The sequence below is a fragment of the Oryza sativa genome, chromosome 9 (assembly GCF_034140825.1).
Source record: "Oryza sativa Japonica Group chromosome 9, ASM3414082v1".
NCBI lineage: Eukaryota > Viridiplantae > Streptophyta > Magnoliopsida > Poales > Poaceae > Oryza > Oryza sativa.
Window position 1 is genome coordinate 15,747,638 of NC_089043.1, and position 134,619 is coordinate 15,882,256.

At 39.8% G+C, this 134,619-nt stretch overlaps 6 protein-coding genes, 3 long non-coding RNA genes and 2 pseudogenes across 16 annotated transcripts; 6 read left to right on the forward strand and 5 right to left on the reverse strand.

Moving 5' to 3' along the window:
* Window positions 1–2,561: 2,561 nt before the first annotated feature.
* Window positions 2,562–11,561, forward strand: LOC107278845 (probable LRR receptor-like serine/threonine-protein kinase At1g05700). The gene is made up of 5 exons (XM_066304026.1): window positions 2,562–2,713; window positions 3,567–4,119; window positions 9,694–10,166; window positions 11,242–11,377; window positions 11,485–11,561. The coding sequence occupies exons 1-5, from the start codon at window positions 2,617–2,619 to the stop codon at window positions 11,528–11,530; spliced, it is 1,305 nt and encodes a 434-aa protein (XP_066160123.1). The 5' UTR covers window positions 2,562–2,616; the 3' UTR covers window positions 11,531–11,561.
* A 1,112-nt stretch (window positions 11,562–12,673) lies between these two features.
* Window positions 12,674–15,964, forward strand: LOC107279838 (receptor-like protein kinase At3g21340). Its single transcript, XM_066304027.1, has 6 exons — window positions 12,674–12,821; window positions 12,923–13,203; window positions 13,419–13,545; window positions 14,637–14,705; window positions 14,869–15,058; window positions 15,318–15,964. Exons 1-6 carry the CDS (start codon window positions 12,800–12,802, stop codon window positions 15,712–15,714), a joined length of 1,086 nt encoding a protein of 361 aa, XP_066160124.1. The 5' UTR covers window positions 12,674–12,799; the 3' UTR covers window positions 15,715–15,964.
* Window positions 15,965–25,638: 9,674 nt separating this feature from the next.
* LOC136351743 (uncharacterized) lies at window positions 25,639–26,577 on the forward strand. 2 transcript variants are annotated; one of them, XR_010734882.1, is made up of 2 exons: window positions 25,639–25,883; window positions 25,981–26,577. It is a non-coding gene; the product is annotated as an uncharacterized lncRNA (long non-coding RNA). The 2 variants fall into 2 exon arrangements; XR_010734881.1 differs by having other exon boundaries at window positions 25,663–25,883; window positions 25,972–26,577.
* Window positions 26,578–26,812: 235 nt separating this feature from the next.
* Window positions 26,813–31,029, reverse strand: LOC136351742 (uncharacterized). 2 transcript variants are annotated; one of them, XR_010734880.1, is made up of 5 exons: window positions 30,762–31,029; window positions 30,571–30,674; window positions 28,549–28,643; window positions 27,455–27,556; window positions 26,813–27,114 (listed from the first exon to the last, which is right to left on the reverse strand). It is a non-coding gene; the product is annotated as an uncharacterized lncRNA (long non-coding RNA). The 2 variants fall into 2 exon arrangements; XR_010734879.1 differs by lacking the exon at window positions 26,813–27,114 and having other exon boundaries at window positions 27,148–27,556.
* Window positions 29,174–30,221, forward strand: LOC112936344 (probable LRR receptor-like serine/threonine-protein kinase At2g28960; annotated as a pseudogene).
* A 4,462-nt stretch (window positions 31,030–35,491) lies between the features above and the next one.
* LOC4346833 (probable LRR receptor-like serine/threonine-protein kinase At1g51810) lies at window positions 35,492–44,881 on the reverse strand. Its single transcript, XM_026020192.2, has 12 exons — window positions 44,802–44,881; window positions 43,030–43,594; window positions 41,106–41,572; window positions 38,483–38,621; window positions 38,319–38,390; window positions 38,081–38,158; window positions 37,826–37,983; window positions 37,472–37,734; window positions 37,107–37,233; window positions 36,663–36,731; window positions 36,321–36,513; window positions 35,492–36,111 (listed from the first exon to the last, which is right to left on the reverse strand). The coding sequence occupies exons 1-12, from the start codon at window positions 44,869–44,871 to the stop codon at window positions 35,718–35,720; spliced, it is 2,595 nt and encodes an 864-aa protein (XP_025875977.1). The 5' UTR covers window positions 44,872–44,881; the 3' UTR covers window positions 35,492–35,717.
* A 5,550-nt stretch (window positions 44,882–50,431) lies between these two features.
* On the reverse strand, window positions 50,432–53,059 carry LOC9268272 (uncharacterized). Of its 4 annotated transcripts, XR_010735207.1 has the most exons (4): window positions 52,688–53,059; window positions 52,089–52,572; window positions 50,903–51,180; window positions 50,432–50,791 (listed from the first exon to the last, which is right to left on the reverse strand). XR_010735207.1 is itself a non-coding variant. In XM_066304375.1 (3 exons), the coding sequence occupies exons 1-3, from the start codon at window positions 52,697–52,699 to the stop codon at window positions 50,670–50,672; spliced, it is 618 nt and encodes a 205-aa protein (XP_066160472.1). In that variant the 5' UTR covers window positions 52,700–53,059; the 3' UTR covers window positions 50,432–50,669. The 4 variants fall into 4 exon arrangements, 2 of the variants coding, with proteins under 2 accessions (XP_066160472.1, XP_066160473.1); XR_010735206.1 differs by having other exon boundaries at window positions 50,903–52,572; XM_066304375.1 differs by lacking the exon at window positions 50,903–51,180.
* A 3,120-nt stretch (window positions 53,060–56,179) lies between these two features.
* LOC4346835 (senescence-induced receptor-like serine/threonine-protein kinase) lies at window positions 56,180–67,599 on the forward strand (annotated as a pseudogene).
* On the reverse strand, window positions 57,224–68,326 carry LOC9270810 (uncharacterized). Of its 3 annotated transcripts, none has more exons than XR_010735155.1 (7): window positions 68,099–68,326; window positions 67,881–67,988; window positions 62,935–62,997; window positions 62,396–62,450; window positions 58,445–58,594; window positions 58,237–58,291; window positions 57,224–58,119 (listed from the first exon to the last, which is right to left on the reverse strand). It is a non-coding gene; the product is annotated as an uncharacterized lncRNA (long non-coding RNA). The 3 variants fall into 3 exon arrangements; XR_010735156.1 differs by having other exon boundaries at window positions 62,396–62,453; XR_001540173.3 differs by lacking the exon at window positions 62,396–62,450.
* Window positions 68,327–74,076: 5,750 nt separating this feature from the next.
* Window positions 74,077–75,390, forward strand: LOC107278846 (probable LRR receptor-like serine/threonine-protein kinase At1g51810). The gene is made up of 3 exons (XM_015755672.1): window positions 74,077–74,143; window positions 74,371–74,926; window positions 75,387–75,390. Exons 1-3 carry the CDS (start codon window positions 74,077–74,079, stop codon window positions 75,388–75,390), a joined length of 627 nt encoding a protein of 208 aa, XP_015611158.1.
* Window positions 75,391–92,109: 16,719 nt separating this feature from the next.
* Window positions 92,110–115,105, reverse strand: LOC4346837 (probable LRR receptor-like serine/threonine-protein kinase At1g51810). Its single transcript, XM_015755410.3, has 12 exons — window positions 114,965–115,105; window positions 114,182–114,722; window positions 101,850–102,316; window positions 100,513–100,651; window positions 100,363–100,434; window positions 94,776–94,853; window positions 94,467–94,621; window positions 94,100–94,362; window positions 93,858–93,984; window positions 93,371–93,439; window positions 92,862–93,051; window positions 92,110–92,770 (listed from the first exon to the last, which is right to left on the reverse strand). Exons 1-12 carry the CDS (start codon window positions 115,035–115,037, stop codon window positions 92,380–92,382), a joined length of 2,565 nt encoding a protein of 854 aa, XP_015610896.1. The 5' UTR covers window positions 115,038–115,105; the 3' UTR covers window positions 92,110–92,379.
* Window positions 115,106–134,619: the final 19,514 nt, after the last annotated feature.

Sequence of the window (134,619 nt, forward strand, 5' to 3'; positions counted from 1 at the left end):
GCTAACTTATCCTATTTTATAATTAACACTCAATATACAAAAAAAAATAATTCAGACATCTAAATGATCATAACTCTCAAGTTACAATTTTATTCTCAGTTTTTGTTAATTGCTGTGTTATTTATAATTAAATAAAAATTCAAAATCCATATTGCTCATATTTCGTTATCTAAAAATTAGATCATGCAACCGTTCTAACTACAAATGTCTAGGCCTATTGGTACGCCCATATACGCTTCTAAGTCGATCGCCACGTGAGACTCTAATAAATTAAAAAAAATCTATAAGTGTGACAAATGAAAACAAAACATCTAACCATCGGTTTCCACTTGAATCAATGGATCCACTATCTTATATGGTTAGATCTATCTTTAAAAGAAAATCTCAAAACTCCCTCCCTCCTGTTTGTCCCGTTCCTCTCTACCTGCCATTCATTCTCTGTTCTTTTTATCTCCATAGAAACTAAATCCAAAATTATCTTTATGGAAAAAAACACCCACAAATGGACTCGGCCTAACAAGTCTAGCCAGCTTTTTCTCTGTCATGTGCTTCTCTTCTCTTTCTCCTCAAGCTAGCACTTATAGAAACAACATAAATTAGGCTTTAAAATAATCGTAAATTTTTAAATCTTATATTCAATTTATGATCTTTCTAAACTATTGTAATATTCAATTAAATAAATAATGTAATACATTGTGGACCACATCTATCCAACTTGAAGCCCAATAAATAAAATAAAATACTAAAATTTCTAATTAAAAATTTAAATATCCCACCTTATGTTTTTAATAAACGGTCAACCCATTATTTATACCATGCTAAATATCTAATGATCTTCTTCCAACTACTTATGTTATAGATTACATGTCATTTTAAGTTTTGTCTATGTCAAAGTACTTGAATTAGTTTATAAAAAACATAGTAACATTTTGAACACAAAGCAATTATATTATAAAAAACATATTCAATTATGAATTTAGTAAAAATAATTTGGTGTTGTAAATATTGATAATATTGATATATTTTTCCTCAACAGTGGAAATAGTTAATTTGTCTTAACATTCAAATAGGGGCTATTTACTTATACTTCATCTTAGATGCGTTTTTATGAATAAATGATCTTTTCAGAGATAAATAGACGTTCCTAATATGATCATAACATCTAAATTATGCATATGATATCTGATGTCACCAATAGATTAGAGAAAAAAACTTTCAATTATATCATTTTTTCATGTCATAACGTGTACCCCGTCTAGGATCTATTTGTCATAGACTATAGATTGAAAACAATTAAGGGATACCTTTATCCCATGTCAAGTTGTATGGCCTTAACCCACTTATATTTCCATACCAAATTGCAGAGATCAAAACAGTTAAGGGATGCTTGATGGAATGGAAATATAGAAAAAAAAGATAAAAATAATTGAAGACTGAACTTTTTTTCTTCTAAATTTAACTTTTTTTTAATTTGAAACCCATTTTAAATAGCAATGTTCAAATATTTTAGGAGTACTGATACAATGAAAATAACTAAAATTTTAAATAAAATATAATAGAAAGTTTGACTTTTTCGGTATTATGTTGGAAACAAAATCTAACATAATTTCAGTCGAAGTATATACAGCCCTAAACTACAACTTGAGAGCGATAAAGTCTCATTTTCTAATATATTTTCTGATTTAGAAAATTTTTACTACTAAACCATAGTGCAATACTATATACTTACAATTAAATCAATATTTCAAGATATTAAGCTCATTTAATTAGATAACGTAGTCGTATTAGCCATATTTTTAATAGAAAATATCTTCAATTAACACATCCTAAAATTCATAAAAACATATATAGTATACAAAAGAAAATTTGTTACTCATAGGTTAGAAAGCGCAAAAATAAGATATGCTAAATATTAAAAAAAGAAATGCATTATGCAGAAGTGATATATAGTTTCATATATATTTTTCTTATAAAACCAAATTTACACGGCTTTAAGTAATTTTAGTTTAGAATTTATATGCTAGCGATGGCTACTAGCATTCAGAGAAACACCACACAAATTATTAAAAAATTAAAGATGTTTACAATAGAATAATCATAAACATTCCAAATCAAATTTCTAATATAGTTAAATAAGATGCCCGCACATATGCGCGGGCTACCTTCCTACTTCCTAGTTAAGAAACAAAAGTGGTACCCTGATCTGCCGGACAACATCCTTGGCCATTCGATCGCGTGGAATCAAAGGGTCAAATCTGTTGTTAATTGAGTCGAAATCAAGTTGTACCCTTTTTTTATACGCAAAAAGGTAGAGACTCTACCTTATATCCATTAGAATAAATGGTGGTCAAAGGTACATGGCCAAGTGGCCAACAAGAAGAGTTGTACACTTCATTAATTAGCCATAATATACATCCATATGACAAACAGTACAAATAATTAAGGATCCAACCAACAGGGTGTAAATTATCTACGTTGCACATGGTATTTTGAACCGATAGCCAAATTTGATAGCCAGCTCTACTATATATATGTGTGAGAGCTAGGTACAGTGCATCCAAAACCGCGACGGTAGGATAAGATCGATAGGTTGGATCGAGCTCTCCCTGAAGGAATATGCATGTCTGGAGAAGAATGAGGATGTTATTGCTTGCAGTTGTTCATGCTACGCTACTGATGCATGTGTACGTACATGCAGAGCCCGATAATCTAGGTACGTACGTACAGAAGTAGAGACTATAATATATATATATATATATATATATATATATATATATATATATATATATATATATATATATATATATATATATATATATATATATATATATATATATATATATATATATATATATATATATATATATATATATATATATATATATATATATATATATATATATATATATATATATACACACACACACACACATACATATATACTAGAAAAATATGCGTGCGTTATAACAGATGAAGGCTATCTTAATCTTATTATTTTTCATTGTGAAATTCATCGTGAGAATTCGCTTGGATATATATTTTCTATAAAAGAATGTCAAGTTAACATGTGAGTTTATTTTAAAGAGATTTGTTATACAACTCATCCATGGATGAACTTAAAATCCAACTCAAATACAGATCTGTATTTTCAAAATCGAACAAACTTAAAAACCAACTCATACACAGATGACGTACCAAAGTACCAGCAAAAATCTTCAACTTTTATAATAGTAGAGATAGTGATAAACTGATACGTATATATGCCCCTTTGATTCTTCTGCTACAGTTGAACCCTAATTAATATTATTGTTACTTACATACTACCTCTGTTCCAAAATGTAGTTATTTTTAGCATTGTACATTGTCCTAAAATGAAACTATTTCTCCACCTATCTACTCCTCTCAACCAATCACAACCATTCTTCTTCATCTACCTTTTCTTTTCAACCAATTCTCACCTACTATTTTAACCTGTGCCAACCTAAAAAATCCTACATTTTGGGACGGAGGAAGTACGTGGTTTTATGCATGCAGTTTGAATTAACATCGTCTCTGAATTGAATCAGGGTTCGTGAGCATCGACTGTGGGCTAAGTGACCCTCCACACGTCGACATGGTCACCAACATCTCGTACGTCTCCGATGACGCGTACATAGCAACCGGAGAAAAGCACGACATTTCTTCAGGGTACCCATGGCAATACAAGGCAGATCGAAGCCTGAGGAGCTTCCCGTCCGGCGGCCGGAACTGCTACACCATCCCCTCTGCCGCGAGAGGCCGAAAGTACCTCGTCAGGGCACGGTTCATGCACGGCGACTACGACGGCGGGGGCAAGAGCCTCGCGGTCAAGCCGGTGAAGTTCGACTTGAACATCGGCCTCGACTTCTGGTACAAGGTCACCGTCTCCGACGCTGCGATACCATATACGGCCGAAGCGATCGCCGTCACCGTGGCCAGCTCGCTGTCGGTGTGCCTGCTGGACACCGGCCATGGGACTCCGTTCATCTCATCGCTGGAGCTGAGGCCGATGGGCAGCGACATGTACACCGACGCCACGGCGAACCAATCGCTTGGGCTCGTCACACGCATCAACATGGGCGGGGCGGCCAATACCCTCAGGTCTAGCAACTTGTCGATCAGTCATTTAATTTCCGTGTTAATTTGCACTAACATCATCTGTGCTCGCACAAACTTACGTGTTGCAGAATCTTTAAGAGCGCCTTCCCTCCAAAACTTTACTATTACGGTGTTTTATAGTTAAAACCGTAAAATTACAGTGTCATGTAGCTTTCTATAGGACATTGTGACTTTACGATTTTAGCTATAAGACACCGCAACAGTAAAGTTTTGGAGGGAATGCACTCTTAAAAATTAAATATTTACTAAGGATCACACTCAGTAAAATATTTGTTTTCGGTTGAATAGGAGAAATATTATGTGAAATGTTAGGAATACCCGTAGGCCCACACGTTAGCTCTCCCTTTTCTCTCTTCCTCAGTCCACACTGCCCCACGACCTTTTTTTTTTGTAAAATTTGCCTTTTTTTTTTAAGTATCCAGTGCAAAATAATTTAGTTTTTTATAGTTATAAATTTTGAAAACAGTATTTGCAAGAAAAGAACAGTATCCACATATTATACCTTTTCTGTTGCATTATATTTTCTTAATTCAGTAATTATATGAAATTCAGAATTGATGAATATATATATAAAGTAGTACTTGTGGAGTTGTTTACTCTAGATTTTACTCCCTCCATCCCATAATATAAGACGCACACGTATTCCAAGATTTGACCTTTAAAACATTTGACAAACATTTAGTATAATATGAAATGTAGCATTGGATTGACATTTAAATTTACTTTCACATGGTTATAATTTTGTTGCTACATTATAGTATATGAAAAATTATAAATTAAAAATTAGTTTGGGAGATCATACCAATTTTGACCGCGCCTTATATTATAAGATAGAGGGAGTAGTTTTTAAATCTTGACTAACAAGCAGTTCGAAAAATTGTAAAAAAAGAAGTGTACTCGGTTTAGGTCTCAATGCATTTTCCATAATTAATAATATTGATTTCAGAGTTTATAAGCAGTAATAAGTTATACCCCATTATAGCATTTTCATGAGTTAATAATTAAGAAATTTGGAATTAATAAGTAATAACGAGCAAAATGAATTGGACTCTCAACCAAATAGTATTTTTCCTGATTTAATGATTCTATAATTCGGAACTAATAATTAAGTAGCAAGTTGTATACATGGATTGAAGCCTCAATTGTAGTATATTTTTATTAATTTAATTATTCTAAAGTTTGGGATTAGTAAGTTGAATTTGTAGCTAACATGGACGCTTGTTTTAATCTAAAAAATTCTAACTTTGCACCTCACATTTATTCATTGTTTTTCGAATTAACATAGGAATGGTTGTAAATTAAATGCTAAAAGAGTCCATGATATTTTTAATGGCATGTTTTGTTGAGCACAAATATTCTCCTAAGTACAGTCATAAGTCACAGCAATACAATCCATGTAATTAAGAACTTGATGTTTATTTCTGGTTAACATGGGAGCTTTCTTATATTGTGCAATTAGTGTGTACACACACGCACGCACGCACGCGCGCGCGCGCGCACACACACACACTTAGATGGTTGTATGGAGATGAATCATTACTAATAAAAACATTTATACAAATAGCCAAAATACATTTGTATATGCGGTTGAGCCAATAGCCCTTTAACGAAGGTCTGTAGAATTGGTGCGTTTTCACATAGAGGTAAACAGCAATCGTCTCAAGAAATGCATTTTCAGATGCTAGCTATTGACCTAACATGACATGTGAAAATCATTTCGGCATACGATCATATTAAGACAATTGTATGTAAAAATGGATTATTTTGACAATTAATTAGTTAAAACAACTACCTTTGAAAATAAGGGCCTCTAGAAATGAAGCTATAATTTTATAGGTGGTTGTCTAATCCTCCATTAAAAATCGATTTCTAGAGGCAAAGACTGTCTGTGACCACGAGCCCTCCTAACATACTGTAAAAGGGGGAAGGGGGGGGGGGGGTTTATATAGACGGCCTATTAATAAAATGTGAAGTAAAATGTGGGTATTGTCCTTGAAAATAGTTTTTTAAATTAGAAGTGGATGGATAGATATATGGACGGGCAGGATATTGCATGGATTTATTTACTCAAGCCAAAAGATTTAGTTTTCAATGTGTGGAGATATCTTGACCGATATTTCAGTGTCTCATGATGAACATGATATGTTTATATGTGTGAAGTGCTAGTCAATCCCGTCAATAAGACCTAAAACAACTGCCACATCGGAGTTCCACAAGTGGTTCTTTATTTGAAGAGAACGAGTGAAGTCAATTGTACCCCCATTCAACTTGAGCCTGAGCCTAGAAATTAGCCTTTAGCTCTGAAACACGACCCTTAACTGTCCAGACCAGGCAAAATATCCCCTAACAAGAATCCAACCCAGTTCTTATGGTGACTTTTATAATGTTGACATATATACCCTGTGTTATATTTTACATTTATTTTTAATTGGTGTTTTGGTAGTGAAAATAAAACGATGTTGGAAGAATTACTAATGCCATAGTTGCAAGTAATATCCATATCGTGTGAAGGGACGAGTAGTCCTATGTGAGAAGTAGAATACTCATTCAGACCATTTGGCATACTCAACAATGCAACTAGTGCCACTAACTTTCCCTAGTTTACAACTTTACATACATATCCCGGTATGATAGTGGATTGCAAAAGTATATCTCAGAAAGTTGGAAACTTTGAATGGGGATGCATATAGACTAATTCCTTGATTAAATGATAGTAATTATTTCCAGTAATTTAAGAGATATTGAACCCTTAGATGAGAAATTTCAAAGAATATGACAGGAGGGAGGGATTAATGCATGTTACTTTGCACTATACAAAGCCTCCTATTAATGTGTATGGCTTTGAGAGATAGTTGCCATATCCAACAATTGTGTGGTTTAAATACCGACTCAATCGGAAGGGACTAGGGATCGGTCGCCCGATCCAAATCTGCAAAAATCGGGCGTTGACATCAGCATTATGTCAACGCCACGCATATGTGCAAAACTATTTTAAACTAATTTTTCTCTTAAATTATTTATCCAAATCATGAATCAATTGCACCATTAAATTCGTTGCAATTAAATCTTCAAAACAAGACTACACATGGATATATTCCAACGAAAATATTTTTTAGCTTATTATTGATTTTTTTAAATGTTGCACGATGTTCCACCAGTATATCGGAATTGTTTCACTAACTAGATCAAAAATATTTCAATCGTTTAAATCGGGTGTTGTTTCACCTTATGTAAAAACAATGTTTCAGCAAATAGCGAAAGAATGTTTCAGTTCACTGTAACATTAGATATATAGATAGTGAAACATTGTGACTACACTAGGTGAAACATTTTTGCTGGAACAAAAAATAAAACAAATTCCCTTAATAGAGGGTTTCCAAAATATGTGGATGATTTGTTACAATGGAGTATGTGGTGGAGACACATGACAGGTGGGGGCAAAGAACGTGGTGGGGCTAGGCGCCTGCATCACGCGCGTGGGGGGTGGGGCGCGCGGGGGGAGCGCCCAATCTGCTCCACCCCCACGGGTCGCTTGGTAGCCAGCATTTCCGGACTCAATCCCTATCATTATGAAGGGGAGGAGGTTTGTCCCTCCGTGGCTATACCTATATAGAGGGGAGGAGGTTCCTTGTGCACTATAAAAGGAAGGGAAGAGGATGAATGAAAGAATGCTCATCTATCTCAAATTTTGTGTCTCATTTTTAACTTCCTCCGGTACACCATCCCTTTGGACTATATATGCAGCAGAGGTTGCATCACCCAAATGACATGGCTAATCGAAGTTTGATAGAGTGGAAAAACAAAGTTTTTATGGTATTTGTTAGTACAAATTCAATTTAAAATGGTATAGATACAATTATTCTTATAAGATATTATTAGAAATTCAAGAATGAGGTGAAGGAAGAAAAACAGTTTAAAGAGTAAAGTAAGCTCCGATAAAATAGTTTTAACAAAATGGAATCTTTCCAGACCGCAGTATTTCCATGATTGCATTGTCACCGCTGTGATATGCATGCATGCTATTTTAGAACCGTGCAGCTCAGTGATATGTAAATGTTCCGAAAAAAAATCAAACTAAAAAAAGAACCCACAAGTTTCTGGAAGGGTACTTACAAATATCCCACTCTTGTTCACTACTTAAAAAAAACATTTTTATAGGAGGCCAGAACATATTTTTGTGGGCGGCCATAACCTCCGCCTACATTCAAAGGCCTGTGAAAATCAATAATTTTTGCAGGCATCTAAATCCACCCGCCTACGAAAATATTTTTAGCGTAAAAAAAATCGCCGCCCCCAATCTTACCCGCCGCCGCCCTCCCCTCCGACCACCGCCACCACGAGCTGTGCCGCCACTAGGGTTTTGGGAGGGAGAGGGAGGGGAGGGGAGCTGCACCGCCGCCGACCTCCTGCCTCTGCGCTGCCTCCGCCGCCGCTGCTGCCGCCTACCTACCGCCTCAGCCACTACATGCGGCCGCCGCTGTCGGTGCCGGCCTCCCCACAACGTAGCCAGACCCGGGAGGGGAGTGGAGCGCCGCCGCCGACCTCCGGTCTCCGCCGTTGCATGCAGTCGCCGTCACCGCCCTCCCGACGATGCAACCGGATCTGGGAGGGAAGGGGAGGGGAGTGAAAGGGCCGCCGTCGGCCGGATCTGGGGGGTGGGAGCACCGCTGCCGACCTCCTTCCTCCGCCGCTGCATGCCGCCGCCGCCGCCGCACGGCCGTGCCCCGTCACCGTCCGCCCCGCGCCACCGGCCGGCGGCCTCCCCCTCCCCCCCCCCCTCTAGCCAAATCTGGGAGGGAAGGAGTGAGGGGAGCCGCCACTGCCTTCCCCCTTCCTCCGACCAATGCGTCGGGGTGCAACGCAGCCGCCACCGCCTGGTAGCCGCCTCCAGCCGAGGCGGGAGGGGGGAGGGAGAGGTGGGAGGGGAGAGAGGTAGAGGGACTTAGAAAATTTTGGCTGCGTGGTAGTTTTTAAGATGCTTTTATCAAATTTTGGCTGCGTGGCAGTTTTTAAGATGCTTTTATCTTTTTGTAGACGGGTCACTTAATAGGTCCGCCTGCAAAAGTACCTTTATTTTTGCATGCGGACCTCTTAAGAGATCCGTATGCGAAAATCTATTTTCACAGGTGAACAACTATCTCATCTCACGGTTGTTATTTTCGTAGGTGGCCATTTAGCTTCGAAAGATCTACCCGCCTAAAAAAATGCTTATGTTTGGAAGAATAGTTTTTTCTAGTATAGGTTATTTATGAGTTAAGTGATTTGTTTAACCATCGTCAGCCAACTAAACTTGCGCAATAAATAGATCGACAAAATATGAACGATATAAATGAAATCTGCAACTCTAGTATAATAAAGTTAAGGAAACATTTACTGTAATAATTTTAAATGAATTTTCATACTTTTCTAGATTAAAATTTATTGTTTCATATATATATTAGTAATATCTACATTATTCGAAAAAAAAGTTTGAAACAATCAATAGTTCTTTTTGGAAAATAAAGATCAACATATGGGTTAAGGTCTCTACAAATGATATGTATTACCTCTTTTCAGGTACCCAAACGATACACATGACCGTTTCTGGTGGTCACAAGTTTACATCGATATCACGCCGTCGCATAACATCTCTACAAATGATACCCGCGGTATGAATTACTACTCAAATGACTACATCTATGTTCCGGAAGACGTCCTCCGGACCGCGGTCACCACGTCCGCCACTTCTGTCCCTCTCAACATCACTCAATCACCAAACTGGCCGACCGATTGGACCTACTTTCACTTCCTGCACTTCGCCAACTTTGAGCAGCAGCTACGTCAATTAGACATATATTACGGCAAGAACAAGTGGGAATACAGCCCGCTAAGTTTGTCTTCCATGCAGCCAACATACAGCCCGATTGTTGCCAGTTTGTGTAACATCTCAATAGTCGCCACCAACACCTCCGTGCTACCACCCATGCTCAATGCCATCGAGATATACTTTGGCATCCCACGTAACGACAGCGCCACCTCTCCAGACGATGGTAACATATATATGCCAAATATTAATTATATATTCGTGTAATTTAGCTACTACTTCCGTAAGACCGTAACTACTCTCTCTCTCTCTCTCTCTCTCTCTCTCTCTCTCTCTCTCTCTCTCTCTCTCTCTCTCTCTCTCTCTATATATATATATATATATATATGGGCCTGATTATATTAATTAAGAAAATAGATTGTAAAAATGTTGTTATATGCAAGACCACCGATACCTTCCCAAAATTTCCTAGCTTGCGTAATTTACTGCCTTGCAGGCTTTAAATTTCTGCCGGGCTCTTGACACCTTAATTACTGGAAATTCCAAAGGGTGTGCAAAGGCAAAAATATTTATTCAGAATTGACCAAAAAGTCACAATATGCATGACATCAAAATCTGAGGAAAATAGCGAGCATAAAAGAGCATTAAAATTAGCTTAAGAACATAAACAATATTTTAGACGTCTGTTGTCTATAAAATATTTCCATGTCATATTTATAGGGAGAACTTGTATGTTTAACTATTTAACATATATAGACACATATAATTAACGATTTTATTCTGTAGACAACCTATACAAAGATATGTGTGATGTTAAACTGTCCATTAGACCGTCTGTTGATTAGGAGACACCAATCTTCTGTCTCCTCTTTCTCTTTCCCTGTAATCAAAAACATTAGATAGCATCTTTCTCCAAGATGCAGACATCACAACAATATTTATTATTCATGCTCTGAATAGTATTGCAATGTTTATGCCGGCCTGTAACTGATCTGTAATTCCCGATGGCATATGTTCACAAATTATATTTGAAAATATGGTGTCACAAACACATGCACTTGACTAATTTATGTCATGTATTTATTCTAACCTGAAATTTGATGAGTTTAGAATGTAACTACAATTAGTCAGATCACAAAGTATATATCTAACAGAATTATTTATAGACTTAAGGAGTGGAAACAGATGTTTTTGCCTCACTGAAAACCAGTATATATCGCATATTCGTATACATTTTTGCACAATTGAATACTCCTATATATACATAATGGAATGGAATATAAACTTGATTTAATGTCTAGTTGATGCCATAATGGCCATTAAAACTCAATATCAAGTGAAGAAGAACTGGATGGGCGACCCATGTCTACCCAAGGAATCTCTGTGGACTGGATTGCAATGTAGGCAAGACGGGGTTGAATCCAAAATAATATCATTGTAAGTTAATACATATGTATATTGATTACTTCGTTGTCTTGGTTTTGAAATTTCCATTGAATAGTTTGTTTCTTCTAAAAATATTAACAACACAAAGACTTTCGCAGAGACTTGTCATACAGTAATTTACATGGTGCAGTATCCGCTAGCTGATTTTTCCTTGCTCCAATCACTCCGATACTTGTGAGTAAAATAAATCGTATTCTAACTTATTTCGTTATCCTAAATGTTTAACTGGAAACATCACGACTTATATTGCAGGAATTTGTCAAATAACAATTTGAATGGATCAGTACCTGATTCTTTAACAAGCTTATCATCCCTTGTTCTTCTGTGAGTCTTTCTTTTTTTGAGTAAAATGTACCGGTGGTATCACAACTTGCGAGGTGGGTGCAATTTATTCACTCATCTCGCAAATTGCTCAAACAAGTCACTCATCTTGCTTCGATGGTGTATCTTGCTTCGATGGTGTAAATGATACCAAATACGTTAATTTTCACACGGATTGTTTGTTTTCAAATTGGAGTCCATATTGACCTAACATCATGCATTTTTTACCAATGTGGGCAGGATAAGCATTAAAATTACAAATTAACACTTATATTTTCATGTATATGCTACTTCCCCTTCTTTCAATGAACACAACTATATTGTGCTTGGCAATCAATAACAAAATTCATCTTTAATTGGATTTTACTACCGATAGTATTGCACGTTGTATTATTTATGGATCGTGTGACCATGTTTACAAAACAAATTAACATAGCATATATCTTCATTGCGAACACTCCATACGACAAATGCTTTATCTGATTTGCACCCCAAAACAAGATGTGTGACTTGTTTAAGCATTTTACAAGATGTGTGATAAAATTGCACCCACCTCACAAGTTAAGGTACTAACGGTGTATTTCACTCTTCTTTTTTGATCATCGACAGAACAACCAAGCTAGTATAAGTACATATAATCTGGGTGATTTTTTTTCTTCAGAGACTTGTCAGGAAATCATTTTGATGGAACAATCCCTCAAGCATTATGCACAAAAGGGTCATTGAACTTGAGGTTTGTTTAATTATCTACGCTAACAGTTCCTTCTGCTCGTAATGAACCATCATGATACCAAAAGTCATTTCTTTCATGTCATTTCTTTCATTGCACGATCCTTTTGAGATCAATAACTTTGATTTATATATGACTTTGTTTAATAGGAAGTTCTAAAAGAATCCCCATAGTCCTTCCATCCAGTCTATATCACTAATTGCTACATTGTTTTCAGATATGACACCAACGATGGTGATCCATGTAATGGGAAATCACCAAAGAAGAAAAATATTTTTGTCCTAACTGTTGCTATAGTGACTCCCGTAGCGGCAGTGTTATTGGTATCAGCTATACTAATATGTTGTTTCTGCCAGAAGAAAATGAAGCAACAAATGACACTAGGTATATATGTGGATAGTTTTCTTCCATATTTGCATACTTGTTTTGGTTACTGCTCATAACAGAAAGATATGATATTTGTCAATGTTTCTCCTGTCATGAAGGTTTGGTCCACCAATACATTCCTCATAGTGTGCAGCCTACTGGAATTTCAAACTCCGGAAGCCATGTCGACATCAAAGATCATATACTGATGTCCAATGATCATGAATTCACATATGAGGATCTGGTAAAGATAACAAACAATTTCTCAGAGTGCATTGGTGAAGGAGGATTTGGGCCAGTCTACCTTGGTCAGTTACAAGGCAGCAGTATTCAGGTTGCTGTCAAGATGTGTTCTCGAAAATCAGTACATGGACAAGGAATAAGAGAATTTTTAGCTGAGGTACTTTATTTTATTTCAACTAGTTAATGTAACTTGAGCTTTTGGACTGATCCCAGGTTTTTTGTGAGCTATTACCAGTTTAAATTATTACAATAAAGGCTGCCAAAATTTTATTGGCACGATAAGTTTAACACCCTAAACCATATATTCGAATTTTCACTGTATAGGAATTAGGTTTTTTATGATTGTTTGACGTATTATTTCTTACGTTGTAGGTTGACAGCTTGAAAACGGTACACCACAAATATCTGGTCATGTTGATTGGATACTGCACAAACAAGAATCATTTAGCCCTTATTTATGAGTACATGCCTAATGGAAGTCTGTTTGATCATTTAAGAGGTTTGAGCTCTTTGCGACTTAAAGCTGTGTTTTTATATAAACTGTAAAAAGTTAATGTAGAGTTCAGAGTTAACATCCAATTAAATATTCACGGTACAACTATCCTCAGTTTACATGACTCGGAGACTGAAAAATGGAAGGGTATTACATAAATTATATATATATATATATATATATATATATATATATATATAGGTAAATTAACTGGTGCTACATGGAGTATGGGCTCCAAGATTCAAATTGAGTATATACCCAATTTGATTGAGTATGAATTTTTTTAAATGTTTAGATATAAACATTAACTTCTTTACTAACAAGTTCAAACAAGTTTGAACTAAGTTTGAACTTATTTTTTTGTTAGACTTTGGTTCTAGGTATATAACATCCAAACATATAATTCGTTAGGTATGTAATAATGAACTTGTTAGTAAAGAAGTTAATGAATTGTGAAATAAAGTTGAGTTTGAGTTGTTTTGTTGTTAGGTATTTATATGAATCAAATTCATATATCTAGGTATATACTCACAATTTGAAAATTTTTAAAAATTTGAGAGAATTTGTGTGTTTTATACCTTGGAGCCCGGGCACCATGAAGTCCCATATGGGTATCCTATATACACACACACACACATATGTATATACACATTTATATATGTATATACATACATACATATATATATAGGGGAATGTCGGTGAAAACCATCAAATAAGTAAAAATCCGTGAAAACTAAATCTAAAAGTTTTGTAAATTCATGAACAAATTACTAGAGATAGGTATAGGCATAAAATACATTCATGCCAAATCTCAAGTCTAAACTCAACTTTATTTGAGAGAAACAAAAAAGATAAATTTCGGGTGAATAGTATTCTGTTACTATTCACCTCAACTTTGTCTTTTTTGTTTCTCTCAAATTAAGTTGATTTTGAACTTAAGATTTGGTATGAATGTATTTTATGCCTATACCTATATCTAGTAATTTTTTCATGAATTTATAAAACTTTTAGATATGGTTTTCACGGGTTTTCAATTATTTGATGGTTTTCACCGTGTGTGTGTATCACTGCACTAACAAATCATAGTTATTTTTTAGGTAAAAAGGCCAATGTTCAAACAATGAGCTGGCTACAGCGCACTAGAATTGTGCATGAAGCTGCACAAGGTTAGGTTTAAAGTGTTTCATTGTATTTTATCTTTTACCATGTATTTCAAGCATATATATGTATATACCTATATACATATGTATATTGGTATGTATATACATATATACATATATGTATATATATATGTTTCAATCTCCTTTTGACAGTGTATCTCTAATACAGGTCTGGGATACCTGCATTCAGGGTGTGTATTGCCTATAATACACAGAGATGTGAAGTCACACAACATTCTACTGGGGCAAGATATGCATGCCAAAATCTCTGATTTTGGACTGTCCAAGTCTTACATTAATGAAGCACAAACTCATATATCAGTCACTGCTGCTGGCACCATAGGCTATATGGATCCAGAGTTTGTCCCTGAGCACATTCACTTAACTTTAGTATTATTTGCACTTGCAACCAACTAACTGAATGAAGCAATGAAGCTTCAATCTGCGATCTGTTCCCTTAAATTGATAACACAAAACCTTCCAGTTGCATTATCGTGAAGAGAAAGGACCTAACGATGTCGCAATTCTTCACATTACTGTGTGTTCAACACTAGTTGCAAGAATAGTTTTTCATAGCACTGGCTAAATACTCAAATCTTCAATATTATTTTTGTGTAGGTACTACTTCAGCAGCAGGCTCACCATGAAAAGCGATGTGTTCAGCTTTGGAGTGGTTTTGCTAGAGATTGTAACTGGCGAACCACCCATCCTCCCAGGCGTTGGGCATGTTGTAAAGTATGTGAAACAGAAGGCCAGCGACGGTGAAATCAGTGCGATTGTCGACCCACGTCTCCAAGGGGCATATGACATGGGTTCAGTCTGGAAGGTTGTGGACATTGCACTGATGTGCACAAAAGAGGTGTCTGATGACAGGCCAACAATGACTGAAGTAGTGGAGCAACTGAAAGATGCCTTGGCACTGGAAGAAGCTTGCCATACCGATGGCCGCAGCGACAATAGCCATGGAAGTGTGAAGCCAGATTTATCGGCCAACTGGGGACCATCAGCTAGATGATTAAAGACTAGCCAATCTATTTTGAAGTCATTTTCTGCAACTGTCCTGTTGGGTTGCATCTATGATATGCTGCTTGCTTTTTTCGTTCTATCTGTCCTGCTACAGGTGATGTGTTTGCTATCTTATGATTGTGCACGGTTCAAACAACTGAGAATTCAGCTCAGTTGGATGCTGTGTAAGAGAGGAATATTTCAAAATAAAAGAATAAACGTGTTCCTTGAAATTCCAAATAACGATTTCCAGTACTAAAGTCGAAAGTATCGTGCAGATAACAGAGGGGGTGGATGCATAAGGTTGCCGAATTAAATTTGAAAATATACTGGTGATTTGTTTTTGACGTGACGACATGAGCGATCTCCGCGCGGGGTCATGCGACCAAATAGCGAGACAACTCGGCATCGCGCGACGAAATAACTCGCATCGAGATTGCTAGTTAGCGCATACGCGCGAGTTGCTTTCCTAGCGCGTACGTACACGTGTCTCGTGGAGCGAACGAGAGAACGGCGTACGGCGGTGTCGTTAGAAACTGAAAACGTGATTAGCACGTGATTAGCCGCAGGCGTTAGAAACAGCAAACATGATTAGCGCGTGATTAGGCGCAGATTAACATCATTAGTTCAAAAAAATGATTAACACATAATTAGACACAGTTAACATCATTTGTTTGGAGAACGCTACGCATCGGACGTCTGATGTTTGGCAAAAAAATCGGACGGTGTTTCACCACATATAAAAAATTGTTTCAGATGTTTCATCACTTATTAAATAATGTTTCACTAGAAAATGTTTCAATGTTTCATTACTCGATGAGAAATGTTTCAATCAGATGAAACAATGAAAAAACACGACTCGCAACATCAGGACTCTACTCTGCAACATCGAAGAAAACACATTGTACATCATATGCAACATCCAATAAAACAAGGATGAAACACACGAATAAAATAGAGTGCAACAAAACATATACAATAGATTGCAATGCAACATTAAATCAAAACAAAATGAAACACCTTAATACACATAGTGCAACGAGCTTAACAGTAGAATGCAACATCCCTAAAACACCAACAAAACAAACCTACGCTCCATCTTCTTCAACGCATGGTCGCCGGCCCCACGGAGCTTGGCTGCCTTCGTCGGCGCCGCACGGAGCTCGGCCGCGTGGAGCTCCGTCACCGTCCTCAGCGCCGCACGGAGCTCGACCGTTGTCGTCGATGCCGTGGAGCTTAGCCGCGTCCGCATGTCGTCGATGCCGCACGGAGCTCGCAGCCGCCATCGTCGACGCCGCGCGGAGTTCCTGCGGAGAGCCGCACGGGGAGGACGCCTAGCTGCTCACGGCAGCTATGGCCCAACCGTGCCGACGAGCAGCGAGCAGCGCCGCTTTTGGTCCTTCGTGAGAGACAGAAAGGAGAGAGAGGGGCAGAGAACGAGTGGATGAGGGAGAGAAGTGAGTGGATGAGGGAGAGGGCAAAAGGAGTGGATAAGGTTAGCTAGAAGGCTGGCTGATAAAGTGGAGGTGGGCCTGCTGAAGCGTCCGATATTTCTTCTTGGGCCGGACGGCGGACGGTAAGCATTATCGCATTTGTTTTGATTTATTTTCCTTTCTTTGGTAATTAGGCGTATCACGTTTAGTTAATTTTTTTTACTATTACAATATCATTTAAGGCTTTCACTGAAAAAATGAAAAAAATATATCCAAAATTTAAAACATTCAACTCAAATTCAAAATTTAAAAAATTTTAACTCAAATTTCGAAATTTTTAGATCAATTTCAAACTTTCAATTCAAATTCTGAAAACTTTCAACCCAAGTTTTGAAAACTTTCAACTCAAATTTCATAAACTTTCAATTCAAATTTCAAAAACTTTCAACTCAAACTTTTGAAACTTTTCAACTTGAATTTCAAAAATTTTCAACTCAAAATTTCAAAATTTTCATCACAAATTTGAAAACTTTCAACTCCAAATTAAAAAATGTTCAACTTTAAATTCAAAAACTTTTAACTCAAGATTTGAAAGCTTTCAATTAAAATTTAAAACTTTCAACTGTATTTTAAAACTACTAACTAAATAAATTATTTATATATTTTTAAAATGCTAATTACTATAATTACCGCTAATTACCGACTAGGACGACGCGGACGTCGGCGTGCCGCGTGCGCGCTACTTTTTGAGTTGGCACGTGAGCACGCACTAGGAACCCCGCATTACCAGCTAGCGAGACCGAATGGTTGGGCCGTTTCAAATTGTTTAACTATCCTGATTAGCTATTAATTATATAATTAACCGCTAATTAGGATAATTAATAACTAATTATTAATAATTACTAGGCAAGCCGCCGTTCGCTCTCACGTGTTTATTGTGCGAGACCATTCAGTCTTGTTGTTTCGTCATGCGAGACTGTGCTCACGCCTACGTCATGCAAGACCGCCCACATCGTCACTCGTCACGCTTACATCATTCTCGCGTAACGGTTGTGCAAGACCTACGATACATTTCTAACAAAAAGTTATATCCCAAATATTTCTAAGAAAAAATATATCAACAGTACATTTTCAAATTTAATTTCAAAGTTGCCAAGGTCCAATGCAACACAGCACTGCACAAAGGGGGACTGCTAATGCGTCCCTTTTCTCCCCCTCCCTCCTTCCTTTCTTCTCTTCCCCTTCCCTACTACAGTATACCACAAAATTATTTTTATAAAACAAAAGTTAGAAAAATTTATGTAAAGAAATATTATATATAAAAAATTTGAATTTAAATTTAAATTTGAATCGAATTTGAATTCAAATTCAAATTTGAATCGGGTATGTAAACTTTTGACTTATAAACTTTGGATCTATAAAATTTAGGTGTATAAACTTTAGATGTATAGAAATACTATATATAGAATATAGAAAATATTTGAATTCAAATTCAAATTTAAATCATATATAATTCAAATTCAAATTTGAAACGGGTATATAAACTTTTGACTTATAAACTTTAGGTCTATAAACTTTAGGTCTGTAAACTTTAGATGTATAGAAATACTATATATAAAAAATATTTGAATTCAAATTCAAATTTGAATCGGATATATAAACTTTTGACTTATAAACTTTTGGTCTCTAAACTTTAGATGTGTAAACTTGAGGTGTATAAACTTTATGTGCATAAATTTACTAAAATAGAAAAGTAATGCGGTGTCAAAAAAGGAAACCAGGTGGAGGGAGGGGGGAGCGGGGAGGGGGGGGGGAATGATCGCTACCAGTTGGCCTTGGCGATCGATCGCGCATCAACTTTTCCGCTGCACAAAGTAGCTAGAGAACGTCACAATCCACAACCACATCGGACTACCACTCATGACCTGCTCCGTTCTCGTGAGGTACACTACTATGTCCAAAAATAAATAAATCATAGGTACTAATCTGAACACATGTATATTCAGATTCGTAGATAGGGTTGAGTTTTTCATGAAACGGAGGATATAAGGGAAGTGCGGGGGTTTCCAACCGGCATCCGTGCAAGCACCGGCACCTTAGCTCTGGTGTTCCAAGTCCTTAGTGACAGTATGACAGATCCATCTAAATATATATGGTGATGAACTTTGATCAGTTAGGCTAAATTTGTATACTAGTATTACTAGCAAAATGCCCGTGCGTTGCAACAGGAAGCATACAGATAAAAAAATATGCAATTAATTAAAATATAAATAAGTAGGTTTGTGTATAGTTAAATAAATTTACAAGTTAAGCAAGTGTGAGAAATAAAATGACATGGTTAAATTTAATTTTATTAAATTCTCCATGCTTAGTTACGCTCTTTGGAATTTCATAGCTTAATTGCTAATTTTAATAATACAAACATCATTTAATAATTATTTAACTAGAAAAAGAAAGAAAATCATTCATTTTAGGTTTGCTTAGAAATAAACACATTCAATAACTATAATTGTAAATGCTTCTGAAAAAAACTAAAGCATTAAAAATGAACTTATTCTCTTTTTTTCGGCCTGAGGGACCTCAAATAGACTTATTTCCGGCCCTTGCCGGTCGGCCCACGGCCTTGTGCGCACGCGTGGGCGCACTTCCCCTCCCCATGCCGCAACCTGGGCTTGGGCCAGAAAAGTGGCCTCACTCTCGATCCCTCTTGAGCCGATTTCTAGGGTTTTGATCGCACGGCCGAGCGTCGATATCGGGGAACAGAATCCCCTCCCTCTCCTCAGCCGCCGAAACCCTAGCCCATTTCCTTCCCTCCCATCTCTGTCTTCGCCGCCCTCCCCTCCGCGCCCCGCGAGCGGCGGCGACGGCGCCCCTCCTTCCGCGAGCGGCGGCGGCGGCGGCACCCCTCCTCCCGCGACCGATGGCGGCGGCGGCGCCCTCCCCCAACACCGGCGGCGGATCTAGCGGGAGGGGCCCCTACCACCGATGGCAGCGGCGACGGCGCCCCTCCTCCCATGAGCGGCGGCGGCGGCGCTCTCCCCTCCGCTGACTCCTCTCAGCAGTGGCGGCGACCCCCTTCAATCTAATTTTTAGTTTTTGATTTGGATAATATATGTGTACATGCTTCATGCTTTCTCTTATTTTATTTGTGTGATTGAACTCCAACTGTGATCTTTTTTTTTGTGGGGTTTGATTGGATTCCGATTGGGATTTTGCGCGGGGAGAGGGGGTGCGACGGACGAAAAATTCAACAGACGGACGAGGTGACGAATAGAAAAATACAAATAATTAGTTAAGATTTCAAGGCTTGTCCGTATCAACTAAATATCACTTTGTGCCCGAAACTCTAGCAACAATAATTTAGCTAGTTGTTCAATGCTTCTGTATATGTCGTGTGCGCACTGTGTGAGGCAAGCAGGCCATAGGCAGCCGAGGCCCAACCCAAGCGTCTGCTGCAGCCTACACTTGCCGTATTTATCTCCAGGCAAATTTCGTATTTATCTCCAGGCAAATTTTGCTACAGAAAAATTAAAAATTATGACTTCGTGGTTTTAACTGTAGGACACCGCACAAACTCATCTTTTAGGGAAAACACTATCTGAACTTGGTTATTTGCCAGCGGACACCGCGTTCATTAAAATAGTATATTCGTGCTGACGAGTTGATAGGGGGCCTAAATTTTTACATGAAAAGACCAAATTGCCCCTTCTTTCTTTTCATCTTTCTCTCTTCTTCCTTATCTCTTCCTCTATCTCCCTTCACGGCGTGTCACAGGTGATGCGCCCGCAGGTTGGGGGGGGGGGGGCAGAGAGTCCCAACCGGTGGCAGCCATGGTCGTCGGGCGAGACCACCTGCTACTCTACTAGGTGCACCTCGTCTAGATGCCACAGCTAAGATGCTGCCAGTGGTGCCTGAGCACTGTACGGAGGTGGCACGCCCATGGAGAGCAGCAGCAACTGCGCTGCTGCTAGTGCTTGTGTGTGGCTTGCTGCTACACGATTTGGTGTTTGAGTATTGCAATTTGGCTCAATGCAAAAAGGAAGAAATTGGTAAGGAGAGATTTGACTCTGTGATGTTGGTTGCTCATGGATTGCCATAGAGAGGGGGAGAGATCGATGAGAACTGCTGTCGCTGCTACTGGCTACTTATTGGATGGAGGAGGACCGATTGCTGCTGTCGTTGTTGCACACTACGGGAGTGTTTGAGGAGAAGGGGATTGAGGAGATTGGGAAGATACGCAAAACAAGGTGAGCCATTAGCTCATGATTAATTGAGTATTAACTATTTTAAATTTTAAAAATGGATTAATATGATTTTTTAAAGCAACTTTCCTATAGAAATTTTTTGCAAAAAACGCACCGTTTAATAGTTTGAAAAGCGTGCGCGCGGAAAACGAGAGCCAATCTCCCCTATCACCCCTAAACGAACGATGCTTACGTGTACATCTAGCTGTGTTTAGTTCACGTCAAAATTGAAAGTTTGGTTGAAATTACAATGATGTGTCTGTAAAGTTGAAAATTTACGTGTGTAGGAAAGTTTTGATGTGATGAAAAAGTTGGAAGTTTGAAAAAAAAACTTTAGAACTAAAACCGGCGTGGATCGATTCACCAAGAAAAAAAATGTAAAGGCGGGAGAGTAGTCAGCTACAGGTGTTGGAAGGTTTATGGATGATGGCAATTGGTTCGCTTCTTCCGTGAGGAAGCACAAATCGATAGGAGGAGCTAGTGGGTCCCGGTGAGAGTGAGATGAATGCACAGGCCGATGCGGTGGAGCACATGCGGCAACTGGAAGCCGAGCAGCTGCGGCCGTGATATTAGAAAGGGGAAATAAGGAGGTAGAGGAAGAACTTGACAAATTGGGCAAGGGGTACGTTTGACCTTTCACGCTCTTTATCTCTTCTATTTAACCGGAAATTAATATTTTAATGTGAGTGGTGTCTAGCAGCAAATAACCACGTTTAGATAGTGTTTTCTTCTAAAAGTAAATTCGTGCGGTGTCCTACCGCTAAAACCACGAAGTTGCGATGTTCTGTAGTAAAATTTGCCTTATCTCTAACTAACACACATTGCCCGGGAATTAATATATTTTAGTGAAGGATTAACGATGATCTCCTAGGATTGTTGCCGTGAAGTCCGGACAGCTGCCCGTGCTGCCCGGAAGGTGTTCCCATTTATTTATTATTTTCTATGTCTTAAAATATAAGAGATTTCGATCAGACGGAACACATTCTAATAGTACGAATTTAAATAAAGGGTGTCCAGATTTATAATAGTAAGATGTGTTTATCCGGTTAAAATCAATTATATTTTGTGAAGGAGAAATGAAGGAAGTACTACAGTTGGTACGACGTTTAATAAAAACCGCACCAATGATGTGATCCTTTGCCGTTCTGTTCGGGTTCATTTGACCAAACAAAGGCTACCCTAGGTCCAAGACACCTAATTTGTACAATGCATTTATATTAGAGACATAAGGTTTAGAAAAAAAAAGGCAGTTTGCTAATGTTGAAAGATCTAGACTTAAAAAAGAAGATGACATTGAAAGTCACCAGTATAATATACCACTGAAAGTTTCCAAACTCCAATTATTGAATTACATCCAACCTTTTTTTATGCCAATTAATTACCCGTGCGTTCCAATAAAAAACGAAAGTTTACAATAAAAACTATATAAGGAGTATGTGTTGGTAGCAATAAAAAACAATAAATTTTGATATCTCATATAACGCGAGGTACGAAGATATTCTAAAATTTACACTAAAAAGTGTTATACCCCGGGATACATCAGTGTCTTCCCAACCCCTCTCTCTCTCTCTTCACTAATACAATACTGTCGACGAGTGATACTCGCGGACCGGATGAGTAAAGTATTGGATACGTTGGAACGAGGGTCTACATAGTACGATAGCAAGCAGGCAAAAGATAAGGATTATACTGGTTCAGACCCCTTATCAGGTAATAGCACTAGTTCAGTTTATATGAGATTGATAATGATGAGAACAGATTACAAAGAGAGTAGTTGGAACAAATGATACCGACGAGATCGTAGTCGACGGATTCAACAAGATCTCCTGGCGACTTGGCTCCGCGTACTCCGGCTTCGTAAACTTCTGTGGGTGTGTCGGCGATGGAATTGGATGCCTTGAACCCCTCTAGGAGGTCCCTTTTATACCGTGGATCATCTTGACCCCCAATAAAGGTTTGAGGATATAGGATCTGGTACGGTAACTTGACTCGTAGAGATATTTTCCATAATTTGAAACGGATTCCATGCGATACTTACGGGAACAATCCGTATACGTGAAGATATACCTTATCGGTATATTCCATAAGTCGTATGATAGAAGGTATGTCTTATCCGTAACCTTGACAGTAGCCTCCAACTTCAACTCAAATGAATTCATGTTGTCATCCATGACTTCTCTCGTTAGCGGCTTGTCGTACTCACTTGGTCGTTCTCAGTGCGGAGCCGAGAAGACTAGAAGCTACTAACAACATCTAGGGAAGTTCGACAGCTTAAACATGAATTTGAATTGAAGTCTGAACAACTGCCCTTAACGGGCCTCGGGATTTTTCGGCGGCAATCTCTCTCCTTCCTCGGAATATGAACCATCAGGTAGTGCACTTATTTAAAGGGATTTTGGGATCCATTTCGAGTCCTTTTGTCGAAAAGTTCTCCAACCTTCCTACAGTCTCGGACCTTTCGTCTCCCCAAATTCCCTAGGTTTTTCCGTCCCGCTCCGGCGATCTTCCTCCAATGGCAGATCTCGGCATTTCAACATCCAACCTGGCGACGGTGGCGAAGCTCTCCACCGATGGAGCCCTTCCTCCAGAGCAACCCATGGCCAGAGAAGAAGGAGGTACTGCTCCCTCCCCTGCCCTAGGTCGCATGGTAGTGGTAGAAGATTTCGTTCCCAGTGGTTTCTTGCCACCGCCGTCAGAATTTCTTTTGCTGATCTTGAACTTCTGTAGCCTTTTTCCTTGTGTTCCAATTCTCCCCGCGGATGTCGTGACGCAGTGGGTCAGGGACGTCCTGATCAGCCCCGCCTCCACGGCCGAGAGGGTGCCGACCCCGCTCTGCGACAAGCCGGCGGCTGACAAGGCGGCCGCCATCAACGTGAGTGAGGACAAGCGATTTTTCGTATTTCTTCTTAAGGATGAACCAAAGTGACCTCAAGCCCAACAGGTTTTGCCACTGACAGACATCATCACCCCCCTCGTCGATCACCAGGCCTCCGGCTCTCTCAAGGAGAAAGCTGCAGAGGAGGTTGCTGTCGTTTCCTCCGCCCCTGGTGTCGCGGGAGGCAGCGGAACTAAGAGGAAGCCCTGGGCCAGAACAAGCGGCGCTACTGGATCTCGACAGAAGTCCAGCGACTCCGAGGTAAGGCCTAGCGTTCTCATCCTTCTCTTTGAGATAACGGAATAAGGTCATATTTTACTATATTGAGATAACGGATTTTGAACATTTGAAAGATGTAATAGAACAAAATATAAAAACATAACATTCACTGTCTAGGGATATTTGGATTGTCAAGGTAAACATACACTAGTAATTTAGGTCGGTTATCAATTAAAGTGTAAACAATAACCAGTACTCTATAAAGCGGGTTCTCGGACCTTGTAAGTTGTAACTGGGTCTCTAGAAAGCCAAGTATTCCTGAGCGGTTAGTCTACAACTTTACAAGGGTAAGAAGGCTGCTTATTCGGATAAGAGGTCCACTATAGTCAAAAATTGTGCTAGAGCTGGCTACCTCCGGTATAGATTCTTGTTGGCCTTAGTCGTTCAGTAAATAAAGATAGATTAATTGCTCATAAATAAAGATGTATTAGATGGCAAATCGGCAATATTGAATATTGTGTTGGACCTGTATTGGTGCATAAAGGTATACGTGTTTGTTCTGTACATGTCCTTTAACAAGGCCACTTTCCGCATAAGATCTACAAGGTGGGGTGGGCACACCACACTGCACTGCTTACCACTTTTTAGAACGTCGACTATAACAAGCATTATCAATAACTACTAGCCGGGTGTTAGAAAATTAAAAGGTCTAAGAGACAGCGATTCCATCGCATCCTCAACAAGATATCAGAACTGACCAAAACAACTATGGCACGTCCCCTTATTCTGAATATGTTTGATTCATTTTATAGGTTGCAAGCTTGACAACCGTGCACCATAGGCATCTTGTTTTTCTGGTTGGCTACTGCACCAACAAGAATCATTTAGCTCTTATTTATGAGTACATGCCAAATGGAAGCCTTTACGATCATATACGAGGTTTGTCATACATAAACTTCACGTTGACTTTCTTATGCTATGTCCTTCCTGTAAAAAGAAAGTTCTATATATATATATATATATATGTATATATATATACTCCCGGGAGTACGTACTCCCTCTCCCATCCACCGTTCATCGCCCCACCAGGATGATCGTCCTCCCACTCCCGCTACCGGGTCTAACTATGGGAGTATCGATCGGACCCGTTTTAATTCGAAAAAAACAATCCCGTGAAATCCGAAGGGAGCCCTATTATCTCTGAGGAATCAAATTCCCTCCGGTCATTTCGTGATGGATTAACGGCCGGAGATCTTAGCTCGTGCGGCGCGGTGCCCATCGTCCACCAGCTCCGAGGTTGCATCATCCATCCTTCCTTCAATCGGCGGCAATCAGCTGCACGAGTGGCATCGCGACCACGGGGACAATTGTTGAGGCTCGATGGGGCTAATATGGTGGCACCGCGCGCGTGAGTTCATTGACATATATCCTGGCAGGTTAATCGTTTCTTTGTTCTGCATCTGTCTTCCGCATGAAAATCTTGATCTCATTGCCAGGTAATATAGTGCTAATTATCAGGTCACCAAGGGAGGGTGCGATCTAATCTACTGGCGATTGGGTGAGGCTAGGTGGCCGGGCACGATCCAGCAACGACTCGGATACCGCGGCGCGATTTATCGGCAACCCGATCGATGGCGCGATCCATCGGCGTACGTGGCACCACCCATCGGAGAAACAAGGCGGCGACATAAGTGCCCAAGCTTCGTAACGCCGGCGACGAAAACCGGCCGGCTGACGCTGATGCATGCCGGCGCCTGATCCTCTCGACAGTTCAGCCGTTCAGGTGACCAGATACACAAGAAACGATTAATTTGGGGTTTCTTTTATCTCGAGCTGAGGTCTGCACTTGATCTGTACGATTTCATCTTCTTCCAAATTTGACATATTTACATTGTGTTGGCATTTCATTTGTCATTGTTCATCCTCCCCATTGTCCAGTACTTTCATGAGTTCCTGAGTGCTGTGTTAACGCTTTTCATTTGTCATTGTTCATCCTCCTAGCTCTATATATAGTCCAGTATCATGAGTTCCTGACTGCTATGTAACAACAAGATTACAGTATATATATCACTTGAAAGAAATTAGCAATTGATTAACTGATCTACACTGGCCTGAATATATATACTCATTTATATCGTCTCAGTTTTTCATGTCCAATATTTTCTTTTCTGGCATTATGATCAGTACATCACCACATACTACTTGATGAAAATAAAGCAGCACATATATCAGTCTATACAATACACCTCCTGGACGTACGTATATACTGCTTCTCTGGAATGAGTATGTAATGCTTTTTTTAATCTATGGGTATATATTGCTTATCATCTCACGGAGTTGCATCGAGTACGTAGTATATACTTGTTCCTGGAGGAAATCAGTACATACTAGTTCCAGCCGGGAAGATATCAGTATATACCGATTCTAAAAAGAAAACAGTATATACCGATTCTAATTAAGAAGAATTCAGTATATACCGATTCTAAGAAGAAATCAGTAGTATATCCCAACAATTCAACAGGTTTCAAATGGCTATTGGTATATATACTACTTCAAAGAGTAATACAGTATGTGTGCTTCGCTGCCTGCGCATTGTAAATTTCCGATCTTATGCTCGTCCAAGCCGAGAGCAGTATATACTGGATTCGTAAACCAAAAGAAAAAAAAAAGTATAAACTCCAACCAAGGATCTAGTATATACCACATTTCTTTAAAAAAAACAGTACATACCATTAATTACTATTTAAAAGAAGTATCTACGTACTTACACACAAAAACAAATAATAAACTATAACTATACACAAAGAAAAAGGTATGTACCACAGCTACAAAAAATATATATATATATATACACTGCTACCACACAGAACTGGGAGTAGTATATAAACTACTGCTGAACACTTAAAAAAAGAGTATATATATACTGCTACCTGCTTACTAAAAACAGTACATCCACGTAGGAATACAGTATATACTTACCTATGAAAAAGGAGCATATGCAGACAAAAATATTTTGCACGTACGTTGGCTGGATTGTCGCCCATAATTCAAATTTTTTGAATTTGGCCATTCCTCACCGTCCTGTGCGCATGCATGCAAAAATTTGAAAAACAAAAACACCAGCCGATGGACATGCATGCAGATATTTGAAAAAAAAAAGAAACTATCCATTAACAACTAATGGATATCCAACAAGGGGGAGGGAGTATGTACACCTAGGCGTACAAAACAGCCATCCTATGTGTGTATATATATATATATATATATATATATATATATATATATATATATATATATATATATATATATATAGAGGACACTCATATGGGGCACCATGGTGCCCGGGCACCATGGTATCTAATGCACAAAATCACTCAAATTTTTCAAAATTTTCAAATTGCGAGTATATACCTAGTTATAATAATTTGATTCATACCTATACTTATCAACAAAACAACTCAAATTTAACTTTATTTCACAATACATGATTACATACCTATATATATATATATATATATATATAGAGGACACTCATATGGGGCACCATGGTGCCCGGGCACCATGGTATCTAATGCACAAAATCACTCAAATTTTTCAAAATTTTCAAATTGCGAGTATATACCTAGTTATAATAATTTGATTCATACCTATACTTATCAACAAAACAACTCAAATTTAACTTTATTTCACAATACATGATTACATACCTAACTTAGGTATGTAATCATGTATTGTGAAATAAAGTTAAATTTGAGTTGTTTTGTTGATAAGTATAGGTATGAATCAAATTATTATAACTAGGTATATACTCGCAATTTGAAAATTTTGAAAAATTTGAGTGATTTTGTGCATTAGATACCATGGTGCCCGGGCACCATGGTGCCCCATATGAGTGTCCTATATATATGTATGTATATATATATGTGTGTGTGTGTGTGTGTGTGTGTGTGTGTGACTTTTACGTTATTTAACAATGTTGCAATACGCCATGGATTTATGAAGTATTTGTTGTTACAAGTTGTAAACATCCCTGACTGGTAACTACAAGAAGGGGGTTTTATTAGGTACATCACCTTTCTTGTGATCCATCTAGGCAGCTGCTCACCTTCGTTTCTTGCTGAAGTTAAACACGGTGATCATCCATGACTGCTAATTTAGAAACTGATAACTTCAAAAGGGATTGAATAACAAATTTAGAAAACAATATCATCACATGGAGTTAGTAAGAGCAATCATAAAAAGGTTATAACAATTTACAGGTTACAACAATACCAACTGTTTGCATGATAAGTTAGTAAGAGAAACCACGAAAGGTATACACTCTTTTAACATTTTGCGAATGGAGAGACTTCAGTGCAAGTTAACGTGTCATATATTAGGAGGTATAACTAAGTATGTGGCACGCGTGTATACTTCCCTGCTTCACAATGTATGACCATTTTCTTCAGAAATTTAGTCATCTTAATCTTTAACCACTACATACTCCCTGTTTCACAATGGTTGGCCATTTTTCCATAAATTTAGTGATCTGTGCGCATGGTGGAAATGAGAAAATGGAGTAACAGCCTCTGCCATTTAGTATATTTTACAAGCCTACACAAAGAAATTAAAATAATTGAGCTCACATCTAAAGATGATGAGCAACTTGCAAGTGCATTGTAAATTTGTGATATGCATCTACTAATCTTTTTAGTGGCCATGCAGGCAACAAAGCGGTTATCCAGACATTCAGATGGTGTGATCGAGTAAGAATTACACTTGAAGCCGCACAAGGTTAATTTGGGAAAACCACCTGCCTCCCTGCATTTCATCACTTTTTCCCCAGTACATATCTAACATACCAAGCTACACTGAACATGCATTTTTTTACGTAGGTTTGGACTATTTGCACACAGGATGTGTACTACCAATAATTCACAGAGACCTGAAGTCACACAACATTCTTCTAGGACATGACATGGTTGCCAAGATCTCAGATTTCGGACTGTCCAAGTCCTATTTCGATGTTGCACAAAGTCACATATCTGTCTCAGCTGCTGGAACTATAGGCTACATTGATCCAGAGTTTGTTCCTATACCCATTTTATTCCATAATTAACTTGAATTTATTAAAAAGTTAAAGGATTTTTTTATAAAAAGATATCTTGCTGCATTTTGTACTTAGTTACAAAACAGATTAGCAGCTCTGATGAAACCAGCTAACTGGGAACATTGATTCAACTGTTTCAATCCAGGTATTGCCTTAGTTGCAGACTCACCACAAGTAGTGACGTCTTCAGCTTTGTAGTATTGCTAGAGATTGTAACAGGCGAACCTCCAATTGTGCCAACCACCGTGCACATTTTTGCAGCGTGTAAAGGAGAAGGTTACTACAGGAAATATTGAGGCAATTGTTGACCCACGACTTGATGGTGACTACGATGTAAGTTCAATCTGGAAGGTTGTGGACATAGCGCTGTTGTGCACAAAGGAAGCATCTGATGAAAGGCCAACAATGAGTATGGTGGTTGCACAACTAAAGGATGCCTTGGCATTGGAAGAAGCCCGTAATGTGAGTATCAGCGATATTAGCCAAAAGGGTGCCAATCTTGGCTTGTCGTTCAACTCGATGCCATCAGCAAGATGAAAGAGCATGCTCAAGTGGTTAAGTATGTCACATAGTTAAACTTTCTTATTGAGTGTATTAACTATTGTAATAAGCATGGAGTTGTGTCTTCCTTCTGGAATTACAATTACATTGCTACTTGATGAGTTGAGGAATGTATCAATGACTCGATGAGTTCCTATCCTGTGCTAATATATGACATTCTGGACCAGATCCAATCAAAGTTCTGAAATGTTGACTATCAACAAATTTTAAATATTTAATTTGAAACATAAAGATGGAATGTGCATATTTTTCTTGCAGTAACTTCATAATCTCATACTAGATTTTATAAACTTATCTTAGTAAAATATAATTATAGCCAAAGTCGTCGCACATCGAAGATCATAAACTATATACCGAGACCGAGTACCAAGGTTTTGCTTTGTTGGGTGATGTGTTAAGAGAACAATTTAGAATGAAATCAGCAAGCAAAGTAGTATCTCATTACCATGATTCCAGCTTCTGAAATGAGGAACTAACATCCTGCGCGTTCTTGCGTGACAACAGATCTGCCCAAACTGGCAAGCAGATCCAACGCCAGGAACAAACAACCTGGAAGGAATTAGTCCGGATGAATAATCCTGCGTTCCAAGGAACAAGTACACGCCCACAAAGAACATTCAGTACCCAAACATTTACCTCAAGAACGCTTGACCGTCGTTCGGATCGTATTACGGCGGTGGCTGCTCAAATCTCAAAGGGCGGCGCCTGCGATGGCGCGGTCGGAGCTCGTACGTGAGCGTGGTCGATCCAGGAAGTGGGTAGCATGCGGGGGGAGCAGTGCCGAAGGTGGAACTCGACCGAAGTCGCGCACGCGGTGGCGGCAGCGGCGGCGGCGGCGTCGGCGGCGGCAGGATAAGAGGTTGCGGCCGTCGAGCTCGTCGGACTTAAGCTGGGCCGTAACTGTGTTGCAACTTGATGTGTGGGCCAGCATATAATGTTTTGGGCCCTTTGTTATGGGCTAAACTATTATTATAGTTGGGCCGGAGCGAGATCGTGGGTGACGTGAGGACCCACTTGGAATAAGTTCGCTTTGTGACCCTCAAAAGTAATCGAAATCTAATTTGTAACCCTAAACCACAAAACCAGATATTTCGACCCCCAAACTTTCAAAACCGATGCAATTTGACTCCCTCGGCGGTTTTGGAAGGTGGTTTCATTGACGTGGCGCCTACGTGGCAGTATTGACTTGTCTCCTTTCCACGTGGTGTTGACGTGGCGTTTAGGTGGCATTAGAAATAAAAAATATGTGTGAGACCCATTTGTCATTTATCAAAAGTATATGTGGGTCCCACTAGCTAGCTCGATCAATATAAAGAGCAAACCATGCATTCATCAAATCACATCGGATTACCACACTAATCACGATTAGAGTAACAAAACTCACGTTGATACACGATACACCATGTCGCCGCAGGCCAAATCCAAAGGCAAACCGCTTCTCTTGGTGGTCATCTCCTTCCTCTCCGTGTTGCCATGGCACGCTAGCAAGCGGCGGCGGCAAGCCCCTCGTCACTGGCATCACCAAGGACGGCGCCACCAAGCTCTACACCATCGTCGTCAAGGACGGCCACCCCCTCGCCCTCGACCTCTCTGGCGAGCTCGTCTGGTCGACCTGTGACGCCTCCCGCTCCACCGTCCTTCCCTACGAGTGCGAGTGCGTGGAAATCATCCTCTCTTCATCTTTATGGGGCCCACATAAAGCAAGGAGACGGGGAGGAGGAGGAGGAAGGGCGGGGTCGAGCCATGGCTGGTCCATCAACTTCGGTATCTGCCGCCCCAATCTCTTCCTCCACTGGCTCCTCCGGTCCTCCTCGCGCGCCAATTTGTATCGCCACCGCCGGCCAGCTCTCGAGATCATCGTCCTGGCTACGGCTGGCGTGACCGAGGAAGAGGAGGAGACGACGAAGCCGGCAATGGCCTTACTGAGACTCAGCGACGTCTAGGCCGGCGCCAAACGGTGGCTGGAGTGCGTGATGGCGATGGAGCGAGCGTGGCGCTTGAGCGGCACGTGGATGGGAAAGTGCAGGTCTCGGGGATTCTCTTTATGTAGGCCGGAGGGGAGAAGGTCGACCGCACGGAAGGAAAACGGCGCCGGCGACGGTGGAGCTCCCTATTGAAGACACCGGTTTAAGAAATCGATTGAGGGCGATTTAGTGCGGGATTAAACGGGATTTGTTGGGGAAATTGATGCCCACTACACAAGGAACTGATTTTTGCAATTAATTTGGAGGAGAAACGATAGGGCAGGGAGATCAATGGAGGCGGCAGTGCTTGAGTTTCACGGGAGAGATGAACAGACCACGGACAGAGGTGGAAGAAGCTCCTGGCGAGCGGGGCCCACCTACTAGCGAACGGAAGAGAAAGAGAGGGGGAGGATGAGGAGATAATCATTTATGTGGGCTCCTCCCATACTTTTGGTGAATGACAATTGGGTCCCATGCATATTTTTTATTTCTAATGCCACCAAAGCGCCACGTCAATCCCACGTGGAAAAGAGACCGAGTCAATACTGCCATGTAGGCGCCACGTCAGTGAAACCGCCCTCCAAAACCGCCGAAGGAGTCAAATTACACCGGTTTTGAGAGTTGGGTGGTCGAGATATCCGGTTTTGTGGTTTAGGGTCATGAATTAGATTTCGGTCACTATTGAGGGTCACGAAGTGAACTTATTCCGACCCACTTTTGTTGGGTCGGATCAGTACAGCCGCTGCGTGCGGGCCCTTTACAGATGGGCTAGCTGACGTCCGGGCCGTTTATGGGCCGGATTAGACTGTTGAAAGTAGTAAGAAAAATGTTCATTCTAATCCCGAAGTATCGTTCTACAATCTACACCCCAAACCATTGTAAATTGAGTCTCTTAGAGATACCAAGGTAATTTTCCGTCCCAATCGGGAATGCTTCCGTCAAGGAGTGGGTTATTACTTATCAGTTAAGGGGTTCGAACCTATATAAAAATTCATGTCCCTTATTACCTGTCAGTTAAAGGGTCCGAATCTATGTAAAAATTCATACCCCTTATTATCTGTTAGTTAAGAGGTCCGAACCTGTGTAAAAATTCATGACCCTTATTACCTGTCAGTTAAGAGGTCTGAACCTGTGTAAAAATTCATGCCTCCATCTCTTTTATCTCAATATCGCGTATACCATGGTTCCTATGATTCTCATACTCTATAAATCCTACCTGTTGGTATAACCCATTGACAAATGCATTGTCTAATGCAATGTAAATCATATTTGCTACTAGCGGTTTTATAACTAGTAGTTTCACTTCCATAACCACTTCTTGAGGGTTCTGGTTCTATGATTCTCATACTCTATAAATGCTATCTGTTGATATAACCCATCGACAAATGCATTATCTAATGCAATGTAAATCATATTTGCTAGGAGCGATTTCATAACTAGTACTCCCTCCGGTCTCAATTTTATTGACGTTTTGGACAGGATTTCAAATACAAGAAGTAATTAATTAGGATGCATATTCCTGTTTTACCCTTATTAAATGCTTAAGCATGGCATTGTCAATCAATACTTTGGTGCTCTACACTGCTTTGCCGCTGAAGACGAAGCGCCAGCCCAGCAACCATCTTAATGCGATTTGCATGCATGAAGGGGTAAATTAGTCCAACCTAACCATGAGAAGGCCAAAACGTCAACTTTTCACATCCAAACGCTCCAAAGCTATAACGTCAATAAAACTGAGACCGGAGGGAGTAGTTTCACTTCCATAACCAATTCTTGAGGGTTCTGGTCCTATAATTCTCATACTCTATAAATCCTACCTGTTGATATAACCCATCAACAAATGCATTGTCTAATGCAATGTAAATCATATTTGCTAGGAGTGGTTTCATAACTAGTAGTTTCACTTCCATAACCGATTCTTGAGTGTTCTGGAACGTGTGTAACTTCTCCAATTGATGGTTTACGCAGCAACGATGTTGCTTTATCCAACAACGATGATGGTTTGCATAATTGGTTGTTGAGTATGCGTAACTACTTCTTCAATACGTGTATATGTTTTAGCACTCTGGAGAAATGATCTTTTACACTGGTTGTAACCCCCCTAGTATCGGTTGTAGCAACCGTGACCAACGAATCGAGATTTCTATCTTTAGTACCGCCCTAGTACCGGTTGTAGCAACCGTGACCAATGAATCGAGACAAAAAATTTCTATATATAGTACCAGTTAAATAAACGGTGGGGGATAGGGATTCGAATTCAAGACCTCTCACCTCAACCCTCACGCGCATAACCATCCCACCAACTGCACACATATGACTTGGATAGAGATGATTTCTTTCTGAACTAACCCTTGAGGTATCTTTAGTACTGGTTGGAAGTCCTGGTTGGTGTTTACCTGGTACTAAAAACTAGATTTTTAGTCTGGGTTAGTGTTACCATCCGAAACTAAAGATCCTTCATCATTTAGTCTTGGTTGGTGTTTTAGTACCGGTTGGTAACACCAACCGAAATTAAAGATATTTTTGGGACTTGGACTTTTAGAACCGGTATTAAAAATATCTTTAATACCGACTCTTAATCTAATTGGGATATTTATGAGATATTTATGTTTTTTTGTACCACGATAAAAGATCAATTCTTCAGTAGTGTAAGCTATAATAATACTCCCTCCATTTCATAATATAAGGCACAACCACTTTTTCTACATGTTCCATAATATAAGGCATGCATGCATATAGGCAATTAACTATGATCCCTTTTTCATTAAATTATTACATTTTTAAATCCCCCACTCTCATGTTCTCTAATTCTGTTGGATACATGTATTGTATTTATTAGAATGATCCAAACTACAAGATGGTAATAATTATTTTCTTGATCTTTGGGTTAGGGGTGGTTATGCCTTATATTTTGGAATGGAGGGAGGACAAGTCAAGTATCGACTTTGTTGTGCTAGTGTGACTGCCATTATTTCTATTTTAGTTTTGACCAGCTCCCTGGTCATTTTTTCATCCTCATTTCTTGGGTGTCTGTCTTTGGCCTTGGCATTCAGTGGTCCTTTCTCTGTGGCTTCCTTCTAGAACGTTGAACCAACTGTCAAATTGATGTCATGATGCAAGCAATCTATGGCCTCAGCCTTCAGCGGCCTCCCTCCTCTAGGCTTACTTCCTCCAAAAGGGCATCAACGGGTATTGAGAGACAAGTATCACATGACAAAGTCTGGCTTGATGTGGGGTGGCTACTGACATCATGTTAATAATGGTTGAGCATGCAATTTTTGCTGGCTAAGTTATTAATTTTGCAAAATGATAAACAATTTCTTTATGGCCGAGAAGAAGAACAATTGAATGTTGTCATGTAAAAATAAGATAAAAAACAATGGAAAACGATACAAACATTCTAATATACGCTACAAAATAAGTAAGCATTATTATTCCACAAGAGGATGCAAGCTCATATACATATTGTTGTTTATAAAAATACAAAAAAAAGTACATAGCAAAGGACACTTGAACATTTAAATACCGTGTCTTAATATGACAAACACTTTACCAAAACACGCTGAACCGTTGTATACTTGCAGTTGTACCATTATCTAAAAAAAATGCACCTGTACCGTTTCTTTACTCATCTTGCCGATGGACCAAATTTTGACAACACATCCATGGCATCACTAACTGAGCTTGTCGTGATGTCCCTGCTGTCACGGGCTTCCTCCAGTGCCAAGCTCTCCTTCAGCTGTAGAACCACGGTGGACATTGTTGGCCTTTGAGTAGCAACCTCTGATATGCAGAGCATTGCAGTATCAACCACCTTCCACATGGAGCTAATGTCGTACAAATCTTTGAGTCGTGCATCGGCAACCAAGCTGATATTACCAGATGCAACTTTCTGTTTCACACGCTGAATGATGTGGCCACTGCCAGGTAGTATTGGAGGTTCACCGGTGGCTACCTCTAGTAGAACAACACCGAAGCTATAAACATCACTGCTCTCTGTCAGCCTTCCAGTATGATAGTACCTAAAAATGCATGTAGTGTATTAATAAAACTAAGGATAGCTTGAAGAGATTAAGATAAAAATGTGTTTGAAAACATGACAATCAATTTATGAGTTTTCTTTCAAACATGCTAAACTTATAAAATTAAATCAAGTTGTTTATGATTTACTCATTCAAATTGATGCAAATTAAATAAGTAAAATGTTAATGGGATGGACAGAAAAGCATACTCGGGGTCGATGTAACCCATTGTTCCAGCGGCATTACTGGTTGATATGTGAGTCTGTGTCTCGCTAATATAAGTTTTAGAAAGCCCAAAGTCTGCGATTTTAGCTTTTAGATTTTCACCCAAGAGTACATTATTGGTCTTCACATCCCCGTGAATTATTGGCAAGTTGCAACCTTTGTGCAGATACTCCAGACCTATATTTATAGTGTACCAAATCACAAAACTCTATAATGAGAAAAAGAGTGGCACTAGCTCAAAAAGAAAACAAATAAAAAAAAGAGTGGCATGAGCTATAATATTCCTTAAGAGAAATAATTATCTTTGTGTTTTGTTTTAAGCATACCTTGTGCAGCATCAAGCACAACTCGCACACGGGTTACCCAGTTAAAGGTATCACCAACACCAAATTTACCTTCATATAAGAACATTGACTGTAAAAATAGACCTTTACCAAGTATTTCAGTTCAAGTGTGGAATGAGCAAATTTATGCAAACTGCACAAACTAATCAAAATTGAACCATCAAATTGTCAAAATGCAATGAGTTCTTGTAAATATAGAGCCATTGGGTAAACACTGCCGAGAAGATAGTCAGACAGTGTTGGCTTTGTTGGGATGAGGGGAGAATCTAGGTTGTGGAGAACTTGACTAGAGTTTGATATTCTTCATTGCTTACCCAGATAGAGATACAAACACTGCACAATTATTTCATATATGCAATTTTAAAAACAGACGGAGGATGGTGACACTTTATTCTCAAGCAACACATAAGTTTGTAACAGACAAACCTCTTAGATGATCACAAAGATTGCCTCTAGCCATGTACTCATAAGCCAGTGCTAAGTGATCCTTTTCCCAGCAATAACCAACCAAAGAAACTAGATTTTTGTGATGCACCTTTGTCAAGCTCTGAACCTATGTCATGAGATACAAAATATACGGTCAATCTAATAATCTCTCTATTTGAATGTAGTCTTAGTTTGAATGAAAGTCACTAAGTTTACATTTACATGTGTGCCATCTAAAATTTGGAAATATATTCTTAACGTTTTTTTCCAAGTTGTGTGGAATCTACTATTGTTAATTTTTATTAATCAAATAGAGTTATTTATTTACAAGTATATTTAATTTTTCAGTAACTAAAATTTGATACCTCGGCTAAAAACTGATCAAGGCCATTCTCCGAGAATTCAGAGAGCATTTTGACAGCAACCTCGGTTTTGTTTTCTAAACAGCCGTAATAGACATTCCCAAAGCCTCCTCGTCCAATGAACTGTTGGAAGTTATTAGTAAACTTCTTTAGCTCCTCGTATGTGAATTGCCGACTTTCAGTTATTTGCAGAGGATCAAAAGGATTTGTTTTCCTTTCTGGCGAAGTCTTGATATCTGGTACTTGAGGAGGAACATACGTAGGAACTGGTTGTGCAAAAAGCCAGTTATATAACAGAAATAACTTAATAACCAAGATATTTCAGTAGAGCTTATAAGAGGAGAAGAGCATACGCACTATTGGGTTTTCTCTTCACTCTCCAGATCATATATGCAAGAACAAGTAGAGCCACTACCAGCACAGGCACCACTACTGAAATAGCTAAGATACCCGTTCTGTTTCTTGATGGAGACGAACCTATTGTTTTGTTGCACATATTTCCATCAGATCCATAACTGTAATAATTATATAAAACCAACAGTTCAGGGTTTGTTTTAGCAACATACCTGGATCAAAATATTAATTAGCAAAAGTTAACAAGACTACCCAAACCTGAAAACGAATTGTCCTGCATTGTTTTTACAGAGAGAGTCTGGAATGGGCCCATTCAGTTGGTTGCCTGATAAATTTCTGTGAAAAGTGACATGAAATTTAGATATTTAACAAAGTCCTTTCTCAGTAACAACAAAAAAATATCTTTTCAAATTCTCTAGTCCCCATTAATGTCAAATGGAATTCCATATATAGCTAAACGAATGTGGATGGATTTGATGAAAATGTCGCTACTTACAATTTCTCGAGTGCAGTAAGCAATGTGAAGTTATTAGATATCACCCCAAAAAGGTTGCTGTTGGAGAGATCACTGCAAAAAAAAAAAAAGTAATCCAACATAAGGCAAAAGGTGCCAACTATACACAATTGTAATGCATCTAGGATCTTCGGAGTACTACTCACATCGATATTATCCTCATAATGTTACCACTGGTGTTCCTGCATTTGATGCCGTCCCAAGCAAATTCAGGTGGAAAACATGGATCACCCATCCAGTTCTTCTTTACCCCATACTCGAGTTTAATAGCCATGATTGTATCAACTAGCATAGGAAAAGGAAGGTACAGAGTTTATTAAATGATTAAAGGCACCATATACTCTCAGGGTGCATTCTAACTAGGTGACTATAGATATGGGCAGAGGAAAAAATTGCTCATATGGATGAATCAAATATTATAAGGTGAAAATATAACTAAAGAAAGTTATCTTGTAGTTGATGTAGAAAGTTTCTTCTTCTTGTTTTTTTTTTTTTGAGAAATCGTACTTTCAAAAACATGGCATGAACAATCCATGTCTCCATTAACTGTTAGAACTTCCCTAGTGTCTTAGACTTTTGTTGAGACAAAAATGCCTGATTCAAGAAAGAATTCTCAGTTCGATCGAAGCAGACAACAGTGGGATAATTGTCCACTCCCTCCCTTGATCTTTTTAAGCCCAATGGACACCAACATGTGGGAAGTGGGATCCACTAAGGGTGTGTTTAGTTCATGTCAAAATTAGAAGCTTGGTTGAAATTGGAACGATGTGATGGAAAAGTTGGAAGTTTGTGTGTGTAGGAAAGTTTTGATGTGATGGAAAAATTGAAAGTTTGAAGAAAAAGTTTGGAACTAAACTCGGCCTAAGGCACTGACCAGAGAGCCAACCTTACCGTTAATTTGATCGAATACCTCGAATGCGCACAAGCCAGGCAGCGGCTAGGAGAAGGTGAGAAGTTGCAGGAGGCAAGTCCTGCCCAAGTAGTGTTCACGGGTTCATATCCTCTACCATAATAACACTATTATTATAGTAATTGATATGTGGGGTAATAGAAGGGTGGGACCCATATATCAGTGACTATAATGATAATGATACTAACGTTATGATAGAGAATCCTCACACAGTGTGTAGGAGATTAACTAACCAAGTCAATCTAAAAAAAAAAACTAACCAAGTCAGGTGAGGGGTTCTGCTGCTCAAGCAATGGTGCCCCTGCTTCCACCCGGTGATGCCATTTGGGCTGCTGGCGATGTAGGCATTATTATTCATCACCTTCACTACTATGTTGGAAATTCATCCGGACCGTATGCACTAATTGATTTGTACAGACGATTCTCTAAAATGTCTGCTGATTAATTCAGGCGATTCTCTGTAAAGTAAGCTTGTGGAAACCTTTCTGTTATCCTTTAAAACTGTCCAAACTAAATTCATTTTAAATTCGATTGACGTAAATCAAAGTTCTCTTGGACCCTTACAATGCTTTTTTTTTTCATATTATGAGATCAATATTTCCTTGGAATATTTTCTTTAATATGATCATTCACTAATCTTAATATGCATATATACCACCACATTTAAACAATTCTAAAAATATTGATCTGACCATATTAAAGGAAATATTGTAAGCTTTGGTTCACCTCAATTGGACTTAAAATGAAATCTTTCAATTTTGATAGTTTGAGTATTTACACAGAAAATATTATGAGGAAAAATATTTCCGTAGGCAGACTTCCTAAAGATCTGTCTGCACTAATTGATTATTTGCAAGCGGTTTCTTAAGCAAATCACCTTTAAAAATCATCCTATTCTCATAGAAAGTTTTCTTCAGGATCATCTCCAAAAATAATGATTTTCATATGCAGTTTTCTTGTCTCCACAGGCATTTTTTTTAAAAGAACTGTATGCAGATATAGGTTTTCACATGTCGTCCATGACCATAAAGAAGCCTCAGCCATGGCGGCTTGAAATTTGAGCCGCCTATGGAAAGGAAAGCTTCTAGCAGTGAAAAATATTAATATAGTAGTGCAAACTGCCATGTATGTTTTCCTTTTTCTTATAGGTGCTTTTCATAAACAGTCATGGCTCCTTTGGAAGGCAGGACTCTAAAAACATGCAAACATGAAAATGCATGAAGAGGATGTCATGTTCAACACAATCCTACAGGGTTCCAAAGCATACTAGAATTGGTGTGTTTGGATGGTTCGCGAGAAATCAAAACATGGGAATTCTAAAGAAAATTGTTTGTGCTAGAGAGAAATTAGAGGGAGAAAGGAAGAGAGTGCATTGGGCTTCTCAAAGGTTAAAAAAAAAGCATGAGGTATGAGCTTATGTTTATTTTCCTACAGGATGGGGGCATAGGAAATCAATCCATAGGAATTCTGAGATACCAGTTCCTTTGATCCAAATGGCCTCGTAGGAAAAATTTTCTAAGGATTTCAATCCTCCACAAATCCTTCAAAAATCCAAAGGGCCCTCAACCTGTGTTAATTATTGTTGATCTAACAGTGACACTTCGGCAGAATGGCATTTTTAGTCTTCGTTACAAAACTAATGGCATTATAGTAATTTTAACAAAAGAAATGGCTGATTGAGAAATAGTGACATCTTCATCACCAAACTAACGGCATTATAGTAATTTTAAAAAATCAATAGCATATTGACAGATATGTCAATAGGTGAAACCCTTCTATAGCATACATGCGTTTAACCCATATTTTGGAGCAATGTTGGTGCACATTTAGTGCGAGAGAGCGTAATTGAGTGAGCTTACAGTCTTTGGAGAACGTTGTCGTGCCGTCGTAGGTGATGAGGAAGTAGATCTCGAAAGCATTGAGCATAGGGGGCAACGCAGAGTTGGCAGTGGCGGCAAGAGTAATATTATACTCACCAGCAATGGCCCTGAACAAGGGTGTGTACACGCTACTGGATAACAAGTAATGTGGGGTGTAATTGTACACTACCTGGTTGGCATCAGGGTAAGCATCAAACTCCCGGAGTTTGCTGCTCTGGAAGTCGGCAAAATGCAGGTACACCACATACTCTTTGGCCGTTGTGTCTTGCCAGCTTATGACGTTAAGCACCGTACTGTTTCCGGATGGTGTAACGGCCGTTTGGAGAACACTCGAGGGCACCGCAAATGTGGATCCAGTCTTAATGGTTGACGTGGTTGAAAGGTTGGCCCATGCGGGGTCAGCATTCATTGGCCACCAGTACCGGTCATATGGGTCGTCAGGATACCTATATTTAAGAAATTAAAACAAATCATATATACGCAGCGTTTTGTCCTTAGTGTTTAATTTAGAGATCGAACATCCTCCTCAATATATCTTCGTAATTATTTTGTTGTAGCAAAAAATGCTCAAGATTCAGCCTCTAAAGACAACAAATTAAATGCTTTGTTTTCTCTGCATATATGTAGTTGAATTCGTATGTGTAGGTACTAAAATATTTTATCTTTATAGACTTTATTATTTTCTATAAGGAATTGAATTACCATGGACATACGTACACTGCACTCTTTCAATGTACATTATTCTTTATCATAGTTTTACGGAGTACTTTTTACCTGTGTATTTCTTCTACTAGATATATCTAAGTGCCAATTTCAGTTAAATTTGTATTTCCTGCACCACAGTCCACGGAAGCTACAGTACTAGGAAAATCATTTTCCCAGGTGGCCAAAAATAGTTTTCTTAGGCGGGGAAAGAGCCGCATATAAACAAAGGCCTACGAAAATAGATGATTTTCGCAGACGGCATCTCCATCTTCATAGGCGGTAGATCCACCAGCCTACGAAAATAATTTCGCGAAGAAAAAAAAATTCGTCGCCACCACCCCTACCTGCCACCGCCGGCGGCGGTGGACGGATCTGGGAGGAAGGGAGGGAGAGGGTTGGAGCACAGTTGCTGCCTCCCCTCCTCGTCGTCAAGCCATTGCTAGCCCTCCTCATCGCCGCCGTTGCCAGGCTGGTAGAGGAAGGAGCCGAGCCGCCACATCCCCTCCCCTCCCCTCACCTCCTCGCGTCGCCGCTACCTTCCCTCCCCGAGACCGGCCGGTGGCGGATCCAGAAGGCGTCGTCATCGTCGTCGCGATCTCCTCGTCGTTGAGTCGCCGCCGTCGCCAGGAGAGGGAGGAGCTGAGCCGCCACCTTCCCTCCCCTCCTCGTCACGGGCGATGCCTCCCCTCCTCGTCGTTGAGCTGCCGCCGTCACCGGGAAAGGGAGACCGTCACGCGACCCGCATCTACCGGGAAGGAAGAGAGAGAGAGGGGGAGGAGGAAAATGATTGGTGGAGAGGGTAAGGATGGTGTAGGAGAAGATAAAGATGGGACTTACATATTTTTTCTGTAGGCATGATTTTTGCAGGAGGACCACACAAGGTGCCGCCTAAGAAAATCATATTTTTCCAAGCGGACATCTTAAGATTCTTAAAGGTATTTTCACAGACGGACCTCTTAAGTGGTTCGCTTGTAAAAATATATTCATGCGGATGGCTAGCTCCACCCCGGTTTACAATGTCGCAGGCGGCCATTTGGCTCCGAGGACCATACCCGTCTGGAAAAAAATTTCACGTCTGCGAAAAATGTTTTTTCTAGTAGTACTACTAAAGTTAATCCTACACATATTCTGAGAAAACCGGCTAATTAACAATCGTTAAAAAAAAAAGATAGAAAGTTGTCGTTGACTCCGAACATACCGTATGAAATTGTTTGCCGCCATATTACGCCGTCGAAGCATGGCCAAGGACTGGTTGGCCATGACAGCCGGGTAGAGCGAATCCACGAGCGGCCTCAGCTCCACCGTGGACACGAACGGCGTGCCGCTGCCGGTGTTGACGAGGCACACGGGCGCCCAGCTCGCCCACGCCACGAACACCGCCTCGTGCACCTCGCCGCCGCTGCCGGTGCCGCCCTGCACGGTGGTCCAACGGCTCAGCCCGAGGTACAGGTCGAACCTGAGCGCCGCCGCCGCCGCGGACGAGGAGGAGGAGGAGATGTTCTTGCCGTCGTAGTTGCCGTAGACGAACACCAGCCGGACCAGGTACTTGGACCCGGCGGCGGTGGGGAGCGTGTAGCAGTTCCGTACGCCGGAGGGGAAGCTCCGGAGCGTCTGGTCTGGGCGCTGGAAGCTGGACGCGTACTCCGCCGCCACCTTGTGGTTCTCCCCGCCGTCGACGTACGGACCGTCGGGCACGTACAAGATCCTGTTGTCGTCCTGGTAGCTGCTGTTGGCCTCCAGGCCGCAGTCGATGCTCAGGTATCCTGCAAGGTAGGTTACACGCCGCAAGTTAAGGAAATAAGAAACTACTCTCTCGTATCAGAATATAAACATCTTTAAAGTTGGATACGGTTATTAAAAAAGAGATATGTAGAATTGAATAGGGAGGGTTGTGATTGGATGAGAAATGAAGGTATGCGAGAAATTTGAATGATAGAGGATTATGATGGGTTGAAAAGAGAATGTTGGTGCAGAAGTTGTTATATTTTGAGATAAATCCTAGATGCTAGAAGTTATTATATTTTGGGACGGAGGGAATAAATGATACCCCTACATCCCAAATATAAGCATTAATTTTTAGAATAGTGACAGGTTAAATATTTTTAACTTGGGCTATAAATAGAAATAGAATAAAAAATAGCAATCATGTAAAATTAATGTTACTAGATTTATCATTGAACAAACTATCATAATATGCAACTTTTTTAATTTAAAATATCTTATTTATATAGATATTATTGCTCAAAGTAGCATCTCGTAGATTGTATCAATGTGTAAAAATACTTATATTTTAGGATGGAGGGAGTATATCCTTTTTTAAGATAATACTTGTAAGGGCAGTGGCTCTATAGTGGCGGAGTTACCGCCCGGTTAGCCCGGGCAGCGCTCGGGCTCGCCGGTGAAAACTTCATTAAATTTTAATATTGATGTTTAAATTGATAATGAATTTTTATAGCAAATACTCCTACTAGTATATTGAAATTTGTTCGGGCTCAAAAATATCTCTGTCTTCGCCACTGGGGTAAGGATATGCTTTGCAATTGCTTGGGGTAATAAGTGTTGTTCACTATTTTATTGATTATCCATGTAAATAGATAGGGGTTGAGAATGAAGATCAACAAGAAACCAAGTGATGATTTTTAACTAACTACTTGATTCTTTTAGTCGGTTCTTTCAGTTTATTCAGAAAACCAATCGATATTTTAAAAGAAGCTAGTGATACGGGTGAGTGGTGAATTTTGTCACCACTCCGCACCACTAACTCCTTGCTTCTTTTTGTCAAGAAAAAAAATATAGTTTGGGGGCAAAGGCCCACCAATCAGTTAAAGACTATATGTAGAAAAGAAATAAGAGATGGTATATACTGGTGTAAACTAGAAGGATTAATGCATGATAATATTACTTTTTAAAATAAAAATTCCGCTGCAAACGCTCCGAAAATATATATAAGCTTGTAAAAATAAAAGAAACCTTGCTGGCTGACGGCAGGAACGACCGCCGTTGCTAAGACGAGTACGGCGAAGAAAGCCAAGAACTCCATTGCATCGACCACAAGTACATATGTTGAGAGACTCGCGTATATTTATAGAGTACTAAGTACACGACCAGCCTTGGAAGGGCTCCTGATGGAGTTGACATTGGTATCAATTTGCTTTATCAGAATAATAAGGAACAAACACAAGTGCATTGCTTCAAAAATGTATCCCAACTCAACACCGTACCGGGCCGTTTTTGGTCAAACGAAGGTTTCGAATTTCGATGTGCTGGTCTTTGCATTGGCAGCGCACAAAAAGGGTTAAATAATACGAATGTGTAGAATGCACTCATCCAAGAATAGCACATGTGCGCGGCTGTCAAAAAGAAACGATTCGAAAAGTATCAAATCCAGCTCCAAATCGGCAACACGGGGAAACAAATAGGTATTTCTGAAAGTCTACTCCATAATGCACTAGTGAAAAGCACACTAATTTGTCCCAACATGCAATCGTTCTCTGTACATAATTTATAATAGCTTGCTCACATGTTACGAAATCATTTCAACTTTCAACTTGACTTTTTGAATGTGCAGTACCGATCTGTCCGATCGATCTGGCAGGTTAAATACTATAATGGTTATGAATCGCAACGTTCAGTGCACTGATCTTTTACTCCCCCGTCCTAAGATATAAAAACTTTTAACCTATAGGATTTGTCCCAAAATATAATAATTTCTCCACCAACATTCTTTTCCCAACTAATCACAACCCTCCACTATTCACTTTTCCTACCTACCTCCACTACTCATCCAATCAAAACCCTCCAACACTCACTTCTACCTACTTTCTTAATAACCGTGTCCAATCCTAAAACTTCAGGCCTATTTGGTACAGCTCCAACTCCTAAATTTAGCTTCAGGAGTTGGGTCTGGAGTGGAGTTGTGGAGCTACCTATACCCAGCTCTACAACTCTAGTTCGTCTTGTGAGAGAGCTCCACCCAGCTCCACTCCCAGTTTTGGTGGAGCTGAAACAGTTTGGCTGAGCTCTAGCTCCAGGAGGGCTGGAGCTGGAGCTGTGCCAAACAGGCCCTTCTTATATTCTTGATGGACGGAGTACAATTTTTTCATGCTGGCATTGCTATTTCGGGCACACACATAGCTTGGTTAATTAATTTCAAGTAAGATGAAAATTCAACCGGGTTTCAACCGATTAGAGCAGGCTTGATTAGGTAAGTGACCTTGATATTTGATAGAATTAAAAAGATTAATTTTAAAATAAAGTTATGAAAAATTCAAACTAATCCTCTCAATAATATGATCATGTTAATACTATGTGGCATTAAAATTTGCTTAATTCAGTTATGCGAATTTTGGAACTTAAAAATAACATAATGATCAAAGAAGTAAAATAATAATATTCCATTATATTTTGATGTCATTAGATATTAAGTTATTGATGTTATGGATATTATAGTATTATCTATTCATTATTTTATTTATCGACATTATAAATTTACAAAATTGTCTAGTTGATGGCATGGCAACTTGAGCTTGAACACTTCGATTGTTTTTATAGTATTTCCAATTGTATAGATTTGTTACATTATTGCCAACTGTATTGAAAATAGAGTTGCCGTAGTTTTCCCTAATTTTACACTTTTTTCTTTATTATTCCATATTCTGCCACCTTTTTTTTTTTTTTATTTTTCACAAAACCACTTGGTTCGTTTTTTTTAAGGGATCAATTTTTTTTAAAAAAAGTTGATCAGTTTTTAACTGAATCAATCTAAACTTGCTCGAAATCAACTCATGGAGTTCAAATTATGATTTGCAAATTGCTCGAAATCGGGTGCCACTCCCAGCCTCCATTAGCACACATAAGTGTACCAGAGAGCTTTACGTGCAAGCTATATGCAATTAGAAAACAAGTCTACGTGCAATTACTAGATGAATGAACTAGGGTTGGTTAGGTTGGTTCAAGTCATTTTAGCCAACTTCAAACTATTTTTTCTCGTAAATTATTTCTTCAATCTACGAACCGATTAAACCATTAAATTTATTGCAATAAAATATTTACATTAAAATGACAAGATTATATTTTGACAAAAAAAATATTTAGCTTTTATTAATATATTCCTTTTAAATGTTGCATGTAGTTTTATTTGGATATTTCAGTTAGTATTTTAGTGATGTTTGACTACTTAATTTGTAAATGTTGTACGTGGTGGTGTTCTTTGAATGTTTTAGCAAATATTTTATAATGTTTCAATAATTACAGTCTGATGCTCATACATGATATATAAATGTTTCAACAATATCAAGTTTTTATAAATATATTGTGCCTTTCATATGATTTTTTTTATGTTTCACCCATAATGACTCGATGTTTCGTCCAGTGGTTGATGGTGTTGCCATCAATATATTTTGAATGTTACATCTCTCTAAAATATTTTATGTAGTGAATTATATTATAATCGTCCAAACAATGTTGTGCTTTTTGCCAGTTAAAAACCTTTTATGGTGCCAAATATTTAGTTCATGGATCGTATACCCGGCTCAAAGTAGTTTATAAGAAAAATGTTAGTTTCAACACTAAACTAGAAATATCTACATCACTAAACTAGTTTCAATAAATCTAACATTGAATATAGTTTCATGGTATGTTAGTTTTGTGTTAAAAATGTTGTTATGTTATTTCCACAAAGTTGGTCAAATTTAAAAGAAGTTTGACTAGAAAAAAAATCAAAGCATCTTATAATATAAAACAGAAGAAATAGTGGACAAGGGAAGCGCCACAGTAAATTGGTATCAAACAATGATGAGGGATTGAGGTTAATACCCTTGTACGATTGTTGAAATGATCCGGTACACATAAAAAAAGTTACTACTCAGATTTTTTTTCTTCAAAAAAATCAAATGATTGAGAAATAGCAAACACTAATGGTTGGGCCTATTACGTGGGTGGGCTCGCGCTACTACCCGCAAGCGATCGCCTTGAATTTCAAACCAACAAAAAACTACGTTTAAAAACAGAAAAAAAAATACTAACCAAGGGAAAAGAAATCTAATGTACTCAGAAATACTTTTACATATAAATTTGCCTATGTACAAACTTTATATTAAAAATATATATGTTTCAAACTTTATGCACGTAAAATTTATATATATAAATATTTTGTATAAAAATATTTGAATATGGATCGAATATGAATCGGGCATATAAACTTTCGACTTATAAAGTTGAAGTGTATACAGTTTTGGCTATAAAGTTTAGGCAAAATTTGCTACAGAACACTCGAATTTTTTGTAATTTGCTGGTAGGCATCATAAAAATGTGTCACGGTGAAAAGACACTCTAAAAAATTGGTAATTTACTAGAGGATACTTTTGGCTCAATTGGAGAGAGAAATTCTTCAAGAAGACAAGAATGCTCCTAGGGTCAAAAGCTTTTGAGCTAAGATTGGAGCGACGATGGAATATAATATATGCTAATGATGTACTTAGGGTTATGGCAAATTTAGAGTTGCATAATTTCTGTTTTTTTTACTCTAACGTCATGATTGAAGCACGTGGTCTTAGGGGCCTTCTTGTCGTTCTTAAGAAATTCTCTTTCCAATTAAGCTGAAAGTGTCCTCCAGCAAATTACTAGTTTTTAGAGTGTCTTTCAGTTGCAACATGTGCTTTCGTTGTCTATTAGCAAATTGCACAAATTTTGGATATCCTGTAGCAAAATTTGCCTAAAGTTTATACCTTTGTGCGTATGTATAAATTTGAAGCACAATTGAAAAAAAAATGAAACCTGTACATGTGCTCCTTTTGGCTACTTAAAGAAGGATAAAAGAGAAATTTGGATTTGTGCTTCTCACATTTAGTAAAAGCCCAAAACAAAAGAAGGCCCACATGTCAAACTAAAAAGGATGCTTCTGACACGGGAAAAGCACCTCACGGACAAAAGGATGCTTCTGCCACTTCTGTTGCCAAGCCGAGCACCGCCGTGTCCTCCAGCGTCACCGTCACCCCTTCTCCCTGCCGCTCGTCAGCCGTCGCGCCTAGAGGGGAAAGAGGAGAAGATAGACGAATAGGGTACAGTGGCGGACGCAGGATTTCAACGATGGGGGTATGAAGTTACAGACTACGGATTATGTACATAGTGCTAAGGAAACTAGTTCAACGTTAAAAATAAACTCAAACCACTAATGAACACTCAATCCAAGCGCAAGCGTGCATATATTAAGGCAAAGTATATCTCAATCCCATACATAACTTGCAGTGAATGTTTTGTAGTGAATAATGAACAAAAATAGTACATAAGACACAACTGACCAGTGCGATTGTACGGATGAACCACCCATAAAGATTTGATCCAATATAGAGGAAGAAAATACCGTTAAATGATACCCATCAGCAGCATATATTATACTTATAAGATAGTGTGCTATATAAAGAAAACATAAATGTAGTTATTCACAGTTGCAAAAAAAATAATTCAAGTATAGAGCCAATATTTCCAAGTTCAAAATACTTACTTGTTGTCCATGTTCTGAAAAATCAACACAAGTTGTTACTGCTTGACTCTACGAGCCTTTATTGATTGGAAATGACATATTATGTCTTCATCAGGAACTTGTTGAAAGATATCTCGTTTAAGAAATGTTACCAAGCAATCATTCAAGTATTCATTTCCCATTCTATTTCTTAGCTTGTTCTTGACATAATTCATTGTGGAGAATACTCTTTCAACACTTGTAGTTGCTACAGGAATGACTAGCACCAATTTCAGTAGCTCGTAGACAAGTGTGTAATTGATATGCTTATTTGTATCAACAAGCTGGACCGAAAGTTCAGCAATGGTGTTCACTTCTCTAAACCTTTCATCTCTATGCATATCAATAATAAAGCAATCAAGCTGAATAGGTAGGTGCATGATGTCATTGGCTGAAAAGTCATTGGGATAGAATTGTGCAAGTTTAACCAACATTTCCTTGTCAAAAGAACCAAATGAATTAGTGCGATTGAATGAAGCCATGCAAACAAGTAAATCTGTGTCTACCTCATCAAATCTGTCATTTAGTTCTCTAAGTTGTCTATCAATAACACTCAAAAACATTTCAATTTTAAAGCGATGAAGATTCTGCACTTTACCAAAGAACCTTGGTGATCTTACAACCGGCTTGTATCCAGTGGCGGATCTTCTCTTGTGGCAAGGGATGGCGCCGGCCATACCTATGCCATGCCCAAAGTAGGTAGGGTATTTAAGCATATGGCCATGTCAGCCTTGATTACATATGCTAATTATGTGATTAGTTGGCTGTGTTTTATTTGGTATAAGCTTATTCGTCTAATTAACTGGAGGTAAAGACCTATAGTGGGACTGCCCTGTGTCTGCACAAATGAATGAATAGTCTAGCTAACAACAAAATGTTAATCGGTAAAAATCAAATGCTAAAGAATAGTGAATGTCTACTTGTTATGAATAAACACACCTAAAAAACAGGGGAACACTCGTGGAAATGTAGTTTTGTCGTAAAAGTTATACGACGAATTTAAGGGCATCAGTTGTAAAAACTGCATGAAAAATTTAAGATTATAATCATTGTTTGTTATTCGACGAATTTAAGGCGTCAGTTGTAAAAATTGCATCAGAAATTTAGGATTATAATCATCGTTAATAGCATATATTCTAATAAGTGCGAACATATTATAGTTTGTGTATAATAAAATGCTACTTTATTTTTAAAATATTCGTTCTGGTGTGATGATCCGCCATAGCTAAATTTTTATGCTGGGTCCGCCACTGCTTGTATCTAGCATCCATATGAGGAACTTTGACTTCGTTCTTCATACAAAAAGAGGTGACTTCTTTTTAAAAATTCTCCCACCCATCGTCTTGCCGCAACATCTCCAATTGCATCTTTGTCAAAATAATGAGCTCAACCGCATTCACAATATCTTGCTCCCTCCTTTGCAAAGTTATGTTTAAGTCATCTGTGTATCCAAGAATAGTGTTCAATAAACGTGCCATGAAAACAAACTCAAATGACACAAATGATCAAAATGCAATTTGAACTTTCATAGTTTCCGCGCTTTGTGAACGACCTTTTCCAACTTGTAATAGGACCTTCCGGATTGAGCGATACAAAATAAGAATATGTTGCACTGTTTTATAGTGAGATCTCCAATGTGTATCTCCTGGCCTACCTAAACCCATCTCTTGATTCAGACCCTGCCCACTTTCAATTTCACCAAATTCCAAAGCTTCTACAATCTCTTGAGCTTGAGCAACTCGAAGCATTTCATGTTTCTTACAAGAAATCCCAATAGTAATCAACAAATATCCAAGTTGCTCAAAAAACCAAACACAGTCACCATTCTCCCTAGCAACAGCCACAAGAGTTAACTATAGTTGATGTGCAAAACAATGAACATAATAAGCAGAAGGAGATTCATTCATAATCAGCTTCTTTAGACCATTAACCTCACCCTTCATGTTACTAGCCCCATCATATCCTTGACCATGAACTTTAGACAAGCTAAATGATTGTTGCATCTCTACGTATCAAGGCTGTAGTATTCTCAACATGCACAACACCAGGAAAGCGCTCAACAACCCTCCCTTTCTTGTCAATATAACACAAGCAAAGTGCCAACTGCTCATTTTGATACACATCGCTAGACTCATCAGCAAGAATTAAAAAAAACTCATCCCCAAGATCTTCCATGAGAAGTTTAGTAGTTTCTCTAGCACAACATCCAATAAGTTATTTTTGTATCTTAGGGGATGTCATTTTACAATTCTTTGGAGCATTCTTTAGAACAACCTCGTTGACCTCTTTGAAATTTCTAGCCAACCAATTTAGAAGCTCAAGAAAATTTCCTCTATTGAGTGATTCTTCACTTTCATTATGCCCACGACAAGCCAACCCTTGCCGTAAAAGAAATCTCAAGCACTTAAGTGAGTAAGTTAAGCGGGCCTTATAAACAACCTTGTCATGTTTGCTTCTCTTCCTTAAATTCTCACCAATTGTTGTATTAGGTCTAATGATCGACATATTATATTTCTCTTGAGCTAGATTATGTGCACTACTAACAGAACCAACATGCTTATCAAATCTATCCAAATGGTTTCATTGTCTAAAGCCCTCATTCACATAACTATCCCCACCAACATAATTAGTTCTATCTTTGAACAAGTAGCAAACAAAACAGAATGCAACATCCTTTTCCTCGCTATATTCAAGCCAACTATACTTATCAAACCAGCTACTTATGAAACGACGTTTACCTCCACAATTTCTTTGAGGAAATTGCTCTAGTGGTGGTCGACAAGGCCCAAGTGCAATATACTTCATCCTCACTGCATCTTGCTGATTCACACTATAATCTGAGATGGCAATCCTCTTTCCAGGATCATGTGGTAGAAAACCAACATCCTCATCAACATCTTCTAGCCAATCTTCCTCTTTAGATTCTGAAATTGCAACATGAGGTTTGGATATTTCTATGTTGCCATCTATATCTTGAGGTCTTGATACTTCTATACTTTCATAGGGCACATGAGTTTCTGTTTCTGCAAATCCAACTTCACATGCTCTACTACACCCAATCTTCTCAGTTGCAGGTGCATGTGTAGTAGGTTCAGTGTCTTTCCTCACAACTGAATGCTCAGAAATATTATTGCTGTCAACTATAGGCTTTAGTTTCTTTTCAGCTCTACCCCACATTGATTTCAAATCCACAAATGTCTTCTTCTCTGAAGGCTCTACCACCTAAATCACAAAATTATGTGTGCAACAAATCAATCAATCGCTCAATTCTTAATTTTTCCCAATCAATTGGAGGACAAGATTGAAATACAAATTGCAAAGACAGTAATTTACTGACCTTCTTTTCCATGGCTGTCGGCGTTGGCCTCGGTTCTTCTCCTTCCTCAGCATTCTCCTGCTGCACTTGCTTCCCCGGATGCGGCACCAGTGGCAGCAAGAGAGGTGCTGGCGGCAAGGGTGCCAGGGCCGGGTTAGGGTTGGGCGTGAGGGAAGCGGCGAGAGAAGGGGCAAGAGGAGGAGCCGAGTCGGAGAAGCCGTCCTGCCGTGGAGGTGGAGCATCGCAAGAGTTCCGCGGCGGCGCGGTGCACTGAGGCGCCGTTCCCTGCTAACCGCGAGTTGCTCGGCCGCCGCCGCCGCCGCTCCTCATGGCCTCTTCCTTGTGCTTTGTTTTTCTTTTTTTGAGAAGTGATACGAGTCCGTGAATCTGTGTGGGAGGCGGAGAGGGAGGGAATACCGGGATAGGGTTGCCTGTGTGGGCTATTGGGCCGCCAATTGAGATTGCTCCTACAAATATTTTGGCCCAACTATCTGTATACATACTATATATAATTTTTTTTTACCAAAAAATTTGGGGTTCAACTGTACCCCCATGTCCCAGCGTGTGTTCGCCCCTCATAGGGTAGAGAGATGAAGAGAGGGGAGATAGGGGAAAGAGAGGAGGAAGAAGACTCCCGAGAGAGAGGAGAAAGAGGAGTGAGTGAGAATGACATGGTGGGGTCCATGTGGGCCCCACCATTTTTAATTTTTTTATTGTATCTGACATGTGGCCCATGGTTTTTATTATTTTCAGATAAAACTGGCACATAAGCACTACATCAATGCCACGTGGGATAAAGACCGAGTCAAACTAGCCACGTAGGCGTCACGTTAGCTAAAACCACCGGTTTTAACAGTTGAGGGACCCGTTACATCTGATTTTCTGGTTGTTTGATGAAAATCGGATTCGTTGACAAATTAAGAGACCTTAAGTGAACTTATTCCAAAATGAAAAGATAGAACGAAATTGCTACACATCCGGCATAAGATCTTCTTTTTTTTTTTAGAGATCTTGCAAATTCTCTGACTGTTGGATTTTTGTTGACTGTCGTGCTAAGGACCTCCCAAGAAAAAATCAAGCAAGTGCGTGAGGAGGGAGTCGACCTCAAAATCTCAAGTATATGTTGCGGATTTTAAAACCAACGACATATTTACACTACAGTTACATTACAATTAGATCACAGTTGCACTGCAGTTACACCACAATTATAATGTAATTTTTAGTGGATGTAGGTGTAAATTTTGTTGTTTGATCTGAACTTTTTAGTGCTCATTATAGCTTCCGTTGCTGTTAACCCTAATTAATCAAGGTATGATTAACGTCATTTGTTAGACGTATTCTGATATATACATTGTAATCTGAATCGTATGTGGCTAGTTTGGATGGCTTGAAAATCTAAAAGATTTTCTATGAAAAATGTGTCAAATGATCCGTAGATAATCCCAAGATAGAAATGGTCATGGGCCAAAAACGACACGTGTTTATGAATTAGTTGATCCAATGCATGGGAATAATTAGCATTTTGCTACTCCAGAGGGGTGAGTGGCGAAATATTTGCTACTTTCTGAGAGGAAGTGTTACGAGAGCAATTAAAAGACGTCGGGAAGAGTGGAAAAAAGTACAGTAAAATCCCCTTCCCTTGCAGGTGATGATCGCAGAGGAGTTGAGGTCAAATAACCATGGACACATACAGCATTGCCGTGCACTTCGGGCAGTCCTCACAGAGCAGTAGAGGTAGACCTCCTGGAGTCCTGGTGTTGGATGTGTAGTCTTCGATCAACCCCAAGAGTCGGGAACTTTCTGATATGACGTTTTCTAGTATAATTAATCTGAATAGATTTTTATCTAAATTTATTGTATTAGAAAATATCACATATCGTTCATTTGTCGCCTTTTGATCAATTAAGACATTTCTACGTAAAAACCAGGTGGTCGACTCGATCCTCCCCACCAGGTCAGTCTTTGGTTTCCATTCAATCAATCGATCGAAACCAATTAATGGATTACAGGGATGGCCTGCCTAACTGAACAGAAACATATTGCAAGCAAGCCGCGTCCATATCCACGAGACCACGACTATGCCTCGGTCACATACGTACAAACCAGCGAATTGAATTATGTATTAGCTAAGCGAGAAAAAAATCTTGCACAATCTATCAATTTTCTTCCGTTAATTAGTCGGCTAGATTATCAGTCATTGCGTAATTAATGAGTATGTTGCCCTTGTGGCTGCAAAAGAAAGTAATCCGCTAGGATTTGCTGAATTGTGGATGCTATCGTTGTAAAACTATTCTCTTGCCGCATGGACGGGTAAGTGTAATTAAGGCCTGCCCACGGTCGTCTTGACGCTTGACTCCACTGGTATTGGGAGCTGAAAATTACTTTTACAGTCAATTTCCTTTATCCTATAAGTTACTTACATTCACACTAATAATTTTAAGCCTTATTATACTATAAATTACAAAACTAAAAAGGTAATCAAAACTTATGATATAATTATTCTAGACAAGATTATCTCTAGTGGGTGATGTGGCCTCACCATAAAGGTTGGTTTTGAGAACAATGCTTCACCATATAGAGAAATACCCAGAAGTCTTCCGGCTAGAAATAATCTTAGGGAAATTATTAGGGAGTCGTATGTTATGAGAACAATTCCGAGCTCCGCTAGCAGGGAGCTGCCAGGAGCATGCGAACACATTGGCCTAAGTTCGAATCCCTTCCAACTCATGTTTTCTCACTATCTTATTACTCGTTTTGTTTTCTAATATATGACGCCATTAACTTTTCAAGATACATTTGATCATTCGTTTTGTTCAAAAATTTATGTAATTATTATTTATTTTATTGTGATTTAATTTATCATCAACTATTCTTTTAAGCATGACTTAAAATTTCTATATTTTCACAAAAAAATTTGAATAATACGAATGGTAAAATGTTTATCAAAAAGTCAACGACATCATATATTAAAAAAAGAGGTAGTATCTAGCAATAATAGATGCTACTAAGTTTCTTCCTAATACTCTAACATATTTTTTTTCCTAATTTCTATTGACTCCATGTGTTGGTCTCTTTAGTACTCCAACTCATACACTCCCTCCGTCCTCTAATATAAGGGATTTTGACATTTTACTTACACTGTTTGGCCACTCGTCTTATTTAAAAAGTTGTGCAAATATAAAAAACGAAAAGTTATGCTAAAAGTACTTTAGGTAATAAAGTAAGTCACAAATAAAATAAATAATAATTTCAATTTTTTTAATAAGATAAATGGTTCAATAGTGCAAGTAAAATGTTACAATCACTTATATTAAAAGAGGGAGGGAGTATTTTTTTTCCCAATTTCCACTGACTCCGGGTGTTGGTTTGAATCATACGTAGACGGTAGACCTATCGCTTTTGCGGCGACTTGACCCCTGTAGCCTCGCGATCGTACGTGTCAACTGCTGGAAAAACAACAGCACTCTCTAGCTATAGCCTCGCAAGCGTGTCATTTGGGCATAGGTGTCTCTATATATATGCGATCAAGGATGCAGGCTCTACCGCTCTCTTCAGTGATACATCCCCTGGGGAAATCAGCAAGAAACCTGGAGAGCATGTGGTCAAGCAGCCTGCCATCTTACTTGTTCACGCTTGTCACTGGTCTACTGCCTCTACTTGTGCACTCACAGACAGCTTCATTAGGTGCGTCCAATGTTTTTGTCTAACTATTCCACATTATAGACGTTTTGTTTTTCAAATTGATTCATGCATAGAGAGGTTAAAATGACATGTAATATAGAATTCATATAAAGTTAGCGAATCTAGATAATGGATAGAGATGTTAATAAAACGACTTGTAATATGTGTCCGAACTTTATATAGATGTTAGTAAATCTAGATAAGAGATAGCTATAGAGGTTAAAACGACGTATATAGGAGTAGCTTCTTTAGAGATGAATTTTAAGCCTTTCAGGGGCATGTGGCACTGGTTTCTTACATACAGTATAAATAGAAAAATAGTTATAAAAAGTTTTTTGTAAAAGTTAGGAAACATGGATTATTCGGCTAGACATCTCCAAATAACTATTTTTCTATTTACTCATGGAACAAAAATAATAAATACAGCTACAAATGTAACGGCACTTTTCGTAGTCTTAGTTGTTATTTTAGCTTTTATCATGTGTAGATTGAATTTGACCTTTGCATATTTTTATAGAGGCACATATATGACATAACCATATAGAAATGTTTGTAACTATTTAAACCATATGCAAGAGATGAGGGAATGCGTCCTCGAGGACTTAAAATCGTCTCCCATACTCTTTTCGTTTTTATACATCCACAGTGTCATACACCATATTTTGTCATGTAATATTAATACCCTAAACATATAAGATGAGCTGATAAAATTTACCTTTCTAGTTTCTACTGTACCCATGATCCCTTCACAAAACATTGACGATACCTGTCAAGCGCTTCGTGTGATAGGGTAGCTGGCCCTCGGCTACGGAGTTCGTAGCCGCGCGCCGTGATGTTGGGCAAGGTTTTCCCCCTCAGCACCGATAGACAGAGGCAAAGAGGAAGAATAGAAAGTTTGTGATCAACTCGTTACCTTCCAAATTCTGAATACAAAACTTAAGTAGGCACTCGGGCCTTAATTCTTGGCGCTAATCAAATCATTGTAACTAATTATTCCTATTACTAAGGATCTGATTGATCCTTCTGTTTTCAAATCCACGCGCTAATCCTGCTCAGCCGCGCGTGATCGCGTATACAGCGTCGACGGCGCGCCTTCAGCGCCCCTGATCTTGCGGCCCTTCCTTGTATAGGTGCGGCCCCACATGACAATACCCAAGCATGGTACCTTCAAAAAACTTTAGTAATACCACCAAGAAACATCGGTGCCATCTTCATGATACCCTCAAGGTATCATAATACTTCGAGGCATCATACCTCTGTGATACTGCTGAGACATCATACCAGCAGCAGAGTATTGTGTCGTGGTTTTTCCCTAATATACTTTCCAGGAAATACTTCTTAATTGCCCTCCATTAAATTTGAGACTTCAGTACAAAGCCATGAGCCCATTACATATTTTGGGAATCATCTCCTTTAGAGTAACGTATGCAATGAATTTCCTCCATATTTAAAAAAAAATCCATACTGTAAGCCCCTTGCAAAGCACAGAATTATTCCAACTACAATATACATCTCATAGCATGGAACCATTTTCAGACTCAAACAAACCTACCGTATCATTTTCATTTTGCCAAGTTGTACCTGATAAATTTTCATATTTTTGGTGCCAATACGTTTTATGGGAAGGATTATTCTTCCATGACTATAATTATAATTCTATTGGCTAACCTGCGAATTAACATGTGGAGTGCAAATGGCTCAGCTGACTCCCTCCCCTTGTAGATGAAGGATTTATAAGCATCGATTGTGGGCTTTCCAGTGGCTCCAGCTACCTGGATGAGAAAACAGGTCTCAATTATACATCAGATGATGGGTATATATACACAGGAGAGAACCACGACATCTCTGCAGAATACAATGGACAGGAATTGTTCAAGACAGGCCTGAACCTCAGAAGTTTCCCCACTGGAGGTCGAAACTGCTACACCTTATCTCCTGCAACAACTGGCCAGGAAGTATCTTGTAAGAGCAACATTCATGCATGGGAACTACGATGGCAAGGGGAATGATCTTGTCAGCTCGCCACTGGTTTTCGATGTCCATATGGGGCTTCATTTCTGGGACCGGATCAGTGTCAGTAACTCAGCCAAGACTTACATCGCTGAGGTGATCGTTGTCGCAGAGGTGAACTCCATATCAGTTTGCTTGATGGACATTGGCAGTGGGATTCCCTTCATATCATCACTGGAGATGAGGCAGATGAAGAGTTCATTGTATCCAGCAGCCAAGGCCAACCAGTCCATCGCACTGCAGGAGCGACATAGCATGGGGACAAGCAGTCTACTAAGGTAACTATGGATACCTTAAAGAATTCAACAAAATATTAAAGAATTGTCACCTTTCCCGTGCGTTGTGTATAACATAGATGACTTTTCCAATATCAAAATCAAGTACAATTATATTTGTGATAGAAGCTATTGCATGCTTAAGTTTCAATGTATCCATATTTTAGGAGAAAACTAAAGTTTATTGGACACTAGCGAAAATTTTGCCTTGGTTCAAAATAGTCTAATGTGCAACAAGTTATTTCATAATATTTTGAGCCCAGCTACTAATTATTAAATTAAAATTCAAGGACAAAACCAATGGCTTACCACTGGACCCAGCCAGACACCCTGAGCAGCTAGCTGCCCAGGCTTGCTTGTGCGCGGCAAAGGGTTGGCACGTCATGCCACTGGCATTGGACCATACATGCGCCCGGTGGTTAGTTTCAGGGCATGTACAATGGAGACCACATATTTTGGAAACCCCCTATTAAGGGAATTCGGTTTATTTTTTGTTCTACCGAAAAATGTTTCACTTAGTGTACTCACAATGTTTCACTATGTATAGATCTAATGTTGCAGTGAACTGAAACATTATTTCACTATTTGCTGAAATATTGTTTTTATATAAGGTGAAACAACACCCGATTTAAACGAGTGAAACATTTTCGATCTACTTAGTGAAACAATTCCGATATACCTGGTGGAACATCATGCAACATTTAAAAATAATTCAATAATAAGCTAAATTTTTTTCGTCGGAATATATTTATGTGTGGTATTGTTTTGAAGATTTAATTGCAACGAAATTAATGGTGCAATCGGATCATGATTTGAATAAGTAATTTAGGAGAAAAATCAGTTTAAAGTAGTTTTGCATGTAAATCGGGCGCTGATGTCATGCTGACGTCAGCGCCCAATTTTGCTCCAAACGGATCGGTCACCCAAGCTGTAGGCTCGTCCAAATTGGGCATATAGCAATATAGAGTTTATTCGATGCACACAAATGGTTTTATCCAATATTAAAACTTTTTTTGTTAGGCCAATTTTACTTTATTTAACTATGGGGCGAATTTATCTACGTTGTATATAATGCATAGAGCAAATAATAATTGTTTCAAAAAAATAATGTATTTACTCTTTTTTAAGATTCAAAACTATTTTTACCCTTACAATACATCACCATGACAGTGTCACAACAAACCATTTTAATTTGGTCCAAGAAGAAAAGCAATATGAGTTTAAAAAATTTAATAATAAGATCCCTGATGTTTGATTATGAAATAAATTATGGGCATGCTTATTTTTTCACAACCCTGAAGCTTCATGAAGGTCCAAAAATTAACCATCTACCTTAATAGCAATAGCATGCATGCACTTATCGACTTGAACTTTGGGGACCATTCATTTTTCAACCCTGGACCGAATATAATACAGTTTTGAATGATGTAATGCTAGCATGTCGACATGACATAAAAAATCTTCAAAGTTATCACTTTCTCTATGGCGTATATAAAACCTAAAAATAAAGCAAAATAAAGTAACCATCTCATAGAAATATCTTACAAATATGGATAAAACCATATTTTACGTACTTGATAAACTTTGTTTTGCAGTGGGCCTAATTTACAGTTCCAAATACTACTAAGAATTTTTTTTTCTATATTCAAAGTAATTTAATAATTCAAAAAAATGAATTTTTCAACTGTTGAGTAAGTATTTTAATTTTAAAAGTAGTGTACTCTGTTTCTTTCGAACACGCATGAGATTTGCATACCATTCCACTAAGCAAGAAATAAAAGAGACGGTCTTACAAAGAAAAAAACGAAAAACACAAAAAACACAACCACGCACACCCCCTTCTAGGGTACAAGAGCTATTGCCCTACTTGGAGCTTCGAAGCTCCCGCCAAACACCAAATCGCGCCCTCTTTAGCAATTGCCAAGACTACTTTCGTCACGCTAGGAGTAACACCATTGAAAACACAAGCATTTATGTGTCTGAAAATTTCCCAAGCGACCAAGATAATCATGGTTGAGCCACTTCTCATTCTTATGCAACCCTTTTATTACTTTTGACCACCAACACAAAAATTTTCACGTGTCTTGATCCAATAAAATTAGTACTCTCTGATTATATGACATTGTTTAACACTAATTTTAGTGTAAAAAATGTCATATATCAATGACCTGGAAGAGTATGTGAACTTTGAAAACTCTAAGAGAAATATATGTTGCAGAAATAGTGGCTTTAATAAAAGTTTATTTGTCTCATAAGATATGGTTTTAGTAAGATTTTGAACTTATTTTGTACATGAAAATTATGCTCTATTTTTCTTGTACCACATTTATTTAGGTTTAAATACTACATGCAGCAGGAAATATATTTTTAGTGCTGTTCAAAGTCATTTACTAATTTCTATGTTTTTAAATATTTTTAGTGTATCAGCACATGTACATCACCATGTTAGCACCGTGTCACCAAAATTACTACTACCTCCGTTTCAGGTTATAAGACTTTCTAGCATTGTCCACATTCATATGGATGTTAATGAATTTAGGTACACATATATGTCTAGATTTATTAACATATATATGAACGTGGGCAGTGCTAGAAAGTCTTATAATATGAAACGGAGGAAATATATGTTTAGGCCATGCTTGAAATTAAGTGCATGGCTTTTAAAATTAAGCGTTGTAGACATCGATTGCAACAGAAATTTGAGCACAAATTGTCTAGAAAGACACTATTAACTTATTATATACCTGATTAAAGCATAATAGTTACATACGAATTTGAAATATGATATATTTTTAATTGTCACGTTTCAGAGGTATCCGGATGATCCTTACGATCGATTGTGGTGGCCATGGCAAGGTAGCTCAAGATTGCTCAATATATCTACAAACCAGACGATTAAACGCTACTGGAATGACAAATTCGAGGTGTCAGCCCGAATCCTTCAAGCTGCAGTCACCTCGCCTGCCACCTCCATCCCCCTCAACTTCTCATGGACAATTCCTACCAGCTGGCCTACTATCGAAGCAGTGCCTGCATACTACGTTGACGTGCACTATACTGAATTCCAAAAGCCACAGGGGCGTGAGTTTAATACATACTACAATGGCGCGTTGTGGCCAGCAAACGAAAACCCAATTACGCCACCTTACCTCTTAGCAGACTACACTTTCTCTACTTCTCAATACACCTCTGATAATGGTTTCTATAACATCTGCCTCGTTGCTACCAACACCTCTATTTTGCCTCCCAGTCTCACTGCCTTTGAGATATATTACCTGGTTCAACACAATGGCACCATGACTTCTCTAGAAGATGGTAAGTATAATCATTCTCCTGATCTCTTTGGTCTCCAAGCACCACTCAATAGCTTTCTTTCCTTTTTTTCACTAGTATAGTGCCTGTGCGTTGCAACAGGATTTTAGTTAAGGAAAATTATCATTAACCCGTTATTACCATTATTTTCTGCATATATCATCTCTTAATTGCTTCATGTATTTGTTACACAATTTTCCTTCCCACAAAAAGTAGAGTTGGTGGGGTGGTTGACATGTGAGCCCTCTAGCCCCACTGGTCTCTTTTCCTCTAGAAAAAAAAAGGTAGAGTTGGTGGGGGTGGTGATCGGGGTTGTGGCAAAACCATCACTACTTTCTTTAAAGGAGTATAGAAACTAAACCACTCAATAGTTTGTTTTGTTAACTCCCACAGATCATCATAGTAATACAAACAAAGAGGACAAGGATGGAAGGTGGAAAAAAGAACTTGCCTGATAAAATGAATCAATTTGAAGTTTCTAGAAAAGTACCTCCACTACGAGATCCCTGCTAAAACCTCTCCAATATCAGTTCCCACCTTTGAGGGAATTTAATTGCAATCACTAAAATTTCAATCATGCTCTGTCAAGAGTACTTTCCTTTTTAGAAAAGAAATGATTGAATTATTCTCTTTTATATGTGATTGATTCTGTAAAAATTTTATATGGCTGTCTGCCATACTTTTCCTCTTCCAAACCCTAAGTGTTATCTAATGCTATTTTCTCCTATACAAACATTGTAGTGGGATAAGATTTTTAAGTAGAGGACAAATGATCCATATATGCTAGATCCAACAAAGGTACAAATTTAAGATGATGTTCGAGCTCTCCGACTGCTTCTTTTCTACACAGCTTTAGGAAGAGTTGTATAATTTGCTGACAATCACAAAATACCTAGAGAAGGTTTCTTGGAGTCCATCGACTCTAAAACTCAGATAAGAGATTATTCAAATCAAATTTAAAAATTCATAGTTGACTGCATAAGAACTTACTGAAAAAAAAGTTTCTTCTCAGCATTGAGTGCCATCACATTTCCTTATCTTCCATCCAAATACCTGAAAAAAGAAACATCTTTTTAGTTGAATCAACCAAAATATATGAAGCAAGAGCAAGACCCGTGCATGTCGTGCAAATTAATCAGATTTCTAACTTAAGTTCTTATAAGATTTACTAATGTATCTCCTCCTGTTTCCTTTTTATTGTAACTAGTTGATGCTATGATGACTCTTAAAACTGAGTATCAAGTTAAGATGAACTGGATGGGTGACCCATGTCTACCAGAAAACTATACATGGACCGGGTTGAAATGTCAGAGCGATGGAGTCACTTCAGGAGTAACATCTCTGTAAGTGTGCGGGTATATTAACAAATGTTTTTTTTATTTCCACTAGCTAATTGTAAAGATGGTTAATCCAACAGCAGACATATTAATTTGTATCTTGCTCTAATTTATCCAAGCACTCTTTACTTCTCTGTGAACCTTATTTTTCAGAGACTTGTCCAACAGTGATTTGAAAGGTGCAATATCTGATAAATTTTCTTTGCTGAAATCACTACAGTACTTGTAAGTATAATTATTATGAATACATGATGTATTACTAGTTAGCATTGCATTCAATGCAACAGTACATACAAGTGGGAAGTTTCACAAGATTTATTTCAGGAATTTGTCATACAATGATTTAAATGGATCAGTACCTGACTCTTTAGTAAACCTACCCCTCCTTGCCCTGTAAGTTTTATCCTCTAGCAGTTTATAAAGCAGGGAGTTATTCAAAGTAATTGAAAAAATTATTTTTTCTATTAATGCACCTGCAGAGATTTGTCAGGGAACCATCTTATCAGTACTATTCCTGATGCCTGATGCACAAAACAGTCACTCACATTGAGGTTTGAATTTCTTCTGGTCTTTATTTGTTCTTTATATTTACTATTACAATGTTAAGAATAAATTTATAAAAATGGCTTGCAATAATTGGACTTACTTGGAGAAGTTTAATGCATTAAAGTATCTGAACAGTAGTCTAAAATGGCAGGAAGTCGGGACATAATGGAGCTTATAGTCATATGTTGATTTTGGATTTATGGTGAAATATATAACAGTGTATCATGTGTTGAGTTCAATGTTACTGGTCTGGAAGATGTTTATAGCAACCATGGAGCATCCCTAATTTTCATGTCTTTCTACCCATTTCAGTTACAACTTACAACAATATTTTCGTTGTTTCAGGTATGACACCACAAACGGAGATCCATGTAATGGAAAATCGCAAGAGAAGAAAAACACAGTTGTCCTATTTGTTGCCATATTTGTCCCAGTCCTAATTGTGGCTATTCTAGTTTCTACTTTGCTGGTGTGTTATTTTTTTAGAAAACAAGGTAGATCTGCTTTGCCAATTCTTGCACCATTTCATTTATTACACAGGATTTCAGAAACTGGCTATAACATCTGACTCTCAAATAAATATTGACCAATTATTTTCCTATTAAGTTTCCGGAATCAAATTTATAATTAGAATCTAAAATTTAGACAAATGGTTTCAAGGCTATCAGCCTATCACGGATCACTAATTTACTATTGCATATACACATAAAAATCATATGATCTTAAAATATTTTTTTCTTTAATGGAATACATGTGATTTGACCTAATACAGCTTCAAATATGCTAATTGGATGCACTGACATTCCAGCCACCACACATAAAGAAGACCATGAAGATCACATACACATATCTGATGGCCGTGAGTTCACATATACAGAGCTCATAGAAATGACAAATAATTTCTCAGTGTGCATTGGTGAAGGAGGGTATGGGCCTGTCTTCCATGGATGACTAAAAGAAGGTACTCAGGTTGCTGTCAAGATGCATTCTCCAACATCAACAATAGGGAAAGGAATGACAGAGTTCTTAGCTGAGGTATTCATTAATTTCAGCCCACACAACTAACATGAATGCAATATATAGGTTTGTTTTTCCATTGCACCATGCTTTTTGTTTGAGTGAATTTTGTTTTCATCATCCCAAAAAGTGCATTTCTTTTGTACCACTACTATTCATCCGTTCATTTTATTTTAGCCATTGACATCTTTTATCAGTTAAAAATCACACTATCAGGCAATGTTCATAAAGTATTAAAAAGTTCCATTGTCTCCCGGTAGGTAATGGCAGTGGTAAAACCAAAACCCCATTGACGGACAATAGTAGCAAAACGAAAATGCACATTTTGAGATGGCAAAATAAGTACATAACTGCAGAAACAGGAACTTTCTCTTCATTGTTTACCTCACCCTCATAGATATAGTCTCTTTGCAAATATCCTTGACCCCAAATGGCATGCATCAATGTTATTTCTGATTGTTTTCATTAGCTTTCAAACAGCTTAAATGTTTCAAGTACTTGTTTTGACTAATTCAATAATTAGGAGAGTTTGGTAATTGTAATACACTATTTGGCTGAAAATTTCCATGCACATATGTGGTGCATTACAATTAATTAAGTACTAAATCATCCATCGTACGACAAGTTGTTTTTTGGATGTTGAAAAGATCTAACAATAGGAATTCCTGAGGTTTATAAATTATTGCATAAAATATACCAAGTCAATTGCTAGAAAGTTAAGGGACAAAAATTAACTCCATCACTTTAATCAACAAGATATCTTTGACCTGGCTTTACAACTGAAGAAAGCATTTAGTAACATCCGCAGATTCTTAATATGTTTTACTATCTTACTTTGTAGGTTGAAAGCTTAACAACTGTGCACCATAGGTATCTTGTTTTTCTGGTTGGCTATTGCAGTAACAAGAATCATTTAGCTCTTATTTATGAGTATATGCCAAACGGAAGCCTTTATGATCATATACGAGGTTTGTGATATGCAAACTTCATGTTGGCTTTATTGTGCTGTGTCATTCCTGTAGAACTATAAGAATGTCTTACTCAATATTGTAATATGTCAAGGATTTATAAATTGTCAATTGATTACATCTTGTAAACATCCAGGACTACATAAAAAAGAGTTTCCAAATATGGACAGTATTTCATAGGGCATACCTATAGATATGAATATTAAATTACAACTAATATCTTTTCCCATCCATAAATTATGAAGCGTATACAAATTTGGAATGATACTAATTGTTTGCATAACTAAGTTAGCAATAGCAGACACAAACGGTATTAGAACACCCTTCAACATTATTATGAACAAAAAGACTAAGGTGCAACCATGAAAGTTTATGTGTCATGTGTTAGGAGCTGTAAGTAACTAAGTGTGTTCCGTTAGTGTATAATCTGCTCCACACTGTTACATTTTCATCATTAGATTTTTTTTTAAAAAAAAAACATGTGTACTCAATGGATCTTTTAAAACAATAAATTGTGTGATTTCAGAACTATCAGTAGAGAGTAAATTCTAATATGACGGGGTAACTAGTTTTGCCATAGTTCATAGGTGTATCATAAACAAGCTTGCTGATACTCAATTTGGACTTGTGTGACATAATCTTACTAACTTTTTAGTGGTCATTTAGGCAAAAATGCAATTGTCCAAACATTGGGATGGCATGATCGAGCACGTATTGCACTTGAAGCTGCACAAGGTTAGTCTTGAGAGAATATATTTTGTTAAATATGCAAGCTAATACACTGAACATGCAATTTTCTACGTAGGTTTGGACTACTTGCATACAGGCTGTATGCTACCAATAATACACAGAGACCTGAAGTCACAGAACATTCTACTCGGGCATGACATGGTTGCAAAGATCTCAGATTTTGGATTATCCAGGTCTTATCTCAATGATGCACAAAGTCACATATCTGTGACAGCTGCTGGAACTCTAGGCTACATCGATCCAGAGTTTGTTGCTATACCTACTTTATCCAATAATCACCTATGAATTAGTATTAGGAAGTGAAAAAACTAGCTTTCACTAAATACGCACTGTTGCATTGGTTCATCCTGAATTGGTTACAAAATAAACTTGAAAGTTTGATAAGAAAACCAATATTGGCAAATACTAATTGGGTGTTTGATACAAACTGTGTTTATCCAGGTACTGTCTTAGTGGTAGACTCACTATAAGTAGTGATGTCTTCAGCTTTGGAGTGGTTTTGCTTGAGATTGTGACAGGCGAACCCCCAATCATATCAACCACCGTGCACATTGTGCAGCGTGTAAAGGAGAAGGTTTCTATGGGCAATATCGAGGCAATTGTTGACCCACGATTTGGTGGCGAGTACGATACCAATTCAGTCTGGAAGGTTGTGGACATAGCACTGTTGTGCACCAAGGAAGCATCTCATGAAAGGCCAACAATGAGTACAGTGGTGGCAGAGCTAAAGGTTGCATTAGCATTGGAAAAGGCTCGTGCAAGTGGTAGCATTAGTGACATTAGTCAAGGAGGTGCCAATTTCGAGCTATCAATTAACTCACTGCTGTCAGCAAGATAAGAGTGTTTGCGAGCATATTCCAGTCAGTGTTAAAACCTCCTTATTTATAAGTGTAATAACCATCAATAAGCACGCATGGAGTTGCGTTGTGCCCTCTGGATTTGCAACTAAAATTGCTTCATGAGGGATGTATCAGAGACATAACATTACATGTGTTCCTTATCCTATTAAATCAGCACGAAGCTTTTGCTTTGTTGAATGAGCATTGTACTCCCTCCGCTTCTAAATATTTCACGCCGTCGATTTTTTTAAATATGTTTGACCGTTCGTCTTATTCAAATTAAATAATTATTAATTCCTTTCCTATTATTTGATTCATTGTTAAATATACTTGTATGTATACATATAGTTTTACATATTTCATAAAAGTTTTTGAATAAGACGAACGGTCAAACATGTGCTAAAAAGTCAACGGTGTTAAATATTTAGAAACAGAGGGAGTATAAAAATTAAATCAGCAAGCAAGCATTAGCTCATTACCAATTGTACCATGACTTCAGGAATGTGGAAGTTTCTCCTGTAATAATCTGGATCAACATGCTGCATAAATCTAGCTTGCCTGAGAGACAGATCTGCACGAACTGGCAACTGCAGGAACAAATATCAGGACGGAATCAGTTTTCGTTGAGCAAATAAATCATCAGGACGCATCTCCTCGCGTTCCCAGGAACGAGCACGTGCCCACGAAGACCATTTACCTGAAGAACGCTTCTCCGGCGTGCGGATCGTACTGCGGCCAGCGATGGCGCGCTCGCGGGCGTTCGTCGAAGCCCCCATCGATGCCGGCGGGCGGAGTTCGTAGGTGGGCGCGCGATGTGGTCGGTGGAACAAGTGGGTAGCTAGCGGCGCGGAGTGGTGGTGGACTCGGCGGAACTCGATCGCCGCCGCCGCCGGCGGGCGAGGAGCCAAAGAGGCGAAGCCCCCGCAGTCGAGCTCGTCGGGCTTGGCCTCCGGCATCGTGGGCGGATGGGCCGGACCAAGGGTGAGGCTAACGGGCCGGAACGGTGTTGCAGTTGGGCTGGCACGTGATTCTGTGCTGATTTCAGTTGTGGGCTCAACGGGAAGTGGCAACTAGACTGTGACCAAAGTTTCATTTTGGATTATTTTTGAGCCAATGTAATATTTTCTTTCCTTCCATTTTTTTACCACCCTTTCTATCCATCTCTCTCTCTCTTTTATGGAAGAAATGAATATATTACTTATTTAAAATGTCCTCGCAAACTAATTGTGAGATAAATTTACATGTTCCTTCCAATCAGAAATCTGAAATAGATTCAGACCTTGATCTATTAGCTAATAGGTGGCTAACATGATTTTGGCTACGGTGGATTTTGATATAAGGGCATCTACAATGTGAGCCACTCCTAAAGTGTACTCACTAACTGAGAATACTCGTAGGAGAACTCAGCTCGCAATGGAGGATATCCCTGAATGGGTTCCTCAAGATCTGAAGCAACCCGGTGGAGATACTCCTGTCCACAATGGGTGTCCTAGCCCACGAAGTCCATTTACTTCCCTACCTCCCTCTTCTCTTTTTCTTCGCCCCACTCTCTCTCCCTCTCGCCGCCGCGCCACTCTCTCTCCCTCTCACCGCCGCCCCTCGCATCTCCCTCTTGCCCGGCGGACGATGTGAGCAAGGGGACGACCCAAGGGTACCCATTGTAGATGGCCTAAAGGCCTTCGCTTCACTGACTATGTAGGCTAGTTCTAAGTGGTCCTTCTCCTTTGAGTTTAGCAGTTAGATAACTGTTGCACAATCAGTCTTGACTTTGATGGGGACCAGTGTCCACTGGATGGCCAAAGCAATTCCTTCTGCACATGTCGGAAACTCACTGGCATCGTCACTACTTGGGCCGCTGCTCCAACCGAAGCTCCACCCAGCGGCGTCTCCATCGGTGGGGAAAGGCAAACAGGAGAGAGGGGAGATAAAAAGTGAAAAAGAAGATACTGGTGGGTCCATTGCAAATAGCCTGCACTGTGAATCAGAGCTTAGGCCTAGTTGGTAACCGAGACATAAACAAATAATATGCGCTGTGAAGCATGTGTCTACATTGGGGCTTGGCTCTGGTTGGCAACTGAGACTCACAAAGTACGGTACTTGAACAGCTATTTTCGCCCTGAGTTTAAGTAGGGTATGTGGAATCCGATAAAAGTTTGTGTTTGAGCAGGACTGACATGGCGGATCTGGAGCACAAGCACGTAGGCCCCCCTGAAAAAGCCAGAGCTCAATGTTGAGTTCTAATTTGCAGTATTTCCGGATAGGAGTAGTTGAAAAGAATAAATAACAGTTGTACTACAATATAAAAATGGACATAAAACACATCCTCTCTGTAGCTAGCGTATGGCTCAAGATTGATAGAACTAGGATGTTTCATCCAATTCTAAGTTTAGGACGAAGGAAGCAGATGGTTTGTAATGACGGAATTATTGATGTCAAAGTGAAAACGCCGACACGCGGAACAGAGCAGCCTATATACGTCAAACTCTACTCAAAACCACAGCAGTATGAACACAGAAAAAAAATAATCAATTTCCTCTCCGTGTCAACTGATCATATATATTCATATATACTCCCTCCGTTCCTTTTTAATTGTAACAATTAACTGGTAATACAACTTTGACAGCTAATTATTTTTTAATCGATTAGATTATTATGAACGTATAGTACTTATATGTTAATTAGTAATGTACTTTGATAATATATATAGCATCTATCTAAGTATTTAGATTTTTTTTTGAAAAAAAAGAATGAATAAAGTTTAAATATGGATAGTACTTTATAACAAATATAAATGAGCGGAGAAAGGATATGTGTGCCACTATGCATCTCGTACGTCTTAATTAATTTGCGATTGATTCGATCGTATAATGAGCCACAGCAGTCACCGTCCTAACAGAAGATTGTTTGGGGATTCTTTAAGCATGCATGCGTGCGCATGAGGTCCCCAAGAATCAAAAATCAAAATCAGCTGGCCCAGTTCACACGGTGTAAACTGTGTTCACTCGGTTTCTCCTTACTCCTGTCGCTCTCAAGGTTTTCTTCTGTTAAAGTCAGCTTATTATTGTCGTTCACCTTGGACTGGTGCTAATATCCCCTCTCTCTCTCTCTCACACACACACATATACATAAAAAGAAGACTGTTTACACAATTGGTAGATATATATTGTACTCTAGTCACGGGGTTCACAATTCTGGAATCCTAGTTCGAATTCTGCGAAATCCAAACCTTTTAGATCGGATCGAAAATACAACCGACTCGATTTCTAGGTTAAGTTTAAAAAAATCAAAATTTTAAATATTTCACAAATTTTATCTGGATTTCAACAGGTTTGTCGGTTTATCAACGGATTCTGTAAAATCCAATGATACCGCTCATGAACTGATTGTAAACTCTCGTCTAGTACTCATGCCCAGTTTCTTACCTTTGACCTACCACTAAACATGCATTCATGCATTCGTTAGTAGTTCCTCCATTCCAAAATAAATAAACCTAATAGAAAATGTGATACATTAATTCTACTACTATCAACCTGGATATGCCATCCCAATTTTAGGACGGAGGGGGTATGCTGTAGTTTGTGAGATCAAATTAAGGTCATCCACCTATTGTGTCTCACATAATTGTTCAATCCTTTTTAGCTAATAAAGTAATTTCTTGCACATTAAATTAACGTAATAATTAGTGAAGAATTGATGTCACGTTCCATTTTTATTTTAAATGGAGCCTCTGAGTTGATGGTCTGTCTAGATTTCCAACGTTAAGTACTCCCTCCGTTCCTTAATATAGGGCGTAACTGCTTTTGAGCCCAGTTCCATAATACAAGGCGCAGCTCCTAGTTGCATGCAGAAATTGATTAGTACTCTTGGGCTCCTGTGTTGAGCTGTTGCATGCATGCAGAATTAACTGTGTTTGGCTTTTAAAAAGCCCCTCTCTCTCACTGCTTCATGGCTGCATGGCTGCAGAAGTCAGGTGCATGCTGCATGGCTCTTAATACCAGCGTATCTACCGGTGCAAGTATCAAAATTTCACACGGTGTAACTGCTGTTGAAACAGTTTTATTGATCTTTGCAATACAACACTCACGCCCTGTATTAAGGAACGGAGGGAGTATTGCTTTAGAACGCAAGGATGTGAATGTGAAAGCAACCGAATTTTTTTACTGTATAAAAAGAAAAGGTAAACGGATATTCTTTCGTGTAAATGAGGAGAGAAAAAGAAGATTCCATCCTCTTTGTTCAAAGTTCTTTTTAAGTTTAGGCCCCGTTTAGTTCTCAAATTTTTTCCCAAAAACATCACATCAAATCTTTGGACACATGCATAAAGCATTAAATATATATAAATGAAAAAACTAATTGCATAGTTAGGGAGGAAATCGTGAGGCGAATCTTTTGAGTCTAATTAGTTCATGATTAGCCATAAGTGCTACAGTAACCCACATGTACTAATGACGGATTAATTAGGCTCAAAAGATTCGTCTCGCGGTTTTCAGGCGGATTATGAAATTAGTTTTTTCATTCGTGTCCAAAAACCCCTTCCGACATCCGGTCAAACATCCGATGTAACATCCAAAAATTTTCTTTTCGCGAACTAAACAGGCCCTTAACCGTCAAATCGTTGAAGATGTCCGGTTTTCATCCTACGCTAAAACCTTTTTTTTTCTGTTCCAACCTATATGTATCTGCAGCACCACCACACCAGCATGGTTTTCTATACCAGACAAATCTTTTAATCTACCAATAAAAATTCAAGTCTAAATTCAGTCTAAGACGATGAACAAAACAAGACAAACTGAAGTAAATAGTATTAGTTTTTTTATTTACTTTCTAGCAAGATTTGGGTTTTTGTTCTCAATCAAGGTTGTCAAAGTCATAGATTCTGAATCAGATTGAAAAAGCTTGCAATAAGATCATAAAATTGTAGATTCTATATAGCGACCACAATCATAGTATCAATCATGTCAAGTTAGATCGTCAAAGTCATATATATATAGAGTCAGTAGACAAAATTGAGATTTTGATCTCATTATGTACTCCAAATTAAATTTCAACATACATGCTAGAAAATGTGGTATAGTCCAAGCCGATACCTACTCAAGAACCATAATATCACTCTTTCTATAACAAAGTGAAAGAAATAATAGTGTAAATTTCACAGAACTATAGGTATTTTGACCAAAATATTATAAAATTACATATTTAAGGCGATGTATCACAAAACTATAGATTTAAGGTCTAAGTATCATAAAACTACATACTCCCTCCTCTTTTATGGATGATGCCTGACCATTCATCTTATTCAAATGTTTTATACAAATCTATAAGATATAAATCATGCTTAAAGTACTTTGAGTGATAAAACAACTAACAATAAAACAAATTATAATTATGTGTTTTTTTAAATAAGACGAAAGGTCAAACATGTGATAAAAAAAGTCAATGGTGTCAACTATTAAAAAATTGTGATAGTATTTAATATTGAAGTTATTACAAAACTATATATTTTAGAGTTTAAATCCCTAGCACTATTGTTAATTACATTGGAGCTATATAAACAATGTAGTTTTGTGACTAAATTGGTTCTAAACATGTAGATTTATGGCAATTTTGTTGCTAAATGTATAGTTTTGTGACACCCCATCTTAAATGTGTAGTTTTGTAATAAATTTAGTGTTACATCTATAGTTTTATGATACACCGAGTTAAATATGTAGTTTTGTGATAGTTTGGTCTTAATATCTGTAGTCTCGAAATATTATTTCAAGATATTCTCATACATTTTCTTTATTAGAAATATGCCACCTTAACTTCTTCTTGCTTAATTTAAGACATATAACTTTCTTTCATTCTCCTCTAAATTTACTTAATTTTAATTTAATGCCATGTTTATACACGACATACCGTTTCTATTATTACAAAAGCAAGACGCCACGCTTCCTAAAAGGTGCAGTAACATCATGACACGTTTTTTTTGAGAGAAGGATTTTTTTTCTTTTTACCTAGCCTGTACATCCAATCGGATATATGCAGCCTTTTATATCGAGAACTAATTAGCCCATCAAATAATCCAATATGAAATTTGCTCCTACAGAGATTTGAACTCACATCATCACGTGCTTGAAAGTCAAAAATGTCATCTTCCAAAGAAAAGGAAAGAAACCATATATGTAGTACTCAGCCCCTTTTTTTCGACCAATACTTATCGGTGTCAAGGTAAAAGAACAGGAAAGAAACCGCCTCGCTGACTCCAAGAGTTATATATACTGTGTTCATGAAGTTTCACACAAGGAAAAGAAAAACATAGGAAGATAGTGCAGTCAGAAGAGCTTCAAGATCTCAGATATATATATGAAGTGTCCCTCAGCTTGGTTATTATTAGCTATTTTCAATGTGTTAGTGCATACGTGTAAGCTCAGCAAGCTTTATTAGGTATGATTCTACTGTGCTTCTTAAACAAGTGAATTTTCGTGAAAGTAACTAATATAGATGCCTTCATATATTTTCTCCATTGTACAAACTTAAATTACTCTGGTCCCTAGCTTGTTTGCAGTTTAGATAGAAACAAAATTCGGATACAAGTAAATATTTATCACACCATTAATTTTGCCAGCAAGAAAGCATATATATGAGGAGCCATAGCGTCGGACCGTTTTTGCAGATCTTCGCTGTATGACGACAATGGCGCTCTTGCTTTTCTTCGCTGCATTCGCGTTATCCGCTGCAACTCATGCCGTCGGCCAGCCAGGTTTGCAAGATCTTGATTTTTGCAAGAGCTTGATTTTTCACCCCATGCAAGTGCAATCGACGGCGTGCTAATTAGTTTGTTAATCTCTGTATGACATATCAAAGTGATGATGAGATACTTAATTATTATCGGGTCCATGCATGAGATTTTGTAGGTTTGTTAACACGACGTTTCTCGTTACTTTGATTTGTGAGTATTTCATTTTCATGGAAGATCGTTGCACGCAGCTGGTTTCCTGAGCATTGACTGTGGCCTAGAGGCAAACTACAGCGGCTACACGGACACCATCCACGGCATCTTCTACGTCTCCGACGGCTCGTACGTTGACGCCGGGGAGAACCACGGGGTGGCTGCTGACCAAGAGAGCGGCCGTATACGCCCTGACTTGACCGTCCGGAGCTTCCCCTCTGGCGTGCGCAACTGCTACGCGCTTCCCACGAACGCCGGGAACAAGTACCTGGTCCGGGTGGTGGCCTTCTACGGCAACTACGACGGCAAGAACAGCTCATCGTCGTTGCAGTTCGACCTGCACCTCGGGTCAAACTACTGGGACACCGTGCAGGCCGGTAGTACTAAGCAAGTGTACGAGGCATTGTTCGTGGCGTGGGCCAGCTGGGCGCCGGTGTGCCTCATCAACACCGGTCAAGGTACACCGTTCGTGTCATCGGTGGAGCTGAGGATGTTAGGCAGCGAGCTCTACCCGCATGTTATGACCAACCAATCCATGCGCCTACATTTCCGGGACATTTTGGGGCCAACAACCGTTTCCAGATCTGTTGCTCGGTATGTATATTTGTGTCGTCGTCCTTTCTCCTTGGAAAGCATATTTTTAAGGGGATGTCTCCTATATGTTTTTTCATCTCACTTAAACAACATAGATCATTGCATTATATATCATTTTATAAACAATCATTTTAAAATTTGATCTATACAAATTAGAACAAAAGAACAAATCTAAATCTACACAGCAGTTTTACTACATCGACTTTAATTTGTTATTTTTGTGAGATGATAGATGACCACTAATATCAATTCATACATCAATTTTATTTAGATTTTTTAAAATTATTTTGTTGAGTGGTTTAAACAAACTAGTAGGATATATGCCTTTTAAGGATCGATTAAAAAAACCAGCTTTATTGCTAACTTCTGGTCGGTAACTCATGCATTCGGTATAAGTGGGCTATTGTGACGTTATACAGTTTTTGTTTTTGTTCTGATTTGTTTTTTTTTTTGGCAAAAGCTAGCATGTCTTTAATTCATGCATTTATCTCTGTTTGAAATTATACATATATGTAAACAACTATATACAGATTATTTTTAAACACATATTCATTTACTAAACAAATAAGAGCACTACCTAGTTGCATCCTAACATTATATTACCGCAGCTAACTACTATATATTTGCGAAAAAGTAAAAATTATAACTATATAGGAAAGTATTTTGAAGAAATTAAATATACTACTATCATTTTCTCATATTAAATCTTAATATTTCAGTGTATATTTTTTATTCAAAATTTCAAGGTTTGACTGAGCGCGAATTCTAATACATCGTGGTGTAACAAATTATCCCATCACATTAGTGACCCCACTAATCAACAGTCTCACAATATGAATAACAATCAAAGATTAATATTTTGTAAAAGCCAATTGGTCAATTAATATGAAAGAGTAAGCACGGCAGGTGGCCAAAGAAGAAAGTTACAAAGAAACGCATCCTATCTTACCGTAAAGTTGATGTCTACTAACTTTCAAAGCTCAACGTGCAAGTGCACCACATCATCACTCACTAACAATTATTATCTACAGTATTTCAAATCACATGTAAATTATTATCTAGAGTATTTTAAACATATTATTTATAATTTTGTTATATTTTTAAAACTTAATATGCAAGCAATGTCAAATCATTATTTTTACATCATTTTCATATTATTTAAATATATATGCACATATCATTTCTATAATATATAATATATATTCATTCACATATCCCATAGCAAAGTGCGGGGTATCAACTATCAACTAGTGTTATTGACCATTAATGACTGGACGATTTGTCCATGCCCTACCCAGCATATGAATGTAGTTATTTTAAGTAATAATAATAGGAGTTACTAATACCTTCTGCTTCATATCCATGCAAACTTAAAAGATGTATTCGCCCCCATATTAAATTACTTACTTCCCACACTACTTAAAAAAGGCACATAGAGGGTGTTGGCCTTATAGGTACTGGAAGCTCTAAAACCAACACATATATACCTTTTCTTATCTCCGTAGGCTGAGAACACAAAAAAAAGGACACCTTTAAGAGACTATAGGTGTCATTTTTGTTTAAAAAAAACCATCATCTTTAATTTATTATAGGTATCGGTTAATTAAAAAACCGACACCTATAATATATTATAGGTACTAGTTTTCCCAAAAACTGAGCCGACCAATGGTCTTGAGCGGATAAGGCCAAGATGAGGGTTCGGTCTCTCCTGGTCTACTCTTCTCCGTCTTTATCTCGCGGTCCCCTCTCTCTCTCTCGCGCGTGTTCCACTCTCTCTATCAGCCCGGCGGCAACGGCGCCCTCCCCTCCGCCAGATCCGGCGGGAAGGGAGGCGGCGTGCAGCGGCAGCACCCTTTGTGTTAGTGTTGATGTTCTTAGTGTTTAGTGCTTAGTGTTGATGTTCTTGAATGTTGTTGAGTTCTTGGATACCGATTAATTATATGAATTAAATTTCTATGGAATCAGAGTGAAAGGGAGCTGCTCGACGAGCCGCTTTTTTTGGGATTCTTGAGACCTCAAATGTGCCGGTTCCAAAACCGGCACCTTTGATTTCCCTCATCTGTGCCATCTTGTAGGTGCCGGTTGGGAACCCGGCACCTATCCTTGTTTTTATAGTAGTGCCAGTTCCATAATATGAAACATAAAATTTTGTACATTGCCTCTAACAAATAGTTTTGACTATAATTTCATCTATAAAATATCATCAGTGGTTACAAAATTAACATGATAGTTTCAAATACAAATATAGTGATACGATATGTGTGGCACTAAACATTTGTATGTTAGTTTCATCATTAGTCAAAAGTTGACTTTCCTTAAAAAAGGGCAACTTATAATTTTGGACGGAGAAAATATTATTTTACTATCATATCTCGTAGTGGTACCAAACTACCAACCAAGGAGATTTAGTAAATTGTATTGTTACCTCATTAAATACATCTCGATATTTTTCAAGTTATAGTCACTAATAACCGTGATTAGTGAAATTATGGCTGTATTAATGATGGCATGTAGAGAATATCTCCTCTAAAATTGCTTTGGAACGTGAAAATGACAATCATTTTGATAGATAATTTTAATGTTAAAATGATAAGTAATCTCTTAAACTGAGGAGTACTATATATTATTTTTTTACACATGAGGGGAGAAACTTATTAACATATATGGTTGCTATACCAAGCAGGGAAGAGAGATTTTCTGTAGCTGCTCCATTTTCTTATGAGTCAGAATAACAGCACACGACTATATATGATATAATCCCCCCTCCCCCCTCTTGCTACTCGCTGCGTCCTAAAATTTATTGATTTTTGACTTTTAAAAATAAAATCTAAACATAGGCTATGCTGGATTCATAGCCAGAAATCAATTTAATTTTTGGAACGGAGGGTGTATGTTCTCCTAATATTGTTCAAAAGTTTATTGGGTTTCTGTACTTCTGTTCTTCAGCCAGTCCTGTGTGCTTTGATAATGTGTAGAAGGGTGACTAGCTAGCTTTCAGGTATTATATGCATTTCATATCCCAAAGGCCCAGTGGGTAGATATAAAAAAGCTAGATTTCCCAAGGTATTTCTAAAGCTTTTCTTCTCCATCAATATGATAAATAAACTAATACCAACTCAACCAAATGCATCAAGATAGAGGACATGGAAGAGAGTTTAGGGTTACCACTATGAGAATGGTTCTTTAAATTCCTTATGATCGGCATGTAATATCTCCTCAAAAACACTCAAGGGCCGTATAACTGCCGGTTGACTTCAGCTGTGACTTGAGCAAGCTATAATAGAAAATGAACTGGCATCTGTACATGAAAATAGAAGCACAACGGAGACATGAATTTTACGTGGAAAACCCTTGCGAGGAAAAAAACCACGGGCGTCGACCGGCAATGATCACTATAGAGGAGTTGATTACAAATGTAGGGGAATAATAATGGGAACGTCATCCCTTCCCGTACGGCTTACAAGAGAATATATAGGAGATAAAAGAAAGACATCTAATAGGATAAGACATGTAATCCTACTAGGAAATTAATCCAAATATACTGTGGGCTCAAAATTCGGATCATATATTTAACAATCTCCATATTGAGATGAATTTCCTCTTGTAGCATAAAAAACATCAATCACCAAAAATACCTCATGTAGGTAAAATCACCGTACGCCAAATAGTCTCTAGGACTATACTGTAACACCCACCAAGCTTGAGCAAAGATCAAACTTAGTAGCAGAAACTGGCTTTGTCATCATATCAGCTGGGTTATCATGAATACTTATCTTGCATACCTTGACATCACCTTCAGCAATCACACCTCGAATAAAGTGATATCTCACATCAATGTGCTTTGTTCTCTCATGGAACATTTGATCCTTTGTAAGACATATTACACTTTGACTATCACAAAATATATTAATGCAAAGACATAACTCCACAAAGCTCAGTGTACAAACCTCTAAACCAAATAGTTTCTTTACAAGCTTCAAAAATAGCCATATACTTTGCTTTAGTAGTTGATAAGTCAACAGTTGCTTGTAAACTTGCATTCCAACTAACAGCACATCATCCAATAGTGAAAACATAATATGTGAGCGATCTTCTCCTATCCAAATCTCCAGCAAAATTTGAATCCAGATAACCAACAAGTCCATCTCTAGATCTTCCAAACTGCAAACAAGCACTAGATGTACCACGTAGGTATCTGAAAATCCATTGAACAGCTTTCCAATGCTCTTTGCCAGGATTAGCCATGTATCTACTGACAATACTCAATGCACGTGATAAGTCAGGACGAGAACATACCATGGTATACATAAGTGAACCAACTGCACTTGAATATGAAACTCGAGACATGTACTCAACATCATAATCTGACTGTGGACATAAATCTGAAGATAATCAGAAATATGCAGCAGCTAAAGGAGTACACACTGGTTTTGTATCATGCATATTGAAACGACGAAGAACTTTTTTCAATATAACCTTTCTGACTAAGATATAACTTGCCGGAATGTCTTTCTCTAGTAATTTCCATACCGAGAATTTTCTTCGCTGCACCCAAATCCTTCATCTCAAATTCACTACTCAATTGTGCCTTCAACTTTGCTATCTCTGATTTGTCTTTTGTAGCAATCAACATATCATCAACATAAAGAAGTAAATATATAGCTGAAACATCAACAACTTTAAGATAAACACGGCTATCAAAATTGGATCTTCTAAACTTCTGAGAAAGCATGAAAGAGTCAAATATCTTATACCACAGTCTAGGTGACTGCTTCAACCCATAAAGAGATTTCTTCAACCTGCAGACTAGGTTCTCTTTTCTAGGAACAACAAAACCTTTAGGTTGCTCCATATAAATGTCGTCATCTAACTACCCATGTAAAAATGCAGTTTTAACATTCAATTGCTCTAGTTCATAATCATGCATTGCAACAATACTGAGTGAAGTGCGCATTGAAATATCCTTCACAACAGGGGAAAATACATCATTGAAATCAATACATTGAATCTGGCTATAACCTTTAGCAACTAACCTTGCTTTGTATCTTGTCTCATCACTTGAAGATATACCTTCCTTTCTTTTGAAGATCCACTTACAACAGATAGGTTTCTTCTCCTTTGGCAATTTCACCAATTCCCAAGTATGAATCTTTTCAAGTGATTCCATCTCATCATGCATAGCAGTAATCCATCTATTGCAATCATCAGAAACAATAGCCTTAGAATATGCAGAAGGTTTTGCATTACCTTCAATTTCTTCTGCCATACTCAAAGCATAAGTAACTATGTTCGCTTATTCAATATATCTTTGAGGAGATTTAGTACTTCTTTTAGGCTTATCTTTTGCAATAGAACATTTTGGAGACTGCTGAATAGTAGAAGAATCTAAATATTCACTAACAGGTGCATCTTGGTTAATAGCAACATCTTCTTTTTTTGGTGCATGCCCTGAACTAATCAAGTGCTCCACCTGCATACTTTCTTTCTCCTGACTCTCAACAGGAATATTAGTAGAAGGTTTGTCATGTAACATAATTGATTCATGGAAGACAACGTTTCTACTAATCACAACCATTTTAGTTTCAGGACACCATAACTTATAGCCTTTCACACCAGACGGATAACCAAGAAAAATGTACTTAATAGCTCTAGGCTCTAATTTACCATTATCAACATGAGCATAAGTAGTACAACCAAATACTCTTAAGTCTGAATAATTTACTGGGAAACCAGATCATACCTCAATTGGAGTCTTCTTATCAATGACATAGATGGGTGATCGATTAATAAGATAACAAGCAGTGGAAACCGCTTCTGCCCAAAACTGTTTAGGCAAACCTGCATTAGAGAACATACAACGGGCGCTGGCTACGCTCAGCTACGCCATTTTGTTGAGGTGTATGAGGAATGGTGTAGCACGCGGCACCGCTGGGCGCTGGCTCGCCACGCCATGAAAAGCGAGAGAAAAGAGCATGAGGTGGGGGACCAGGGTAAGAGGCCACTGAACCCATCCACATCGAGATGCAGAAGGGGCGCCAGCCCATTGGAGCTAGAGAAGGATTGCACCGGCTGAAGAGAACACAAAGCAAAAAGAACCAAATATGAATTACAGAAACAGAGAACTACTAACCAACGGAGAATTCATCACAGCAATAGTCCATGGCAATGCAACATCACTGGATCCAGACCTTCATGGCGAGCTTGAGTTCATGTACCCACCGGATCTAGCGATAGGCCAACAGATCGATCACCTCGTTGTCGTTCTCCATCACCAGCAGCCCTGCTTGATCTCCATCACCACCACCCCTGCTTGAACTGGGAAGAGAGAGGAGTAGTATTATTATGGTGTGTGTGTGTGTGGGGGGGGTGTCTGTTGGGGGAAGGGAGGGCGTCGGCGGCGAGGAGAAGCGCAGGAGGGGGAGGCCGGCGTCTACCCACCGGATCAAGTGGCAGGGCCAGCAGATCGACCCTCTCGCCCTCGTTCCGCATCATCACCACTCTCCCTGCATAATTGGAAGAGAGATGGAGAGAGTGGGAGTAGTGGGAGAGCACCAGGAGATGGGGGAGGCGAGGCCGTCACCGGTAGGGGGAGGTTGACGAAGCAACGACAGGCGTCACGGCCGAACCTCCCCCCAAGGCCCGCGTGGTCAGGTCCCTCCACAGGGACGCCGCCACGGCATTCGTGAAGGCGGTTCACCACAGCGTTGACGGTTCACCAACAACCACAGTAGCGCCTAAGAGAAGGAGGACACGCAGAGGAGTTTGTGGGGAGGTTGTCCGCGTCGCTGAGAGAACAATGAAAGCATGAGGAGGCGAGAGCGAGAGGGCAGACCGGCGGTGGCCTCTACGTGCTAGGGTTGACGAGGATTGGGGAGCGCCAGGAGATGGGGGAGGACAGGGAGAGTGCGAGGGGGAGGCCGTCGGCGGCGAGGAGAACACAAGGCGGCACCGTCGCAAGGGCAGGGGAGAGAGCGAGAGAGGAAGAGAAGGTTGGGGGAACAGTGTTGGCTAGGGTTTCAGGGGAATGGAGGGATTGGTTGTTGTTTTTTTGCAGAAAACTCCCTTACTTTCTCTTTTTTAGAGCTCTCTCCTATACTTGAGGAGGTAGAGGGCCTTTATGTAAGAATACATAAGGCAGTGAATTACATTGAGGGACTTAAGAAAGATTATCAAGGAAAGCAGGGAATTTTTTGCAAAATTACCAGCTCCAGCCTCTTTTGTCGCTGGATGCTTGATCGGACGGCGCTGCGGGCAAGCAACCAGAGCGCATGAAAATCATCGGAATTCCAGCGCGCGGGTTGTGGGGGGGGGGGAATGTGGATACACGCGCGTGCGTCCATGGCGTCCAAAATTCTATGGAGCGAGCACTTCGCCCTCATCTTTAGGGCCTGTTTAGTTGGTGAAATACAAATTTTTGGCTGTCATATCAGTTGTTTGATAGGATGTTGGAAGGGGTTTTTGGACACAAATGAAAAAACTAATTTCATAACTCGTCTGGAAACCGCGAGACGAATCTTTTGAGCCTAATTAATTTGTCATTAGCACATGTGGGTTACTGTAGCACTTACGGCTAATCATGGACTAATTAGGCTCATAAGATTCGTCTCGCGATTTTCATGCAAAATGTGTAATTAATTTTGTTTTTATCTATATTTAATGCTCCATGCATGTGTCCAAAGATTTGATGTGATGTTTTTTGGGAAAAAAATTTTTGGAACTAAACCAGGCCTTAATATACCCGATTTGGCCGAACAGAATTTCGACGACGACATACGCGCTCGATGGCCGGATACAGTAGATCAGATCTCCAATGCTCTGATACCACTTGTTATGAAAATAATTGCATAACAGAAACACGAATTTTACATGGAAAACCCTTGTGGGAAAAAGCACGGGTGTCGACCGGGAATGATCACTATAAAGGAGCTGATTAGAAACTCAGGGGAATAACAATGGGAACGTCACCGTTTCCCGTATAGCTTACAAAAGTATATATATATATATATATATATATATATATATATATATATATATATATATATATATATATATATATATATATATATATATATAGGAGATAAAAGAAAGTTACCTAATAGGATAAGACATGTAGTCCTACTAGACTAATCTGAATATATTGTGGCCCAAAATTCGGATCACATATTTAACATATAGTAGCATATCACTGCCAGTTGATATTATAGCTTAGAGCAGGTATACTAGCTGACTATAAACCAGTTATAAACACATATCGAGGAGGTAAAAGAGAAGAGAGAAGACTAGTGGACTACATATTTGTAGCTAGCTACAGCATGGACTCCAGATATACTGTATGTGTTGGCAACTTTTTGTGACAAGTCGACAAGCACTATCACAGCACCTAAATGCCTTGTGGTGATATGGAGTCGCCAACCACCCCGATCTAGCCAAAGGGAAAAATCAAGATGGATTTTGTAGAAAACAGCTAAACCAGCTAGCGGAGCCGATTTAGAGATCAAAATCAGCCTAGGCTGATTTAGATCGATATGAGGATAACTACCCGTCTCGTGGGCAAACGAAAGGTTTCTAGGACAAACCTATAAAGAGGTGTCGCACTCTCGCATCGGCGGTGGACTGTTTACAACACAAACCGACAAAGATGGACTAAACTATGATAAACTAGAAAACATGGCTACAAGTAGAAGTAAAAGAATGATTTGATTGTAGAAATTCGGGGGATTACAATTGAACCGGTCTTGTCCCTTAAATAGAGGTTGGTCTTGCCCTCTACAAGCCCTCCTCCACGTTCAACTTGAGATAGAAACCAAAGAAAACCAGAAACATGCCATCCCAAGCAAGAAAACCTGAGACCTGATGAAAACAAACTCGGGCTCGGACTCTGACGGTCTGACCGGCAACATACTTGCGGTCAGACCGGAGTTCAGGCTGCGGTCAGACCGGCCCTGTGAAGGAAACCCAACACTTTCCAAACTTTGACAATTTTTCCCTATTTCGTTCATAGGTGCCAAATTTAGATGTAAACAGTATGTATGACAGGTGAGACAATGTATTAATAGTGTAGTATATGTTTATAGATAACTTTTGTATGAATTGACTATTAAATTAATTATAGATGATTTGCAGCTAATAGTTGGCTATACTATTAAAATTGCTCTTAGCTATGAACGGAAGAATGCGTTGATTGTTTCGTAGTACTGTGACTAATCCATTAATTCGCTCTTTATCATGTGTCCCTAGGTTTATATACTCATTGATTATTCACGCAGCCCCGGAGCACTGCGTATTGCTAGGCCATTCTTCCTTCACGAAATCGGGAAAATTCCCAATGTGGTCGCAGCCGTGCGTGTGCAAGAGGCTGAGAACGAATCCCGCCGAAACATGAGTGCAACAGTCCCCGTAGGCACCTGCCACTTCGACAACTGAGCTGGCCGCCTCCTGCGTCCATTCGGAGAAATCGAGTGCAGTCCCGCCTTCGCCCGGAGCACCTTCCGCCCGCGCCCCAAGGTCGTTAAGGGCCAGCCAGAGAGTGTAACAGGCCTCCTTGGCGGACTCTGTGGTTGGTACCAGGGTAACGGCGGCAGCTTCGGCCAACACAAGACAGGCTTCGAGGGATTTAATCTTCTCCTTGGCCGAAGCAAGTTGTCGGTCTCGTTCGGCGTCTCGCTTGCGTGCTGCTTCAAGGTCAGAGCGGAGAGACCTATTTTCAGCATTCGCCTTCTTCAAAGTCTCCGCCACAACACGTCTTTCGTCTTCCTTGTAGCGAAGATCTTCTTCGGATTTGCGAAGGCGAAGGCGAAGGCGGTACCCATTTAGTCGCTCTAAGGCGGACTTCTTGGCACTTAGGTGCACGGCAAGGCCCTGGTAAAAAAAAAACAACACACATTACGTCAGGGAACTAGCGAAAGAGCAAAATTCAGCGCACAAAAATAAAAATCATACCCGCACAAATAGGCTTTCCACAGCCGCGCAGCTTTCGCCGAACTCGTTCAGTTCGGTGAAGAGCCCAAGGCCTTCGGTCGGTGCTATGACCTGGCACACCCCGTCCACAAACGGAGTGATCTCTGGCCGCGTGGCGAAGTCGATGGGGACGAAATGTGGGGCAGTAAGCGTCACGTCCAAAACGCTCGCTTCAACTGCTGAGCCTTCCCCTCTCGTTGACGAATAGGTGAAGGGACCGCATCAACCCGTTCGTCCTCAGCAACGTTCACCCCAGCGGCCAGGGCTGAGGCACTCCCGCCTGTCACCGCTTCGGCATCGCTAGCGGGTGGCGGAGACATGCGCCTACCACGGGAAGTTGCGCGCCGTAACACCGGCGAAGTAGGAGTCCCGTCGGATCCCTCGCTGTCTGGAAAGCCATGGCCGACTTGCACAACCTTCCCTTTCTTCTTCTTCCTTCTAACAGTCATCACCGGTTTCGCGGCTGTGCTGGAGATCGCCAAGAGGGTGTTCGCCACGACGATATCTTGCGGTCGCGTAGGCGAAACATGAGAGCCTGCCCCGGATTTCGCAGGAGTAGGGCTGGGGGTATAACCATGAGAGCCATCATCCTCAGAACCGGCCTCCGCATCCTCCTCTTCTTCCTCCTCCCCATCACTTTCGACGGCGGCCTTCGCGCTACGGTGAGTTCGAACTGGCCGCCTTTCGTGACCGCATGCTTGCGCTTCTTCGAAGTGCCAGCCTCGTCATTGCCGGCCCGAGAGGGGTTCGATCGGCTCGGCAATTCGCCAGAATAGACACGGTTCACTCGGCCGTCGGCTTGGCGCTGGAGCAAGCTGGCGAACTCGGCCGTGGTTAGAGCTCCGATCATCTTCGACGCCTCTATCTCGGCATCTTCCAAAGTCCGCACTGCGAAAAGAGAGGAACACAACCGTTTAGCCTAAAAAGTGCTTCCATGAAGGAAATATGCGGCCTAAAGCAAAAACAAAAACCTTACTTTCGGCCCCGGCGGGGAGAACAAGGCGGGGAAGCCCAAGAACTTCTTTGTTCTCATTCACGGAAACGTCCGACACACGGGCGAGAGGGGAAATCCGAAGGAGACAAAACTCCTCGCAAAGATCCCGGGTGCTTAGCCGCCGGGCAACCTTGTGAAGGAGTATGAGCCGGGACTCGAGAGTCCCGTCAATCTTCATGTTTGGCTTCGCGTTGATGGAGACGGCAGAAGGCTCAAAAAGGAGCCAGTTCGCCTGGGCATCTTTGGCGGAGTAGGGGTTGCTGATATAGAACCATTTCTGCATCCAGTTCCTGTCCCACTTCGCCATCGATGTAGGTACTGGCCAAGCATCAGAACGCTCCGGCCGCAGCATGAAGTTCACGCAGCCGAAAATGGTTTTCCTCGGACCCGCCGGCGTCTGCACGTCTTTGGTTGAGGCGCATGCAGTAAACAGCGCGGCAAATAGCTCGGCGGTAGGGGCGAACCCACAAGTCCGGCACATTCAAGCGAAAACCGCCAGCTTTGGGAACGCCGACGGGCTAAGTTGGGGAAGCCTAACCTCATACATCGAGAGCACCGAAGGCAAGAAGTTGTCGCATGGGAGGCGAAGCCCAGCGACGAAGTATGCGGCGAAGACAACCGTTCGCCCATTCCCAGGCGAGGGAACAATGGCCTCGCCTCCGCACGATCCTTGCCCCTCTATGAGAGAACCGGATGATACCAGTTCGCCCAAGTTGGCCTCTTTGACAAGTGATTTGCCAAGGAAGCACGACCATCATTCGCCAAGGCTTCCAGGATCTTCGCCAGTTGACCCGGCCTTGGTAGGCTTGCGGGGAGCCATCGGGCTCGTAGAACAGGAAATAAAGGGGAAGAGCCGAAAGGCTAGGAGCACGATGATGGCGAAAACCTAAAAAGCAGGAGAATGAAGAGAGCACGGAGCGTGTCAAACGGTAAAAAGGAGAGAGCGTGGGGGAAGTGAAAAAATAGCAGGCCGGCTTAGGGGGTATATATAACCCCGTCGCGAGACCGTTTGCCTGCCAACCAATCGAGCCCTGACACGTGTCCAAGGGCAGACGAAACGGTAAATTCCCATCGGGACGGAGCCGAACAGTAAAAAGCCCGATTACAGAGAAGGAAAAGCCCACGGGGCCCATTACTATTCATAGTAATAAAAGAGATTAAATAACCCCCTTCGACGTTTTACAACGAATGCGAAGAGGAGATTTTCTCAAGAAATTTTTCTAAGAATAAAAACAAAACAAACTTTACTTGCAGGATCTATATAGGTTTCGGCAGGAGCACCGGTCGAAAGGGGGCGCTACATACCATACCACGTGGTTTGCACGGTCTCGGCCGAAGCTCCTGTCTCACCCTTGCCCATGAGGGGCTTGTTGGCGGTATGGTATGAGGCCCTTCGACCAAACCTGCCGAAACCAGTAAAGAATTCAAGCCCGAAATGTCAAGGTTAGTCAGGGCGAAGCCCCCCATGATGAAGACTAGGAAGCAAGGACGGTGAGAGGCAAGGAATCATGCGGGTAACTCGCCAAGCTAGAGGCCTCCTGGGCGAAGGATGCAGGGCGAAGAGCATACGCCGAAGGGGGACGACTTCGCCATAGTGAGTTTGACCCCGGGAGGACCGAAGAAGCCATCCTGGCCCATCAAGCCTAAGGGTCAATTGGGTCGACAATTGCCTGTCGGCCCGTTAAGGGCCCATGGACCACAATTACACTTTGTACTCATGTAAATGTCCCTTTCATAAGGGCAACCATGTAAATTTCCCTGTATAACCAAAGCCCTAGTAGTAAGAACCTGTAATGGGGGCTATAAATAGCCTCATAGGGCCATGTAATAGGGGATCCCAAGAAAAATTCCCAATTTAATACACTTTACTTCTTTTCCAACCACTGTTGAGTGACCACGTCTTTCGACGTATGCGGTTGTCGTTTCGACAACACCTACGAAAAGATTGTTCAAGGAAGCAGCGCAAGACAATCAAATTAAGCACTTTTAGCTGCTAAAATGTTTTCGTTTCCCATCTTGTACGTATAGTTTGTAAGTTAGAAGTTACACTGGTCATCATCGACCAGCAGTTGAAGTTGATGCTGTTAGGAAACGATCAGCAAATAAACGATAAAAAATGATAAATCGATAACAAAAGACATGATATTTAACATGAAAACCATCCTAAGACAGGAGAGAAAAAATCATGGGCGCCAGCAAGTAAATATTTTCACTATATCAGGTGAGGTTGCAATGTTGAACAGCAACTTACAGGAAGTATATATAAAGGTGAAACCTAAAAGGATATTGGGTGGCAAATATCTTCACCATATTAGGTGAGGTTTCCGCTTCGCTCCGTTCGAAGTTGGCCTTTATATGTGTATAAATGAATTTAGATCACAACTCAACAGATGCAAGTGTTTATTTCTTCTTGAAAGTGATTTTTGACGTTCCAAAGCATCATTGTAGAATTAAAATGTCCTTGTTATGTCCGTGTTGCGTGAGAAATCTGCTCTCACCAGATACACAACAATGAGTGGGATCGAACAGATCGAGATCCAGCAGCAGCTGGGTGCACCGGCTGAGGGGCAGATCTCCATGAGCTCCGACGAGCCACTGAACGATGAAGACGAGGACAAGCGAGGTGGGAGCGTAGAAGAGGACGAAAAAGACACGGCGAAGCGTAGTGGGCGCGGGCAGCAGGGGTTTGCGGGTGTTGACAGTCACGGATCAACCGTCGGCGACGATGGCTGCGACCACGGCAGCCGCCTCTGTTCCTCGCTTCCGTAGCGCCGCCACTCCGCACGCTCGGCTCAGGCCAGTATGGCCCAAAATCCCAAGTTTCCAACAAATATGCAATATTACAAATTTACCCCTCAATGTAACTACCTTGTAGTTGTAATGTAAGAGCATCTCCAAGAACCTAGCCAAATGGCTTTCCAAGCCAAAATTTAGCTAACTTGGACAAAAAAAATTATACTCCAACAAACTAGCCAAATGGCTCTCCAAGTCATCCGGCTAGCTAAATAACCCACCAGACTAGCCAAAGTTGGCCAGCCGGTATGGCTTGCCATCGGTGTGGGTCTCACCCCCTCTCTTCTCTCTCTCCCCTTTTCCCCAACCTTGCCCGCAGCGCCATCCGCCCAAGCCCGCCATCGTCGTTCTCGCAGCGCCGCCAGCGTCGTCCTCCCAGCGCCACTGTGCCATCCGCCCAGTGCCGCCGTCGTCCTTCTCCCGGCGCCGCCGTCGTCGTCCTCCTGCGCTGCGTCGATGTTGTGCGGCGTGGCGGCATCGAACTCGGAAGAGGCGTCGAACTCGGCTCTGTTCTCTCCTCGTCACCGGCGTCGTCGACTTATGCTCCGACTCCGCTAGCCCACCGGTGCTACGGTTGGCCGTGGGTCACCGCTGCCCGGATTCATCGGCTCCATCCCCTCCTCAGCCCGGTGCCCTTCGTTGGCACCGCCGCCCGCCATCCACCGCGCTGCCGCCACATGGGGAGACGGCTCCGTTGGTGTCGACGTCGTGGAGCGCGATGTGGCCAGCGCTCCGGCCCATGAGCTTGACGAGGCTGACACCGTTCGCCGCGCTCTCGACCTCCACGTGCCCGGCGGCGATCGCCTGCTGCGCCGCCTCCACCGCCGTGTGGAACCCGAATGACCGGTTGATGACGCCGATGTCGTTGTCCGCCGTCTTCGGGATCGCCGCCACCGCCGAACCTCGTCACGCGCCGCGCATCGTGCCATCCTCGCCGACGGATTGGTGGTTGGCGTCGTCGGCGGAGGAGAGGAAACCGGGATGCACACGAGAGGAGGAAGAGGAAGTGAGGCTGACACGTGGGTCCCATTTGTCATAGACTTATAATAAGGATGATAAATGGAGCGGCTGTTAGAGCAAGCATCTAGTTTGACTAGCCAAATCAGATGGAGAGTTGGTTATATAGGTGTTTGGAGAGTCCAATTTAACGAGGCGCTGTTGGAGATGCTCTAAAGGCAGCGTATCTTGTGCACACGCCTATGCTTGTGCACTCATGCACTCAATCGCTATGGGTCGTTCGATCTCAATCTGAAGGACTAGATCCAAGCAGGACATTTTTTTCACAAAGCCGTCCGCTTCTTCATCTCTAATTTTGTGAATTACTCCCTCATCTATCTTCCTCTCTAGTTCCGCTCTTCTAGTACCAGATTCCATAAGCTTCTTCTCCCTTTCCATGCCACGGGATGACGACGGTCCACGGCTCGACTGCAGCTTGAATCCCCTCGGCAAGCATGCTTGCCAGTGATAGACTCTAATCGGGCAAGAACATGATCATGTAAGATCTAATCGGGCAAGATGGAGGTTACCATGGCATCCATGCATGAATTAAAATGAAGTTGGCCATCTGCAAAGAGTAAAAGTACTATAGCACATAAGAGAGGCAAGGCCATTTTCAGGTCGAGTGTTGGATAGTATAGGAGAGATGTACAACGTAACGTGGATTCGATTGTATTGTGCCTCAGGGGCCGGTGTATATAAGGAAATAAAGAAAACAAAGCAGCCAATTTGCTGCTGCTTGCTTAGACGAAAGCGCAATTTTGTACACAAATAATGTTCAATAGATCTATCGTAATCCATTCACAGACATACAAACGCTTGTTGAGGAAGGTTGAAATCCCCCAATATTTGAGGCAACCACAAAACTCAGAAAATCCAATAATTTATTCGGAATGGGAGTCATTACAGAGAGAGAGAAAAGGGCACCCAAAAAAAGAGATTAAGCCCTCTACGCTACCTCCAGCAAGCACGATGATGGAAACAATACGGGAGCACGCTAGCTCATCCGCCCTGTCGCGTGGCCGCAGCTACGCCCTCGCTGCAATCACTACTGGCTGAGGGTGGTAGATCCAACAGGTTTAGTGAAGAACATGGAAAGAAGTCCCTCTATCCCTGCGGTCGATATGACTGATGTCACCAATAAAAGAGGGGCAGACATTTGAGGAAGGCACAGACTTGATCTTTGTTTCTATCTCTAGGTAAGCCATCTCCAACGAGCGTGGTCACCGAAGGGATTTGAGTCGCCGGCGAGACGCGGAGAGGAAGAAGAGGCTTCTGGATGGTCTAGGGAGCAGATGGACTGTAGAGAAAAGTCAAGGAGTTTTTAGCAAAGATTCAAGTGAAGAGGCGGCCGGTTTTGTGAAAAATTGCACTGGTTGGATCCAGTTCTTTGGATTCAGATCGAAGGGTCAAAAGTGGCTAAGTGCATGAGTGCACAAGGATAGGTGTGTGCATAGGATACATTCCATAATGTAAATTACAAATATAGTGGTAATATAAATAGATCTCATCCCTTGGAAAGAAACTGAGATCGACGATCTAGATTTTTTTCTACTACTAGTAGTGAGCACTGCAGCGCGGGATTCCTGCACAGGTGAGCAAGCACTCACTTGTAGTAGCATCCAAGTAGAGGGAGATAAGAGCTACCAACCTTCTAAGGGCTTTGAAATCCTTCTGCCGATGCTCCCGCAGCTCGATGATCAGATCGGTGAGATTGGTGAAGAGGGAGGGGGTTCTTCCTTATTCAAGACTGGTACCATGGAGAAATAACCTTGCCCAAACACAAGTGCACAACAAATCTCCTGATATGTTCAGAGGGCATCTAGCGTTCCCATGAAATCAACAGAACCACCATCAGCTAAAATCTAGTGTTTGGATTTCTTGTAGGTAGCACAATAACGATCTATCAACACCTCCTTCAAGGATTCATTCATTTTATTCCAAAAAAAAGCTCGAGTCCATGCGGTTCTTTTTTCAAGGAAAACAACACGAGATTGTGCAGCCCTTGCAGTTTTCGTCAATGATGTAGTGTCTTCACAAACCTCTCGTTGATGGAATCAATCACTTTTGATGTTGCATACTGCATAAAATTGCTTCATCTTGCACAACATTGATGTTGTGTTATTGTGTACAATATTTTTCTCATTTTTTTTTCAATAAATGTTTCAATGGTTGGATTGTTTCCCCCGTTGAGAGCTCTAACCATCCCATCGACCACATAAACTCAAGCCAACAAGCATTGCTCTACCTGTTTCAAGACTAGCTCAAACTCTGTCCTGACTCTGTTGCTTTAATGCTGAACCTTTTTGTAACACATTCCTTCTAAGGAAAAAGAAAAACAAAATGCATGTGACATTGAAACAACCAAAGAATAGTCCAAATCACAAAGGAGCAGAGGATGCTCCTACATTTGCATAAGGAAATAACATTTACAAGAACAATGGAATGCACAAATTAACTCCCCATTTATCACTATATCGATTAGTTTAAGCACAGGAAGAAGATAACAAATACCAAATGTACACTTAGGAAAAAAACAGAAACAAACTTAATCCATCGCAATGCACGCATGAGCATACATATATAGCTTAACATTACATAATTTATCACAAGACCATTGTACTGTTGTGGTGCGATCCATATAGGCTTCATGCACAATTATTTAGTAACCATGAACGATGCACCATGGGCAGGTACAGGTACAGCTTGATCTTCATCTTGCCGATGGACCGGATGTGGGCAGCATAGCCACCTCATCCGTTGGGTTCTCCTTGAGGCCCCTTTCCTCACGGGCTTCCTCCAATGTTAGACTGTCCTTCAGCTGTGCAACCACAGCTGCCATCGATGGCCTCCGAGCTGCTACAGGTTCCGTGCACAGCAAAGCGATTTCTACCACCTTCCACATGGAGCTAACGTCATAGTCACTACCAAGACGCTGATCGGCAATGGAGCTGATGTCCCCTGAATCAACCTTTTGTTTCACACGCTGAATGATGTGACCATGACCTTGTAATATCGGAAGCTCACCAGTGACTACCTCTAGAAGAACAACACCAAAGCTATAGACATCACTATTCTCGGTGATCCAGCCAGTATGGTAGTACCTTGGAAAAATACATTGCAATAATTTTATTTTCTTTTGAATATATGCAAAACAAGTAAACAATGATATGATAAGGATATAGAAGCACATACTCGGGGTCAATGTAACCCATTGATCCAGCTACAGTGGCTGACATGTGAGACTGTGAATCACTAATATAAGTTTTAGAAAGTCCAAAATCTGCTATTTTAGCTCGTAAGTTTTGACCCAAGAGAATGTTACTAGTCTTCACATCCCGGTGAATTATTGACTTGTTGCAACCTTTGTGTAGATAATCCAGTCCTACATATATCACATGTCCAAAAAAAAAATATAGCGATAAGAGTTCTTGAGTTCTAAGACATTTACTTAAGATTAATCTATGAGTAAATTTCGTAAAACTACATATACTAAATCCAAATTATTGCAGAAGTTTAAGACTTTGTATCAGCGAACTACATATGGTGATAACTCATATATGCACAAAAATCTAGAGTCTCTGATACAAACTCTTAAATATACAGTTTTGTGATTATTTGGATAAATTATTTTGTAGTTTTGTGTAATTTACTGAATCTATTTATATGCATTCTTGTATTTGTATATATAGCAGTATATGTACCTTGTGCAGCATCCAGCAAAACTCGCACACGCATTGCCCAATTCAGGTTTTCACCAACACCACTTTTACCTTCATATGTGTGGAATTCATAGAGACCATTAGAATAACGTTAACACAAACCAAAACCTTCACTAGGTTTTCAGAAAATATATGCAGTTATATCATACTCTTATATTGAATTTAATCACAATTAGCCTTTGACAAATAGAAACTAGCAAGTATTAACAACAAATCAGATATATGCAAGTATGATTACGCTGTTTTATTTTCCTTTTTTTGGAGGCAAACTAAGATTAAAGTGTTACTTTGTGTTGCATTTGTTTTACACGGAAGAGAGAGTCATGTAGATAACCCAACAAATTATTTTTACTTCAGATATTTGTATTTCTACAAATCGATCAACATGTGATTTTGAAATAGTCACACATGCATCATGTCAATTCTTAGGCTCAAACTTTCAACCGAACTAACTTTGCAATATACAAACCTCTCAGATGATCAAACAGATTGCCTCTAGACATGTATTCGTAAACCAATGCTAAATGAGCCTTCTCTGAGCAGTAACCAACCAATGAAACTAGATTCTTGTGATGCACCTTTGTCAAGCTCTGAACCTATATAATGAGATAAAAATGTGTAAATCTCTGAAGCTGCGAACAATGCTACTGTATGACTCACAAGTTTGCAATCACATGTATTATGTTGAAATTTGTATTCTAAAGTTGATACCTCAGCTAAAAACCCATTAAGTCCACTTGACGATGTTCCAGAAAGCATCTTGACAGCGACCTCAGTATTGTCTTCTAAACGACCATGGTACACGCGTCCAGACCCTCCTTCTCCAATTATCAGTTGGAAGTTATCAGTAATCTTCTCCAGGTCCTCATAGGTGAATTGACGATTCTCATTTTCTTGTAGATGATCCCAATGATATTTTTCATTTCTTGAAGCATTTGTGTGTTCTAGAACTCTGGGAGGATTGTATGCGAAAACTTATTCGCACAAAAACCAGTTATATAAAAGAAATAGCCAATGAAGTAAAACTCTCGCAATCAATTAATATATTTCCTTAAAGGTTATAGAAGAGCATACTTACAGTTGGACTTTCTTTTAACTCTCCATATCATATATGAAGTACCAAGTATAGCCACTACCATCACCGGAGCTGCTATTGAGATAGCTAATATAGTTGCTCTGCTTCTTGAAGAAGACGGACTTGTTTTATTGCACACATCTTGATCAGAATTGTAACTGAAAGTATATAAAACCATGAGTTTAGGGTTTGCTTTGGTGTAGAAAGCAAGTACATTAATGGTCAGATATCTAATGATCACAGAAGGAGAATCTCTTTCTAAACTTCAGATAATATTAATTGGGAGAACAATATCAACAAGAGTATCCAGACCTGAAAATGAACGACCCTGCATTTAGTTTGCATAAGGAGTCTGGAATTGTTCCATCCAGTTGGTTGCCTGTCAAATTTCTGTGAAATTAACATGAAATTGAGAGATTAAGTAATGTTTTGATTTGTTGACAATCTAGCTACAAGAAAAAAAAATCTATACATTTAAAGAATAAAAAAGCAGGGGAAACTTGGTAGAGAATCAGTTATCTACCAACTTAAATATGTTTTAGTAACATCCACCAACTTATATTGTTGTAAGGCAAATTCTTAAATAGTTGCACAATCGAAGTGGGAAAACCAAATATTAATACAACAAATTATCTAAAAGTTCAAGCTTTCTTCTCTTCCTTGAAAATTAGTTAGCAGGAACCACACCGACTGGTTGAGGAAGGGTGCCGATGGTCAATCTTGTCTATGGGTGTAAGTCACCCACTTCCAAGCTGCTAAGCCAATTTTAATTGCTTCATCAATTTGGAACGTTCAACCCTAAAGCTGGCAACATGGCATCAAACACAACTTTTGTTATTGTTCTTGATCCCTTCTCCTCCAGCTCCCCTAACCAGTCTAACTTTTCGTCCAGATTTTGAGAATCTGTAATCGTAGAATTCAAAAAATAAACTAAAAGCTAATTCTCTGTTTCATATTATAAGCCGTTTGACTTTTTTCCTAATCAAACTTGGTTTAGTTTGATGAAATTTAGAGAAAAATTAACAACATCTAAAATATGCAATTAGTTTCATTAAATCTAACGTTGAATATAGTTTGATAATATGTTTGTTTAGTGTTGAAAATACTACTATATTTTTTTATAAATTTAGTTAAACTTGAAGAAATTTGACTAGAAAAAAAATCAAACGACTTATAATATAAAACGGATGAAGTAGAAATTGAGAAATACTATTTTTCAGATTTTCAGAAGCTGGCTACCAACTAGTACCTTCTTAGATTCTTAGACTCTCCAAAGAAGCCCAAGAAATACTATTCTCATGTCTACCCAGTACTCGGCTCTACACACAAATCCTCAATTCTAAATCTACGTACCTCCTCCTTTCACTTTCTTCACCTCTCCTTTCGACACCATATCATCCTTCTTTACCTTGCCTACTGCTGGTGATAACAACAAGAGGTCGATGACCAGATCAATTGTGAGTCAATGGTATATTAATACTACACATGATTTCTTCTCATGTGTAGCTTTGCTTCATCCTCTTCCTTATGCAAACAACTTCAGTAGAGACATTTCACAATGACTATCATCTGCATGGTCAGGTTCATGCTCTGCTTTCGAGCATGCTTCGGTTGAGTATATTGGTACGGTGATACAGTACCGTGATATGGGATTTCCTTTAAAATAGTATATATGTCTTTAGGATGAGTATATACTCCTCACCGTCTCAAAATATAAGGGATTTTGAATGGATATGACGTATCTTAGTGCTATGAATTTGGACAGGGACGCGTCATCTACCCAAAATCCTTCATATTTTGAGATGGAAGGAGTATATAATATCTATATATTTCCGAGAGAAAAAGTATATTTCAAAGTATCATAGTAGCATTGTGATACATCCTCCGTATCATAGCCGCCTTTTTTTTAGAACTTTTTTTTTAAAACGCCTTATACATTGCAACTAATAAAACACCACCCGTTTTGTTGTCACCTCTAATTTCCCAATTTTGAGGGATTAAGTCAATTTTAATTTCATTCATTAATTGTTCTCTGCACAGATTAGCAAGCTGAAAAGACCATTGTGCCCCTGTCCCTCGAATACAAGGATCATAGAATCTTCGATCCACCCTCTCCCTTTCTCATGTTCGTTTCTCTGGTTCTCTCTCTATTCTCATTGATCGACTAGGAGGAGGGCCAGGATAGCTACTGTGCTGGGGGAGAAGCCGCAGCACGCCACCAGGGAGAAGGATCAGGAGGGTCGGCCGTCACCAGGCTCGGCCAAGCAGGTGGCTAGCCGGCCCTCCTACAGTCCGCCCCTCTAACCTAACGCCTAAACGTGCTGGTTGAATGTGAAAAAACCCAACTTAATCTACTTTCGCTTAGGCGTATTGGGTGTATGTGTAACAACCTAACTCATCTAAACTCTTCCTTGAAAGCATGCTCACCCTATTGTATAGCTAGAAATTTAACATAAACATGGTGAGTTAAATGGTCATAGTTTAATTTAGAAATAAACTAATAACTTAAGATCAATAAAATCCAATATATTCTGAAATAAATAAAAGCTAAATATCGAACCATTGATTTACGCATGTACATGTGAACTATTATTTTCAACCATTAGATTATATTAGATTAGATCAGATTAAAGTAGTTAATAGCTCTCCTAATATCATGCGTATTTGCAAAAGAGAAAAATAAATATATAACAATTGATTTACACATGTACAGGTGAACTATTATTTTCAACCACTAGATTAGATTAGATCATATCAGATTAAAGTAATTAATCCCTCTCTCCTAATCTCATGCGTATTTGCAAGAGAGAAAAATAAATACATACTATTCATCCGGAGAAAATATATGTATGTATATATGCATGTACAGGAGACTATTATTTGAAAAAAAATGTGTATGTACGTAAAAAAAAACTATTGACCACGTCTTCCTAATCCTTAAATTAGAAATGTACAAGAATTAGAAAGTTTGTACATGATCAGTCTATCCCTCTGCTGTGGCTCCTTTCTCTCCAGTTGTTTTTCTAGCTAGGGTATTTATAATACAATAAAAAATATTACATCATATCCTATGTTAACTATATTTTAATAAAAAAAAGAGACCGTATATTTCTTCTGACATAAAACTAATGCTGAAACAATCAGATTTCATAGTATAATTAGGAGATCACTAAGGTTACGACCAAACAAAATGCAACATAATTTATTAATATGACGTTGTAAACTTAAAGAAAATTAACTTGGCTAAAAATAAAAAAACAGTAATTAAATTTTGGAAAAAATAATAATTAAAAATTACACTCCAGTGTAATATAAAATACGCCCTAATTATAGTGCAGTTACGCTATAGCTATAAATGTAAATATTAGTATAGTGTAATTACAATGTAAAAACATTGAAGATTCTACTAATTATGACCCCTCTCTCTCTCTGCACTTTGCCAGTCGCGTGAATGCCTAGCATCTGACATTTCTACTCATCGTGTGCTGGTAGTAGTAGAGGGTGGAGTAGTAGCAATAGCTAAGCTAAGAATCTCTCCACATTCTACCACATATAGCACGAATCTCGATACTAAAAAGTAAATTTCACTTTAAGGCACCTTTTTATTACTGATATTTCGCTTTTTACCACCCTTTAACCAATATTTTTACTTTGCACCAGGTTTTTTTTTTTTACCACTGTGATACTTTGGGCCACCTCAACTCTTCTATCCATCTACATCATATATTAAAAATATTGTCTTACATATAACTGTGACAGTTAATTGATCATTACAATCCGATAGACCCGAGATCGTCGATATGCACCCCATCCAAAATAAAACATTCGTAATAAAATATGGCCCAAAGTGAAATTCGCGACGTATATATATCAATTCGGATTAAAAAGTTAACATGGAACAATATTCTAGCCATTTTTATGTCTTTATTACCCAAATAATCTTCACAATTACTCCATTCTTTTTAATTACTGATAGTGGATATTATATTCATTTACAACCCACTTTTTTCTGTAGAAAATTTATAAATATGTTAACTATCTTTTGAATAAAAAACTATTACATGGAACCACATTCTATCAATCTTCATGTTATTATAATAGTCTTAATAATCAGCACAAACAAACTTGATAACATATATTGATCCATCATATATTACCCCATGAACATGCATAGCTGAATCAGATCAATAATAATAAAAAAATATCAACTCTGCTTATTTTCAGAAGAGAAAATTGTATCTGTACAGCTAAAATTTAGTGGACCAATTAACCAACTAGATTCTATAAATGAACTCAAAACTAAAAAAAGAATATCACTTTCATCTTATCTATATGTGCCATTTCCTGAAGGGCGCCAAGCATGCATAACATATCATGCTCTGCTACTGTACGGATGGTGGGGCTATTTTACTGAGTAAAGGTGACCCCAGTGAGAGGCTACTATTCACAATAATGTTTAACTAGCCTACTTACTGATGCAATTCTTTAGTTGATAATGAATTAAGCGTTAAAATTGTGCTCGCATCAGAGAAGAAAGTCTTGGTGGCTACAGTTGGCTTCAACCATTAGTGGGGCATTTATATCTAGTTTTAATGGTTTTATTCCATGAATTGGTAGGAGCAATACTTCAAAATATTTATACATATATTTAAACACCAGTGAGACATGAACAATTTCGTATGAAGTAGAGATGATCTTTTTGTTGTATTAATGACATATTAAGTTTGTTTTCTTGTATGGATGTAATTCCATCTATTAAAAGGCACATAACTAATAATACAACGATAATAAATAATGGTGACAGACGAGTTTACCTATATTCGGGACAAAGTTATTTCTGTTTGAATATGAAAGATACTATTGTCATTTGGTATATCAAAATTTATGGTCTAGATATTTATGTTTTATATAATTATAAGGTAATCTATGGTTCTTATAATTAATAAATAAGCGGTTCTTATAATTAACATGGTGAAGTATGATTTCTTTTAACAATGTTTTATAAATAGGTTGCCAGCGCATCTATGCGGGCTTCCTCCCTAGTTAATTTAAAGGTTGTATGCTTAATAAAAACATGTGATCATTTGGCCTAATTTATCTAAGCTATCAACCGTACTGCAACACATGCATGGGAGCCATCTCGGACTAAGATATACTTTCCGTTTCAAATTATTTATCATTTTATCTTTGTGGTAAATAAAACATGTATATCTTTCACAATTAATTTCTAGTAATTCGTATAGTTTAACAACTTATGAAGTACTCCCTCCATCCCAAAATAACTCAACCTAGCATGGGATATGACCCATCCTAGCCCAATGAATCTGGACATAGGGGATATGTCACATCCCATCCTACGTTGAATTATTTTGGCACAAAGGGAGTATATATTAAGAAAGTATTTTTCACAAGGTGAATCTAAAAATATAAATCTTATTATGTTAAACTATATGAATATTTTGAAATTGATGGTAAAATATACACATGTTTGATTTAGGATAAAACTAGAGCAAGAAGTAATTTAAACCAAAGCTAGTATCAGTTTAGTTTTGTTTGATATGCCCTTTAAAGAAATTAAATCTTATGCTTGGTGAAGGTTTCATATTGTAGTATAGTTATTAGCTTTTATGGTCTTACTTAATCTACATATTGGACTACCTTAATAAGCTTCAACTCCATGAAACTTGCACAATAAGCCTATACTAATGTAAAGTTGAAGTCGTGTGGCGCGCGCGTGTGTGCGCGCGTGCGCGTGCGTGTGTGTGTGTGTGAGAGAGAGAGAGAGAGAGAGAATAAGCTATGGATATGTTCTGAAGTTTGAGTTTGTCATGATTGATGTCATATGGAAATTCCAGATATAATAAGTAACAAAAGGTAAAGGAATTTCATAAAGACTTACAAATTCTCGAGTGCTGTGAGAAGTGTGAAGTTATTAGATATCACCCCATGCAAGTTGCTGTTGGAAAGATCGCTGGACAACAATTTCAAGTAACCCAACATAAGACGAAGGTAACGATAGTATATGGAAGATCTTGTGAATGATACTTACAGAGATATTATCCTTGGAATATTATCACTTGTGTTCCTGCATATCACACCATCCCATGCAAATTGGGATGGGGAACATGGATCACCCATCCAATTCTTCTTTATCCCGTATTCAAATTTAATAGCCATGATGACATCAACTAGCATATTTACATAAAGACAAGTTTCAACAAAAATTAGAAATCGCACATAACACAAAATTTAAATGAAAAATTCACAAGCCTCTCCTGAAACATTCCAAACGTATCAAAAAAGTAAACACTTAATTAGGAATTTCGAAGGCAATGCAAATAGTATCAATCTATGCTTTCTCCACCTCCACCCCACCCCCACCCAATTTGGCAATGCAAATAGTATTGATCTCAATGATACTAAATTGATTTAAGACTCGTCAATGAATGGGTACATTGTGTCCTTCAAATGAATGCACTAATTTATCCTCTTTTATGTCATCTTTTTTTACACCTTTCTTCTTTGTTGCGTAATGTCATCAGTCTACTCCTAGAGTGTCAAATGGATCAATGGGTCTCCTGGCCACCAATTTAGTAGGCCTTCATTGAATACATGTATTTTTATATAGCCTTGTAATGCTGAACTTCACAAGTTGAATTCTGTGTAGGCTATTACATAGTCACTCCTGAGTCCTGATCCTAAATACCCATTGAAATAACACTCTAAAATTTGAAAAACTAGAAGAAAAGAACAAACCTATGAAAATCACACTAATTCAGCCTAAGGCTTGAGAAAATTTTGGCTCCGCCTCTGCACATACATATATAATTCACACATACATATTTAATTCATAAATTTTGAGTGGATTGTATGTTCGTTATAGGATATCTAGTAAAATATGTACTATATGTGCACACACACTTGTTGTAAGAATAATCATTGATGGAGTGGTGTACTAGTATTGGAGTCGTGAGTACATCCTTTGGTTATGTACATATTTAGTCTTGCAGAGACAAAAAGATATATTTATGTTATCTTTATATATATATATATATATATATATATATATATATATATATATATATATATATATATATATATATATATATATATATATATATATATATATATATATATATATATATATATATATATATATATATATATATATATATATATATATATATATATATATATATAAAACACAACTCTGGGCAGCAAATTAGGGCACTTTTTTAGATTGGTTACTACCATTCTTAAAAAAATAAAAATAAACATAAAACATAACTAAGTATATTTACGGTCGATGCATGTTAATTCTTTGATATATATAGTATGAGAAGTAGGATACATACTTTGTATGTGGTGGGTGAAAGGGTTCCTTACAATCTTTGGAAAACGTTGTGGGAGTGCTATGTGCAATGAGAGTGTAGATTTCGTAAGCATTGAGCATCGGGGGCAGCAAGGACTTGGCGGTGGCCACAAGAGTGATGTTGAACTTTCCATTTGTGGAGCTGTACCAAACTACGCTGTAAACGTAATCAGCGGCCAGGTACAGTGGGGTGTACAGGAGAGGGCTGTCGTTGTTGAAGTAGACATTGAACTGCCGGATCTTGCTGTCCTGGAAATCAGCGAAGTGCAGGAACACCATGAACTCAATGAATAATCTATCTTCCCACGTGACGTTGAGCATGGTGCCATTCCCGACCACTGTGACAGCCTTCTGAAGGATTGCCGAGGGAACTCCGAACAAGCTGGACTCCTCCTGAATGTCTGACGTGGTCGACAGATTCGCCCACATTGGGTTAGTGGGCGTCGTCCACCAGTACCGATCATGTTGATCATCAGGAAACCTAGGTGAATGGAATGAACAATTTTAAATTCATAGGCCTACATATGTTTTTGACTAAACTATAAAACACTACAAATATAAGATGGCATATTATAAAACTGTATATTTAGTATTAAATTTGTTATGAAATACATGTTTAAGTGGAGTATTACCAAACAGTAAATTTAGTAATGAAGTTATCATAAAACAACTTGTTTTATATATAGTTCGGATTCCTAGAACAATATAGTTCGGATTCCTAGCACTATTGGTCTGTCTGAGTTGCAAAAGCTATAATTTCGTGATAAAATTAACATTAAATATTTAATATGCCTTTCTTTTTGCTAATTTCATAAACTTTAATCCTTGAGCAACGATAGTTTCTTGATAATTTTAGTGCTAAATTTTTTTATACGTCCCATAAAACCTGTAGTTTTATGATAGTAGTCAAAGTGTATGTAGTTTTATAAAGTTTGCTTGAAAAAGTGGCGAAAATATTAGTTGACTGATGAATAATAGCAAAAATAGAAACTAATTTTCAATGGGTATTAATGTCAAAACTAGGAAGCATATATACTTATACAGTTCTCTCTGCATATAAAAATATAAGACGTATTTTTGAAAAGTCAAACTTTATGGATTTTGGCCAACAATTAATTTAAGTACAAGTATATATATAGTATATCAAAGTTTTATTAATATCTTTGTATTGCAAAGTGCTTTCATAATTGTTGGTTCCATAGATATTAATTAATAATGCATTTTATGAACAGTCAATGATCAAATTAGTTTGGTCCTAGAGATTATTTTCCAAATGAAATACACACTAAGTTCTTATACAGAGGCACTGAGGCAGCATATAAGTTCGATTTATGGAAAGGCCAGGCCACGTGATGGACGATAATCACGTTGAAGGATTGACATAGCGGACGTGCTAATTAAGCGATCCAATAGATCAACTATGGAAATCATCAGGATTAGAATTAAAAATTACAGATTATATATGGGAAAACTTACCGTAATGCCAGCTCAAAGGATTAGAACAAAAGATAGATTACAGGAGCATTTTTTGTAAGGGATTGATATGTCTTCCTTAGCTGTGAATCGTACTGCTTTCGACCACTAGAAAAATATCCAACAGCTTACATTTATCTTTTTCTTAAGGATAAAATAAAAAAATAATATTATAACTTCAAAATACGAATTAATATACTTTGGTGTGGATTCTTGCCAACATAAAATAAATAAATATAGTCTACTCCCTTTGGCCAAAAATACATATAAACACTTTCTCCCACCCAGCTACACCTCATTTAATCTTCACCCGATGTTACTTTCGACCACTCTCCCACCTCTAGTTAGATGAGGTGTACTATATTATTTTCCCTATGTCCTTAATCTCTCTAAAAAAATCCACAAGTGCTTATATTTGTGGATGTACCTTTTGTAAAATCAAAGGTATTTTTGATTATTATTTTGTGATAAACAATTGGGCATTGGAGATTATTGGTTTGTTATTTGGAATTTATTCACGAAGTGGTTTTGGAGATGATTGGATTTCACAGGTGAATCTACAGGAAACTGCTGTAATTTTATGTGACCGGTCAGACCGGTGGTATATGCGCGGTCAGACCGGCGCAGCCCGCGGTCTGACCAGCCGACTCTGTGTCGCTTTCGCTTTCGGTTGTTTATTTGGATATCCGTGATTATTTCATGATTATGACTTCTAGATGGATACTATACGTATGTAATACTGTTGTTTGCTACTAATGAGTCAAGTTGAAGATAGCTTGGTCTCGAAATATGGTTTCTTTGTTTATTTCATGTGTAGGTGACTCGATGCCTCGGGAGAGTATTTGCGGTGATGGACCGGGAGTCGGCTTGGGGATAAGACGACGTCCGTGGTGGTCCGAGATCATGCGGGATACTTAGGCTAGAGTTGATGCACGTGGTTGATGGAGATTCCATATAGCATACGATGGAGTTATTGTGTGCGTATGGGATGCAGAGTCAAATTTGGAAGGAGTCCAAATTTGGTACGATTGGTTATGTAAAGTTTCTTTCTTGTACTAGAGGGTTTCCTAAGGTGTTTAGGACTCCTAGTATGAGTTTGGTTCGTGGCTTTAGGCTGCCTACCTCGGGTATAAATAGAGGGGGAGCGTGAGGCTTCCCGGTATCGCTTTTGAGAGCAATTGAGTTGAGTTTTGAGTTAGGGTTTTGAATTTAGTCGAAATTTTTATAAGGAGTGTTGTTGGTGCACTTTGTAAACACAGAGAGAAGTAATAAAGTCTTCATCCACTTTAAGAGTTCTTCGATTTGTGTTTCACCGGGTTTCGGCGGTCTAACCGGCGATATACCAGTGGTCAGACCAGCGGCAAGCGGCGGTCAGACTGGCGGCATACGGGCGGTCCAACCGACGGCGGCGACAGGCGCGGCAGGCGACATCGGCGGTCAGACCGGGTGATCTATACCGGTCAGACCGGCTGCATCCACACGGTCAGACCGGCAGATCAATCTCGGTCAGACCGATCTCCGTCGAATTCGAGGGTAACTTTTATTTCCTTTAAAAGTTTTCCGTTTTTGGTTTTACCAACCATTCACCCCCTCTGGTTGGCTTAGTTATTGCTATTCGATCCTACAAGTGGTATCAGAGTCTTGTGTTCTTCTTTGGATTTTTATCGATCTAGAGTTCTTGCCATGGCTACTCCTGTTAGGTTTTCAGCTAAGCCTCATGTTTTCGATGGAACAGATTTTTCTCATTGGTGTAGTAGGATGCAATCTTATATTATGGCTGAAGATTATGAGATTTGGAGAAAAGTTTCTCATCCTTATGTGATTCCTGAAGCTATTAATACTGCTGCTGAAAAAACTGCTTTTGAACAAAACTGCAAAGCTCGCAACTTTCTTTTGAGTGGTATTTCTCGTTCAGATTATGATCGTGTTGCACACCTTCAAACTGCTCATGATATTTGGAATGCTTTGAGTAACTTTCATCAAGGAACAAATAACATAAAAGAACTTCGTCGTGATATTTTCAAAAAGGGGTACTTTAAATTTAAGATGAAACGTGGAGAAGCTTTGGATGACTATCTCTCTAGGTTTAATAAAATTTTGAGTGATCTTAGATCTGTTGATTCTTCTTATAATGCTAATTATCCACAATCTGATATTTCTCGTCACTTTTTGAATGGTCTTGACATATCTATTTGGGAGTCTGTTAACATGTCTACTTTGACTTTGGATTCACTTTACACAAAATTGAAAACACATGAGATGAATGTTCTTTCTCGAATAGCTGATTCTAAGTCGAGTGCTTTGGTTTCTTCTTCTTCTTCTTTGGATGTTGATGCTTCTTCATCTAAGCCTTCTTTTCTTGCTGTTTAATATGCCACATCTGATGATCAACTCAAACAAATTGAGGAGGAGGATTTGGCTTTGGTTGCTAACAGAATTGCTAGAGTTATGAATAATGCCAGGAATAGGAAAAGAGGTGGTCCAAATCGTTGCTTTGAATGTGGTTCAATTGATCATCTACGTTCGCATTGTCCTAAGCTTGGGAGAGGCAAAAGAGAAGACAAAGATGGTGAGAAGACCAACAACAATAACAAGCCGAAAGGCACATCTCAAGCGAGGAAGTTTAAGGAGAATCTTAGGAGGGCCTTTGATCAAGTCTAAGCCGCATTTGAGCCATCAAGTGATGTAGATGGTGAGAGTGGAGATGATGATAAGGGAAAGAACATCTCCGGTGTTTGCTTCATGGCGCGTGGTAAATCGGATATAGAGTATGAAGATCATGAGGTAAGTGCTTTTGAAGAAGCTATTAATATTTTAAGTGCAAAAAATATGAAGTGTGAGAAGATGTATAGAAAACAGGAATTTGTCATTGAGTCTCTTAAATCTGAAATTGATAGATTAAAATCTCTTATTCCTAATGATGATGATTGCTCAAATTGTGAGGTTTTAATGAATGAGATTTCAAAAATTAGAGATGTTAATGCTGCATATGATTTGAAAAATAAATCTTCTCTTGCTTGTAGTTTTGCAATGCATACACGCACTTTGGATGAGTTGTTTTTAACTAAAAAGTTGTTGCAAAAATATCAAATTGCTCTTCATGCTAGTTTGATGTTTAACATGATTTGGATTGCTCAACATGTAATTTGAATAAGATAAAACTAAAAGATGCTTTAGGTCGTGTTGAGTACATGGAAGATGTGAAAAATAATGAAGTGCTTTCTTGCCCCAAATGTCGTAAAAGAAAGGTGTCATGGTAGATTGTGAAAATTGTGCTAATTTGGAAAAAGAGGTTTCTTATTTGAAAAATTCTTTGCAAAGATTTTCTGATGGTAAAAAGAACCTCAACATAATTTTAGCTCAATCTAAGGTTAGCACACATAACCGTGGTTTAGGTTTTAATCCTTATGCTCATAATTCTAGACATCATCCTGTTGTGTTAGGTGTTGGTGCTAGAATTGGTGAGATTTTGGTTAAACCTTATGCTAATAAAACTGTGTTTAAATCTGCTGGTATCATGTCTACCTTGAATGCATCTTCTTCAAAATGAAATGTTGTGCATGCAAAACCTCCTGTTGTTGCTTGTGTTGCTAAGTCTTCTAATGCTACCAATGTGTCTAAACATCATGAAAAATATACTTGTTCTTTTTGTGGCAAAGATGGACATATTGTTGGTTTTTGTTTCAGATTAGCTCATAAACAGAAAAAGGAGAGAGAGATTGCTTTTGCAAAATCAAAGTGGCAAAAATCTGGTTTTCCCTCAAGGAAACTGGTTAGACCGCAGTGGGTCCCGCGGTCAGAACAGCGACCGGCCAGACTGCTGCTGAGCGGCGGTCAGACCGAGCACCGGTCAGACCGGCGGTACAGAAGCGGTCAGACTGGCCACTGTACCTCGGTCAGACCGGTCTCGGAGAAATTTTTCTAAAAATTCTCAAATTGATTTTGCACGTGGATATATGCCTATTGGATCTTCTGGTCGTGTGTCTCAGTACTGGATTCCTAAATTTTTATTATCATCTAACCCCAGTACTGAGGCTTCGACTTCTGCTTGTGTATAGGCTTTGGTGGCAAGGAAGGAGAACGTGTGGATCGTGGATTCCGGTTGTTCGCGGCACATGACCAGTGATAAAAATTGGTTCTCCTCCCTCAAAAAGGCATCCAAGTCTGAATCGATTATCTTTGGTGATGCTTCTACAAGTGCTGTTCTCGCTACAGGTTTGGTAAGGTAAATGAAAAATTTGAATTGAAGAATGTAGCTTTGGTTGAGGACTTAAAGTACAATTTGCTTTCGGTTTCACAAATTATTGATGAAAATTTTGAGGTTCACTTTAAGAACAATTTTGATTCTTGTGGTGATTCTGTGTTGAATATTTCTCGCTATGAAAGAGTGTTTAAAGCTGATTTTGAAAATCCTGTTGCACCTGTGACAACATGTTTGGTTGCTAAGTTTGATAAAGATGTGATGTTTTGGCATCGTAGACTTGGACATGTTGGTTTTGATCATCTCACTAGGTTAAGTGGTTTGGATCTTGTTCATGGTTTGTCTAAACATAAGAAAGATCTTGATTTGGTTTGTACAACGTGTCGTCATGCTAAGATGGTTTCTACTTCACATGCTCCTATTGTTTCTGTGATGACGGATGCACCGGGACAGCTATTACACATGGACACTGTTGATCCAGCTAGAGTGCAATCCGTTGGAGGAAAGTGGTATGTGTTGGTTATTGTTGACGATTTTTCTAGATATTCTTGGGTTTTCTTTATGGCAACTAAGGATGAAGTTTTTCAACACTTTCGTGGTTTGTTTCTTCAATTGAATCTTGAATTTTCTGGTTCTTTGAAAAGAATTCAAAGATAATGGTGGTGAGTTTAAAAATGCTTCTTTTGAACAATTTTGCAATGAAAGAGGTCTTGAGCGTGAATTTTCTTCTCCTCGTGTTCCTCAACAAAACGGTGTTGTTGAAAGGAAAAACCGTGTTTTGGTTGAGATGGCTAGAACGATGTTGGATGAATATAAAACTCCTAGAAATTTTGGGCTGAGGCTATTAACACTGCGTGTTACATTTCAAATCGAGTTTTCTTGAGATCAAAACTTGGAAAAACTTCTTATGAACTTCGATTTGGTCATCAACCCAAAGTTTCACATTTGCGTGTTTTTGGTTGCAAGTGCTTTGTCTTGAAATCTGGAAATTTGGATAAGTTTGAGGCACGTTCTACCAATGGATTGTTTCTTGGTTACCCCGCACATACTCGTGGCTATCGTGTACTTATTTTGGAGACTTACAAAATTGTTGAGACTTGTGAAGTTTCTTTTGATGAGGCTAGTCCAGTTACTAGACCCGATATTGCAGGTACACTGTCACAGGTTCAAGGGGAGGATGGTCGTATTTTTGAAGACGAGGGCGATTACGACAACGACGATGACGAGGTCGGCTCGGCCGGTCAGACTGGGCGCCAGGCCGGTCAGACCGCCGGCTCACCTCCGGTCAAACCGGCTCAGGACGTGCAGTCAGACCGGCCAGGTTCGTCGGGTTTGGGTACTGTTGATGCTGATCGAGATGGTTCTCCAGATATTACTACTTCGACGAGTACTAATACAGAATGTGGATCAACTTCAGAAGTTGCTGCTCCTTTGCATATTCAACGATGACATCCACCGGAACAAATTATTGGTAATATAGGTGAGCGGATTACAAGGTTTAAGGTAACGACTCATGATGTTTGTGGAAATTCTGCATTTGTTGCTTCTTTTGAACCCAAAGATGTGTCACATGCATTAACTGATGAATCGTGGATTAACGCCATGCATGAAGAACTTGAAAATTTTGAGAGAAATAAAGTTTGGACTTTAGTTGAACCATCTTCTGGACATAATATTATTGGAACCAAGTGGGTTTTCAAAAATAAACAAAATGAGGATGGTTTGATTGTGAGAAATAAAGCTAGACTTGTTGCTCAAGGTTTTACTCAGGTAGAGGGTTTGGATTTTAATGAAACTTTTGCTCCTGTTGCTAGAATTGAGGCAATTAGACTTTTGTTGGCTTTTACTGCTTCAAAAGGTTTTAAATTGTATCAAATGGATGTTAAAAGTGCTTTTTTAAATGGTTTTATACAGGAGGAAGTTTATGTCAAACAACCACCAGGTTTTGAAAATCCTGATTTTCCCAACCATGTTTTTAAATTGTCTAAAGTTTTGTATGGTTTGAAAGAAGCTCCTAGGGCATGGTATGATAGGCTTAAGAACTTTTTGCTTGCGAAAGGTTTTACAATGGGAAAGGTTGACAAAACGCTTTTTGTTCTTAAGCATGGTGATAATCAACTGTTCGTTTAGATTTATATGGATGATATCATCTTTGGTTGTTCAACTCACGCTTTGGTTGTAGAGTTTGCTGAGACTATGCGCAGGGAATTTGAGATGAGCATGATGGGTGAGTTATTGTACTTTTTGGGATTGCAAATTAAGTAAACACCTCAAGGTACTTTTGTGCATCAAACGAAGTATACGAAGGATCTTTTGAGACGGTTCAAGATGGAGAATTGCAAGCCAATTTCAACACCAATTGGTTCTACAGCTGTGTTGTATCCTGATGAAGATGGTGAAGCTATTGATCAAAAGGAGTATAGAAGTATGATTGGATCTTTGTTGTATCTAACTGCTTCTAGGCCAGACATACAATTTGCTGTGTTTTTGTGTGCATGCTTTCAAGCTTCTCCTCGTGCTTCACATCGTCAAGCGGTCAAGCGAATAATGAGGTATTTGAATCATACACTTGAGTTTGGAATTTGGTATTCTACTTCATCTTCTATATGCTTAAGTGGATATTCTAATGCTGATTTTGGTGGTTGTAGAATTGATAGAAAAAGTACTAGTGGAACTTGTCATTTTCTTAGTACATCATTAATTGCATGGTCTTCTAGGAAACAATCTAGTGTTGCTCAATCAACTGCTGAATCTGAATATGTTGCTGCTGCTAGTTGTTGTTCACAGATTCTTTGGCTTTTATCTACTTTGAAAGATTATGGTCTTACTTTTGAGAAAGTACCTCTCTTTTGTGATAATACAAGTGTTATTAATATTGCTAAGAATCCTATTCAACACTCATGCACAAAGCACATTGATATTCGTTTTCACTTTCTGAGGGATCATGTTGAGAAGGGAGATGTGGAATTGCAGTTTTTGGACACAAAGTTGCAACTTGCTGATATTTTCACTAAACCTTTGGATTCTAATCGCTTTGCTTTTCTTCGTGGTGAATTGGGCGTAATTCATCTTTTTGGCATGGTTTGAGGGGGAGTTTGTACCTCAAGGTTTTATCAAGCAAAAATATGACAATGAGAAAAATTGAGAAAAGAGAGCTTTGTTTATGCATATGGTATTTTCTTATGCATGCTAGCAATATTTTGAAGGTTTATTTGTCTCTAGCATAGCTTGTATGTATTCTAGTCTTTTCATGAGATTTAGATTTTGCTTTTAAGTGAGATGATGCATGACACTTAAATTCTATACTTGAATTAAGCAAATATGCAATGTTGATGCTAGCATATGGTTTGATTTATAAATGCTCTACATATATGCTTTATTGACTTGTTATTCCTCAAATAACTTTAATTGCTCATTGTGAAAAGAGAATAAAAATATGAAAAAAATGAATATCGAATCCTTGGAAACAGTCTTGACGACAAGTACGTATTCGATGTGAGCAAAATAATGGGTGCCGAATCCGTGGAAACAGTCTTGACGATAGGGACGTACCCGGAATAAAAAGAAAAAAATATTAGCAAAAAGGCTCAAGAAAAGAAAATTTTCAAAAATTCTCTTTATTGTTTTGTGCTAAAGGTTATTTGAAAAAGAGTGATAAATGCAATAGGCATATGTGTTTAGTGTTTATTCTTCAACCTATGTGCTTGTTAAGATGTTACCTTATAAATCATATGAAATCATGAATTTTGATTGTTGATTCAAACTTTATTGTAAAATCATTGGATCATGGTTATACTTTAATGCATGCTTGTTATATTATAGATGGGTTCATCTTCTTTTTATTGCAACACATGACTTGATATGCTATATGTATGCTAAGCTCTTGAACATTGATGAACATAATTCCTATGCTTGATGAAATCATTGTCAAAAGGAGGAGAAGCAAGGTAAAATTTTTGGATTTTTGGGAGAAGCAAGGTGAATTTCTTGGAGAAGCGAATGAGTTGTTGAGAAGAGCATGTTTTTGGTTCAATTGGGAATTTCTTTCTTTTACAAAGAGGGCGAAGTTTTCTTTTGGATTTTTGAGCACGATGTGTACGTTTGTACGAAGTATGCTTTTTACCACTTTTGTTTTTATTTTTCCAAACACCAAAACATTTTTGATGGGTTTGCCAATGTGTTCATCAAGGGGGAGATTGTAAAATCAAACGTGTTTTTGATTATTATTCTGTGTTGAACAATTGGGCATTGGAGATTATTGGTTTTGTTATTTCGAATTTATTCACGAAGTGGTTTTGGAGATGATTGGATTTCACAGGTGAATCTACAGGAAACTGCTGTCATTTTATGTGACCGGTTAGACCGGGCTCTGGTAACCGGTCAGACCGGTGGTATATGCGCGGTCAGACCGGCGCAGCCCGTGGTCTGACCGGCCGACTCTGTGTCGCTTTCGGTTTCGGTTGTTTATTTAGATATCCGTAATTATTTCATGATTATGACTTCTAGATGAATACTATACGTATGTAATACTGTTGTTTGCTACTAATGAGTCAAGTTGGAGATAGCTTGGTCTCGGAATATGGTTTCTTTGTTTATTTCATGTGTAGGTGACTCGATGCCTCGGGAGAGTTTTTGCGGTGATGGACCGGGAGTCGGCTTAGGGATAAGACGACGTCCGTGGTGGTCAGAGATCATGCGGGATACTTAGGCTAGAGTTGATGCACGTGGTTGATGGAGATTCCATATGGCATACGATGGAGTTATTATGTGCGTATGGGATGCAGAGTCAAATTTGAAAGGAGTCCAAATTTGGTACGATTGGTTATGTAAAGTTTCTTTTTTGTACTAGAGGGTTTCCTAAGGTGTTTAGGACTCCTAGTATGAGTTTGGTTCGTGGCTTTAGGCTGCCTACCTCGGGTATAAATAGAGGGGGAGCGTGAGGCTTCCCAGTATCGCTTTTGAGAGCAATTGAGTTGAGTTTTGAGTTAGGGTTTCGAGTTTAGTCGAAAGTTTTGTAAGGAGTGCTGTTGGTGCACTTTTTAAACACATAGAGAAGTAATAAAGTCGTCATCCACTTTAAGAGTTCTTCGATTTGTGTTTCACCGGGTTTCGGCGGTCTAACCGGCGATATACCGGCGGTCAGACCGGCGACAAGCGGTGGTCAGACCGGCGGCATACGGGCGGTCCGACCGGCGGCGGCGATAGGCGCGGTAGGCGACATCGGCGGTCAGGCCGGGTGATCTATACCGGTCAGACCGGCGGCATCCACACAGTCAGACCGACAGATCAATCTCGGTCAAACCGATCTTCGTCGAATTCGAGGGTAACTTTTATTTCCGCTAAAAGTTTTCGGTTTTTGGGTATACCAACCATTCACCCCCCTCTGGTTGGCTTAGTTATTGCTATTCGATCCTACACCTTTTTGTTAGTGATTGATTTTTTCTTATCCGTAAAACACTTTTTAACTACTGCATCCGTCCTTTGGATTTAAATTACATGTGCATGGCGCCTCTTTGTGCCCAAAAAAGGGATAGAGAGAGAAAGGGGAATGGAAGGAAGGACATCCTCAATGTTTGTTTGTGGTGTAGTGTAACGTTGAGGCACACCCCATGAATGAGGCAGACCCCATGAATAGTAGATCATTGTTTTTTTACATTAATAGTAGATTATTGTTAACCCTAAAGCAATATCCACAATGCTATAGTTTGGACTTAGCCACAAGATGGCCCACATAAAATGAAAAAAAATGTTTTAGGTCTTGTCCATAAAGTGAATTAGAGAAAAAAAATACTTTTTTTTTACTTGTGGTAGACTTTATAGGGCCCCTTTGAATCGCAGGAATGAGAAAACATAGGAATAGGAAAAACGCAGGATTTTGATAGGAATGTAAGTGTAAAAACAGAGGATTGCAAAACACAGGAAAAATACAGGAATGGTCGTTTGATTGAACCGCAGGAAAAACGCAGGAATTAGAGGAGAGATAAAGACTCAAAGGAAAGTTTCCAAGATGTTTTACCTCATGTTAGAATTCCTCCAAAACTTGCATGGCATTAGGCAATCCATAGGAATTTCAATAGATTACATAAAATCCATTCCTTTGATTCAAAGGGCTATATAGGAAAAATTCCTATAGGAAAGAAATCCTCTAAAATTCCTATAAATTTCCTTTGAATCAAAGGGGGCCTAAGCATAGGGTGCATCCTAAGCTAATGTCACTTTATACAGTGTATATCGCTCCCTTTACAAGTACAATTAAAACAAGGTTATCTTTTTTCACACATTGTGGTTGTCCGAAGAAGAAGAAATCCTCGTGAATAACATGTGTGTCAGCCAACATATTTTTTAACTTTTTTTTATTATGTGCCACGCAGGAAAAAGAATTACTCTTGACTGGGTTGGGAGGTTTCTTGTCCTGTCTGAGAAGTTGTGGGGGGTAAAAATAAAGGGAGAAAATGGATATCTCGTATCATAATTTCAGACGTAATCGAACGGGATGATAGTTTAGGGGTAATTCAAACTCTACACTAGAGTTAAAATTAATTAGTTGTTGTTTATACATATATAATTCTGAACAGAGAATTATTTAAATTGAAGCACAACATAAGTGACATGATTAGCAAATAGTAATTAATAATTAATAAAAAATATATGTACTGCCATTGAAGACCATACCGAGTAATAGAGCTGTCTGTTTGCCCCATCCTGCACCGAATAGACATGCGCATGGACTGGTTGGCCATGACGGCCGGGTAGAGCTCGTTGCCAAGCGGCCTCAGCTCAATCGCCGATGCGTATGGCGTTCCCTGGTCGGTGTTCACGAGGCACACCGGCGCCCAGCTCGCCCACGCCATGAACAACGCCTCGTACACCTCGGTACTGTCGTCTTGCACGGTGTCCCAGTAGTTCGCCCCGAGGTGCAGGGCAAACTGCGGCAACGTCGGCCACAACAAGCTGATCATCTGGCTGTTCCTAGATATCATCACCCGGACAATGTACTTGTCCCCGTAGACGGTGGGGAGAGCATAGCAGTTCCTCTCCCCTGTGGGGAAGCTCCTGATCGTCTGGTAGAAACGCTGGTAGGTACTGTCGGCCGAGATCCGGTGGTTCTTCCCGGTGTCAACGTACGGGTCGTCGGAGACGTAGACGATGCCAGTGTCAGTGTCCTTGTAGCCGCTGTAGTTGGCCTCTAGGCCACAGTCAATGCTCAAGAAACCTGCATTTTATACATTATGCATAAAGAAAATGTTGATGGACACAAAAGAAATGAGAATCATCGACTATAATAACTAATAAACCATCTATTGATATGATGAACCGTTATTATGGAGTATTAATTTTATATTACCTTCATTTCCAAAATATTATATCTAGATTTATTTATAAAAGTAAATTGTTTTTATTGAGGGAGTACACATAAACTAGTTTGCATTAATCATGCTAGTAGCTCGGATGAACCTGCTGGCAGCTGGCCGACGGCAGGAGACGCGGCGGCTAACACGATTGCAGCGAGGAAAAGGAAGAGTGCCATTGTTTAGCAGCCGAAATTAACTAGCTAGCACGCGACCGAGAAATTAGTGCGCTAATTAGCTCCTTATTATATATCCGGGGTTTAAGATGTCGTAGAGAGCAAGTTAACTTGGAGTTGACCGACTTGTTAATTAGCGAGTGTACGTACGTGGCATTATTGCTCTCACTTGTTTTCATTCTCTCTCTTATGGAAATACGTTGACTGACTTGGTCATCTTCAGCGCCCGTGACACAGTCTGACCTTTACCTATCAGTTCCACTACTGGAGAAATCATCTTTGATCAGTCGACCCAAATTCATAATAGTTTCGGTCCCATTAAAAACCGGGACTAAATGGACTATATGATATTTAGTTCCGGTTAGAAACACCAACCGGGACTAAAGATGATCTTTAGTCCCGGTTCACCTCGTGTCAGAGGCTGTTAGGTACCAGAGATCTTTAGTCCCGGTTATTGTTCCTAACTGGGATTAAAAATCAATATACCGTATATAATCTCTTAATTACTCTTATCCTCAAAAATTTATATCTCCTGTTCCTCCTCTCTCTCACACTCCTATCCTCTCTATTCCTCTTCTCTTCTCTCGGTAGAGCCGGCGAGGAGCTAGCGAGGCCGGTGGAGGGGTGCGGAGGTGGGGGCCCGGGCGCGGACGGCGACGGCAGGAGCTAGCGGCGGCCGGTTTCTTCCTTCTTTTTCTTTTTTTCTCTTTTTTTTCTTTTTTTTCAAACAATATGTGATTCATTGGATCTGTGATGTATTTGTATTTGATCTGTGATGTAATTTTTTTTAGAATTTATGATTTTTTTTTTTACAATTTGTGATGTGAATATTATGCTTTATGATGTTGTTACTTTGATCTGGGATGTAGTGGTATCTTGATTTGGAATTTGTGATGATTTTTTGATTTTGGTGAGATTGGTGTGAAATCAATATTCAAACAATAATGAAAAAAAAAAAGAGAAACGTGGCGCTACCCTCTTTAGTCCCGGTTGGTAGATTCCCCTCTTTACTCTTCGTTGGTGTTACTAACCGGAACTAAAGATCGATCTTGAAACGGGACTAAAGATAACGATCTTTAGTCAAGGATTTGTAGTCCCGGTTAAAAAATCGGGACTACAAAAGGTTCCAAACCGAAAGTAAAGAGCATTTCTCCACCAGTGTCAATCGTCGATCTCGATGGTAGGATGGTGTAAAATTAAGCTAAGTTTTGCCATGGTCGTCTCTAGATGGGGTGAAGGTTTGTCTCTGGCGTCCTGTCCAATGAGACAAGGGAAAAAAAATACTCCCTTTGCTTTAAAATATAAAATTGCTAAAAAAAATTTATGGGTAAAAGTTCTATACTATCATTAGAAAAGTTGGCGAAACTAAATATTTCTTTTTTCATTTGAGCCTTACTAACCGAGATTTGAATTATGAATTTAAGTATTTTAAAGGTTTAAAAAGAAAAAGTTGTCAAGTACAGAATCGTAGATATCATTGCGAGCTATAATTTTGATATAAAATTTACCTCTACTACTGGAGAAACCATCTTTGATCGGTTAACCAAATTCCACAATAATTCCGCTTCCAATAAAAATCATGACTAGAAAGGCTTTTTAGTGCCGGTTTATAAGCGCAACGGGACTATGTGTGATCTCACACATAGTCCCGTTGCGCTTATAAACCGGGACAAAAAGCCTTTTTAGTCTTGGTTTTTATTGCAACCAGAAATATTGTGAAATTTGGTAAAAGATGGTTTCTCCAGTGTATCAGCTAAATATCACTTTGTGCCTGAAACTCTAGCAACAATAATTTAGGTAGTTGTTCAATGCTTCTGTACATGTCGTGTGAGGCAAGCAGGCCATAGGCAGCCGAGGCCCAACCCAAGCGTCTACTGCAGCCTACCTTTGCCGTATTTATCTCTAACTAACACATACATTGCCCGGGAATTAATCTACTTAAGTCAAGGATTAGCGCTGATCTCCTAGGATCGTTGCCGTGAAGTCCGGGCAGCTGAAGATCAGTCAATCGTCGATCTCGATGGATGTACGTGTACCGACGGTCGAAAGAGTTTATTGATGGCGTGCATTCTGCATTAAGAACAATTAATTTCCACTTGTTTGAGTCGGGGTTCATGCCTAGGACATCGCACGGAGAGCTAGGAGTTCAAATGGATAAAGATGAAGTAAAAGACGAGAACATTCCGGACTGGACTCAGTACGATGGATTTGTAGAAAATAGAACGGGCGAGGTGGACGGGGATGTTGATGATAGCGACTCTATGGAAGATCTTGGTCAGATGTTGAGAGACGCTGAGGACTGCGAAAGTGAAAAGAAAAAGGAGGCCTCGAAATTGGAGCGTATGTTAGCGGACCACAGAACGTTGTTATACCTAGGTTGCAAACAGGGGCACAAAAAATTCGGTACCACTCTACAATTCTTGCAATGGAAGGCAAAAAATAGTCTTAGTGACAAGGCATTTGGCGAGTTATTGAAACTCGTGAAGAACATTCTTCCCGAGGGAAATAAATTGCCCGAAACAACGTACGAGGCTAAAAAGATAGTCTGCCCTCTAGAGCTGAAAGTTTAGAAGATACACGCATGTCCAAACGATTGTATCCTCTATTGCGGTGAGGAGTACGAGAATCTAGAAGCATGTCCTGTTTGTAAGGCACTACGATACAAGATTAGACGAGATGATCCAGGTAAAGTTGACGGACAGCCAACAAAGAAGAGAGTTCCTGCTAAGGTGATGTGGTATTTCCCTATAATACCATAGCTCAGGAGTTTGTTCAGGAACAAAGAGCATGCTAGATTGAAGCAATGGCATGTAGAAGAACGTCAACAAGACAGGATGCAGAGACACCCCACCGATGGTTCGTGGTGGTGAAACATCGACAGAACATTTAAAGACTTTGGAGAGGACGCACGAAACATAAGGTTCGGTTTAAGTACGGATGGCATGAGGTGTCGCTCGAACTCCTAGAAGGGGTGAGAGTCGAAGCACTAGAACACATGAAGAAATACGCCAAGGACACTTCGGCATCCAACAACAAGAAGGTTCGACCGACGGAGATACTACCTGGCCATCTTGTACTAAAGAAAAAGGCAAACCAAGTGGGTGTCGGGAAGCTGGAGTCGAAATGGGAAGGGTCGTATCTCGTCAAGCATAGATCTAGAACAGGCTCCTTTCGACTGTCGACTCTAGAGGATGAAGAGCTAGACCATTCGTGGAACGTTGCTTCCCTCGAAAGATTCTATGTGTGAAATGGGTGGCACCCAATTCGCTAATTGTAAATATGTACATACAATATTGTAAGCCTTCAGCACAAAAATATATAAAAAAAGAAAAAAAATGGACATAGGGCTATTATCCAAAGCGGAGACCCGAATCAGTATAAAAATCCTCATGTGTTTCCGCCTGTTTTTTCTTTCTTTCGAATGATATTTCATGAAAAACCCCCAAGGCAAACGCTTGATCAACGAAAAGGCCAGGGGGCGAAATAATTTGGCCGAAGCATCGCTCGCCGAACATTGAAATCACGACAACTCGTTTTCGGACATCTGTACCGAACATTGCTACAAACGACTTAGGAATTTAGACGTTATAAAGATAACACTGAAAAGTCGAAGCGAATGAAGAGAGCTGAAAAGTAAAAAAACAAATCTTTTTCGCTAAAACATTAAAAGAGGCCGAAGTGCCACAACTTTCCGAAACATATTTGATGCATTGATTTTAGCGAAAAGATACATACAGGCAGCACTTGGTGAAAAGCCTAAGCTTTATTCACCAAACAAATGAATAGGTTACAAATATAGTACATCTTCGACATCACTTCGCCCTGATTCGTGAGGCGAACTGGGTTCGTCATCACTGCTAATACTATACATAACTCTCAAATGCGAAGGAGGTATGATGCATGCTAAACTATACCGACGACGAGCGATCACTTCTTGCCGATCGGATCTATTAAAATCTCGCCAAAAGCAGGCGATATCTTTGTGGCGTTCGACATGGCATCGATCGCAGTCTTCTAGGGTCCGACCAGGGTGTCTACGCATCCAGCCAGCCACCTTAAGAACTTTATAACTATTGTCGTTTATTATCATTTCACGATACACGGGCCGGAACGAATACCTAATCTTCGGTAGGCCCTTGATTGTAACAAACTTCTTGTTAGCACTTTGCCAATCCCTAAATGGGGGCCAAACGCAATTCTTTTTGTGCAAACCCTGCATATAAGCGGAAGAGGGAATAAAGAAAAATCACAGGACGATCAAAGCATCGATCAAAACGGATATAAAAACATTGCTCGCAAAAGAAGCACGAATTGGCGAAACTAGTATTTTCATTAAACTTCAAACATGGCGAACGCCGTCATTGGCTACAAGATAAAACAGCAATAGGCCAAATTTACAAAAGTAATTAACTACCACCCTATGAATACTAAATCTAAAAGGGCAGGCGAAGAGCCTCACACCTCTGGGTGATCTTGGCTAGCGTCCCTTGGTTCACCCTCCCCGGCAACAGGCTCCTGTGCATCTGGCTCCTCCTCGCGTTCAGTTGCTTCAACTTTCGCCAACTGGGTGCGAAGGTGGGCCTTCGCGGTCGATCGCCCTTCCTTCTGCCAGAAGTGCTTTCTTCAAGCACGCAAAGCAGCCGACACGTCTTGAGAGCTCATTGACCAATTCCCTTTGGCAAGCCTCAGGAAATCGGCGATGTGCTCGCAGCTGTGTTGCTGAAGAAGGCCCAGCACGAACGTGGCCGACACTTGGGCACAGCAATCTCTATAGGCAACAACGGTCTCGGCCACAACACCGCCCGCTTGTTGAGTCAACTCCATGAAGTCCAGAGCGGACGCATCTCCGGCTGGGACTTCGCCAGCCTTGGCGCCCAAATCGGTTAGCGCCAGACGAAGAGTGTGGCAGGCAGTTTTCGCCTCTTCAGCAGCGGCCTTGGCAGCAGCATTTACCTGCTCCAGCTCTTGGCGAAGGGCGTTTATCTTGACTACGGACTCGTAGTAGTCAACGAGACCTTCCGTTTCCTTCTTTTCTTTCTCAAGTTCCAGCCAGAGTTTCTTAATTTCGGCATTCGCCTCCATTAGTGAACCGGCAAGAGCTTCCTTCTCTAAATCCTTTCAGCTAAGTTCTACCTCCATAGAACGAACCCGAGTTTTGTAGCCATCCAAACGGGCCCTCGCCATCTGCTCTGTCGAGCACTGGGCGAAAGAGCCTACAAAGACGAAGCAGGAATAACTAAACCCAGCAAACAAGAAAACAAATAAAGAGACAAAGCGAGTGAAAGTCCATACCCGAACAAGCAGGCTCTTGACAGCGGTGCCGGACCAGGACTGCCAGTGGGCAAAACAAGGTGTCCCACCCCCTTCACAAAAGGAATGAGATCAGCCTGTGTCTCGAAGTCGACGGGAACGAAACGGGGGGCAGACAGGGAGTTGTCCGAACCCGACGTTTCAATGATTGCTTGCTTTCCTCTCGGAGGGTTGAGCGGCGAAAGCTGGTGAACTGCAAGTGGGGCGGCGAATGCTGCGGCGGCCGCCTTCACAACGCATTCGGCGGAGGCAGATGTGCCGGCCACCACGCTCCCACCTACTTCACCGGCAGAATCGGTAGCTGTGGCAGCAACTGACGGGCTAGGGCTGCGCTCAGCAGGCGAAGTAGGGGTACTCCACGAAGACTCACTATCACTGAATGCGGAGCCGATCTACACAACCCCCTTCGTGAACACCTTCGTGCCCTTTTTGCCCCTTGACGGGGCAACTCCTGCGATGGCGGCCAAGGTTTTCGCCCCTTCCAGCTCCCTTTGGCGAAGGTGGGACAAGCTCGAAGCAACATCTGTTTCGACGTGGTCGGGACTCGGAGTATATCCGGGGGAGTCCTGCTTGCTGTCCATGTTCTCATCGACGGCCTCTTCCTCCCCTTCCTCTTCGTCCCCGACCTTGTCCTCGTCGTCAGTATCCGAGTCAACAGGTGACACAGGTCTCCGCTTTCGCGGAGCACCCTTCCCCTTCGCCCGCTTGCGCTTCTTCGGTGGCTCGGCATCCTCATCGATAATGACGACCTTGATTGGGTTCGTCCGAGCCGAGAACTCACCAAAAAACACACGATTCGCCTGGCAGCCAGTTTGACAAGTAAGCAGCTGACTATACTCGTTTATGGTGAGCTTCCCAATCATCTTTCGGGCCTCACCTTCAGCCTGGGGCAGCGAAAGCACTGTTGAAGTAAAGGCACAAGCATGAGAACAACAAGAAGAAGAGACACCAAAAAAACAAACGAGAATAACAGGCGTTGTGAAAATAGGCTCACATTTCGCCCCTCCGAAGAGCACAAGCTTTGGCGGGCCGTCCGTCTCCTCCTCCTTGTTCACCTCGACTTGCTAGGACTACGAAAGGGGAAGATATGTGGCATATAGAACTCTTCTACCAAGTCGCGGCAACTGAGTCGAAGAGCGACTTTCCGCAGCAAGGCGAAGTGGGCCTCCATCGTGCCGTCAATCGCTACCTTTGGCTTCCTAACAGGTACGATCGCTCGGCGCTGCCACCTCATGGCCTTCGCCGCATCCAAATCAGCCTCGAATAGGATGGTGTGGTAAAACCACTTCGATATCCAATGGTGATCCCATTTAGGCATGGACGCGTTGACGGGCCGTAAGTCAGAGCGCTTGGGGCGAAAGTTGAAATTCGCACTCCCGAACACCATCCTACTGGTCCTGGCCGGGGTAACCACCGTTTTTGAGTTTACGATGGCATAGAAGATTGCACCGAACAGCTCAGCGGTGGGCTCGAATCTGGTTCGACACGCCCAATTGAAGATTGCGACCCGAACCAAGATGGAAGGGCTGAGTTGAGAAAGTTCGACCTAGAAGAGCCGAAGTACCTCAGGCAACACAACGTTGCAAGGGAACCGGAGCCCCGCGTCGAAGAACGCAGCGAAGACAACAGTCTGGTTCTCCCTGGGCTTCGGCACCACCGCCTTGCTGGAGGTAAAGGCTTGTCCTTCGGCTATGGCCCCGGCCGAAACTAGCTTCGCCAGATCCGTCTCATCGATGAGCGAAGCCACAAGAATCCCGGTGTGTTCCTCGCCGATCTTGCCTGGGTTTGGACCAGTGGTCAAAGCAGGAGCAGGTTTGCGGGGAGCCATGGCCAAAACGTGTAGAAAGTTGAGTAAGGGCGAAGGCTATGCGAGTCGAAAAAAAGGGCGAAAGACAGCTTGCGGATGCGCAGAGCGAGCAAAGCAGCACTCATAAGATGCGACGGTGAAAGTGACCAAGGGTAAAAGTGAAAGCAACCGAGGGGAGGGGGGAAATATATAACCCGCCCGCGCGACGGTTCGCCTTCCACCCAATCCCAGTCTACCACGTGCCCCAAGGGTAGGCGAAACGATAAATTCCCACTGGGCTAGGCCACACAGTGCAAGCCTGACAAAGCAAAGCACACAACGGCCTGTCGATTTCTAAGATCGGAAATATATTTAATGGGGTGCGCTAGATCAAGGAGAGATGGTGACGCAGAGGATTATCCTGGTTCAGGCCCTCGGGATGAGGTATACCATACGTCCAGTGTGTTCTTTCTTGTGTATCGTGGAAAAATGGTTAGAGAAGCCGAAAAGAGAAGCTGCCGGGTCGTGGAGATGATCCGACCTCCCCTCCCTCGGGACCCCTGCCCCCTCTTATATAGGATGAGGGGGTTACATGGAAAGTATCTATTAGATCTCTCTATTCTATGTATAAAAGATATGCCTGATCCCCCAGATTTATATCTTATCCTGAAAATCTCTCTTTCTTTATTTACAAGTATGCCACATGGGCCTAGGACACTTGGCCCACCCCATGCGGTGCGGCCCAAGGCTTGTCGTTGGGTACCCGGGTACCATGTACCCCACACGGCCCAATATTGTTCATGAAATAGTAAATTTCAGCCTTGGCTTTACCACGAAAGGGCGAAAGCTCAATGTGAACAACCAAAAAGGTACCAGAAAAAAATAAGTGTTAAGTTTTTTGCAGGAAAGAAAATAGGTTTCGGCAGGAACATCGGCCGAAAGGGGGTGCCTCATGCCATACCACACAATTTGCACGGTTTCGGCCGAAGCTCCCTACTCACCCTTGCCTGTGAGGGGCTTGTTGGAGGCATGCCACGAGGACCTTCGACCGAACCTGCCGAAACCTGCTAACCAATGAGGAATCAAGCCAAGACCATCGGGTTCGACTAGAGCGAAGCCATATGGTGAAAGCCATGTGGCGAAGCACGCAGGCGAAATGCCGAAGACCTAAATCCAAGCTTCGCAATCAAGAAGACTACATGGGCGAATGGGCGAAGGCCATGTGACGAAGCACGAAGGCTTCGCCCGGACTGGGATCCATTCGAAGGAGAGGACTAGAGGGCCCCCCAGCCTAGGGAGGCCCCTTCCATCATAACCAGGTAGACCAGGCTGGCCCATTTAGAGCCCAAAAGTGTAAAGGACACTGTGTGCCCTCACTAATGTCCCTTTCATAAGGGTATTCACGTAAATTCCCCTGTACAACCTAAACCCTAGGAGGTGTAAGCCTGTACTAGGACTATAAATAGCCTCCTAGGGCCATGTAATGGGGGGATCCCCAAAAATTTTTACTAGTTAATATATTACTTTACCGTTTAATACACCGAACCGATTTCCACGTTCTTCAATGTGACGCAGTTTTTATTCGATAACATGGTTATATAGAATGATATATCTATATAAGTGGTGAATATACATGTAACAGGTAGTGAAACATGCATATTAGGTAAGATCAGCTGAAACCCCAATACTATCCTTATTACGTCTAATTGCATGCTAGTTTGCATGGTTCTAAGCACGATTAGGGATGATGCATCTCAAAGTATGAAAAGAAACATACAGTCTAGTCAATCAAGCAATTAGACACTTTTTAGGATGGTAAATGCCTTAGTTAATCTAATCTAGCAAGACAATTTAACCGAAACCAGCATAAACCCTGAACTGAAGCGAGCAGTAGCCGATAGATCTAAATTTACAAGCTAAGAATAGATTAACTAAGACATATGATAGCAATGACTCGCGATATTGAGGCTAACACATCTAAAGCGACATGTTAGCCCCGATAGCGCGGGCCATTGAAATGGCTTATCACTTGCGAAGAACTCGCCGGAAATGAGAAAAGCAAAAGAGTGGTGATGCGTCGAAGTTGTTGGATTGGCTCTCTTATTACAATGCTATGGGTTCATATTTATACCCCGAGTACAAACTTAGTCCATTATGGACACAACTCAAACGTTTCTAAAGTTAAGATACAAACAAGACCATATAGGGCGGTCTCTTACTAAATTTCTAGCAAACCCACTCAATATCCTAATTAATAGATACAATTACCTTAATCGAACTCTATCTCTAATTGGCAATAGCGATTATCAGAATCTAGACCCATGCCGAGTCCAAGTCATGCTATATACGCTGTATCGGCCATCAGTCTTCAACCTCTGTTTCCAGCCGATGCACAGTCCGATTCTACGTCCAACTCAACTCAACACCAAATTGTCGACATTTGATATCACGACTACGGTATTTGGATGGTATGGGGATCGTTGGTACCAGGGTATATGCGAGATTGAGGTAAAAGAGATGGAGACAAGGATTTTTATATAGGTTCGGGCCCCTTATCTGACAGGTAATAGCCCTACATCCTGTTGGCTGAAGCCGGTGTTGCTCTTTATTCATCTGGATCGCACAAATACAATATTTGGGATAACCTATCTAACCGTCGTCCACTTAGCGGCTAGATAACTAACTCATAGTCGACAACAGGGTAGTCTTCCTCCTTAAGTACGAACTCGTCGAGATCAGAGATGGCACTAGATCCCTCTTTCCGACCTCCGTAGATGCCGGATGGGGTATGTCTAGGCTAATCTCTGATGTCGATATTTGGCGGCGTATTGGCTTGTAGCTTTGTGGCATATCCCCTCTCCTCCTAAGGGGGCTTGTATTTATACCCATAGATGCCCCCTTGTCCAAGTAAGACTAGGGAGATAAATGTGGATACAATCTAAGTAGTCCTTGTCGTTTCCGTATAGAACTCTATTTGTCCTTCCTTATCCGGAACTCCTTCTATATTCGAGGTTTGTTTCCGTATGAGACATGGTATGTGGAAGGCCTTGCCGAGCTTAGTCAACTACTATTAGGTATGTGGTATCTATAACCCTGACAGTAGCCCCTGACTTCAATGCAAATGAACGAGTTCATGTTCTTGACCGAAGACTTTGGAATAACTATTGTCGTACTCATTTGACCGTTCTCGGTGAGATCAGAGATAGCATTAGATTCCCCTTATCGGCCTTTGTAGGCACTATATTGGGTTCGTCTAGGTCCCAATGTCGACCGAGAAGGTACGGAGCATGTGACTAAGCCTCCCGTCTTGCTGTAATCGAGAATTTGGATTGAAGTCAAGAAATTTCATCTCGGTGGGTACACCATCGCTTCATTCCATATTCCTTGTCGAGCCCCATCAACAGTTCTCGTGTAATCGAGTAGGCGTAGAGTCTGCGACAAAGCCTTCTCTTGTCAACATTTGTCGTACTCGCTTAGTCGATCCCGGTGTAAGACCGTAGAGACATGGATTCCTCGACAAGGTTGAATAGAATTTTCCTGAAATCAATACTCAAAATAGAATATTAAATAGAAATAGCCCCCGAGCGAGTGCTCAAGGGTAACATGATATAATATATATGGAAAAATTGAAAATAAATTGAATCTGCGTGTGACAATAAAGAGTACGCTTGCCAGAGTTGCCCTCAGCAATCGGAGTTCGGTACTCCTCCTAGCCCCCAGCCTTGTCCTCGGAGAAGCCTGTTCTCAGAGGAGAAATGAGCCGTAACTTGCCTAGCTGAAAATGCGATTTACCTAGCCCCCAGCCGTGAAGTTGGAAAAAATCAATTTCCGATTACACGGTTTAGTTAATTCACCTTTTGAGCACTCTTACATGACCAGGTCTTACATAGTCGTTCGGCTCTCAGAGTCTGACAAGACCTTATCTGCTCTGGGCGTCCCCAGCCGAAATTCCCGTAGGTCTCTCGGAGGCTTGTCGGAACGGCGTAAAGGGTTAATAGGTTCGATTTCAAGAGTAGCTGTTATCGTGGTAAGGGATCTCTGGACAAATATTGCACATACAAGCACTTACAGAAATTGACGTAGATGATGAGACAACTACCACACTAGGCAAAGACCAGGTGTATAGTTGTGCCCAACAAATTGCATAGGTAGTGGGAGAATCGCTACATCACTGGTAGAAGACCAGTTGTAGTCATAACTCAACCACTTGAAGTGAAGGTATGAGAGATCACTACGACCTACTGGTTCGAGAACCAGGAGTAGGAGTCTCTCAACCGTTTGAATTGAGGTGTGAGGACTGCTAAGCTACTGGTCGAGGACCAGTCGTAGTTGTAACTCGATCTTTGGAAGTCGTGGTATGAGGACCGCTACGCTGCTGGTGGAAGACCAGTCGTAGTCGTACCTCAACCATTAGAAGTCGTAGTGCGAGGATCGCTACGTTGCCGATCGAAGACCAGTCGTAGTTGTACCTCGACCAGTGGAAGTCGTGGTGCGAGGATCGCTACGTTTGCCGATCGAAGACCAGTTATAGTCGTACCTAGACTAGTGGAAGTTGTGGTGCGAGGATCGCTACGTTGCCGATCGAAGACCAGTCGTAGTCATACCTCGACCATTTGTAGGGAATCCAGAGTAATATATGGACGACATTCTCGTGACCTGCGAGAACAACCTCCTGGTGAAGACGAAGACAATGAGGAATTATCGTAGTCGGAGGTTCGGCTCCTGTACCTACTACCTCATCCTCGGGCATTCTAGAAGTCTGGGGATCTCGAGTTTCGTCGTCATCGTGTGATGTCGTGATGTCGTTAACCTTGTCCGTTGTCGTCTTGATATCGTTAGTCCTGGACGTTGTTGTCCTGGTGACAACGGCGATCTAGTCGGTTTTGGTTATCGCTATCACGACTATGTTGGTTGTCCCATTAGATGTCGAGAGATTATTGTAACCGACTGGTCGAGGACCAGGAATAGGCGTATCTCGATCACCTGAAGGCGAATTTTTAGGCGGTGAGAGATTGCTACAATCTACTGGTCGAGAACCAGGTGTAGACCTATCTCGCTCACCCGAAGATGAACTTTTAGGTGGTGAGAGATCGCTACAATCTACTGGTCGAGAACCAGGTGTAGACGTATCTCGATCATCCGAAGATGAATTTTTAGGTGGTGAGAGATCGCTACAATCTACTGCCCGAGAACCAGGTGTAGACATATCTCGATCACCTGAAGGGGCGCTAGAATTGGTGATTACATGTGCATCTCATGTGGCCAGCATGACTCACATACCCAACATATAGCATATCCGGATGTCTGTTTGCAATCATGTCGGGTGATCGAGCCAACAACGTTTGCGAGGAATTTATCCGTTAACGACATATTCTCCAATAGTTCGGACATGGCCGGCGCTATACATGAGATAAGTCGTCAGTCTTCATTGGTAGGTTGGGTGCGACAACTCAGCCTTTATCGAGAATGTTCTTGACAATGGGGTGTACTCGACCACAACCTACTCGAGTGCTCAATTGTTCCTGAAAAATATTTTCTAGAAGACAAGATATATAGCAGATAGTATCGAGCATATACTCAAAAGACTGCATGAATCTTCTAGTATTATCATGATATAACGAACAGATTAAATATCATACATTATGTAAACCATAAGTAAGCATGATTTATACATAAGAAAATAAAGCGAGCCCCCAGTATTAAACCGTTGTTGACCTAATATAGGGAATGCTCACACAATAGATATTGTATAGAAAACATGCTCTAGGTAAACATAATAAATTTGAAATCTGACAATATCGTATTTATCTGAAGAATAGGTACGATAAATCACATATAAAATATTGCGTAGCTTTGTAGATACATGTAGGATGTATCTACGAACGAAATTAGTAGGTCAACTTAAAAAATTAATCTACTAATTACCTTTCTGACATGTGTATTCGGAGTAGATTAGATCGATGCAATCATACTTCTCCAAGTGGACAGCCGCATGTATGCAGTAAACACATGCACTTGCTGTTAATTGATCTCATGCATGCACATATTGACGTCATCCAAATTGGTTGGTCTTGATGCCGGCCGTGATGAGTTGACGCCAGTGTCGACTGACTAGAAATCGTGTCCTAGTCAGAACTCGGTAGTACTAATCTGGCAGTTGATTTTTGGCTCCTCGGCGCGCTTGCTTGGTTGGTAGGAATCGGCGTCGGGTTCGGCTTGGACTCAGCCGGGCGATGCCTCGCACCAGTTGATGTCGCACGCGTCGAGGGTTAGGCTGCCTCAGACATCATGGTTCTCCGCGGCGGCGATAGTCCCGATCTCGTCAAAAGACAAACTCCGGTCGGGTTAGATCTCCCTACAGCCGAAGTCGTCGAGTAGCTTGTTGTTGAAGAATCCATCTCTTGAACCCATCTCGTCGAAACCTTAAAGCACCAAAAAATCCCCTATCTAGCGCGCCACTGTCGACGTTTGATATCACGATTACAGTATTTGGATGGTATGGGGATTGTTGGTACCAGGGTATATGCGAGATTGAGGTAAAAGAGATAGAGACAAGGATTTTTATACAGGTTCGGGCCCCTTATCTGATAGGTATAGTAATAGCCCTACATCGATCTTTTTCTTTCTTCTTTGAATCTGATGTCAAATCCTATTGTTAACAGAAGAGTGTATACGGATAACGAAATAAACAAACTCACTTTCATCTCCAAACGAACACAGCCTAAATGGTTGATGTCGTGGCCTCTAGATCTAGCGACGAATCACGACGATGACTTAAGTTCGACGACACCAGTATCTTTGTTGATCTGTTACTTCTACTTCTTGACCTGTTGCACTTATGGATGATCTTGATCCATAGATGTTGATTCAATGATGTGCATAGATTGGTTTAAAAAAAATGATGTGCAAAGTTGTGGATGTTATTTACTCTAGATATGGATCTGGGGGGGTGGGGAGCGACACTCAAAAAAATCGGATTCATCGAGTCACTTTCCTTTTTTTTTTAAATTACACAGTACAGCACAGACACTCATAACACACGCACACTCACCCCTGTAAATGCACGCATGCAAACCCTGCCCTTATAAGCATATTTGAAGACTGGGCCAGCAAATCCTGGAGATTAATGAAGTGACCATAGGCGTCTCGCTGTCCACGGTTATGTCGCCAACCACTGAAAGCACAATGTCGTTAAATCCTGAAAAATTCGCTCCCATGGAGAGTTGAACCTAGGACCTAAGGTGCTACTGAGACTTTCCTTTCTTTTTTACTTGTGGAATCTTGGCAGTGTTGGTTCTCACTCCATCATAGAACCAAAGTTTTGCCGCTCAAAATCGGACACTAATGACCCTTTAAGACAGTCTCAATCCATCACATAAGCTGTTGTCTATATAATTTATTAGGGTGGACCTAATCAAAATTCTGAAGTGGCGTAGTAATTAAAGAAGGGATTGAACGACAAAAAGAGAAAACGGTGTCACAGGCAGGAAACCGGATTGCGGTGTGTGCATCAAAGACGCTAGAAACTAGCAAACTCAGCGTTGGGGTGATTAATAGTTTCTTCCCCCACATATTTTTCTAAAACACCAATGGGAGCGAATTTTTCAGGATTTAACTGTATTGTGTTTTCAGTGGTAGGCGACGTACCTATCGACACTGAGGCGCCTGTGGTGACTTCGTCGATCTTCAGGATTTGTTAGCCCAGTCTTCGAAGATGCTCATAGGGGTAGGGTTTGCGTGCGTGCGTTCATAGGGGTAAGTGTGCGTGCGTTGTGAGTGTCTGCGTTGTACCGTGTAATTCTCAAAAAAAAAACATAGTGATCCTCTGTGTCTGTTGATGCGAAAAAACGCATTGGCCTAGGAGATCTGCTTAGTGCAGGTCCAAAGATTGACGAGATACGGGCGTGCCAGTCAGTTTGATCCTGCAATTATCAAGATATACAAACAGCAGATCAATAAGCCGATCGATTGTCAAACCGATGGAGTAATTCCAGCCGATGCCGATACCAGCCGATACTGATAGGGTTTTGAGCTATCGGCTATGTGTTTGATGTGGAGTCTGACACTTGATGTAAATAATGATATATAGACAATCGGTTGATGATGATGTAATAAAATAACAATATAATCAAGTAGAAACCAATCAGCCAATAATGATATGATAGATAAGCGTTGATCCGAAGGTTAAAGTATACATCGGCTGGAGGTCCGATGTCGTTAAATCCACGAGATTAGATAAATAGTAAAATCTTTGTTGTGACCGGCTAAATCCAATATGTATGCAATCCTTGTAAGTCGATGCAACATCCAGATGACTCATCGGCTGAAACCCCGATGAAACCCTTATTGGTAATCAAGAAGTAGGCTAGAGATTATGGTTATAAGCACGACTTAGTAGATCAAACTTAACTGATGGAGCACTAAGTATGAAAAAAACACAACATCTAGACAATCAAGCCGTTGACTGACTTTTAGGGTGGTAGATGCCTTAGCTAATCTAATCTAGTAAAATAATTTAGCCGATACCAACGGAAACTCTAAAGCGAGAGACAACCGATAGAGCTAAATTGAGATACTAAGACTAGATTAACTAAGACATATGATAAATAGGCAGACAAATATATCATCCAAACTGGAGCAATCCAAGAGGTTGAATGTAGTGATACAGCCTTGAACGACACCGACGTAGCTGAGACAATTGCCTGGGCCGGCGGAACGTAGGACATACCCCTTTGCCGGAGATCGAATTGAATCGATGCAGCCCTGCATCAGGTGCCAAATTCTGCCGGTTGATAAGTAAAAACCTCAGAAAAGAGGGTGGCGATGCGCCAAAAGTATAATTGATCGAGAGATAGTTTACAATGACCCCGGATGTACATATTTATACCCATGGGTAGATACTAGTTCTTGTAGGACAAGAAAGAAACTTTCCTAAAGATAAAACGGAAACATAAAGCCCTTACTAGACACTAAACACACTTTCCTAAAGATAAAAAGAAACTAACAAACTATTCATAATTAATAGATAACTTGCCATGCCGCATCTTCCTTGAACTCGATCACTTCCAGATGAGCTTCTTTTAATAGATTAATATTATTAACCGAATATAGCACGAATCCGACTATTGGCGATGTGATAATTCTCATCGGCTGATTATAGGATTCTGAAACTAATACTGATTCTAGGTCGACGATGTCTTCGGGGCTTACCAAATTTTGTTGTTAACAGCGGCGGCCTCCCCTTCGCCTTAGATAATTTTTAGGATTTTGGCCGTAGCTGATACTTGCACATGGATGAAGGTACTACCTCCGTCCCAAAATATAAGAATCTACAATTAGATGGAATATTTTCTAGTACTAGCAATCTAGATAGGCAGCCTAGTACTACAAATGATTTGTACAGACAGCCTGTGCAGATTCGTAAATTATAGGTTCTTATACTTTAGGACGAATAGAGTATTTAATTTATTTTCTCTGTAGACACTGTCATGAGCACTATGCATTAATTTGAGAAGATTATATCTAAACGGATATGCCCTCTATCCTCTAGAGTCTAGACACTACCTATAGATACTGTGGGTTGGGAGAGACCGGCATATGAATTTATACCTCTGTCCAAAATTAAAAAAAAATAACAATACAAATTATATAGCCGAAATCTCTTTTATTTTTGTTTTGATTTTTCTGATGGAGATAGTATTAACTAGGTAGAGTACTAATCTTTTTTTTTTGATTTGATGGGTCCCCACACCACTTGGAGATATAATGAGCTGAAAGCAGTGGTGGGCCTATGATTTTTATTTGCTTTGGTTCCATGTACGCTAAATCGATAATTAAGGATCGATGATCTTAGACCGATTCGTCTGGCCATCACAACAATGCAAAACAATGACTCATATCAACTACTAGGAAAATGATTTGCCGCCAAAAAAATCGTATCACTAAAGTTAAAATCATGTCAATAGATACATATTACCACCATTTCAAAATCATCGTTAGCCATGGTAATAAATATAGTGGTAGTAGGTTATTGCAACGATAATTATTTAATGATACATGTGGCAAAAAATTATATTGCAAAAATCACATTGTTGCAATAAATAATTAAAACTATAATCCTATCTCTTTCTGATACCTTATCATGTTTAGGATCCGAACACAGGAAATTTCTCTCACGCATGCTCTCCTTTACCAACTCACTTACGCAGCAATTCTATTAGAAAATGCATATCTTACCACTTGAGCCTACCTAACAGAGATTTGCATCAAGAATTTCAGTATCTAAAATATTTTAAATGAAAAAGTTATTACCTAAAAAATTGTAGATCTCGTCGAGAGCTATAATTTTCATATAAAATGTATCCCAATCCATGTCCATATGAAAAAAATAAGTTTACTTATGACATGACAATTTTTTAATGCAACAAATTCGTTGATTGTGGCAATAGAAAGTAGTGAAAAGTAACCATAGCCATTAAATATGCAAATTGCCACAAAAATTAAATTTGTGTCGGTAGAACATTTTTTTGCAACAGTAATGTTTTTTTTTTTGCCACACCTCATTTCCTATTGTAACAAAAATATTGAATAAAACAAGTCATAGAAAAATTATCATTGCAATAGTACAATATATTGTCAAGAATTGTTTTTCGTTATAATAATTTGGTGACGATAGCTCAATTAGCCTTTAGCGTATGTACTACTACTAGAATTTTTATAGACTTTTTTATTTTTTTAAATTTTATTAATAGACCATCTGAAAATTATTTCCTACTGGAATTTTTTTTATTTTTCAGACTTTTTATTTTTTTTAAATTTTATTAATAGATGACACTATTGACTTTTCGACACATGTTCGACCATTAGGGTCTGTAGACCTAGTTGCCCCCCCCCCCCCCACACCTCCTACTTTACCTCACCGGAGAGCAGAAATTTTTACTTTTTGGCCCTTTCTAAAAACATATTTTACAAATAGAACTCTGAAAAAGCTTATTGAAAGAATGGACCATTTTCGTGACCCCAACATCATTAGCACCGAAGTTCAATATGGCGGTGCCAATGACATTGGCGTCATCCCATCGCCCTCCCACGGAAGCTAAGTCACTTATGTAAAGGGGTCAAAATTTCTTTTACAAATAGGTCCTCAGCGACAGTCATTGATGTCGACCCCTTTACATCAGTGAATTAGTGTCTGCAGAGGAGCGAGGGGCATGATGCCAATGTGTATCACAGTGACGTCACGAAAAGGGTATATTCCTGTAATAAGTTTTCTCATAAGTCTTAAGTGTATTTGTAAAAAAGTTTTTAAAAAGGTCTAGAATTTAAAAATTCCAGCACTAGGGAGGGAGGGGCGAGCGATAGAAGTTGACGGGAACGAGCGATAGAAGTTGACGGGAACGAGCTGGCGAGAATTGATTTTTGTATGTGTTCGATGCTAAAAATACATACTGGCCTGGGAGATTTGCTTAGCTGCAGTGCAGGTCCAAAGAATTGCTTTCGGGTTCCGAGCGTGCCAGCAGGTTTGATCCTGCAACCAACAAGAAACCAAGAAAAAGAAACAAAGTTAAATCCACAAACGACAGCCGATCGGCTGGATTGCCGATGACATATCGTTCAATATCAAGCCGATGTAACTGGCATCAGATCGGCAGTATGAGATAAATTATAGAAATAGTTGAATCCGCTCAATCGGCTGAAGATATCAATAATATACAATCTATGCTTCAAAATACATTTATAACCAAGTGATTGGGATAGATCGGGCAGCATGCCGAGGCAGTATAAATCACTTATATCTAAAAGTACTTCGAAGTGTAGATTATATATATTCACAGCATAGCCAATAGAGCAAACCCTAACGTGTGTCGGCTACTACTCTGATACTACTTTATACTGAGATATCGATATAAGTGAAATATACTTAACAAAGATCAATCTAAAAGGATGACCTAACAAACCGATAGCAGGCCTGATATATTTCAAACAATCGAGATCTTAATATAAAGGACAGATTTAGCATATCAAGCAAACACAAGAGTGACGAGATAACTAAACCAGGTAAGATCGGCTGAAACACCGATGCTATCTCTACTGGCAACCGTAAAACAGGCTAGATATTGTAGTTCAAGGCATTACTTAACAGATCGGACCTAATCGATGCAGCATTAAACATGAAGAGAAACATAAGATCCAAACAAGCCGACGGTGGCCTTATCAAGATGGTGGATATGCTTTGTAGTCAAATTCGGTCACGAATGCTTAACCTTGTTAGCTGTTTTCGATGATAGAGGCTAGCCGAGAAGGTTAAACAACCGGGCCGATCTAGATTATACAACATATATGATAACTCGGTGATTCACATAAGCAGGATTATAGTATCATGAAGATGTAAGCACTAATCCCGAAAACACAAACCGCCATAACAAGCCATACCTCTTCGTCGGAGATCGAAACCAATGCAGCCTAACTTGAAAGCTAGAACGTCAAAAA

Excerpts from the sequence above, each read along its gene's own strand:
- LOC107278845 (XM_066304026.1), top strand. The coding sequence starts at position 2,617 with ATGCATGTCTGGAGAAGAATGAGGATGTTATTGCTTGCAGTTGTTCAT. Across the intron at positions 2,714-3,566 it reads TGCAGAGCCCGATAATCTAG|GGTTCGTGAGCATCGACTGT; the intron begins GTACGTACGTAC and ends GAATTGAATCAG. Across the intron at positions 11,378-11,484 it reads GAATCCAAAATAATATCATT|AGACTTGTCATACAGTAATT; the intron begins GTAAGTTAATAC and ends AGACTTTCGCAG.
- LOC4346833 (XM_026020192.2), bottom strand. The coding sequence starts at position 44,871 with ATGGAGTTCTTGGCTTTCTTCGCCGTACTCGTCTTAGCAACGGCGGTC. Across the intron at positions 41,573-43,029 it reads GCGGCAAACAATTTCATACG|GTATCCTGACGACCCATATG; the intron begins GTATGTTCGGAG and ends TCTTAAATATAG. Across the intron at positions 36,514-36,662 it reads TGTGCTTGATGCTGCACAAG|GTCTGGAGTATCTGCACAAA; the intron begins GTATGCTTAAAA and ends CTATAAATATAG.
- LOC9268272 (XM_066304375.1), bottom strand. Across the intron at positions 50,792-52,088 it reads TCCTCAAAGAAATTGTGGAG|ATGACTTAAACATAACTTTG; the intron begins GTAAACGTCGTT and ends TTGGATACACAG.
- LOC107279838 (XM_066304027.1), top strand. The coding sequence starts at position 12,800 with ATGAAGCAACAAATGACACTAG. Across the intron at positions 13,204-13,418 it reads TAAGAGAATTTTTAGCTGAG|GTTGACAGCTTGAAAACGGT; the intron begins GTACTTTATTTT and ends CTTACGTTGTAG. Across the intron at positions 14,706-14,868 it reads TGTGCATGAAGCTGCACAAG|GTCTGGGATACCTGCATTCA; the intron begins GTTAGGTTTAAA and ends TCTCTAATACAG.
- LOC107278846 (XM_015755672.1), top strand. The coding sequence starts at position 74,077 with ATGGCGCTCTTGCTTTTCTTCGCTGCATTCGCGTTATCCGCTGCAACT. Across the intron at positions 74,144-74,370 it reads TCATGCCGTCGGCCAGCCAG|CTGGTTTCCTGAGCATTGAC; the intron begins GTTTGCAAGATC and ends CGTTGCACGCAG.
- LOC4346837 (XM_015755410.3), bottom strand. The coding sequence starts at position 115,037 with ATGGCACTCTTCCTTTTCCTCGCTGCAATCGTGTTAGCCGCCGCGTCT. Across the intron at positions 94,363-94,466 it reads AGTTAAAAGAAAGTCCAACT|TTTTCGCATACAATCCTCCC; the intron begins GTAAGTATGCTC and ends TGTGCGAATAAG. Across the intron at positions 92,771-92,861 it reads ATGGGTTACATTGACCCCGA|GTACTACCATACTGGCTGGA; the intron begins GTATGTGCTTCT and ends TATTTTTCCAAG.